The 124253-nt window shown below is 39.1% G+C and overlaps 2 protein-coding genes across 4 annotated transcripts; one reads left to right on the top strand and one right to left on the bottom strand.

The window, feature by feature from the left end:
* The first annotated feature begins 2626 nt into the window (after nt 1-2626).
* On the top strand, nt 2627-42144 carry agbl5.S (AGBL carboxypeptidase 5 S homeolog). Of its 2 annotated transcripts, none has more exons than XM_041575277.1 (17): nt 2627-3074; nt 10637-10884; nt 12680-12851; nt 13763-13929; nt 14778-14955; nt 16387-16565; nt 17733-18318; nt 18904-19073; nt 19806-19941; nt 22695-22885; nt 24137-24324; nt 33732-33914; nt 34590-34717; nt 36941-36987; nt 38530-38669; nt 40138-40247; nt 40450-42144. In XM_041575277.1, exons 1-17 carry the CDS (start codon nt 2883-2885, stop codon nt 40525-40527), a joined length of 3093 nt encoding a protein of 1030 aa, XP_041431211.1. In that variant the 5' UTR covers nt 2627-2882; the 3' UTR covers nt 40528-42144. The 2 variants fall into 2 exon arrangements, with proteins under 2 accessions (XP_041431211.1, XP_018088760.1); XM_018233271.2 differs by lacking the exon at nt 2627-3074 and adding an exon at nt 5103-5294.
* Nucleotides 42145-52098: 9954 nt separating this feature from the next.
* On the bottom strand, nt 52099-62806 carry LOC108700573 (loricrin). Of its 2 annotated transcripts, XM_041575276.1 has the most exons (9): nt 62698-62806; nt 60046-60102; nt 59560-59622; nt 58757-58951; nt 57854-58693; nt 56563-56616; nt 55645-56208; nt 54640-54717; nt 52099-52222 (listed from the first exon to the last, which is right to left on the bottom strand). In XM_041575276.1, the coding sequence occupies exons 1-8, from the start codon at nt 62756-62758 to the stop codon at nt 54674-54676; spliced, it is 1878 nt and encodes a 625-aa protein (XP_041431210.1). In that variant the 5' UTR covers nt 62759-62806; the 3' UTR covers nt 52099-52222; nt 54640-54673. The 2 variants fall into 2 exon arrangements, with proteins under 2 accessions (XP_041431210.1, XP_041431209.1); XM_041575275.1 differs by having other exon boundaries at nt 57854-58951.
* Between the last annotated feature and the right edge of the window lie 61447 nt (nt 62807-124253).

Raw genomic sequence — 124253 nt, 5'->3', positions numbered from 1 at the left:
GCAGGTCGTGGGTCCAAGTGGGAAGAATGCGGGTTGTGGGTTCGAATTGTGGATTGCAAGTTGCAGGTAGGGGTTCCAAAAAATGGAATGAACCAATTTCTAAGACCCGAACCCGCAGCCCCAGACCCGAACCGCAATCCGCATATTTACCCACTTTGATCAGCTACCTGACCCGCAACCGCCTTATCCGCAACCCGACACACAACCCGCCGACCACCATTAAACAGGAAGTGATGTTGCTGCAAACTGGAAGTGACATTATCAAAAGTGGGCAGGACAGAAACAAGTTTTGTAAAACTTTAAAAGGAGTAAAATATAGACAATATTACATAAGAAATTTAGATGAGACCCGCAACCCGACCCTTGTCTATACCCGCACCTGAAAATCCTCCCCTCGTTCTGAAGGGTGCCCACTTTTTCGCAAGTTCCCGACCCGCTGCAGGACTCTATTGTAGGCCATATCTTTCCCAGTTGAGGGGATAGGTTAGTAGTAATTACTGCACTAAAACAAACTTTCCATGCCATGTACACCATGCACTTAGGTTGTATAAAGTGGCTTGTTCATTTAATGAACATTGTATATATCTAACTACAAACTGCCATCTGTTTTGGATAAGCAAGGCTAAAATATTGGTGTAAATGAGAAACTGTATTCATGGTTTAATATTATATGGGATAGGATCAGAATAATTTGCTTTTTAATCTATACCTAATGGGATCACAGTTGTGACTGCCTGTATTGTGAAAGTGAATTGCCAGTATGTATGTAAAACATTTGTGCTGCTTCAGCTTTCCAAAGTTGCCTGCTCCGAAGCGATGCATATGCTTTTCCATTGGTGAACTAAATAAATACACTTGCTGGTTCATGAATGACATTTTATATTGTAGAGTGAATTATTTGCAGTGTAAACAATGTAATTTAGAAATAAAAACTACATCATAAAAATCATGACAGAATCCCTTTTATTATGAATAAAAGAAACCGGTATTGTTCATGCTAAATTATTGTAAATTGCTGCTTTACTTGTTGGCACAGGAAAAACTACTCTTCAAAATATCAATGTACATTAAAGGTTACCTATAGGTCATGTTTATGTTGATGTAGTTATTTTGCTGATAGGTTTGATTTTGTGTTACATAAGCCTTACATATTTGCCAGCCTGCCTTTTCCTTCTCAACCGTTAGAATTTCTAACACTAAAGCTGGCCGCAGATGTGTAAATTTTAGCCTTGTATCTGACGAACGATCGGATGTCGCAATCTTCTGACCTGGAAGCAAAGCACCACTCGCACACCCTGGCCTTTAATCCTAGACGCCTGTTGCACGGTGAAGGAGGGATCGCACCCTCCCATACAGTAGAAGAAATTAGAAAGACATCTTCTGACCTGCCACTAACCATTTAGATTGGTTGACAGCAATTGTACGAAAGCTATGTCCGACAAATAGTAGTGACAGTGACAGTCACCCATTGATATTGTCAGATAGGCAATACATGCAGAGACATTATTGTTTGGTGAGAGAACGCTATTGAGTTTCTACAGAAATCAAAGGATATTAACAACCTTTCATTTTGTATTATTTGTGGCTTTTGAGTTATTTATCTTTTCATTCAGCAGCTCTCCAGTCTGCAAATTGGTTGGTAGGGTCTAAAATACCCTAGCAACCATGCATTGATTGGAATAAGAAACTGGAATATGCATAGGGGACGGTCTGAATAGAAAGATGAGAAATAAAAAGTAGCAATAAAAATAAATTTGTAGCCTTATAGGACATTTGTTTTTTAGATGGTGTCAGTGACACAAATTTAAAGGAGAAGGAAAGGCTTTGTGCACTTGGGGGTGCCAAATGTTAGGCACCCCCAAGTGATTGTATTGACTTACCTGAAACCCCAGGCGGGTGCTCCTAACTGCAGAGAACTGCACCGGCCCAGGTTTATTCCAGCGAGCACCACGGAGCGATCCTCTTCCGGCTTCTTCTTTCTTCTCGCAACTGCGCATTCGAGTGAAAGGTCGAACTTTAACTAAAAAGTCAGCTTTTTCATTCTACTGCTCATGCGTCTGCCCCGGGAAATTTGAAGAAAGAAGAAGCCGAAGAGAAGCGTTCTGTGGTGCTTACTGGTATAACCCCAGCCGGTGCAGTTTTCTGCTGATAGGAGCACCGGCCCGGGGTTTCAGGTAAGTAAATCAATTCACTTGGGGGCAGGTCCGGACTGAGAATTAAAATAGGCCCTGCCATTTCAGGTACACAGAGGCCCAATCAGCACACACAGAGGCCCAAGCAGCCCCCACCAGCCCACTAAATACCGACTTTCTATTGTACCTAGGGTTGCCACCCGGCCGGTAAAATACCCGCCAAGGCCGGGGCCGGTATTACAAATTTACCACCAATGTAGCTGTACCATTAAAAGGAGCCCTCGGTGTGCCCCCAATCCCCTGGAACCAGGCCCGGACTGATAATATGTAGTTTGGGGCAAATGCCCGAGGGGCCGCTCTCTCCTATATTAAAGTGGGCCGCCAACTGCCTTGTTAGATGCGGCACTGCACTTAAATTCTGCCCCCTTTTTTTTTTGCGGACTGCCCTGCTGCCTTTAAATCTAAAACTAGCGTCAGACTGAGGGGGTGGGGACAGGAGCACAGGGCCGGCTGATCGCTGACAGCGTAGGATAAGGAGCAGCTTTTCCTTCCTGCACGTAAGGCAGAGGAGGAGGGAGAGGAGCACAGGGCCGGACGATCGCTCAGCATTTAGGACTCAGGAGCAGCTTTTGCTTGGTGCAGACTGTCACAGAGGTTTTCCCGATCCTCTTCAATCTGAGACCCGCCTCCTGCCTGTCATTTTCCTCTGTCAGGGAAGAACAAGTGATCGCCAGCACAGCAGAACAGGCAATGAGCTGCAGACACACTCATTTGAAATTCCCACCCACTGTTGCACTGTCTTGCACTCCTTTGCACTGGGCTCTGGTAAAACTGTGTAAGACTAATAGTTTGTGGCTGGCTGCTTTCCAGATTCCCCCTCTGCCCTCAACTCCCCCCCCCCCACTCACACACACACCTAAACTGTGTGCAGGGAGAATAGTGGTAAGTGGAACTAAAGCTTTTTTTTTTTACTAAAACTATCTGCCAGTGTTCATTTACTCTCCCCTAAGCATTGCCTTTATCAAGACTCTTGCAGGCATTTGGCTTTTTTTTTGTTTCTCCCCCTGTGACTCCATTAATTATTGTATGTATAAATATTATATGTATATTATAAGGGATATGATAAGGTAAATGATAAGGATATTAGAAGTCACTGAGGTGTTGTTCTGTGACCATATAAAGGCACAAGGCTGCAGGCTGAGTTATACAGGGAACTCTGAGTATCACTCATGTATTATAAGGGATAATGTACCCCCTACTGTAAAGGATAAGGATATTAGAACTCACTAAGGCATTGCTCTTTGTGTGTGTGTGTATATGTGTGTGTGTATATATATATATATATATATAGCAAAATTTTCCAGACCAGCACTCCCTTTTGGTGAAAAATCAACAATCTTTTATTGTGACATGGTATCTTATTCCAACGGATCGAAACGTTGGAATAAGATACCATGTCACAATAAAAGATTGTTGATTTTTCACCAAAAGGGAGTGCTGGTCTGGAAAATTTTGCTGTATGTCAATATTACCGTGCACCCCTATTTATCCATTGCCTTGGAGTGCGGATACTCATCAAAGAAGTATATATATATATATATATATATATATATATATATATATATATATATATAAAATATGCGCGTGTATAAGCAGTGGGCTGCTTTTTTTTTTGCCAGGGCTGCTTTTTACTCCCAGTCCGGCCCTGCCTGGAACTTACCTTATCTTTTACTTCTTCTAGTGACAGTGGTGCGGCCCGCCCCCTTTGATGTCACGACCCGCCCCGTTTGACATCACGACCCGCCCCTTTGTGACCCCGCCCCCAGCAGCCGGGAATACATTTTAAAAAAGGTGGCAACCCTAATTGTACCTTATAGCAGCCCCTCTGGCATTTGCCAGAACCCACAGATTGCCAGTCCGGGCCTGCTTGGGGGTGTCTAACATTTGGCACCCCAAGTGGTAAACAACTTTCCTTTCTTTTAAAAATGATTTGCCAGGCCCCTGTATGAAATTGCATTGTGTTTCAGAGTGCAAGTGCAGGGTAGTTTTGTACCATGAAACCTTGCACTTTGATCAAAAAAGCCCCAAAAACATAAAAATCCTCACACACCAGTAAGATCACTGCTGCTGAAATAGCCAATGAGAACTCCATTAACCCCAGACATGCATTTCAATTTCATGACTGTATAAATGGATAAATTGAAAGCATTATCTCGCTTACACTGGCACAGGCAGAATACCACAAACACATTCTTTCTCTATGCTCCCATGTGGCTTGTTTCTGTGTCCCTTTACCTAGCGGAAAGCCCTAGAACAAAAACAGATGTTTTCCACAGTGGAAGCATCTTCATGTCTGCCCCCCCCCTTTCAAATCCAGGCAGCATGTGAAACATTTACACCAAAGAAGAACGGGACATTTGGGAAGTAAAACAGCAGGGCCAGAGACCCCTATGGCCAGTAATCTCATAATCATTCCCCCTATTAGCAGGGGTGCTTCGACAATGAGGCGAGTTGAGGCTGTCGCCTCAGGCGGCAGCACCCCACTAGGTACCAGGGGCAGCAAAAATGCTGCTCCTGGTACTTTAAGAGCGAATTTTTGGGGGAGGGGGGGCAGCAGCAACTGCTGCTGCCTCAGGCAGCGAAGGGGCCAGGATCGCCCCTGCCTATTAGGGAGCAGACCCGCTCCCTTCATCACTACCACCCTCATTCCCAGTCTGGCTTTCAACTGGTGAGGCCTGGTTCTGGCTGTAGCAGCAGTAATAATGCAAAGGAATAAGGGAGGCCGATATGTGGAGCTACATAAACAGCTGCCAGACCCCTGAAGCTGATTTTTAGCGCTTCAACATATGCAGAGCAGAGTAATTAATCTAATATGTTGCTCACTCCAGACACGCCCCCATTACACACCCTCCCTCTCCCTCACTGGCTCTCCTACTCAGTTCCCATAGCAACCTGTTCCGCAGGCCCTCACAGGGAGGCTTGGAACGCAAACGAAAGGTTCCACAGGGCTACCAAAAGAACCAATACCAGTCGAGAATGCAAAGACACTTTAGGAAGAAGCCAATGGCGGGGCTGAATATTGTTGTCTGGCACTGAGTAGAGGCTTGGGAAGGTTTGTTTGGGTTTCTGCGCTCAGCTGTCGGGGACTGTTGTTACGAAGAGGTGAGTAGATTATTGAGGGAACGGGAGAAAGAACCAACTCATTGACGGGTGTTGGGAAAGCGCTAGTTTGAAAATTGCTCTTTTGGACAAGGCCCTCTTCATCTCTACTTGTATCTGTTATTGGTTGCTTTGTATGCAAATCTATATGTTTAGTGAATACGCCCTTTTGGTGTACACGAGAATAGCTGCTTTATGATTAATAATAAGAATCTTGTTGGGACTTATGATCCAGTGGCCACTATTGCCTCTTCTGGGAACAGGCTTATGGTGTATAGTCCTTTTCTGTGGCACACAGGGACATTTCTAACTGATCTGACAGGTAGCTCTTTAAAGGAGAACTAAACCCCCAAACTAATGAAAACCCCTACCTTCCATAGCCCCCCCTTCCTGTTCCCCCCACACACAGTAGTTAATACCTGTAAATGCCCCTAAATCTTTAATTACCCCTCAAGGCAGAGTCCCTGGAGCCCACAGACGACATCTTCACTGCTTCGGGAATTTTCGGGTCCCTTCGGCAAATTCCGTGGCTGTCGGCGCATGCACAGTTGTTTGGGGCTGGAAAATTGCTACAACTGCGCACGCGCCGATATGCCGCTTACTTACTGAAGATTCCCGAAGAGGTGAAGATGGCCCCCGTGAGCTCCGCTGCCCTGACTCGAGGGGTAACTAATGACTTGGGGGCATTTATAGGTATTAACACCTGTGCGTGGGGGGAAAAGGGAGGCCGGACTATGGAGGGTAGGGGTTTTCATAGTTTGGAGGGTTTAGTTCTCCTTTAAACTGGTGACATAATTCTTATAATGGGTAAATTACACTTTCCTACATAGCACCGTATGACTAAACTTACTGGAAGACTTGTTTAGTGCGTTCATTTAATCCAAATGGTTTAAAGGAGTGGTTCACCTTTAAGTTAAAGGGATACTGTCATGGGAAAATTTTTTTTTTCAAAATGAATCAGTTAATAGTGCTGTTCCAGCAGAATTCTGCACTGAAATTTATTTTTCAAAAGAGCAAACATGGTCAAATGACCAGGGGCAGCTGGGAAATTGACAAAATGTCTAGCCCCATGTCAGATTTCAAAATTGAATATAAAAAAATCTGTTTGCTCTTTTGAGAAATGGATTTCAGTGCAGAATTCTGCTGGAGCAGTGCTATTAACTGATTCATCTTGAAAAAAATGTTTTTTCCCATGACAGTATCCCTTTAATATTTTATAGAATGGCAAATTCAGCGGAGCCCACGGGTGCCATCTTCACCGCTTCGGGAATCTTCGGGTCCCTTCATCAAATTCCGTGGCTGTCGGCCAATGCACAGTTGTTCGGGACTGGAAAATTGCTACAACTGCGCATGCGCCGATACGCTGCTTACTTACTGAAGACTCCCGAAATGGTGAAGATGGCCCCCGTGAGCTCCGCTGTGCTGACTCTGCGTCGAGGGGTAATTAAAGACTTAGGGGCATTTACAGGTATTAACACCTGTGCGGGGGGGAAGGGGGGGCAGGGTGGCAGGACTATGGAGGGTAGGGGTTTTCATAGTTTGGGGGTTTTCATAGACTTGTGTTCAAAACAGCTTCCAGGGCCCCCATGAAGGGTTGCTACCTGTCAGGTTTTCACACCTGCTGTCTGGTTGAAAATATCTGCCCAGTTTTCAGAAGTCTGAAAACCGGGCAAGCCTGTTCCCTGCTTCCTTGACGTTTTGGCCAATCACGGGCTGCCACGTTAGAGGCCCGCCCCTTCGTGTCACTCGGGGCCAATCCCTTTGTGTCACAGACCCACCCCTTTAGTGGCCTGCCCCTCGCATCATCAGCCCACCTCTGACGTCATGGGTACCACCCCCTGCCCGCATCCCAAGTGTAGAAAAGCCTCGTGAGTTTCCCCATGCTTTCTTTATAGTTCCCCCTTAAAGGAGAAGTAAACCCCTTATTGACAAAAAAACCCCTACCCTCCATAGACCCCCTCCCCCCAGCCTAGCTGCTACCCCTGGCAAATGCCCCTAACTTTTTACTTACTCCTCGGTGCAGATTCACATCATCGGAGTTCACGGCAGCCATCTTCTTCTCTTCGGTCTTCATCTGGAAGTAAGTTCTGTATCCGCGTATACGCAGTTGGAGCAGTCTGCGGGGTTTGTCAACTGCGCATGTGCCAAAAGTCACGGAAAGTGCCAGAAGAATACCCAATGAAGACCAAAGAAGAAGATGGCTGCCGTGAACTCCAATGCCGCAAATCTGTGTCTGTTGGACTTATGATGCCACCGAGGGTTCTGGCCTTATGATAGCTGAAGTAAGGAGAGTCTCCAACCAGTTGTCCAATGTTATGGTCTGTTTAAAGCATGCTCCAATTGGATTTGATAACTTGGTATACTGCTTTAGATGTGTGGTTGTAGGTGCTGACATAATAAATAATGTTTGTTAAAGGAACTATCAGTGTAAAAATAAAAACAGGGTAAATAGGCTGTGCAAAACAAAAAATGTTTCTAATATAGTTAGTTAGGCAAATATTTGATGTATAAAGGCTGGAGTGACTGGATGTGTAACAGAACACAACTTCCTACTTTTCAGTAGCAATAATTGACAAAGGTCTCAAAGAAGACCAAAACGTTGGAATAACAAATAAATTATCTATTTTTCACCATATTTTAAGACCTGTGAGTGCTTTGCTTTACATGATATATTATATATATATATATATATATATATATATATATATATATATATATATATATATATATATATATATATATATATATATATATATAATACACAAAAGCCATGAATATCCTGTAAATTATATCCTTATAAACGGTGAGTAGTTATAAACGGTGAGTTCTGATGTCATTTCTGTCACATGACTCACTAAAATTTGTGTATTATAATAAATAAAGTACCCCCAGTTGTAAAATATGAGGATATTAGAAGTTACCTCGGAGTTCCATGACCTGTATAAAAACACTCGGCCTCCGGCCTCGTGTTTTTATATGGTCATGAAACTCCTCGGTAACTAATAATATCCTTATATTTTACAAAAGGGGGTACTTTATTCACTATATATATATATATATATATATATATATATATATATATATATACACACACAAAAGCCATGAATATCTTGTAAATTATATCCTTATAAACGGTGAGTTCTGATGTCATTTCTGTCACATGACTGACTGAAACTTGTGTATTATAATAAATAAAGTACCCCCAGTTGTAAAATATGAGGATATTAGAAGTTACCTTAGAGTTCCATGACCTGTACAAGCACTTTGCCCCAGTGTTGGGGTGCATATCATGTAAACTTCTAAAGTTTGTTTATAAATCTGCCCCTTAATGTTCAAATATTTTTGCAGGCTTAAGGTACTGTGATCCAAATTACGCAAAGATCCCTTATCTGGAAAACCCCGCGTCCCAAGCATTACGGATAATAGACCCTATACCTGTACCAGCTCTTGTGATAGTTGCTGCTCCATTTTTTATTTTCCTCTGTCTCTTATCATGTGTTCTTGGAAAGAGTACTTTGCTATTCCAGCATGACAGCCAGTTGTAGAACAAAGGGCTGAATTTTTAATATGCAGAGTAGGGTGCAAGGTTCAAAGCACAACTTTGTGTAGAGCCAAGAATGGAGGAAAGGTCTTTTCATGCTTTCCAATTTTTTTTCTCTTAGTTAAGATTTTGTGAATCTTTTGATATTTTATATTAACTTGCTACTCTTTTATAGACGAATAGACATTTAATAATATGTATCCTGAATTATGCTGTTGGCTGCGTGCTCTGTTTGTTTAGTTGCATGCACTTAAAAAAAAAAAAAAAATTTTCCAAAGCACTATGGAGTGTATTTATTAAAATTGGAGACAAACATCACCGGTGATGTTGCCCATAGCACCCAATCTGCAATTAGATTTGAACAGTCAACTACAAGTTAGAAAACAAAAGAAAATATCTCATTGGGCAACATCACTGCATACCTCCCAACTGTCCCGTTTTTAGAGGGACAGTCCCTGTTTTGACAGCTCAACCTGCAGTCCCTCGTTTGTACTGGAAAGTCCCGTTTTTCTCTGCACTGAACAGCCAGAAAAAGAAACAAAGTTTCTAACTTAATTGGCTTTTGGCAGAGAGAGCCCAGAACAGCCTCAGCCGCATATAAGATATTTTTGTAACAATCTGGAGTTAAGCAAATAAGTAATTGTAACAATATAAGATAACCAGTCCCTTGGGAAATGTTAGACTGACAGTTTAAAGGGCAATTCACCTTCATTAGCAAAACTGTAATAACTGGAAAAAAAACACAGAAATATGTTTCATAACCTGACAAATTTTGTAAAATGAACATGGTAATTAGTGGGTGTGTCCACAAAAATGGGCATCGTCAAAAAAAATTCGCCTTTCAACTTTTCCACCCCTCTTTTTATTTCCAAAATGTTGGGAGGTAGTTCACTGGCAAAACCAACCCCTGGCCTGGCTTAATACCCAGACAAGAAACCAAAGTGGCCAACCAAGTATTGCCGCAATAAATTGTTTTATTCAGCACTATTAAATAAAAAGAATAAAAAAACGGTAAGTCAATATTATTTTGGTTATAGTGGTTTGTGTTTCATTTCGTCTGTAATATAAGTAGGTGTTATCCAGATTGTCTTACCTCCTTTAAGAAGTACTTTAATTTTTATTATTATGTGTGAAGTGATTGCTTGAGGCAGCTTGAGATGGACCTCTGTTAAAGTGCTACTGATACGTTCCTATAAAAAATAGGAACGTGTCGGTATCCATGAAAAGCTGCACGTGAAATATAAGCAGGTAAAAGCTCCCCAAAGCCACCCCAACCCCGCAAACCTTAGTAACGGCGCCCCTCTGGCACCATTAAATTGTGATTTGATGATTAAAGATGATTTAATGGTGTTGGAGGGTCACTGTTACGAAGGTTTGCCGGGTTTTGGGGAGCTTTTAGCTGCTTATGATAGATTTTCGAGATTTGTCATACTCGGACCCTTTAAGAACTTGAATTTGACTATTCACCACCTAAAACCTGCCGAATTGCTGTTTGTCAATGGCAGACATCCTGGGATCAGTTTGGAGTGGTTTGCAGCCTTCCTGTCATTCGAGTTTTTTCGGAGATAAAATTTGAACCGAGTTTTAAAATTCAAATCAAATTCAATTGAGTTTCCGGGTCATCCTATTCACCCAAGTTTAACACTTTTTTGATTTTTTAAATACATTTTGATTGGTCGAATTTCGAGTTTATGGGAGTTTATGCGAGTTTTTAAAAACTCACATGAATTCGAAATTTGACCTTTGATAAATGTGCCTCATCATCTTGTATAGTCTCACTCCTCTCTCTTTTAATTTTTTTCAGGTTGATATTGTCTCTAAGAATGGGAATGCGAAGTGTGAACAGCTAATGATGGAGGTTCACTGTGGGGGATTACTGTTCAGCTCTAAGTTTGACTCTGGAAATTTAGCTAGGGTAGAAAAGGTCGAGAGACCAGTGGTAGAAGGCGATGCATTTAACGTCAATGGAGGCAGTGTGCCCACCCCAGACTATGAGTTCAACATATGGACCAAGCCTGATTGCGCAGAGACAGAGTATGAGAATGGGAACAGGTACGGATATAAACTTTTTAAAGAACATTATATTCTCTTTGTGTTTTAATATCTAAAGAAGTGTGTCCAACAAGTGGCTTCTTGGTCTTTGATGTAAGCTAAGGGTCAGGGCACACTCCGGAAGATTAGTCACCCGGCGGAAAATCTCCTCTTCTTCGGGGCGACTAATCTCCCCGGACTGCCTCCTGCCTGCTAGAATATAATTCGCTGGCAGGATGGCACTTGGATCGCTTGGTTTTCCGAAGTCGCCGAAGTTTCCTTGTGAGTCGACTTCGGCAAAACAAAGTGATCGGAGTGCCATCTCGCCGACGGGAAGGCAGTTTGGGGAGATTAGTCGTCCGAAGAAGAGGAGATTTGTCGCTGGGCGACTAATCTTCCTGAATCTGAGCGTGTGTCTCTGCCCTAAAGCCTTTAGTTTAGGGCAGAGACACACGTATACAAAATGATTACAAAACACAGCAGTAAACAAGATAATACTTCACTTTTATTGATGAATGTACAATTGACAGTTGAGCTTGTAAAAATCCCAGGGAAATGCCAGTTTTTGGGCACATTGGCTCATAAGGAATCAAAACTTGCATCAGTATGTCACAAACATGCAGCAGTATAAAGAAAGACATCCAAGGATACATGATTGATATTATATCACATTTGTTTTGGGGACAGGGGGGGGAGAAAAAAGTTCAAAATGCTCTGAATAGACATACCTGCCAACAGATTTTGGCTGCTAAAGTTGCTAAGGACCTTTAATAATTAATACCTTAATAATAATAATGTTGATGACTGGAAGCGAGACAGTCCTGATTTTGACAGCTCAACCCGCAGTCCCAGGTTGTTACTGAAATGTCCCGACTTTCTCTTTGATGTCCACCACTGAACAGCCAGAAAAAGATAAAACAAATTCTAAAACTGAATTGGTTTTGGCAGAGAGCCCAGAAAATGTGGCAAGTGCACTTAGATACTTTTGTAACAATTTAAGGTACGCAAATAAACAATTGTAAAAGGTCTCTTAAGGAAACTGTGACTTGCAGCTTAAAGGGCAATTCACCTTCATTAGCAAAACTGTAATAACACATAATAACCACAGAAATGTGTTTCATAACCTGAAAAGTTTGTCCCTCTTTCTATTTCCAAAATATTGGGAGGTATGCTTTCTCCGGACTCTTGGAGACCTATAAACGGGACGCACTCGCAGGGCCTGACTGACAGTATACATTTTACAGAGAACAGTAATGGGCAGATTTATCAAGGGTCCTATTGAAAATTCAAATTTCGAATTTTTGAGGTTTTTTTTTTGTGGCTAAAACTGTTAAATTCTACTAGGAAATTTGTTGAAAATTGAATTTTAAAAAAGCTTGAATCAAATTTTAAGACTTATCCTAACTCGAATTTGACTATTCGCCACCTAAAACCTGCTGAATTGCTGTTTAAATCTATAGGAGATCAATGGGATCAATTTGGAGTTGTTTGCAGCCTTCCTGAGATTCAAGTTTTTTTCGGAGAAAAAAAATCAAATCGAATTCTATTCGAATTCGATTTGAGTTTTTGGGTCAATCCTAATCACCCGAGTTTGGAAAAATAAGTTTTTTTTAAATGAATTTCAATTGATCAATTTTCAAGATCATGGGAGTTTATAGGAGTTTAAAAAACCATGAATTCGAAATTCGACCCTTGATAAATCTGCCCCTAAGGGGGGGGGGTTCCAGTGATGTACAATTTTTGGTGATAAGGATGATGGCAAACTGCAGGCCTGACTATCTATTCAGTATGCTTATTAACCATTTCTGTGCTGCAGATCCTGGTTCTATTTTAGTGTGCGATATGGGGCCCCAGGAAAACTGATCAAAATCAACATCATGAATATGAACAAGCAGGGCAAGCTCTACTCCCAGGGCATGGCTCCGTTTGTGCGCACAGTACCCATCAGGTCTCGGTGGGAGCGTATCCGAGACCGCCCCACATTTGAGGTATTGTATGGCATCTCTATGTATAATGTAATAGCTAGTAAGAGTATGTGTTAATAAGGGTCAATATTTAAATGTGATTTTATCGAAACAGGACATTCAACAGCCAGAGATTTAACTCCAGTGATTTTCATGCTGTTAACCAGTTCTGCATATATATTTTTTTCTGATTTTATGAAAGTGTTAATGATATGTGAATTGACCTGATATCAGGAACTAGGAATACAAATAAATGCATCAAATAAATTGCCGTTTCCTTTCGAGTGGGTTTAAAGTTGTGTATTTTTAAGATGCAATATACCTCCTGAGTTAAATTAGGCTTGTGCTGAACATATATTTTTTTGCCTATTGTTTTTTGTCAAAAAAATCGATAACTTTTTGCGCTAAACTGGAAAACAGGAAAAGTGAAGCGTCTAGATTTTTTTCATTATCAAAACAAATAGAAAAATTTTGTTCAGCACAAGCCCGGTTCATTAAACTTAGGTTATACAAGGGGGTATACTGCCCCTTTGACTTGATTGCATGTCAATGGATTTAGCTCGGCCCTAAAGCTCCACATTGGATATCTTTCTGCTTATAATTGATTTGCTGTGAAGTGACAGCTGTCTAAAAGTTTGTTGGTTTGTGTATGGTCAGGCTCAGATTTGGGGAAAGGCCACCAAGGCCTGGGCCTATGGCAGCAGGTTTTTAGAGGGCGGCATGCTGCCCATACATACCAACATTGGTTCAGAAACGCTGGGGATGCACAGGAGATACAATCATTTTTTTTAAATTTTCCGTGTGCCAATCCCCGTTGCTCCAGTCCAATGATGAAAATTTTCAGGAATAAAGGGAAGGAGACAGGGGTGATGAACTGAAGTGGGCCTAGGGGCGCCTGATATGTAAATCCGGCTCTGTGTATGCTTGCCTTCCAGATGGTGGAAAACCAGTTTATTTTGTCTTTCGTTCATCGGTTCCTGGACTGTCGAGGATCCACAACATACTTTGCATTCTGCTTTCCCTTTTCATACGAGGAGAGTCAGGAGCTGATGGCAGGGTTGGATGACCGATTCAGCGATTGCAAGCATATTACTCTGGGCAGGTAAAAGTAGCATTTAAAGGCACAATTTAATATTGAACTTTATTTTCATAATTATCTATAATTATTTAAAGAACAGATGCACACAAAATTGAAATAATGTTCTATTATATTATACTCGAAAAAACTGCATGTTTGCTTCGTAAACACTACTATAGTTTATGTAAATAAACTGTTGTGTAGCCATTGGGGCAGCCATTCCAGTTGAATAGGGCAGAACAGATAACGGAAAAGCTGTGTATACAATACAAGAAAAATTAGTAAAATGTCATTCAAGTCTCTCAACAGGACTACAGAATAAAAATAGTTATTTATAGGTGCTGAATAAAGCAATATCAACTTCAAAAGTTAAAAAAAAATATTCTCACTTTATGATGTTACTTGAGTCATTAGGGAGGATTTGCACACGGGCAGGAATCCATGGCATCCAATCAGAGACTGACTTTTTTTTAAGGTTAAATGAAATAAAAATATTTGGTTGCCATGGGTTAAAGCCCATGTGCAAATTGCCTCATAGTTTATAAATGAGCCCCTGTGTGTATTTTCTCAATTTTTCACTTAAATTGTACTAGCTTGTATGATGGTGTCAGTGTAACTAGCCTAGTTTCCAGACTGGCTGGCCAAAATCTGCTGCCTTTCAGCTGGTCTAAGGTCACTACAGAACTGATCAACAGTAAATGGAAGTTAAATTGGTTGCATTCACAGTTGATTGAATAGCCTGCTTTTCCAGAATCTAATTAAAATAGTATTCAAAGTATCATCCTCACATCCTCCACATCATTGTCTAACATGGCATTGGACATCTAAAGAGTACTTTTTACTGTCTGTTATCCTTGCATTATTGCTTGCAGCTTTCCTGACTCTATATACTACCACCGCGAATTGCTGTGCCACTCTCTGGATGGTCTTCGTCTTGACCTTCTCACCATAAGTTCGTGCCATGGGATGACTGAGGAACGCGAGCCAAGGCTGGATAAACTTTTCCCAGATCAATCCACCCCTCGCCCATACCGCTTTACAGGAAAGAGAGTGAGTCTGTGTTTTAGAGTTCTCTTTCTGTACAACAGTACTTTTAAAGGAGAACTAAACCCTTAATTAAAAATCCCCTACCCTACATAGACCCCCTTCCCTGCTTCTCCCCAGTCTAGCTCGGTGCAGAGTCAGGGCATCTGAGTTTAGGGGCGACACCTTCTCTTCGGGAAGTAAGCACCGTATCAGCCCATGCGCAGTTGGAGCAGTCTTTGGGTTTTTTGACAACTGCGCATGCACCAAAATTGACGGAATTTGCCAAAGTGCTGGATGAAGACCCGAAGATTACCGAAGAGAAGAAGATGGCGCCAGTGAACTCCGATGCCCTGAATCTGCACCGATGAGTAAGAAAAGATTTAGGGGCATTTACCAGGGGTAACAGCTAGGCTTGGGGAGAGCAGGGATGGGGTTCTATGTAGGGCAGGGGTTAGGGTTTTTTTTTAATTAAGGGTTTAGTTCTCCTTTAAGACCAGGTGATTTATTATTCCCTCCAATTTTAATTCTGTTCTTTTATGTTCTTGATCCAGTTACTATAACAATTAGTTTTGTTTTTGTTTTTATGATTCCCAAATCCCTGATTTTAGTAGAAAAGAATAGCACAGTTGGGCAGTTGGTGCTACCTGTAGCTAGATTTCTGTTTGTGGTGGTCCAACTTCAAGTTAACTTTTAGTATTTTAAAGAATGGCCAATTCTAAGCAACTTTTCAATTGTCCTTCATTATATTTTATAGTTTTTGAATGAATTGCCTTCAGCTGTCATATAAGGGTCACTGACCCCATTTAAACAACAAATGGTCTGAAAGGCTACAAATATTATTATTATTATTTTATTACTCATCTTTCTATTCAGGCCATCTCCTATTCATATTCCAGTCTCTCAAATCAATCCCTGGTTGCTAGGACAATTTGGACCCCAGCAACCAGATTGTTGAAATTGCAAACGAGAGCTGCTGAATAAAAAGCTAAATAATTCAAAAGCCACAAATAATAAAAAATGAAAACCAATTGCAAATTGCCTAAGAATATCACTGTCTACATCATACTAAAAGATAATTTAAAGGTAGCAGATATATGGGCAGCTATTACAGCAAAACACCTAGACATTTATGCTATATTTAATAATAGTGAAAATGTGATTCTATACTCATGGGACATAAGTGTATATATTATGAGATAACACATGTAAATTTTCTCTGTAACACTAAATTATTGCGTCTGTGTGCTTCTCACCCACAAAAATGGGTAGTGGTTAGCAGCAGTTTAGGGTGTTTTGATAAAGATTTTCGTCATGATAACCAAAATACTGTATGTACTAAAAGATGCCATGTTAGCTTGAAAAGTGCCGTTCCTGCTTTAATATATCCTTTGCATATAACAAAACCCTCCTTCAAAGATTTTGGTTTTGATTAAACTTTTATAATTACCTTGGCAGGTCTATTTCCTCAGCAGCCGTGTTCATCCTGGAGAAACCCCATCCAGTTTTGTATTTAATGGTTTCCTGGAATTCATCTTGCGACAAGATGACCCAAGAGCCCAAATGCTAAGACGAATGTTTGTTTTCAAGCTAATCCCCATGCTTAACCCTGATGGTGTGGTTAGGGGTCATTACAGGCAAGTACATCAGTGTAATATAAATGAAATACTATAATGACTTGCAGTGCTCAGCAAGTCTGGGCTATATTTTCAAGAATTAATTCAACAAATAGTGGCTCAGCTTGAGAAAGGCAGTATTGTAATTGTTAAATACATTATCAAATCCACTCATCCAAAAACACATGCCCTCACTTAATTTTTGATGTAGCCCAGAATTCAACAGCCCCAGTTTGCTCAAACTTGATCCTACACTCAATATTCTTTAAAGGGATGTCATGTTTTTTTTTTTTAAATGCATCTGTTAATAATGCTTCTCCAGCAGAATTCGCTACTGAAATCCGTTTCTCAAAAGAGCAAACAGAATTTTTTTATATTTAATTTTGAAATATGACATGGGGCTATAAGTCACTTTTTACTGCTTTACTGCAAGTTGCAGTGATATCACCCCCTCCCAGCAGCCTAATAACAGAACAATGGGATATCACATTGAGGTGGGCGATATCGGGCTGATCTGATCGTGGGCCCATAACGTATGGAACATGGGCGGTCAGACCGCAGATCATCGGACTCGGTCTGTTGGCCAGCTGAACACCTTCAGTTACATTGCCAGGAGAAACGACAACCTGCCAAAAAGCAGTTCCTTCCTAAAGTGCTGGCTCTTTCTGAAAGCACATGACCAGGAAAATTAAATGAGATGGCTGCCTACACACCAATATTACAACTAAAAGAATACACTTGCTGGTTCAGGAATGACATTTTATAGTGAATTATTTGAAGTGTTATTTAAAAATAAAAACTACACCATAAAAATCATGAGAGAATGCGTTTAGCAAATGTAAGCAGAAAGCCACCCATTCTTCCTTGAAACGAAGGATAGCCTTATCATATAGAGTGCGAAGGAATACCATGGACTACTCACCAATGAGGCAAAGTGTGTGCTAATTCACTTTTCATTCAAATTACGTTCTTGTAGTAAAGACACATAACAGCCATTTATCCTTGTACATTTGTGTAAGGCACATTTAAAAGACACTACCTTTGTCTAAATGTTTAATTCAAATGAATAAAAGACAGTTTTATAAATATCATAATACAAATATACCATTGTAATTGTATTTTAAAACCTGCTCTTTTTTCAGCAATAATGTTCGCTTTTATAGCAAAGTACTTTTCTTCCATTTACAGAACAGATTCTAGAGGGGTCAACCTCAACCGTCAGTACCTTAATCCAGATTTTGAACTCCATCCTTCAGTTTATGCTGCCAAATCAGTACTTTTCTACCATCATGTATATAACAGTATAGGTCCAAATGACCCTGACTGGAGGACCTCATTGTCTTTACAGCCATCTAACATCTCTCTTTGCCCAAAGACTTCTAATCATTCCCTAAAAGATTTGCCCTTGGATGACTCTTTGTCAGACCTAGAGAAAGCAAACAATCTGCTGAATAGTATGGAGAGGGAGGAATGTTATATCGCTTGTCCTCAGACTGTGACACAGGCACAGGGGACACCTGCTGAAAGTGACCAAAACTTTCCCTCAGACTCAAGAGATTGTACGACACAAAGGGACATGTTAATCTTGGAGTCAGACACAGAGGCCAAAGATATACATTCATACATCCCATGTGGCAGTTCTCAACCTACAGTTTTCTCAAAGATCATCCCTCCACAGGAGAGTGGCATTGCTTTCTATGTGGATTTGCATGGCCATGCTTCCAAGAGAGGCTGCTTTATGTATGGGAATTTTTTTACAGAGGAGAATGATCAGGTGAGCATAGATGTTCAAATGTGTAAGTTATTAAGTAAACCTCATACCCGTGTAATCAGTTTTTTTTTTTAATTTCATATATGCATTCTTTGTTATGTAATTTACTGTATAACAATGGGGTACTAATCTGGGTTTAATATGATAAATCTTCATTGGGCGTCAAACAGCCATTTTCTGACTCCGGCTAATTCAGAGATTTAGGGTTTTGTTAATTTGTAATAGTTACAGCCATCAGAAGAATGTATATAGTAGGAATAAACAGCATGAAGGCAGTATTTTCAAAACTGCAAGTGTTTCATTTATTAGCAGTGTCAACACTACATGTTTCGGGTATAACCCTTTTTTCAAGTGTATAGTTACAGTGAGTTAATTGTGTTGCAAAAGTGAAATGTTTAATTTATTAGGTCAGGATCGCAGGTTCTGCACTCAACCCACAAGATTTTATAAGGTGGTTGAAGCACACACAACCTTTAATAATGTAGTTCATTTTGATGGGGCTTTTTTATTTAGTCTTTTTTTTTGGCTTTAACGAAGGAATATAAGATATTGTTATTAATCTTTTTATTATAAATGTATCATCACCAGGTACAAAACATGCTTTACCCAAAGTTGATCTCTCTTAACTCTGCAAACTTTGATTTTATGGGATGCAATTTTTCTGAGAGAAATATGTATGCCAAGGACAAACAAGATGGGCAGTCCAAAGAAGGTAGTGGTCGGGTGGCTATTCATAAGGCAACCGGAATAATTCACAGGTAACATTATAAATTTATATGCATGTTACATTGGGCAATCTACTCTTGGTGGTGCTTTGCGGGCTACGGCACAAAGGGCTTTGCCTGCCAATATGTAAAGCATGGAAAATGTTGTGTGTACAGATGCAGTTGATCATTGCTCTGAAACATTGACCTCGGTTTTTGAGTGATGGCTCCTATTTTCTGTTTGTGTCTTTCTTTTTTACATTTTTATAAAACAACACTAGGTTCTTCATGATATAAACCACTGTCTTCCAAAAATTAAAATGGGTTGATGTTAAAGATAAAGCTGATAACCTAGGGGTGAATTTGAACCTATGTGGTGACCCCAGACAATTTTAGTATTATAGCATAATGCAAAGTAGTACAAGGCTTGTAGATGCATTTGCCATTAAAAACATTTGTTGTTCCAACCAGCAATCCAATCAGCAAAGATTAATCACTTGATCCTGTTCATGGATTTCTTTCATACCATGTGTTGGTTCAGAATAAATTGCCAGACCTCAAATGCAGCCATAAATTGATCTCTGGGACTGGTTTTCTAAAGAACATAGGCTGACGTTTACTAGGAAACAACCTTTATTCACACAAGGATGATCTCTTTATTGGTGTTACTGCATTGCCAAAATGATATCAAGTATACAACAGTTTTTTATTTTAAAGTACAGCTACAGTATATAATACTTAGGTTTGGTGTATTCTGCCTTCACTTTATTTATCTCTCTCTCTCAGTTACACATTGGAGTGCAACTATAACACAGGCCGGTGTGTCAACTCTATCCCTGCAGCGTGCCATGACTGTGGCCGGGCAAGCCCCCCTCCACCCCCTGCCTTTCCCCCAAAGTACACCACGCAGGTATTTGAACAGGTAAGGCATTTCAATTAATTGGGTAAGGCTTCAGCAATTTGAAATACAGTAGAACCCCCATTTTATGTTTTTCAGGGGACCAGAAAAAAATGGTGTAAAATCCAGGAAAATTTAAAATCAGGGAAATGTATTATGCATGATAAATAGGTGGGACCACAAAACAACAATGTAAAATGAGGGAAAACTTTAAATCAGGGGATGTAAAATGGGGGTTCTACTGTAAATCAATTTCTTATTGAATTTTTTATCTTAGTATCAAGAAAGTAACGTACTGTGTCAAAAAGTTATAGGGTAAAACATTTCATATGAAAAATAATAAAGGTGGTATAGAATGATAGGTTTACTGGCATATTAAGGTTATTATTACAGCAATCTTTCAGATAAGCTTTTCGGTTCTTTTTAGCTACTGTATATAAATGTCCATGAACCCCTTTGAACTGACAGAGCTTTAAATGTGGTTTCTGTCCTTTTATACCAGCCATGCTGATGAATTTCAAAATCTTATGTTGTTGGGGGGGGGGGTTACCTAAATAGTTATTTTGTTTTTGGTGACATAGGCAACATTGCATTAAATCCCCTCTTCATGGGAGGCAAAATGCTCAGAAAGACCTCTCGTCTTGTCTACATGCTTAGTATTCTGCCTTTCTCCTAGTCAGCTTGGGGGACACGGGGACAGTGGGGTTATATGTGGTACTCCGGTACATGGAATATACTTTTATTCCAAGCTCATGCAAGGATCCGACGCCCTACGCGTTTCGGGAATCACTCCCTTAATCATAGGCATACATCCTGAACCAAACAGACAGGTTATATACAAAATGTAGATGGCGGCCCCTGCTGGGCACAATATAGTAATACAGTTAAAATACATGTACTTTATTATCGTTTATTATTAGTAGATTGTTTTTATAACGATAATAAAGTACGTGTATTTTAACTGTATTACTATATTGTGCCCAGCAGGGGCCGCCATCTACATTTTGTATATAACCTGTCTGTTTGGTTCAGGATTAATAGTTAAGGTTATTCCTCCTGTTGATTTTGGTTCAATCGGAGGCTTGGGCTCCGCCTGCTGGGGGTATAGCCAGTTTCTTTTTTATTGTTGTGTCCTGCCTCCAAGTGGTACCAGCTATACCCCACTGTCCCCCCCCCCCAAGTGACTGAAGAGAAAGAGATTTAACGGTGAGTACACAAAATCTCCTTTTCTCATTTACAATGCCCTCCAGAAGGATCTCCAGGTCACCCTTGTTAGGACATTTTTGGCTATTTACTTATTGTATTGTACATTTCTTCTTTACCAACAGAGTGATTGTTTCCAGCAATCCCATTTGAGTCCAAGTGCCTGACAGCATCTGGCACACAGGACTTTCCCATAAACTCTCTTGTATCCTTGGGAGAAAAAATCATTGGAAAAGTAGTGATGGAATCAGATGTAACTTCCTTAGATTAATCACTGGGGATCTGAGGTACACAACAAAAGAAGGCCTCTTTTGTTGAGTCTTCTCTGATTTTGCTGCAACATTAGCCAAGGAATCTTTTCATTGCTCTGTTTGGACTGTCTTTAACTGCAGCTTCAGCCCAAGGGCAAGGGATTACATAAAAACGGACCTGGGTTGAAACATTTGCTCAGTTAATTATTGCCATACTGAGTTCTTAAATTTGACAATGCTTTTGACTGTATGTCATATCATATTGTCAATTCTCAGAGTATCACTGTTTTCCTAATTTGGGGTTCCTAGCAATGACGATTTGAAAATTTCATGTCCATACAGAAGTAGTTATACCTTCTTATTGCTCTCACCTCTTTATCAGTCTGTAACTTTTAGTATGTTACAGAATAGCCAATTCTAAGCAACTTTTCAGTTGTTCTTTATTTTTTCATTCTGACTCTTCCCAGTGGAAGTCACTGCCCCTGGCAGCCAAAAAAAAACATTTCTCATTGAAAGTAGAATGTTACGATCATTGTTACTTTTATTACTTATCTTTCCATTGAGGCCCTCACTTATATTCCTGGTTGCTAGGGTAATCTAGGCTCTAAAAAAAAGCTTAATAGGTCAAAAACCACAAATAAGAAAAAAGAATAGTTAATTTATAGTTGAACTACACCTTTACGACACATTCTACTATGCCATAGGTGATTATTGGTCTTCTCAACATGACCAGTTTACCAGCAATGCGTTAAAGGGGTGTGTTGGTATCCCTTTTTTTTTTTTTGGTAGTCTGGTTAAGGGAGGCAGGACACTGATCTGTTTGATAAGGGACAAGGAAAGAGTCTTCATTTTTCAGTGCTCAATATCATGTGGAAAAGGACACAAGTATTTAAAAGAATGTATAAATCTCCCCTTTTTTTGTCTAGAATATGTGCTCAATAGAAACTTTGTGTGAGATGAGTGAATGATCATATTCAGTTATACAGGTATTGGATCTATTATTTGGAGACCTCAAGCTTTCCAAATAAGCTTTATTGCAGAGAAAAATAAAATTAAAACGTTTTAATTATTTGTGTAGAATGGACATGTACTGATTTGCATAGGATTCCTAGTTCTGAGGTGTAATAGGTCTATAACAAATATAATGTGTGGTACTGCACTCTCTAATTCATTGATTCGACTTACACAACTCAAAAATTAAGGTGGTGCAGGAGATAAAAAATACGAAACTATAGAGGTTATCAAAAAAATAGGTCTATATCTTATGCTAAGAGCTTAGGGCAGAAAATCATGTTTACTTTTTTGGGTTGTTGTCTCTGTTAGATTGGAAGAGCTGTGGCCATTGCAGCCCTTGATATGGCAGAATGCAACCCCTGGCCCAGACTAATAATGTCCGAGTACAACAACCTAACAAACCTTCGAGCCTGGATGCTGAAACACCTGCGCAACACTAAAGGGGTCGTCCCTGGGACATTGAAAAAAAAGAGCACAAAATCACCAGTCAAGGCTTCCAAGTATGATCCCACTTTTTTTTCTGCTGTGAGCTTCGAACAGTAGATATGTTTCTAGCATGTTTGTTACTCCTGCACATGGAGATGGGATGTTTTAAAGGAGCTGTAGCCCTCTTGCTCAACACAAGTTTATCAGTAGGGCTTGCACTGGACATACTTTTTGCCTAGTGATTTAAAAAACTTAATATAAATGCAGAATTTAAAGCTACTCCATATTTGGTTTTGGCAAGGTAGATAATTTGATCACTAGTATACATCCCCCCCCCCTTGTTGTTAACAGGAGTCCATTATGCAGGGGGATTATATTATCTTCTTGTATTATCTACCTTGATAACTTGGTCAACAAGCATCATTTCAATTTCCCCTTTACCCTCTTTAGCTCCATAAATAACAAAAAAATTAGATGATTAAAACAATAGGTAAAAATTATGTTCAGCACAAGCCATCTGACATGTTTGGTTAGTGAAAAACAGAATTGCCTACTGTGATGATAATTATTGCTATTATTATCAGGGCCAGGACTAGCGGTAGGTAGAAAAGGCAGGTGCCTAGGGCATACATTTTGGGACAGGTACCTCTTCTGCTGCCTCTAACTCAGTCACTGCATGCTTTGGATTGTCAAAAAGTGTAGTGCCGGGATTAGCTTTGGTGCAGCTTGCCTTGGGCACCCTACTGTCTTGGCCCAGCTCTGATTATATTATTATTTGCCTGTAAGCTTTGGCTACATCAGAAGTGGCCGAATCAGCAGCATGCTTGTGTATGAACACTATTAAATGGCAATCTGAGTTCATCACAGAAACTAGAGGAAAAATTATATTCACAACTTGATATTGCAATTAGACTGTAAACAAAAATAATTGTGGGCCTTTTGGAACATATTTAAAATAAACAAAATGTAGACAATCTGATGGGATACTCAGGGGAAATCAGCCAGGTGATGCTCCTGTCCAAAACATCCTGGGGAGAACATTCCTACTATACATTCCTGTGTTGATTGGAAGGACATTATACAGCATACTCTGCAGGAAGGAAAAAGACAAATTCATGATATTTATTTATGGATTTATGGATTTTTCTTTGCTCTCTAATAATGGATATAGCAGTCTCTGTAAGTAAGCAGGACTGCTAAGTGCATATATCCCTGGGAATTAAAACTTTTCAGTGCTGGGAGATTGCATGCCAAACTGTATGCTTTGTGTATTTCTGCTTTCCACATTACCATCATTTTACATGTGTCTTTACATTTTGTTTCAGTCTGGCATTGTGGTCTTTATCAGAGAACAGTCTAATGAGAACCAGGAGTTACAGTAACAGCACAGCTAGTACCAACAGCCAACAGAACTCCCCACAGACCAAATCCTCCATCAACTTCACATTCCTCTGCAGCAACTCCAGCCATAGTCCTCCCAAAGTCAACCAGAGGGTGCTGGGCCCAGTAAGAGGTAAGGGGAGCATTCTGGAGTGCTGGAAGCCTATCATAAGAGGTGTGGAATATATGTGGCTCTGTTTTTCGTCCAAGCTGAGCTGAAATGTGTTCATTTTTCTGGTTTGCCGGTCCACATCCTATATATTGATTACCTTGTAGTAATAAAAAAGGCATTATAAACACTTAACGATGAATAAAATATAGAGCAAGCTGACATTTGAATTAAATGTGATAATACCATTACTCAAACCTAAACATGTTAGGTAAAAAAAAAAATCAAGTTTTTTCTAAATAGACTACTGTAACCAGAAAGAAAACATCAGTGGGTTCCATGCCTCTATTTACCTGGACAGGTAGAGCACCTTCATTGCCTGAGCATTTTTGATCCAAGATCTTCCCATCATCATCAAAGCAAATGCTTTTAGAAGAGTGACAAAAAAGGACATTTTGATCACTACTGTTTTTAGTCTGATTATTAGATCAGTCAAAATGCCCTGCCTGCAACAAGCCTTAGAAGGGAGTGGGTCTGCCTTTTTTTTTATACATTTATCTGTGTGGCCACTGTGTTTGCATGGAGATGCAGTCTGGACATTTATGTAAAAAATCTTTTCTCCACCCCCCAAAGGATCTTTCAATTCCTGTCTTCAAGGCCATTAAAATGGGAAAGGCTGCTATTGTCTACACGATTACGTTTGGTAATTTATCTACTGCATCTGCATACACTCACAGCCTGATGGAAATCTAACTCTATAACTAAATCAAAGACTGGACTCATCAGAATACCCATCTCCATTTCCTGCTTCTAAACTTTGAAGAAATATCCAGCCTTTCCCCCAGATGTACGGGGACTTTAAAAACCTGCTGATTTTTCTGCATCTTTTACTACCTTTGCATACCTTTACTATTACCTCTACATATCAAACTCCTGTTGGATATGTAGACCTACATGTAGTTTATTCTTCCAGCGACATGCCGAAAGGAACATGTAAAAGTTATGGATTAGGTAAATAGATTGAGTTATGGCGTATATTTATGATATGAAGTTCTAACTAATCCTTTATTTTTCTTGTAATAATTGTTGCATGCATTAGAAAACCTTGGGTAAAAGGGAAATGTGATGTGTGAGTCATTTCACCTCCATTCCCTTCCCTAGAGAGGTAAAACAAATTGCAGTAAATTCTGCTGATGCCCACTCAATTATTATGATTTTTCTGCATCTTTTACTACCTTTGCATTCCTTTACTATTATTACCGCTACAGATCAAACTCCTGTTGGAGATGTAGGCCTATATGTAGTTTATTCTTCTAGAGACATGCCAACAGGAACATGTAAAAGTCATGGATTACATTTCATGCATGAAACACCATGCATTTACAGGGGAAAAGGTGTATATATATATATATATATATTTTGGGGATGCAACAAATCCAGTATTTGGTTAGGGATTCGGCCAAATCCTCCTACCTGGCCGAACCGAATCCTAATTTGCATATGCAAATTAGAGGCGGGAGGGAAATCGCTTGACAGTTTGTCACAAAACAAGGAAGTAAAAATGCTTTCTCCTTCCCTCCTCTAATTTGCATAATTCAGATTCGGTTCAGTATTCGGCCAAATCTTTAGCGAAGGATTCGGGGGTTCGGCCGAATCCAAAATAGTGGATCCAGTGCATCCCTAATATATTTGTCTACTTCCCTTTCAATTTTCTAAATTCTGAGTCCTCTTTAAACTTGTGATATTGTTAGTTGACTATTTTGGGTAGATTTTGTAGCTGGAATTTGCTTAATGTTGCCCAAGCAATGAAGGGTTTATAGTTGTCACCTTGTTTTTTTTGTCACTGTTGTGTTATTTATAACTGTTTCCTGAAAAATAATTTTCTATAAACTAGTGTTCCATATTTAAAAAATGTTCCGGTGCCTTGTGAAGTAAAATCTCATTTGCACTTTATTTTGAGCCATGCTCAACTCTACAACAAAAATGTGAAATTGTAATTCTGTATCCTGAGTGTTCGTTGTTTTCTCTTATGTTTGTCTAAATGAGTTTCCTGTGTTTCTGACCCTTATTTTGCACACATTGTGACTTTGTGTCAAGCTTGTTTAAGGCATAGTCATGGCTATACCTAAAGTCGTGATTATGTATAACGAGCATGCACTTTATGTATCCCATTTCTTTTCTTAGTCATTTGAGTTTCTTTTGGCTGTATGTGTATATTTTGTCATTTCTGTGCGTGTGATTGCTCTGTTACCTGTAGTATGATTTATTCCTATTTGCGTGTGTGTGGTTTTTTTTCTATGTGTTTCTGTATCTGTTTCAAGCAAGGTTGTGTATGTTCCCCTCTGTGTCTTTGTATATCAAACATTATAATACCATGTAAATGACATAATGTAGGTAGGTGCTCAGTGCAACAATCTCCGCTTCATAAAATGTTAATGAAATATATCAACATAATCTGGGATTTACTTTGATAAGTATGATTAAATTCTTTATCTTGTGTGTAGGCTATATCATGTTCTGTGTGGGGTTGTTTATGCTTTTCGTGATCCTGTATTGTGTGTGGACTTTCTTTAGTGCATGTTTCCTTTGGTACTTATAATTTATATTTGTCTTATTGTGTGCATATGCTTTCATTTCATTGGTTTTATATGCTGTTCATCAACTGTTTGCGTACTTGAGTTTTTCGTGTGTGTGTGTGATATCTACCCATCATGATACTCTATTCTTTGTTAGATCCTGTACATTTGAATTTGCTTCTATTTTTAGTAATTTCTATGCATTTTAGTACAGGGGTGCCTATACTACTGATGCGGAATCTACTTTTAGTGGTGATATTCCAACAGCATCTACTGCCAGCACCGCAACTTTGTCGGGGTTCTGTTTTTCTGTAAGAAAATGCATATTGGTATACTTAAAGGGATACTGTCATGGGAAAAAAATAGTGCTGCTCCAGCAGAATTCTGCACTGAAATCTATTTCTCAAAAGAGGAAACAGATTTTTGAATTAATTTTGAAATCTGACATGGGGCTAGACATATTGTCAGTTTCCCAGCTGCCCCCAGTCATGTGACTTGTGCTCTGATAAACTTCAGTCACTCTTTTCTGCAAGTTGGATTGATTTCACCCCCCCAGTACCCTAACAAAAGAACAATGGGAAGGTAACCAGATAGTAGCTCCCTAACACAAGATAACAGCTGCCTGGTAGATCTAAGAACAGCTCTCAATAGTAAAATCCAGGTCCCACTGCAACACATTCAGTTATATTGAGTAGGAGAAACAACAGCCTGCCAGAAAGCAGTTCCAACCTAAAGTGCTGGCTCTTTCCGAAAGCACATGACCAGGCAAAATGACCTGAGATGGCGCCTACACACCAATATTACAACTAAAAAAATACACTTGCTGTTCAGGAATTAAATTTTATATTGTTGAGGGAATAATTTGCAGTGTAAACAGTGTAATTTAGAAATAAAAACGACATCATAGAACTCATGACAGAATCCCTTTAAACAAACCAATAAATATCTAGTATAGGTAAATCTAAAACAACTGCACTTGCTGAGTAATCATTGAAGACGTTTCACTACTCATCCGAGCAGCAACTCAGCAGCAACCCCTTCTCTGCTGTAATCTGAGCCCAGAGCTATAAGTGAGCAGAGAGAGGCTCAGGCAGGAAGTGATGTCACACCAAGCTAATATGGCAGCTGTATCCTAAACAAACAGAGAGAGAGCTTCCAGAGCTTTTTACTCAGGTATGGTAACACATTCTACAGAATAAATATAGCATTCTAGCTTGCAATATTGCAGCTAATCTATTGGCAATAAAATGCCTCTGTAGCTTTCCTTCTCCTTTAAATTATATATTTGCAAAAATGGTTGATTTTGAAGCATCGATTAACGTTCCATTGTACAGCCAAGCTTACATTCCATACTAGTTGCACTTTTGTCTTTTTTGAGATGAAGTAATCATTTTTATTTATTTTTTTGCATATTAAGATGGCAGTAGAGCTGTTTCTGATTCATTATGTAAAGTTCAATTTTGATAATTGCTAAGTTTTGCACATTAAAATTTAAGTTTCAGCCAAAAGGGACAGGAGCATAAACTCCACCCTAGGCTTTCTGCACTTATTATTTTCTTAGGGCTGTAACAAAGCTCAGCTCACCGATGGAAGGCTGTATGTACTCCTGTTTTATAAGACGGAAATGTGATTTAGTGCATCTTGTCTTGTGTGTTTATTCCTTGCTCAAAGTTTTACTTGCTGACAGTCTGTTCTTGTCATCTCCTCCATTAGCATTCATTTTGTTTCGTCTTTTGCGACTTTGTGTGTAAAACTGAAAAATCAATAAAATGGATTTTGTTTGCATAAGTGTATATACCACTTGTATCTCTGCTGTTCACTCATTTCAGGGTACCAAAACAAGGCACAACTGCAGAAACAAATAGCTTGGGAATGACCATGGTTTTCATCCATCTCCAGCAGTCACTCCTCATAATCTCTGCATGACATATTTGTGCTCTCTCACTCTCTCTCTGACTCTCCCTCACCCACATACAAAATCACCTATAGAAGTACAGGTATGGGATCCGTTAACCGGAAACCCATTATCCAGAAAGCTCCGCATTACAGAAAGGTAGTCTCCCATAGACTCCATTTAATCCAAATAAACCATATTTCTAAAAAAGGATTTCCTTTTTCTTTGTAATAACAAAGCAGTAGCTTGTTCTTGATCCCAAATAAAATACAATTAATCCTTTTCTGAAACAAAACCAGCCTAGAGTCCTGCAGCGTGTCGGCTATACGCGCAAAATTGCGGGCACCCTGTGGAAAGAGGGGAGGATTTTCAGGTGCGGTTTCGGGTTGCGGGTCTCAAATATATTTCTTATTTTATGTAATATTGTCTGTATTTGACAAAAAAATCTTATTAAAGTTTTACAAAAGTTGTTTCTGTCCCCGCCCACTTTTGATGACGTCACTTCCGGTTTGCAGCACCGTCACTTCTTGTTTGATGGAGGTTGTGGGTCGAGTTGCGGATAAGGCAGTTGCTGGTCCGGGTCAGGTAGCGGATCAAAGTGTAAAATGTGGTTCGCGTTGCTGTTTTGGGTCGGGTCCGGGTCTTAGAAATTGGTTCCACGCAGGACTCAAGCTATTACATTTTCATAAAAAAACAAAACACTTTTCTTTTTTGTTTTTAAACGACAATATGAAATATACAGTGCAGGTATAGGATCAATTATCCGGAAAACCTGTTATCACGATCAGATCGGAGCGGATGGCTGCGCTGACCTGCACCTTCTAGTGTTCTCTTCTGCGTGCCACAGGCTGTCCAATCAGATGTTCAGAGGGCAATGGTGCAACACACACTGAACACGCAAAATAAGCACATTCGGAGCCCCTACTTCCTGTGTCAGCTCTGGACTAACGGCCACCAACTTGTTTGTTGCTGAACCCGCCTATTGTGGGTAGTCGCTCGGCCGTCCACTCTCTCCCTGCATTGCCTGCTGCTTCTGCAGCTCATCGGCGGTGGTGAGCTTGGTATGCGCTGGTGGCGGAGTGGTAAGTGATGAGCTTGGGCTGGAGCGGAGACAACCCCCCTAAGGGGAGGGGGGAGGACATATGTCCTGTTGTACCCCCCCTCCTCCGCCATTCAGCCTCCCACTGCTCCTCCTCCCCTGTGGCTGGCGCTGAAGGTTTCTCCAATTTCCCGTTTATCCCTCTGTGCCTCTAAAAAGGCGTTTGGGAAAGCGCCATTAACAGGAGATAGTCGTGGATGCTGGGATCTCAGGTGTCTGAACTTGTCACGAGTCAACTGCAACTACTTCCTTGACCTGCGCTCTGACCCTATCCTGTTGAACACATCCCTGGACTGGGAGTTGTAGTTCTAGAACCTTAGTTTTACATGTCTGTAGCTGGGGGTTTGTGCATTGGTGTGTAGTTTGATACTCCCTGTGCCATTGATTGAAACTTACCAAGAGCTGCTGCATTTCTCACCCTAGGCTTATACTCGAGTCAATAACTTTTCCCAGTTTTTGTAGGTAAAATTAGGTACCTCGGTTTTTTTTTGGAAAAACTTTGAATCTAATTCGATCGAATGCGATATTACTTTGATTCGTATGATTCCAATTCAATCGAAAACTGACCTATTTGCCCAAAAAAAAACCATTTAATTTTGGTTGGTCTTTTGGAATTCTAATTTCGACGTATTTCACTGAAATCTGCCCCTTAGTATGTTCTAGAATGGCCAGTTCTAAGCAACTTTTCAATTGGTCTTCATTATTTATTTATATTTAATTATTTTCCTTCTTCTTCTGACTCTTTCCAGCTTTCAGATGGCCCCATCTTAAAAAACAAATGCTCGATAAGTCAACACATTTATGGTTACTGCTTTTTTTTTTTTTATTACTCCTCTTTCTACTCCATCCCCTCTCCTATTCATATTCCAGTCTCTTATTAAAATCAGTGCATGGTTGCTAGTGTAATTTGGACCCTAGCTACTGTACTGCTGAAATTGCAGACTGAAGAGCTGCTGAATAAAAATCTAAATATCTTAAAAACCACAAATAATAAAAAATCGAAACCAATAGCAAATTGTCTCAGAATATCACTCTCTACATCATACTAAAAGTTTACTCTAAGGGGAACAACCCCTTGGAAACAATGTAACTGTAGTGTATTAGAGGATCAGCTGATTACAACATTGTTTCAGGAGTCAGAGACTATAGTGCAGGGTCCAGTTGGGAGGAGGAAATAGGGAGAAAAATCAAAAATATGGGGGTGTTGAAATGTCTCATAAAAACAAATCATAATCATGAAAAAAACAAACCTATCATATCATGAGAATATATGGATCGAATAAATTTCAATTTATATAATATATGCCTTTTTTGGAGCTGATCTGTCATTTGCTTCCACAAAACAAGCATAAAGGTGACTGGGCTTCATTTCAAGGAGCCAGTTCTACTGTTAAGGGGGAACATGCCCACCAAGAGGGAATACCAGGAGAATACCCAGAGGTTTTGGTAGTGCTAGAGCAATTGTAATTCACTCAAATACCTATTTCCAAAAAAAAGGTTCACAATGTGGACACTGGGCCCTGCAGTGTGAAATAAATGAGCACAACCAGCTTCATATACTATTTAGAACTACTATTTAGTGAAGTCATAAGATATTTTACATATAAAAGTTGCTATTTTTATGTTATGTTCTTATGATTTGAAGCCAAAGATATAGGAAGCACTATACTGACTGCACCTAGAGACCAGTACTGCCTTTAGGGCTCATTAAAGAACACAGACGCATGTAAACGCGAACGCAGGAAAAATGCTACATGCTGCGTCCCAACCTGCGTTCGGCGCTTACATGCGTCTGTGTGAGTACAGCCCCATTGAAAAGAATTCAGTGTGTCTACTCCTGCGCTCCCCTGCGGCTGAACGCGTGAAACCGGAACGCAGAGGAGCGCAGCTAAAAACGCTTGTCTGTAGGAGCTCTTAAAAGGGGTTCACCTTCAGGTTAACTTTTAGTATGTTATAGAATGGCCAATTCTAAGCAACTTTTCAATTGGTCTTCATTATTGATTTTTTTTTTATAGTTTATGAATTATTTGCCTTTTTTATCCTGACTCTTTCTAGCTGTCAAAAGGGGGTCACTGACCCTATCGGAAAACAAATGCTCTGTAAAGCTACAAATGTATTGTTATTGCTACTTTTTATTACTCGTCTTTCTGTTCCGACCCTCTCCTATTAATATTTCATATTCTCATTCAAATCAATGCATGGTTGCTAAGGTAATTTGGACCCTAGAACCCAAATTGCTGACCATGCAAACTGGAGAGCTGCTGAATAAAAACCTAAACAACTTAAAAACCACAAATAATAAAAAATGAAAACCAATTGCAAATTGTCCAGGAATATAACTCTCTACATCATACTAATACTTTATTCAAAGGTGACGCACCTTAAAACTGACTTGCATCACATGCAGATCAGCAGTAACTGCCAGTCTGCAGCTGAACTGGCCTGAATGAACTCAAACCTGCAGAGAAAGGGAGAAATCAGTATGTGGATGCAAAAGAACATTAAAGGAGAACTAAACACCCCCACGGTAATAAGTCCCCACTGGCCCGCTTCATGCCTCCCTGACCACAAATGCAGAGTGAGCAGTATCGGACTGGCCCGCCAGGATACCAGGAAGAGTTTCTGTCTCTGTACAACTATAAATATGCAGAGTTGTGCAGTGTTTCTGAAGCAAACAAATCCTTTTATTTAAGGGAACAGTAACACCAAATAATAAAAATGGATTAAAGTAATGAACATATAATGTAGTGTTGTGCGGCACTGGTAAAACTAGTGTTATTTCTTAAAGGGATCCTGTCATCGGAAAACATGTTTTTTTCCAAAACACATCAGTTAATAGTGTTACTCCAGCAGAATTCTGCACTGAAATCCATTTCTCAAAAGAGCAACAAATTTTTTTTATATTCAATTTTGAAATCTGACATGGGGCTAGACATTTTGTCAATTTCCCACCTGCCCCTGGTCATGTGACTTGTGCCTGCACTTTAGGAGAGATGCTTTCTGGCAGGCTGCTGTTTTTCCTTCTCAATGTAACTGAATGTGTCTCAGTGGGACCTGGATTTTACTATTGAGTGTTCTTAGATCTACCAGGCAGCTGTTATCTTGTGTTAGGGAGCTGCAATCTGGTTACCTTCCCATTGTACTGTTGTTAGGTTGCTGGGGGGGAAAGGGAGGGGGGTGATATCACTCCAACTTTCAGTACAGCAGTAAAAAGTGATTGAAGTTTATCAGAGCACAAGTCACATGACTTGGGGCAGCTGGGAAATTGACAATGGGGGTCATTTATAAACTTCCCGCAGGGCAGATTGGTTCGCAAAGTGAATATATTTGCCCTGTGCATGGTTATATTTATAAAGCTGAATAAGAGGGTGCATACAGAATTGCGAATTTTTTGTTCACAATGCGAATGTCTAAAGGGGCTTTATAAATATGTCACAATTCGCAAATTGAGAATCTTTATGCGCACACTCTGCGACTCAATTACGCCACAACTTTGGTGGCGGAAAAAATATTCGCAAAACAGTTTTGCAAACTGCGAATTTAAGTTACTGTCAACGCTATTTTCGCGCACAACAACCTCGCACATTGGGTGCGCTTGCGCAAACTCCTGTCTCATTTGCGCGCCGTTTGCGAAAATTTATTCACACTGCGAATTCGCAAAAAACGGAAAGACGAGCAGAGCAGTGCAATATATTAGCGCTCAGCAAAAAACATGCGCAATACAACCATTTGCGAAAAATATGCGCTGCGCGAACTTTATAAATGACCCCCACAATGTCTAGGGTAATTGCATGGCATATTCACCCTTTCTCCATACATTCAAAATATTTTTCATTTAACATTTTAAAATTCTTTTTGATAGAAACAAAAGCTCAAGAAAAAAGACGCCAGCACCAGCAGTCATTGCTACGTTCCACAGTGCATAGTCCTACTGGATGTCAGCAACGCTTGAGCACCCAAGCACCTTCCCTGAGCTCTGGATATCCTAGAACTCCATCACATGCAAAGACATCTTGCCCTTTATCATTGTCACTCAGCATGTCCGGTTTGTATCCCCATCCAGTATCAGTTTCTTTAAAGACCTACCCTATTTTCTAAGCTTGGTAAAAACATATCTGCCCTGTTAAACAGATAGCTGGTTGACCAGGATATGCCCCTATCTGTCAATTATAAGGTATGGTGACACCTAAACAGTTTTTTTTTGTTTTCATTTGTAATTGTTAAAGGTAAATGTTAAGACGTTACCTTAAAATCATTTGTATTTCTTGTAACCCTTAAATGGGATCCGTCACCAAAACAAATTATTCAAAATCCTATTTTATCACATTAGTCAAGCAAAATGAACTTTAATTACACAACATAAATTATTGGAATCTTGTTTCCTTCAGTCTGGGGATTCATAATTATAGCAAGCAGGCAGCAGCCATTTTGTGGACACTGTTATTAAGACAAGACCATATCCATTCTTGATGAATTGACTAATGATGCTGTGAGTTTTAATACAAATGTGAGTTCAGCACAAGATATGGATGCCCCTTACAGATTTGTAAAATAGTGCTGGGATATCCATCAATGAAGAAGACCAGGTCATACTAACATTTTTATTATTAACACATATTTCATGCAAAGCTACAGCCAATTATATATACAAGAACATGTCCTATTTGTATATCTCCTACCATCCAGCAGGAATGACGTGTTCTTTGTAAAATGTCTGCAGGGAGTGGCTTCAGTGGTCTTTCCCCAGCTGCCAAGGAGAAGAATGGAACTCCAACCAAGAAAAATGTCCGGGAAGGAGAATCCACCAGGCAGCATTTTCATCAAAGTCATGGTTTTGCTTTACTGCAGGTAAGTGTTCATTCTGCTGAGTACAGAACATTATATTAGATTGAAGTTGTTGTTCCCTTAGAGATAAAAAAAGAATAAGGAGTATGTGTGAATGTCTTTCTCCGCAAGCTGCAATAGTATTAGTGTCCCTAGTGGCATTATTGCAATAAACAGCACCTACTTGTCTGTAAAGAATGTTCTGTATATACAGGGAACTATAGCTGCCTTCATACTTTTAAGAGGTATTAAATATAAGCTGACCCTGCCTTGTTTCTAAAGTAAGAGTTGATATGAAAATAAAACTGGTTGTAAAAGGGATTCTGTCATGATTTTTATGATGTAGTTTTTATTTCTAAATTTCACGGTTTACACTGCAAATAATTCACTCTACCATATAAAATGACTATGAAGATTTTCATTCATCCAGGTCATAGTATATCTAGTATAGGTCAATCTAAAAACAACTGGACTTGCTGAGTAATCAATGAAGACGTTTCACTACTCATCCGAGCTGCTCGGATGAGTAGTGAAACGTCTTCATTGATTACTCAGCAAGTCCAGTTGTTTTTAGATTGACCTATACTAGATATACCATATAAAATGTAATTTTTTTTTTTAGTTGTAATATTGGTGTGTAGGCAGCCATCTCAGGTCATTTTGCCTGGTCATGTGCTTTCAGAAAGAGCCAACACTTTAGGATGGAACTGCTTTTGGGCAGGCTGTTGTTTCTCCTACTTAATGTAACTGAATGTGTCGCAGTGGGACCTGGATTTTACTATTGAGTGCTGTTCTTAGATCTACCAGGCAGCTGTTATCAGGGGCGATCCTGGATCCTTCCGGATCCTTCCTGGAAATTCGCTCTTAAAGTACCAGGAGCAGCATTTTTGCTGCCCCTGGTACCTAATGGAGCGCTGCCGCCTGAGGCTACAGCCTCAACTCGCCTCATTGGCGAAGCACCCCTGGCTGTTATCTTGTGTTAGTGAGCTGCTATCTGGTTACCTTCCCATTGTTCTGCTGATGGGCTGCTGGGGGGGGAGTAGGTGATATCACTCCAACTTGCAGTACAACGAGTGACTTAAGTTTCAGAGCACAAGTCATATGACTGGGGGCAGCTAGGAAACTGACAATATGTCTAGCCCCATGTCCGATTTCAAAATTAAATATAAAAAAATCTGTGGATTTCAGTGCAGAATTCTGCTGCAGCAGCCCCATTAACTGATGCATTTTTATTTTTTTCCCCCCTGAAGCTATTAATCGTTGTAATATTTACAGATGAAGCCACTTGGATTTGTGAGATAAATGCGTCATGACACAGGGTTAATTGAAGAAACTGCGTTATCTAAAGTCATCTTAACTCATTTAATGCATTTAACCTTTCCATTAGCATACCAAAGCACCATTGTGAACAATGGTGAATGCTTTAATTAGATGGGATGTTGTGACGCAGTTTTCGGTGTTAAATGAGATAAATGGGATATCTGTGTTTAGTTATTCTGTGTCAAACAGACAAACCAAAGTGGCTGCATCTGTACTTTGGTTAGCTATCATCCAGGAAGGCAGCAAACCCCTTCAGGGTTATTTCTCAATGTAGTAAACAGAAGGACATTTTACTATTTTTTCATTTATCCTCACAATCATATTCAAACTTGGATTTATAAAGTGGAAACATTACATCTTTTCAATGCAACTATATAATATATTTCATCATTGGATTAAAACACTGACCATTGGGCACTATATTATAGTGGCTTACTGTATCGCTGGCACACTTACACAGCTCTACCCCTGAACCAATGTAGATCTCTATAAAATATACTGCATAAAACAGCTCATATGTAAAACACTGCTTCATCTAAATAAACTGGTTTTTATAAAAATATAGTTTTCTAGAAGTAATATGCCATAAGGGCTTCCCTGGGACCATACGATTCATGGTGCACACAAACAAACCACGGGCACACATACATATTAGGTCACATGAGCCAAGTAATGGACAAAGTTCTGTCTTTTACTCCTTCCAGTTAGAGCTGCATTTTTTCTGGTCAGGAGATCTCTAACGGAGTACACAGACCACCACAAAATAGTGGCCCAAGGTGAAAGGGCAATATTAACTGATCCATCCAGTTGCTTTACTCAAAATTGTTTCAGTCTCTGAGAATACTTGGGTTTGCAAATGGGGTATAGGTCATGTGTCTTAGGTTCTACAGAGGTAGGAAATAATTCTGTTTAATTTCTTGTTTCTAGAACGTACATAAAAGAGGTGGTAGCCATAACAACACAGAGTACTCCAAGTAAGTGATTCCTAACCCTTAGTATAATCTTCAAATCATTATGTACCCATACTCACTGAAAATAGAAAAATACATGTGACCCATCAAACTTTGTAATTCTTAACCACACAGGGTGGGACTGGGCTGGCGGGACACCGGGAGGAAAAACCCAGAGGCCCCTGCCGGCGCAGACCCACTCCCTGCACTGCTGCTTACCTCCCTCCCTGATGCCACCCAGTTCTCTTCTGACGAGCAGGGGGGGCGGGGGCTGAAGGGGGGTCCCAGAGGGGATTTGCAGCTGGGGGGCCCAGGGGATTTTTTGGGGCCCCCCCAGTCCGACACTGTAACCACATCATTCCTAAGTGGATGCCTACAACATTATTCCCAAGTGGATGCCTACATCATCATTCCCAAGTGGATGCCTACAAGTGCTGCAATCACACTAGGACATATGGACGCATACCCCCTGTATTTTCCTGCCAACTACCCTTAATCAGATGTATCTGCTCCTGCTAGCTGACTTACCATGCTAAACCAAATTTCCTGAACCAGCAAGTGTAATTTTTTTTTGTCCTGCCAACTGTTTAACCACTTTGGCCCTTTTATTTGCATGCAAATACGCCTATTTAACCAATACAAACCCAATAGTTTATATTATGAGTATAACTGAATCTGAACCCTAATTTGAATATACTGGTTTGAGATAATGCATGATCTGTGAAAAATATTGTCTCTAAAGGTGTAAAGTCATGTTATCTACTGGACCAAATGGGAATCCTGCAAAAGTCCTTGTATTCGGTGCATATGCAAGACCAACCGAAAAGTTTTCCTACCTATAAGTTCCTATAATCTTTCCAAATGCAAATGACTCCAAGAATTCCTTGGCTATGTGTTGCTCTTTGCTATTGTAACTTCCTAACATCCATGGTTTCCATTTATTCCAGGAGTGCCCATTCTTTACTAATGTGGGGTCTACTTTTAGTGATGTTGTCCTGTTATGATCTACATCCATAAAAGCATTGTTAGCATTCTGTTCTGTTAACTATTACTTAAATATTATATTGATTTATGGGAGAATTTATTTTGCTATATTTAACAAAAAACTATTTGTTATGTAATAATATCTGAATGAAAAGCATGAAAAAGGAGGGTGATTTAGACAGGTCTACTGGTAAGATCCCGATCTAAATTTTGGACACCCCTGATTTATTCACTGTTACTGTCCATACTCCAAGTGGCCCAATGTATGTCTGTCTACACCAGAATGTCTAATGCATCTATTTACTCCAGACTCCGTGCAAACCCCATGTGGACCAACATATGTACTGACATTTTCATCTCACCTGCCAGAGCAGGACAAATGTATGTGTGCCGGACACTTGTCTCTGTACAAAGACCACCTGAAAGCAACTTCTCCTGCTACTGTATATGCCCACATCAGTTATATCTGTACAGACCAGTTTAGGATTCAGAATAAGTCTATGGGGTTCCTGTCTAGAAATGCATCCTTATGTGAGAAGGCATTTCACTAATGTCACTGATCTCATAATACATTTTTCTTAGGTCTTTGGAAAGTTTGGGTGTTCGTCCCAGTCGGATCCCAGTAAGAAGAAATGGTCTGCTCACAAGTGAGAGAGAGTCACCTATCCTTCGTGTTTGGAAATATACCTCAGATACATCACTCAAGCACTGCAGTCTTGCAGGTACCTTTCGATATTATAAGTAGCCATTGGGAGGATGTGTATACTACTACTACTACTACTACTACTACTGTCCTGTAATTAATGTTTTAAATTGTGAAGGGATGTACAGATTATTGGAGAGCATGGCTGGAGACAGAGTGAGCTGTGGGAACAGAGAAACCTTTCCGTGCGCATTGGGTTTCTCCGCCTGCGCACCTGCTTTTTTAGTGTGCAGGAAAGGTTCGGATTTGGTTCAGTATTCAACTGAATTGGTATCCCTACATTCGGGAGTTCAGATGAACCCTGAAAAGCAGAGTTTGGTGCACCCTAATAATAAAACTTGGTCCTGGGAACATGCCTACTACTTTCACTAGTTATTGCTTTATACTGCTGTTTGAGTGTAAAGCCTCCGATTTGGGTGCATACTGTATTTTTTTTTTAATATAAAATTATAATTCATATTGTGATTTCTTTGGAAGCTGTGCCTTACACTTTTTTGGTCCTTAGCCCTGATGTATGCAAAACAAAGGAACCTTACATTACCTTACATTATGGGTCAGATTTAGTATGAATTTAAAACTCACCACAGAAAAACTCATTCACTTTCTATTCATTCTTATGAGATTTTTTAAAGCATATTGATCAAATGGTGAACTTGATAAATACAATTCTAAAAATTCCATAGGAATGAATAGAACATGGGTGAGTTGTAATCTCCACTAACTTCGAGTGAAGGATTCGAAGTAAAAAGTGTTTTTGGGCTACTTCGACCATCGAATGGGCTACTTCGACCTTCGACTTCGAAGGATTCGAACTAAAAATCGTTCGACTATTCGACCATTCGATAATCTAAGTACTTTAAGAAAAAATTTCGACCCCCTAGTTCGCCATCTAAAAGCTACCGAACGCAATGTTAGCCTATGGGGAAGGTCCCCATAGGCTTTCCTAAGTTTTTTTGATCGAAGGATATTCCTTCGATCGTTGGATTTAAATCCTTCGAATCGTTCGATTCGAAGAATTTAATCGTTCGATCGAAGGAATTATCCTTCGATCAAACTATTTGTGCTAAAATCCTTCGACTTCGATATTCGAAGTCGAAGGATTTTAATTCCCAGTCGAATATCTAGGGTTAATTAACCCTCGAAAATTCGACCCTTGGTGAATCGGCCCCTTTGATAAATCTGCCCCCTAGACTCACTGACAGAACAGATATCCAAAGGGATCATGCTTTTCGAAACAACCTCCTAAAGAACTCCTTATGGACTTTTTGTATCTGACTTATCCAAACAAATATCTCTGTGTGATCTTATCAACAGTCGTGTCATTGGTATGTGTATTGCCTGCCATTAAATCCATTAAACTCTGTTCCTTTTTGTGTATCCAGTTTTATTATTTTTCCTTGTGACTTTTTGTTTTTATCTCTGTCTTTCTTTTTTAACATGTTTTTCTGCTGGTGATCACTTTTAATTTTGCTTTGTATCTTTTATAGACTTGGCTGCAGTCACTTCTAGTCTGACTGTGTGCTCAGTACCGCTTCTCAGATCCAAGGCAGAGGAACCTGTGTTTCTTTGTGAGACAACCAAAGAGACTGCTGATCAGGTAAAACTGATTGGGAGTGACAGTTGCAGTCACATATAGTTCTTTAAAGAGATTTTGTTTAAAATAGAATGTTTTTTGTTTATGTCATTATTTGTCAGCATCATGCATTTGACTTTTATTTGAATGATTGGAGCTGGTTAGACTTAATTATTGTATTATTATTATTATTATATTAAATATATAGTATTATGGTTTCTTTCAGCATTTTCCAACAGTCTCTCAGGATGCTGCCTATCTATCTGCATACCAGAGTGTTCTGTCCTTCTGCTCAGAGGCCTGAAGGTTCCTAGATGACTAACTTCTTTAACTTTACCTATAATTGGTGCTATTTACATTCAATCTTTTTAACCCCTGTTAATGATCAATGGTCCAAACCCTGTTAAATTTTTCCAAATTTTCTAAATCGTTCTCTCCTTTAAACAAATTTGCACTGTGGTCCCTACCTCCTATTTGTATTGTGTGCAGTTTTGATGCGAGTGTAAGCAAACACACTAATCCTTGCAGTCATCTTGCAATGCATATCTTGCAGGGACTCCCCACTAAGGAGTTTATTTTGCTCATCATTATTCACAACTATAGAAAAAAAACTGTGGACCTCCTTTACAAACACTAGACAGTTTTGTACCTGTGCAGGAACCCAGAGCAACCAACACATTTGCTTTCAGTCTCTATCTTGCAGTAGACTGTTCAAATCAGTTGTGCTGAATGGTTGCTTTGCTTTGCTGCACTGATGCAAATTTTTAATGAGACACTGTGTGTTGCACATCTGTAGACTTTCTAGCCTTTCTGGAAGATTAGGTCAGTATTTGTAAAAAATCTTAATCACCTCATCAATAATTATAAAGGGTATCACCACCAAAATAACAATAAAATGCATAATGAAAGAAAATGAAAATTTTAAGCAACTCGATACACATTGAGTAAATCATTTTTAAGTTTGCAAATGTGATTTCTACTGAAAGCAGGTATTTTACTCTCCATTACATGCACTGCTGGACAAGACATGAATATGTACCTTTGGAACAAAGTAACAGTAGTCAAATATCCTCCATCTAAGACTCCAGTTTCCCAAATCTTCTTCATGTTCTGTGATTGATAAGCCTGGAAAAGGTAAGTTACAAAAGCATTCATTGTATTTGTGGGAACTGGAATCTTGGCTGGAGGAGCTGACTCTAGCAAAATAGATATAGTTAGGAAGAGCAGTGAAGAGAATAGAAAGGGACACAAGGTTATTTTTTTCAATAGCAATTACATTTATACATACAGTAACTTTAAAAATCTAATTTTTAAAGAGGCCTTTCATTTTCACAAAATGACTCATTTCAATTTTCTTTTTCTTATAACATTAAAGTTTTAAGTATGAGCACAGTAAAAGTAGTTGTTGGCCAAACTTTGATGCTTTTAAGAAAAATATCAGATTTATTTGAAGGTCAGCGACCCAGCATTCAGAGCTTATATGAGAAAGAAAAGCAGATTTGTTTTCTAAACCTGCAAGTTAGAAAAGTACTGAAAAAATAGAAAGCAATTCAACATTATTTGTGGCATGTTATTTAAAAATATTACGTTTTGTGAAATTGAACAGCCCCTTTATTTAAAGTCTATTTCAATAATACATTTTCTTTCATCAGCCAATTTATTTGGATAATTTATTTGTCATTTTAACTGGAGTTTCCAACACTGATCTGTGCTGTTGTGTTTTTATAACTAAGACCTTCTTTGATAAGGAAAAACCACTCCTTTTTACATTATTTCAGACACAGTATTCTGTATATAGAGGTTTCATGATTATCTTGTGGCAGTTTTTGCAATTGTTCTTAAAGATTTTATTCCAGCCTTGTGTTTTCTGTATTTTTCTGTACTTTTGAAGTGACAGTGAAAATAAATTTTTAAAATGTTATGTTGTCTTGTGCTTGGCATTCTTCTTCTTATCCCAGTACCACCAGGCAACTAAGGCAAGTTTAGGTTGATGATTTTTACTAACATAGTCTCCCTAGGAGGTGAGCCAGTAAAAATATGTGCCTGCTCTCCTACTCAGCACTGTGGTCTTGCCGCCTTGGTAGCACATAGGCAGAGATCACAGATGATTGGTTAGACATGAAACATAAGCACTGATTGCTACAGAGGAGACTGAATTGCAAATTACTCAAAAGTCTATAGGGGACGTTTACACCCTTTACTATAGGGGTTCATTTATTTTAAATATATCAATAAAAATACAGGGCCAGCTTCATATTAAATTTCTTCAGAACACATAGCATTAATAAACAGTGTTAAAGGGATCCTGTCATCAGAAAACATGTTTTTTTTCAAAACGCATCAGTTAATAGTGCTGCTCCAGCAGAATTCTGCACTGCAATCCATTTCTCAAAAGAGCAAACAGATTTTTTTATATTCAATTTTGAAATCTGATGTTGGGTTAGACATTTTGTCAATTTCCCAGCTGCCCCTGGTCATGTGACTTGTGTCAATGAATATGCAAGTGCATGTATTTAAAAAAAGAAAAACTGGGTTTTTTTGTTACAAAGTTATGATCATAAAGTTGATAAGCCACCATACCACGTCAAGGTAAACCCCATACGACGGTCCCTAACTTATTTACCTGTGATCAAAATAAAAAGGTCAAATATCTCACTGCTTAACAGCATTACTTGGAGTAAAAATCTCCTGAAGCTTGGTTTCAATCTGTGGACTAGATCCTCCCCCACAACCTGCATATGTGGCTTTTAAAAGGGAGACTGGCCAAACCAACGCCCATTTTTTTTTAAAAAAATTTTTTAAATGTGATAATGAAGAGATTATAATAAAGGCAAAGTAAAGTTGTATATATAAGTGCACACTTGTGTGTGTGTATGAGTATAGGTATAAGTACAGGTGTGGGTATAGATGTGAACAGAAAATAAAAAAGGAAAAGCTTAATATGGAGTGTAATAGGTGTAATGTATGTAAGTTAGTGCAAAAGTGCAGAGTTCAAGCAAAAGTCAGACATGCAAGGATCAAAACTAGGAGGTATCAAGCAGAATAAACACACCAGATACTACAAAATAGACCTAACAACAGGCAACGAGATTTGCCCAAAGGCTCCTTTGAATATTCAAACTTTCGTGCCAAAACCCAATGACACCATGCACACTAACCGGAGGAGCAGGGATCAGAGCTGCGGGCATCCCCGCCGGCCCCTAGACCCCACTGGACCACCAGGTAACCTCACATAAACACTCTAATGAATGGAAGGCAAAGTTAGGAAATGAGCGCATTGCTAGCATTAATAGTACAAAGATGCGGGTTGAGAGTGTTGCTCCTTTAAATAATGATACCAGTATGGTTGTAACAGATACACAAAAGGCAAATGTGCTAAATCAGTTGTTTTATTCAGTGTATCCAATGGAGGAGTCAGAGTTCCCAGGCTTACTTCATAGTTGCAATGTTGGCTCAGCTCAATCTAGTCAGTGGCTGACTCAGGATATGATCCATAAAACTTTAATAAAAATTAATGTAAACAAGGTGCCAGGGCCAGATGGCATACATCCTCAGATTCTAAGAGAGCTTAGTTCAGTTTTAGACCGGCCCCTATTTCTGATTTTTTTTTTTATAGCTTTCATCTGGTATGCTACCTATTGACTGGAGGAAAGCTGATGTTATTCCAATATTTAAAAAGGGATTACGATCTCAGCCTAGCAATTATAGGCCAGTAAATTTGACATCTGTGGTGGGCAAATTATTTGAAGGTTCATTAAGGGATCACATTCAAAATTTTGTCCTAGTGAATGACATTATGAGCAACAATCAGCATGGCTTTCTATAGGTCATGTCAGACAAATTTGATTGCTTTTTATGATGAAGTAATTAAGATGCTGGACAGTAGGGGAGCAGTAGATGTGATCAATTTGGATTTTGCCAAAGTGTTTAATACAGTGCCCCACAAACGACTGCTTTCTAAGCTAAAGTCTGCTGTGCTTAATGAAGTTGTGGAGAGAAAACTGGCTACAGAATCGATTGGGTCCACTTTTATTTAACTTGTTCATGTCAGGAGCGCTTCGGGATCGCGGCACTTCCATCGGCAGTGAATTCAAGATGGTGGGGCCCATAGTCGCCACGTGGGTTACGTCGCCGGTGCGCTGACGTCAGCACGCAAACGTGTGATGTCGTGATGCTGTGTTCTGCCCCAAATTTGAATTAAAAGGATGATCTTAACACCAGTTCAATGCCCGATTATAGGTTCCAATTGCTGGTGTTCTGGGGTATTCTATATAATGATCCTGATTGATTCCTGGACTTTGACCACTGCTTTAGCCCTGACAACGATCCTTCTCGGCCCACCTATTGAACTTGAAGTGCTTGGATTTGACTACGTTTACTCCTGATCCCTTCCAGGTTACCGCGAACTTGGACTTAACCCAAGGCTTCCTCCTTGGTCCATATTTCTCGGTGTTGGGATCCGCAAGGCCCCTGACAGTTCATTAATGACTTAGGAGAGGGTATTGTAAGTAATGTATCAGTGTTTGCAGATGAATCTAAACTACCCAGCCCAATTAATTCCATCCAGGATGCAGCATCCTTGCAACAGGATCTTGACAAACTGGCAATTTGGGCAGCTAAGTGGCAAATAAGATTCAATGTTGATAAATGTAAAGTCATGCACCTGGGATGTAAAAATATCCAAGACACTTATACCCTTAATAGAACTGCAGTAGGCAATCAATAATGGAAAAGGACCTTGAAATCCTTGTAGATAATAAACTTGGCTGTAGCAGGCAATGCCAGTCAGCAGCATCAAGGACAAATAAGGTCTTGAGCTGTATTAAAAGGGGCATTGATTCACAGGAGGGGGGGTCATTCTTTCACTGCATAGAGCAGTGAATATGCTGTACAGTTTTGGTCTCCAGTGCTCGAACAGGTCATTTATGAATTATAGAGGGTACAGAGAAGTGCAACTAAGCTGGTAAATGGTATGGCAACATATTAGATATGAGGAAAGACTGGCCAAATTGGGATTGTTCATGCTGGAGAAGAGGCTCTTAAGGGGTGATATGATAACTATGTATAAATATATAAGGAGATCATAAAATAATCTCTCTAATGCTTTATTTACCAGTAGGTCTTTCCAGCTGACATGAGGCCACCCATTCCAATTAGAAGAAAGGAGGTTCCACCTAAATATTCGGAAAGGGTTTTTTACAGTAAGAACTGGGAAGATGTGGAATTCTCTCACTGATTCAGTGGTACAGGCTGATACATTAGATAGCTTTAAGAAGGGGTTGGATGGCTTTTTAGCAAGTGAGGCAATATAGGGTTATTTCACAGTACAAGTTGATCCAGGGACTAGTCCGATTGCCATTCCTCTGGATCAACTAGCAGTCAGGCAGGTTAACATAGAGTTAAAAGGTTGAACTTGGACATCTGTCTTTTTTCAGCCTAACTTACTATGTTACAATGTTCCCAGGACAACCAAGAAGCTACTAAAAGAACAGACCACACTCATTCTAATAAACCCCAAATGGCCTCAGTGCAGCTAGTACTCTGACCTTCTGAACCTTTCGGTAGCGGACCCTTGGAACCTACAGTACTTCCTCTACCGGATCTTCTATCCCAAGGTTAAATTCGATACCCAAACCTAGCCAGCCTCAGCTTGACTGTGTGGCTCTTGAAACCCGAATCCTGAAGCAAAATGGGTTCTCTGATGTAAACCTGTCTCATCCAGGGCTGGAACCAGGGGTAGGCAGAAGAGGCACCTGCCTAGGGCGCAACGAAAGGGGGGCGCTGGGCAGGTGCCTGACTTTTGCCTACCCCTAGTCCATGTTCGCTGCTCCTCCCACTCCTCCAGCGCTCCTCCCCGCCTCCCTCCTCTCAAGTGCTTTACCCCATCTTCCCTCAGTCACTTTCCCGCCTCCCTCCCCTCAGCCACTTTCCCCGCTTCTCACCTCTCCCCTCAGTCGCTTTGCTCTGCCTCCCTGCCTCCATCCCCTCCAGCGTTGTAACACTCTCCCCTCGCATGTGTGCACACAATGTGTTCAGGAGCGTGCACGTCTACGTGAGCGAGCACATGGAGGGGAGCACGGTGGCCACTCAGGTTGCCTAGGGCGCCTGGTCGGCTTGGCCTCCCACTGGTCTCATCCAAGACCTACCACAGGCTATTGTCCACCTACCAACAGCTGTAACTCACGCAATAGATTATCATACCTGTTCTGTTACCAATATTTTGGAATGCCTTCAGGTGGGGCTTTCAATGGGTCTTCTCTTGGCATCACTCAAACCTTCAGCCTTGTCAATCCTCTTCCAGAAAAGTCTGGCTCTGCAGAGGCTAGCCTACATGCCCCCCCCCTTCCAGGGGGCTTTACAGGCTCACTTGGAAGACTGTTTTTCTGGTGACGATAGTACCAACAAGGTGCATCTCAGAACTCAGTGCCTTATCGTGCAAGTCGCCCTTCCTAGTCTCTCACCAGTCTTTCATCCTTCCTTCTGGCTCCTTAGCAACAAAATCCTCTATTTATCTCTGGATCAAATGGACCATTTAACTAGCATATATCATACAGGGCCAGTCACCAAACAGACAAAGGAGAAATGGAGATTTTGAGTACACAGCAAAAGCCACCAACCTCTTCTCACTACTAATACTTCTTGATCTCTCTTCTCCTCTAATCCTTCCATTAGCTTGGCCTTTGTGACATGGCCCTGTCTTGGTTCTCTTCTTGCTTCACTAAGCGTTCCTTCAGTGTCTTGTACAATGGAGTATCATCTTCTCCCCTACCTCTGTCTGTTGGGATTCCTCGGGGCTCTGTCCTGGGCCCCTTATTATTTTCTCTCTATACTTCCACCCTCGGCAAGCTAATCAACTTGTATGGTTTTCAATACCAGCACCTCTATGTTTATGATATTCAGATCTATCTCTCATCTCATGATCTCAATCCAGAGCTCTTAACTCGGGTCTCCTCCTGCCTCTACTTGGATGTCACAACACTACCTTAAATTAAACCTCTCTAAAACGGAAATTGTTCTCTTTCACCCAAATAAAACCCATAACATCTATTATAGTTAACAATTTCACTATAACCCCATCATTATATCTAGACTACTGTAACTCTCTATTATTTGGCCTTCCCCGCCAGAGACTGTCACCTCTACAGTCCATAATGAACACTGCCACCAGGCTTGTACACCTCAGCAACCGCTTCTCCTCTCCCATGCCACTCTGCCAATGCACCTTTCAAAATAAAATTAAAACTAATGACCCTGACATTCAAAGCACTTCATAACTCTGCCCCCCCCTACATCTCTGAAATCATCTCTAGATACTCACCCAACCGCTTACTACGCTCCTCTACTGACCTGCTCCTCAACTCTTCTCTAATTACCTCCTCACATGCTCGCATTCAAGACTTTGCAAGGGCTGCCCCTCCTCTGGAATTCTCTCCCAGGGTCTGTGCCGACTTTCTGCGAACCTTTCTGCTTTCAAAAGATCTCTTAAAACACATTTATTTAGAGAAGCCAACCCTCACTCTGTTTAGCTACTAAGTGCAATACAATATGCTTCATCTCTCACTTGCTTCTTTTGCCCACTTGTGTCTCATTCCCTTCCCCTTTAGATTGTAAGCTCTTTTGCACAGGGCCTTCCTCACCTTTTGTACCGGTACTGTTTTTTTATGTATGTAACTCTGTATGTTAAACAGTATGTATGTAATTCATGAGATTTCTTTGTATAAAAAACAAAAAATATTATGTAAACCATATGCATAGGTTGGTGTTAGTGTTTATAGCAGATTCTACAAAGGTATGCAACGCTTCTCTTGGTGCTTGGGTTTGTGACCTTATTTCTTTTTGCTCTTAAGAAAGCAGTAAAGCCTGTATCACATGCCAGTGTAGCACTTCAGGCTCTATACTGGGGTGCAAGGATTGTCCTTCGTCTTCTCACCCCTTTACTCCTTTTTTATGTGAAGAGCTGTGGCAGCGACTTCCTTTAGCCTCGTGCACCAGGCATCTGTGTTGCCCAGTATCCCACACCCAGCTAGCTAGTGAGTCGGAATTGAATGTAATCTCTCCTGTGACATCACTGTGGTGTAGAAAATAGGGGTGATCCCAGTTTAGAACACACATGTGTCCAGCATGAGCACCTGCTTTTTGTCTTGAAGATATGCATTAGTTACTGTTTCCACTAAGAATTTGTTTGATGCAAAGCTTTCATACTGGCACTTCTGTTTGAACGGTGTAAAGGAAAGGAATTAATTGCTTTCTTTTTAACTAAAAAAAGTTTACTGAGTTTTTAAAAAATGTACAGTGAGTGTGCCAGTTATTGCATACTTACCTGATATTGCTAGTGCCTGCCATAGGCAGAGCTTCTCTCATTCTTTTTAAAAGGAAAACCTGCTCTTAGTTATTTTAAGTCATCTAGAAGGAACATATAACTGTGCTGAGAAGGCTACATCACTGATGTCTTGAGTCTTTACTACAGGGCTATTTTTCAAGATCTTTACCTGAAATTTTCATCTGAAATGTATTCTTCTCCCCATGCTCCGCTTAGTGGAGAAGGCAGATTAAATATTGATATTTATAATATTTGGTTTGGGTTAAACTGAATTAAAGTAAATCTAAATAGTGTCACGTAAACGGTTAAACTGAATTAAAGTAAATCTAAATAGTGTAACGTAATTGGTGGGAAAAAGTTGTTCATTTTCTATATTTTACAGGCAATATACGGTAAAAGTTGACCATAGTTTTAGAAGATGTCAGTTCACTGGTGAAACATAAATGGATATCTTTGTTTATCTTTCTTTCTTTGCAAAGGAAAACTACCCAATATTACAGTGGTTGAGAATATAAATGGTTCCATTACATGTATCCAACTAATAGATGATAGATGCTTCCTTTGTATGCATTTTCGGTCCTCTCACTCCATTGGTTTGCCCATCTCTCAGGGTTCAGTCGACCCCCACTTAGAGGCTTGAGCATCAGATTATGAACATGTCCAAATGTGACAATGGCGATATAAAGGTTTGTTCCCTTTCTCCACATACTCTGTCACTATATTACTTTTATCTTCATCCATCTTTGTTGTCACCTCCCCCTTTCCTGTTGCTTCTCCGTCTGCCTTTTCTGAATGCTATTATATGTTGCTAAAATTGCACACATTATGATAAAATGACAATTGTAAAATAGTATAATTTTAATACAAAACCAAGAAGCTAATATTAAAATGAAGTAGCTTTGCATGGACAATGTGGAGTGAAGAACAACAGACCAGCTCTGTGCCTAGCAGTAGGGAGTATATGTGCACAGTGGTGGGTAGGATGGGTGTTGCACTTTAACTTGATGTAATTCAATTATATTACACAGACTAATAATTTAAAAAAGCTGAGCTAAGTCTGAGCAAAAAGGTTAAGAAACCCTGGTATAGAGAAACACAGCTCTGACTAATATTAGGGTGTATTTGCACACAGTGTAACAGTGGCCATAGACGCATAGATATCATCGAACAAATTTTCGTACAATATTCGGTGTGTCTATGGCAGGAGATGAGCCGACTGCTATTGGCAGAAGACTTGGCTCCTCGATTGGCCCAGGCTGAAAATTTTGATCAGTCACCTTTGAAGGCACCCAAACATCGTCCATTGATAGTGCTGAATTGTCAGATACAGGTAATATTCTATTATGTCTACCTGTATATCAGCTCTACACATGTGTATTGAAACAAACAATCTTTCTTGGCTGTGTAGGCAGCACTTTAGAATGGAACTGCTTTCTGGCAGGATGTTGTTTCTCCTACTCAATATAACTGAATGTGTCAAAGTGGGACCTGGATTTTACTATTGAGTGCTGTTCTTAGATCTACCAGGGAGCTGTTATCTTGTGTTAGGGAGCTGTTATCTGGTTACCTTCCCATTGTTCTGTTATTAGGCTGCTGGGGTGGAAATGGTGGGGGTGATATCACTCCAACTTGCACTGCAGCAGTAAAGAGTGACTGAAGTTTATCAGAGCACAAATCACATGACTGGGGTGGATGGGAAACTGACAATATGTCTAACCCCAAGTGTGATTTCAAAATTTACAGATTTCAGTGCCAAATCCTGCTGGAGCAGCACTAATAACTGATGCAATTTTTTGAAAAAATTGTTTTCCCATAACAGTATCCCTTTAAAGTGACTGTCTGCCATTGACTTTTACATGATTTTGACAGGTTTTAGCTTGAGTATTTTCTGATTCAAATTTTTAGCAGCTTCAGAGCATAATAAATCTCCTAAACAATTCAAGGGTTTTGTTTCCTCTAAAAATCTGGATTTTTTGCCCTTTAAAACTCAACTAGAGAAACCTGACCTTTAATAAATAGACCCCTGTGTAACATGTCGGTGCTATATAAATAAAAGAATATACAAGGGCCCCAGGTAGGGAGAGTCAGCATTCTTCATCTGGATATTTTACTCACAGATATATACATCTTTTTTAAGACCAAAGATAAAACTAAAGAGGAAAAACTTTTATATAAATGTTTTATTAGATGATGACCACAAATGTTAAATCTAGTATAGGTAAATTTAAAAAAAAATAGTCACAAATATTAAAGTTTATCCAAAAATGAATCCAGATCTTAAAATTAGCAGTATAGCTCTCATTCAAGTGCTCATGTTGGTTTGAACTGGGATGAGCCAAATGATAATACATTTTTATTCTGGTCTACCATTGTGTCTTATATAAAGAATAACGCAAACTGAGCTGCTCTCCAGATCAGGCCCGGACTGGAAAACTGTGGGTTCTGGCAAATACCAGAGGGGCTGCTGTAAGGTGTCATTGAAAGTCTCTATTTAGTGGGCTGGTGGGGTTGTTTGGGCCTCTATGTACTTGGAATGGCAGGGCTTATTTTGACCATACCTCCCAAAATTTTAGAAATAAAAAGAGGGACAAAAAAAGTTGGCGCTCGTACCATGGCGAAATTTTTTTGAACACGCACATTTTTGTGGCCACCGTATTACCATATTCATTTGGCAGGATATGAAAGTTTGAACATATTTATATGTTTTTTTTCAGTTATTACAGTTTTATTAATGAAGGTGAATTGCCCTAGGTGGCCGTACACGGGCCGATAAAAGCTGCCGACAGACCGTGTCGGCAGTTTATTGGCCCGTGTATGGGGCCCCCCGACGGGCTTCACCGATCGAGATCTGGCCGAAAGTCAGCCAGATCTCGATCAGATGGGACGAAAAATCCCGTCGGATCACGGCCGCATCTGTTCATTGATGCGGGTCCCGCGATCAGACCCCCGTTTCCCATGCGTTAGGATCCGATCGTTGGGCCCTAGGGCCCACAATCGGATCAGCCCGATATTGCCCACCTCAAGGTGGGCATATCGGGGAGAGATCTGCTCGTTTGGCGACATCGCCAAACGAGCGGATCTCTCAGTGTATGGCCACCTTTAAGCTGTGAGTTTAACTTTTTTCAAGGGACCTCCCGTTTTTGACAGATTACTTATTTGCTTATCTCAAAATTGTTACAAAGTATTTTAGCTGCACCTGGTGGCTGTTCTGGGCTCTCTGCCAAAATTATGTTAGAAACATTGTATCTTTTTCTGGCTGTTCAGTACAGGAATAAAACGGAGACTTTTCAGTACAAACGCGGGACTGCTGGTTAAGCTGTCAAAAGCGGGACTGTCCCTCTGAAAACAGGACAGTTAGGAGTTATGTTTTGAGTCCCAGATGCTAAATAATAGCAGTAACCCTCGGCAGTAGGAGTTTGCTGTTATTCTGCAACTGGTCATCTCCCTTATGTATTAGGAGAAATGAAAATTCCTGCAGCAAGATATATATGCCTGGAATTCTTTTAAGTATGAAATTACGGTGAAGTAGGGAACCCAAAGCAGCTACATCAGATTGGATGGATTACAGCTTTCTTTTGAAGTGCTTTTTTTCAGAGGGCCAAAAACAGCTGAAAAACAAGATCTGGTAAAACAGAGAAACGGTGTAGATATAATGTCTGTGGCATATTTCAAAATTGCCCTGTAAGAAAGAGAGATAAACTGATATCAGTTTTTGTGACTCGGCTTATTCTATTGTGCATACAGAAGACAGAAATTATCTCTTGCCAATATCTTTGCATTTTTCCAGTGTCTAGATCAAAGTAGAATTCGCATTACCCAGGACAATTCTCCTACTGTTGTTGTATGCACAGCTATAACTAACTTGGTTCAACCTTGGGTTCTTTCAAAGAACCCTCTTAAAAGGGACATATTGCATTTTTTAAAATCACCCACATCAAATAGACCAGGGGTCACCAACCTTTTTTTTACCCGTGAGCCACATTCAATTGAAAAAAAGAGTTGGGGAGCAACACATGAATAAAAAATGTTCCTGGGGGTGCCAAATAAGGGCTGTGATTGGCTATTTAGTAGCCCCTAGGTGGACTGGCATTCTACAGGAGGCTCTGTTTGGCAGTACACCTGGTTTTGATGCAACTAATTACCCTCTTAATTAGGAATTAACAAATAAACACCTACTTTGAGGCCACTGGGAGAAACATTTAAGGGGTCGTTGAGCAACATGTTGCTCGCAAACAACTGGTTGGGGATCAGGGAAATAGACAATTGTGAATAACACATGGTACAGGTATCTTATCCAGCAATTTACAAATTCATGAAACACCATCTCTCATAGTTCATTAAAAAAACAATTAATTTAAAAATTATTTAATGATTCAAGTAAAGGTATGGGATCAGTTATCTGGAAACCCATTATCCACAAAGCTCTGAATTACGGAAGGGCCATCATTCAATTCTTTAAAAATGTCTTTGTTAAAACCGTACCTTGTCCTTGATCCCAACTAAGATATATATTTAATTCTATTAGATTTTATTCATGCTTTAATTATTTTTTAGCAGATTTATCAAGGGTCGAATTTCAAAGTAATGGGAGTTTTTTTGAACTGCCATAACTTTGAAATTCGAATAAAAAAGACCAATCAAATCGAGACAGTACATGATACATTTCGATATTCGAATAATCAATTTTTTTTCACATTTGAATCAAGTTTTGGCCTATTCTCGAAATTTTTTACTTTGAATTTTCACTTTGTGGAACAGATGAGCTGTACTTGTAGGTTTTTTGGACAAAGGCAACTTTTATACCTTTTATTTTTATGGAAATATAATGCAATGAGAAATCATTTTTCATTACACAGTATGGGGCGAAGTGAATATTCAAATTAAAAAAATTGAATTTCGAGCTAATTTTTGTGTACTTCGACTAAGGAATAGTCCAAATTCAATTTGAAATTGAAAAAATTTTAAAATTCTAATTTCGAAATTTATCATGTACTGTCTCTTCAATTCTACTTCAACCATTCGCCATCTAAATACTGCTGAATTGCTGTTTTAGCCTATGGGGGACCTCCTAGAATTTATTTGGAGTCAATTGGTGGAAAACTGACCTATTCGGCCAAAAAAAAAAAACTTTGATTTAATTTCGGTTGGTCTTTTTGAATTTGAATTTCGAAGTTTTTCAAATTCGAAATTCGACCCTTTATAAATCTGCCCCTATGTCTTCCCTAAAGGGACTCTTCACCTCTGTTACCTTTTAGTATGTTTTAGAATCAATTCTAAGCAACTTTACAATTGTTCTTATTTATTTATTTATAGTGTTAGAATTATTTGCCTTCTCCTGATGGGGTCACTGACCCATCTAAAAAACAAATGCTCTGTAAGGCTAAATATGTATTGTTATTGCTACTTTTTATTATTCTTATCAATACTTAAATTAATTTGAATGAGACACTAGAATATGAATACGAGAGAGCCTGAATAGAAATCCAGACCCTCTCGTATTCATATTTTAAACTCTCGTTCAAATTAATGCATGATTGCTACGTTAAATTGCACAACGATTGCTGAAACTGCAAACTGAAGAGCCGCTGAATAAAAAGCTAAATAACTAAAAAACCACAAATAATAAAAAAAAGAAAACCAGATGCAAATTGTCTCAGAATATCCCTCTCTACATCATATGAAAAGTTAATAAATAGGTGAACAACCCCTTTAATACTGTTTTTCACAACAATAGTTATGGGCAAATTTATTCGCCAGGCATGGATTTGAGGAGAATTTACGGATTCCGCCACCGGCGAATGTTTTCGCGAACCTGCCACGAAAATTCGCCGTGGGAAAATTCGATGCACCAAAAAAATTGTCACTCGACAAAATTGTTGCACATCAAAATGATTTGGACACCCGTTGACTTTAAAGCATGTGGACATTTTGCATGTATGAAAATTGTCGCTAGTGTCAAAATTGTCGTGCGTCAAAATTATTTTGACAATGCGTTTCACTAATTTTTCAGGAGTTTCGCAAATTACTCAGTGAAGCGAAACGGGACAGATTCTCTAATACTTGCGTTCTATGCTGCTGCCACATAGGCTGAAATACCTTTTCAATTCGTTTCTTCATTTCCATTATGAGTCTACCGGCCAGAATTGGGAAATTTTGCTCCTGAATGTGAAGAACCTGGAAAATAAAAAGGATCATTTAGGGATACACAAACGCTGCTGCCTTGTGGGATCAATGTAGTAATACCATGTAACAGAATTTTTTGGTAGTTATGTCAAAAACCATTTGTATCAAAATTGTACATTAAAATGTTCCACCAATAAAATATACCTTCCAGGTGCATTTGAAGCAGCTTGGGCAATACTAACAGGTAATAATAGGTTCATACATACTGCCCAGTAAAGTAGGGCATGACTTGGATGTTTCAGAGAATCCCAGTATGTAGGTGTCATAGGGATACTAGTGAAGGATTCTGGGAGTCAGGACCTCCTCTGCAGAGTGAGTGTACCACCCATTATGAAAAGCAAAGGGCTTTAATTCCCAGTATCCATTCCCAATGAAACAAGGTAAGAAAGGGGCTGTATTATTAAGGGGGATTAAGAGGTTAGCTTAATCCCATTTTTACTTTCTTCAATGAAAAATAAATCTATCTCCTATATACTGTACTTTAATTAAAAAATGTGTATCGTTTTTATAAGAAACTTAACTGTATGCAGTGAAATTCCCCTATTGTTTTACTTGCTCTGACTGCTGAGGATAGGAAACTTCAGACGGTCCCTAACTGCTCTGCGGGGAAACAATCACACTTTTAAACAAAAAGGGGGCAACCCCCCACCTTACTTCCCAGAACTCGAGCAGCTTTGTTTGTTTCCCTGTAAAGCAACCGGTGACCATGTAGAGATTTGTATCCACAGTCCCAGTGCAGTCTGTTTATTCTGATTGTTAATCGGTCTTGCTCCATCAGCTTCTATATCAGATATTTCTTCTACTGAATGTTAATGTTTTGAGTTAGTAACAACTACCAGCGGTTTGTGATATTTATCACACATAGTATGTGACGTACAGTATGTTGAGACATGCAGCCAGGAATCCTACAATCATTACCTGAAGATGACCCAGTTCCACCGCTAGAAATGGATCCTCCTGCTGACCCACCCCCACCTCTGGGAGGATTGTTGATTGCTCCATAAATGATTGAACCTTGCCCTTGACTCTGTCCTTGATTTTGAGAATAACCTGAGGAAGAGCTTCCACCCACGCTGCTTCCGCCTCCTGCTGATCCACCTCCACCTCTTGGTGGTTGTTGATTGTTGATAGACCCATAAATGATTGAACCTTGCCCTTGACTCTGTCCTTGACTCTGAAAATAACTTGAGGAAGAGCTTCCACCCACGTTGCTTCCGCCTCCTGCTGACCCACCTCCACCTCTTGGTGGTTGTTGATTGTTGATAGATCCATACAAGATTGAACCTTGCCCTTGACTCTGTCCTTGACCTTGACTCTGTGAATAACTGGAGGAAAAGCTACTACCACCACTGCTCCCTCCTCCTCCTTGTGGATTGTTGATAGCTCCAAAAAAGACTGAATCTTGTCCTTGAGATCCTTGTCCTTGAAACTGTGAGCCGCCTCCCCCTCCTCCAGGTCTACCCTGGTCATGAATGTTACCACCTGAGATGATAATGATGATTTAAATTTAAAAAATATAGAAAAAAAAATTTGAATGATTATTTGCACTTTTTTCAGAAGCACAATCAAATGTAGTGAGTGATAATATATTTATTTTTTCATTTTTATTACCTAAAGGAGTGAAGACAAAGCGTCATGATGCATAAAATCACCAGATTTAATTCAACTACCTAAAGTTCAGGTTTCTGAAGCATTTCATCAAGCATTTCAGTGCCTGCCACCACTGATATGTAGGCCTGTTATGTACTTATGTGCATCAATTACAAAAAACTAAAATAAAACCTCTCTAGAAAGAGAATATTTTTGGGGAAATATTACTGGAAATGTTTTTCTCACCTGGTTTGTTTTTACATCCGGGAGACACTGGAATGTCATCAAGTGTTTTTCCTCCTGTAATTCGAGATTTGTTAAAACATATAAAGGTTATATAAGAATTTATCGCTTGTTTATGTACTTAAGTGCAAAGTGCAAAATAGGGCAAAATCTTGCAAGGTTCAAAGAACAGAGCACAGAGATACATGGAAGTTCTGGAATTAACATCTGCTTTAAAGGGGTTGTTCACCTTTGAGTTAACTTTTAGCATGATGTATGTAGATAGTGATATCTTGAGACAATTTGCAATTGGTTTTCATTTTTTATTATTTGCTTTTTGAGTTATTTAGATTTTTATTCAGCAGCTTGAGAGCTTTAGCAATTTGGCTGCTAGAGTTCAGAATACCCTAGCAACCATGCATTGATTTGAAGAGACTGTTATATGAATAGGAGAGTGCCTGAATAGAAAGATGAGTAATAAAAAGTACAGATAACAATACTTGTATATAGGTATGGGCGAATTTTTTGCCTTGTTTCACCGAAAAAATGACGCCCATAGACTTGTATGGTGTTGCGCGTCAAAATAAAAAGACGCGCGTCAAAAAAAAATGGGCGTCGGCGACATTTCACTGGCTGCAAATTTTTGTCGACACGAAACAAGTCAAATTCGACCCATCCCTACTTGTATAGCCTCACAGAGCATTCGTTTTTAGTCCATGACCCCCACTTGAAAGCAGGAAAAAGTCAGACGAAAAAGGCAAATAATGAAAAAAAATTAAATAAATAATGAAGACCAATTGAAAAGATGCTTAGAATTCTATAACATACTAAAAGTTAACTTGAAGGTGAATCACCCTTTTAATGAGCTGTTATTCTTACACAAATGATTGCTTCTAGTAAATCACACACTAATGCTGTTTTTGATGCTGAACACCAGAAATTATGCCATTTGCAACAAAACCTGAACTGCAAATTACATGTGATTAAACAAAGCAAATGTTCATTGGCAAATCATACGCAATTTGTGACATGCTTTTTAACAACTGACCTCAATGACACTCGACACGCCAATTTTCATCTATTTTTGTGCTTTGCACAGTACACTTACATTAGTTAATGAGCTTTAATATGTACAGTGAATTTATTGTCAGAGCATGCACTTTGGCCATACTAGAAAGACAATTATTCTATGGCATGTATATGTTTCATTGTCTCAACTCTTGTTTTGATGAGAACTAAATGAATGCACTAACTGGTCATACTAAGCTCCAGAATTTTCAATGTACAATGAGATACAATGTTTTTTATACTTTACCTGGCAGGATAAGTTGATTAGAAAGGCCACTCCCAAAGCTGCCAGAGCTTTGTTGTCCCACTTGTTGTCCTGCATATCCACCAGCACTGCCTCCTCCAAATCCACCACCTACTCCTGCTCCACCTCCTCCAAATCCACCACCAGCTCCTGCTCCACCTCCTCCAAATCCACCACCACCTACTCCTGTTCCACCTCCTCCAAATCCACCACCAGCTCCTGCTCCACCTCCTCCAAATCCACCACCACCTACTCCTGTTCCACCTCCTCCAAATCCACCACCAGCTCCTGCTCCACCTCCTCCATGTCCACTACCTCTAACTGGAGGGTTTTTATTAATTACTCCAAGTATGACAGAGCTTCCTCCTGATGCACCACCAGGCTGGCCTCCTTGAGCTCCTCCACCAACTGCTACATAGGATGAACCTCCACCAGATGATGAGCTACCAAATTGGTAGGAGCCTCCTCCACCTGATGATAAGCTTCCAGATTGGTAGGCGCCTCCCCCTCCACCCGATGATGAGCTTCCAGATTGGTAGGAGCCTCCCCCTCCACCCGATGATGAACTTCCAGATTGGAAGCCTCCTCCTCCACCTGATGATGAGCTTCCAAATTGGATGGAGCTTCCTCCTCCACCTGATGATAAGCTTCCAGATTGGTAGGAGCCTCCCCCTCCACCCGATGATGAACTTCCAGATTGGAAGCCTCCTCCTCCACCTGATGATGAGCTTCCAAATTGGTAGGAGCCTCCTCCTCCACCCGAAGATGAACTTCCAGATTGGTAGGAGCCTCCCCCTCCACCCGATGATGAGCTTCCAGATTGGTAGGAGCCTCCTCCTCCACCTGATGATGAGCTTCCTCCTCCACCTGATGATGAGCTTCCAGATTGGTAGGAGCCTCCTCCACCTGATGATGAGCTTCCAGATTGGTAGGAGCCTCCCCCTCCACCCGATGATGAGCTTCCAGATTGGTAGCCTCCTCCACCCGAAGATGAACTTCCAAACTGGTGGGAGCTTCCTCCTCCTCCACCTGATGATAAGCTTCCAGATTGGAAGCTACTAGATCCCATGGATGAACCACCACTCTGAAGTGAGACAAATTCTATGGAATGGAATTCATTCCAGAACATGTAACAAAAAAGAAAAAAAATTACTGTAGTGGCAACAAAAAAAAAAAAGTTAATAATATAGTAGGCACATTCTTTCTTATCAGAAAGCCTCTCCCCCATACTGGTGATAATGAAAGACAGTACTGCAGCACAGTAAATTACTTGGTAATCTGCTCCTGCTCCATGTACAATCAGGACCCACAGATAGTGATGGGCGAATTTGCGCGAATTTCGCTTCGCCGAAAAATTCGCGAAACGGCGAAAAATTCACGAAACGGCGCCAGCGTCTCGTTTTTGACGCCGGTGCCTGTTTTTTCGACGCCGGCGCCTGTTTTTTACGCCGCGAATTTTTGCGAATTTATTCGCTGGCGGCGAATCGCGCAAATTCGCCGAAAATTCGCCGCAAATTCGCGCCTGGCGAATAAATTCGCCCATCACTACCCACAGATTGATGCAGAGAGTTGTTCTGAATAAATTTCTGTTACTGCAGAGTTAGACGTTACTAAAAACTTTAGTATTCTGTTGTTCTGTTTGTAAAGTGAGACAGGAGAGGTGGTGCTTTTTTTAATCCCTTTATCTGTAGGGCTGAAACGGTTCTCACCGATGCTGGTGATCTGGGTGTATCCTGGACTGCCGTCACACACAGGAACTACTGCAAAGGGATCTGTAGGTTTATTAGAAACACAGCGATGTAATATGAAGTTGAGACAGAAAAGGAGAATACATATATTTATATTGTGTTACAAACATAGGGGTAATATGTGAATAACCCACCTGACAAGCAGCTTAACTTGCATACCTTTTTAAATCTAATCCTTTTTCCCAAATTACTAAACTAAAACAAGTCAAGCTGCCAAGGGCCATTCCCAGCCAACCCATTTTAATACTGGAAACCCCTCCAACAACTGCTATATTATAATGCAGGTGTTTAATGATAAACTCCTAGTTAGTTTGCTAAAAAAAAAATCCTGGTGAATAAGTACAGAGAGTGAGTGAACAAAGAAGTGGTTAGATGTCTGACAAGCGGCCATGCAAAAAGTAGCCCCCCAGAGCAATATTAACACGGCACTGATTGCAAATGACATACCAGATGGACCAGACAGTGTTTGTTTAGGATCTCTGCAGATTTTATCCATTCTGACACCTATAAATGGTAAAAGTACATTACAATTATTATAATGACACTGACGCCATTGTTGTAACTATAATAGCACTATTACAAGATAACAGTAAATGCACTGACTGACCAATAAAAAATGAACTGCTATAAGAACACTGGGGCTCATTTATTAATGCAACGCAGCGCATAAGTGGACGCAAAAGAGTGTCTGTGCCATCACGAGCGTGATCGCTAATATATTTGCGTGATATTGCGCATAACACGGATCTTTTTAGATGGTTTTGTTTATGCGTAGTGATGGGCGAATTTGCGCCGTTTCGCTTCACGTCTGTTTTATTGGCGAAAATGCGTCAGCGTCCAAAAAACGGATGCCAGCGAATATTTGTGGCCGTTTCGCGAATTTATTCGCCGCGAATTCGCATCTGGTGAATAAATTCGCCCATCACTATTTATGCGCTTTATGCAAAAGATTGGGCATTTATGTCACAAACTATGCCGTGTTTGTGAGAGGCATGGCTGGGGGCGTGGCTACAATGCGCTTGCACTGCGGTCGTCGCAGATCTGCATCTGTATATGCGCAAAACTGCACCCGGGCAAAAGCAGCACAATTTTTACGACTGCCTCTTCAAAATGCGCATTCCTGCCCAGCTGTGCTAGTATATTCGCATTTTTGTATTTCATGTTGCTTTGAAAGAGAATTTTATATGTGTGCGCGGGGCCATCTAAACTGGGTTCTGGCAAATACTAAATGGGGCTGCTGTTGGTGGGGATGTTTAACACAAAGGTGAACAACCCCTGTAAAGTGCAGATTAACCACGCCTTCCCCCAACATGTTTATATTAAACAAGGTTCCTTTACGAGTACCAGGTAGGCTATACACCTTTGCAACCAAACAAATATTAGCACAGACACAAACGCAGATGCGGCAGAAACGCAACATGCACGATATGTAGCCACGATTTCCAGCCCTCGAAACAGTCCAACACTTGCACCATACTAGACTCCATTGAATCTTATAATTTATGTATCCCCAGTCATAGTGCTTTCACATTTTTGAGGGCTTCAACTTTCCAATATACATTTTTTTATACATGTAATTTCTATTAAAAGCATAATTTGTCTGTTTTCATTCTCTGTGCTTCACTCCTGAAACAATATTGCAAGCCAACTGATTAAGAGCCAGACCCAGAAAACAGAAAGGGATGAACAAATAATGATTTTAATAGTAATTCCATTTTCAAATAACTTTAAAACCATTGATGACTTAAAATGAATGTACACTGGAAACTTGCTCAGAAGTATCCGATTTTAGGTGGGGCCCCATTTAAAGCTTAGTGATTCCTTATTAGGCTTGTTGTACGCAGAATGTACCTGATTATGCCATATAATACCCAGTGGCTTTGTTACCAACGCTATGGGATGCATTATCCAGAAACCCATTAGCCAGAAAGCTCCGAATTACAGGACTCATAGACTCCATTATAATCAAATAATTCAAAATTTTAAAAGTGATTCCCTTTTTCTCTGTTATAATAAAACAGTAGCTTGTACTTCAACTACGGTATAATGAATCCTTATTGAAGGCAAAACAAGCATTTTGGTTTATTTAATATTTAAAAGATTTTTTGTAGATTTAAGGCACAGAGATCTAAATTACGGAAGATCCTTTATCCGGAAAACCCCAGGTCCCGAGCATTCTGGATAATGGGTCCCATACCTGTACCTATACTTTACTTCTATTACTAAGAAATACTCTGAATATATCGGTGCAAAACACATTAAAATGAATGTAGCAATATTGCACTTTCTACTGCAAAGTATATGTAACCCTGTGCTGTAGGAAGTATAGTATATTTTTCCATGTATCTATTATTAATAGTTTGCGTGTCTACAAGATGCATAGCCTCCAAGTGGAAAAAAATCCTTATACCATTAAGAATGAGTTTGTTCTCTCGGCTAGTATAGATTACCTTCAATTGCCATTTCCTTGCATGTACGTATCCTATTCCTCATGTATGTAAGGCATTATGAGTTCCATTCAAAAGATAAAATGTCCAGTTAAATAACTAATGCGGAGCACAGTCGCTCAGTGCAACCAATTGGTGCTGGTATTGTCTAACATGATTAAGCATCATAAAACCTAACATCTGATATCTACCATGATAAGTTACTGGCTTGATGTTTTCCCATATACAGGTATAGGATCCATTAACTGGAAACCTGTTATCGAGAAAGCTCCAAATTACCGTCTCCCACAGACTCCATTTTAACCAAATGATCCAAATTTTTAAAAATGATTTCCTTTTTCTCTGTAATAATAAAACAGTAGCTTGTACTTGATCCCAACTAAGATATAATGAATCCTTATTGGAAGCAAAACCAGCCTATTGGGTTTATTTAATGTTTATATGATTTTCTAGTAGACTTAAGATAATAAGATACAAATTAAGGAAAGATCTGTTATCCGCAAAACCCCAAGCCCAAGCATTCTGGATAACAGGTCCCATACCTATATACGGCTTTAGTTAAAGACAGACAAGTTCAAGTTAGGCAAACATTTAATTATGGTTCTATTTAACCACAAACCCATCCATGTCATTAAACATCTGTTTCACTTACTGCTGAGGCTGAGACTCATGATCAGGACCAGGAAGGTCCCCAGAGGACCAACCCCACTCATCCTGTAGTCTAGAAGATACTTCCACTGTGTTTTATTCCTCTTACAAAAAAAAAAAATATATATATATACACACATATAAAAGGCCAGGCTAGTGGGAGGAGACTTGGTGTGCCTCTGTTTTGGCTCATCGTTCAGAAAAGGCTTGACAAAGCATGCCTCCCTTGGGTGTGACTCCACTGGGTGTAACTGTTTATAGGTATGGTTTACTTGGATCCTAAAGTTCCCTACATTTCTAGGGTGGGGAAACGCGTGAATCAATATTAGGGATTCCGGATTAAAGATAGCAACGTACAGTTTTTAAAAAAAAATAGTTTTCCATCTCTTTCACAATGATTCTGTATGTATCTTTTTCTGTCCAGACAAAACAACATTGCACATATCAATTAAGCTCTCTATTTTATCCAAGGTGAATTATTAATCTCTTTAATTGAAAGTTTTAGCATTTCAGGACACAATAAGATATTTTTTTTAAAAAAAAAACATTTGTTATGTTTATACTCCTTAGTAAACCTATCCCTATGTAAACAAATAAGGCAGGCAATAAGCTTGTTAGTCAGTTGAGAAGTGAGCTCATATAGACCAGATATTTAGACAGGGCAATGGTGGGTGAGGGTGTTGTGGTTTTAATTTTTTATTAGTTGTTTTTGATTTATTTAACTTTTTATTCAGCAGCTCTCCAGTTTGCCGTTTCAGCCATGTGGTTGCTAGGGTTCAAATTACCCTAGCAACCATGCACTGATTTGAAAAAGAGACTGGAATTTGAATAGGAGAAGCCTGCATAGAAAGATGAGTTATAAAAAGTAGTGATAAAAATACATATGTAGCTTTACAGAGGATTTTTTTAGATGGGGGTCACCGACCCCCATTTGAAAGCTGGAATAAGTCGAAGGCAAAGAAGAAGGCAAATAATTCAAAAACAATAAAAAATAAATAAACCAATTGAAAAGTTCTATAACGTACTAAAAATTAGTACATTCAACATTCTTTCTGACAGATTGAGTTATAATCTGCCCCTTCCCCCAAGGAACTAACAATGACGAGAAAAAGGTACTGATTACTAACATGAAAAGGGGTATAACAATAACCCTCTTCAATGCTTGTAAACTGTTTTCCTTGTTGGATATAGACTTTCTTATGGCAGCGACCTATATTTAACTGTTCTGCAGGGATTAGGAATGGACTGATTTCAGGCATCTAATTTAATTGTATGTCATACCTCCCAACATTTTGGAAACAGAAAGAGGGACAAAAAGAGGCAATTTTTTTGACCATGCCCATTTTTGTAGCCACACCCCCTAATTACCATGTCCATTTTACAAAGTTTGGCAGGTTATAAAAGTTTGAACACATTTCTATGTTTTTTCTATGTTATTACAGTTTTGCTGTTGAATTGCTCTTTAAGATGTGTGTCTTCGTTCTTATCTTATCTTAAACTGTTACAAAAGTATCTTAAGTATGAGCTCTGGGCTCTCTGCCAAGAGCCAATTAAGTTAGAAATGTTGTATCTTTTTCTGGTTGTTCAGTGCAGCAGATCAAAGAGAAACTCAGGAAATATCAGTACAAATCCAGGACTGTGGGTTGAGCTGTCAAAAGCGGGACTGTCCCGCTCAAAATGGGACAGTTGGGAGGTATGCTATGTAAATGTCACACTCGTGTGAGCTCAGTGGAACTTCAGTGGAAGAGCAATTTAACTTAATGAGGCAACTGTTGCCTTTAAAGAGGCGCTTGAGTGGTCATCTTCCTTAAACTATGAGAAAACTTAATAAAGGAGCTTTTCTTAATTCATTTGCCTCAGGACTGCAGCTCAATCTGTTTGATAAACCTGCTCCTCAATGCAAAGGCCAGAATGTGTTTGTACTTTATCTGCTTACATGCAATATCCTTGTCCCCTGGACCAGACCTGTATCTCTGCTTACACAACTTGCCCTGGAATTGCTGGTGTTTAAGTTAGGCTGTCAGTAATGTAATGATGGAGGGGCGGGCCTGGGTACAGACCGTGCAGCCGGGCCTGCCCAACCCCTTCCAAAAGCAGTTTTTTAAAGCATACGCTGCTCTGGCAGGTTTTTAAAACGTGCGTGAACTACCGACGGGCCCACAGGGGTTGTGGACCCTGGTACAATTGCTCCCCCTGCTCCCCCGGTAGTTCCGCCACTGTCGGCTGTATAGTATGTTCCCTCTAGTTCTTTCTCGACTATGTGCCCAAATAAATTATTGTGTGCACATTTTAAACTTGTGTGTGCATTTTTAAAAACTAGCTTCACTAACATTCTAACTCTGAAACAGAGCTGCTGAGCCAAAAACCTGGTATTAACAGTAAAAAACTGTTAATAGTGCTATAACCACTACTTTATCATCTTTCTTTATTTACTGTTACTCAGAAAGCTAAATGGGATCACGCAACCCATATACTGTACATGTACAGTTACTACAGTTGCCAGTGGGAGTTATAGAGACTCAAAAATCACATTTTATTAGTGGTGAGTGAATCTGTCCCGTTTCGGTTCACCGAAAAATTTGCAAAACTGCAATTGAAGTTAATGGGCATTTTTACGCACAACTTTTTTACGTGCATAACAATTTTTATTGCTCCAAATGCATTAAAGTCAATTGGCGTTTTTTCTTATGGTGACTTTTTTGTCCTAATGCATTAAAGTCAATGTGTGTTTTTTCTTATGGCAACTTTTTTGTCCTAAAGCATTAAAGTCAATGGGCATTTTTTCTTATGGGCGGTTTTTCTAGGCAAATTTTTCAGTGGCGGATTTTCGCACATGGCGAAATTTGGAATTTAGCTGGCAAATAAATTTGCTCATCACAACATTTTATCAGTCTTTTAAACCTTTCTGAATTTTTGGATTTCTGTTTCTGAACTTGTAATTATAGTGTCTTTGATATTACATAGTTACATAGTTAAGTTGAGTTGAAAAAAAAAAGACAAAGGTCCATCAAGATCAACACATCCAAACCAACCCCAGTGCACATATATAAGCATACTTATACCTCATACACTCATATAAACTGCATATAACAATATCTATGCAAATTGTAGGTTTTAGTATCAAAAAAGCCTTTTATTTTTATTCAAGAAATCTTCCAAGACAAGGCATTAACAGAATCAGCCATCACAACATAATCTGGCAGAGCATTCCACACAGGGGAGTAACTATAGAGGAAGCAGACCCTGCGCCTGCAGGGGCGCCCAGGAGGTATAGGGGCCCCACAAAGCCCTAATTCATATACAGTTTCAATAAATATTGGTAAAACAAGTCAACTGCTAAAAATTTTGGGGGCCTGAAAAATAATTTGCTGTGGGGCCCAGTAATATCTAGTTACACCACTGATTCCACAACCTCACTGCGCTCACTGGGAAGCATATTACTAGCATATAATACAGTGTTCAGCACAATTTGTTGAAGATTTTAAATGGATAATTTGTATTTAAAATGTTGTAGTTAACAATAACTTTTAGAGTGTGTAACAATTCCAGATCTCTTGCAGATTTGTTGAAACACAACAGTAGCGGCTACAGAACACATGGAAATGCTAAATATGAATGGATTTATTGGATACAAACATTTTAAAGAATAACATTTCCTGAAAACAAGTAATGTGAACAGATCGTGAATTCCTATTCATGGTGCACCAGCTGGAGACCTTGCAAAGCTGGAGTCCAGGGTTCATTCTGCGCCAGGATGTTGTCTATAAGGAATGTGGAACTGTGTCTTTGTGGGTTTCTTCCTACATTCTGAAAGCATACACATAAGGATAGTGGCTCTTCAAATTGACCTCAGGGTCTCATGGGAATGTTGTGTTATCTTTGTAAAGAGTTGCAGAATTGCTGGTGCTTATATAAATAATAATAATATTTTCTCCTTAAAGGGATACTGTCATGGGAAAAAATTTTTTCCAAAATGAATCAGTTAATAGTGCTAGTCCAGCAGAATTCTGCACTGAAATCCATTTCTCAAAAGAGCAAACAGATTTTTTTTTTATTTAATTTTTAAATCTGACATGGGGCTAGACATATTGTCAATTTTCCAGCTGCCCCAAGTCATTTTGAAAAAAACATGTTTTCCGATGACAGGATCCCTTTAGATCATCCCTTTTTCAACCTACAACAGAAAAGAAACAAATGATAAAATTAGGATTTCGAGATTTGGCAAGAAGCCGTCCTGGATTTACTTGCCGGGCACCCCAAGGCCAAGTCCCCCTTGGACAGTGACTCCACCCCCACACCTGCTCGGCTTGCTCCTGTCTGCTCCCCCCACTCATTTGAGAATGTGCACCCCTCCAATTTCAAACAGTGTACTTGCCTAATTCTGCAATATTGTTTAAAAATAAAAATAAAAGCAGCTGGGTTGCATGCCACCCCTTAATTTGTGCTGCCCTAGGCACAGGACTTTGCTAAGAGAAAGCTTTTCTAAGGATTACCCTAAACTATTCGATAGGTAAGATTTTGCATATCTCTTCCCGTATTTAGACTAGGGATGCACCGAATCCACTATTTTAGATTCACCCAAACCCCCAAATCCTTCGGGAAAGATTTGGGTGAATACCAAACAAATCCTAATTTGCATATGCAAATTAGGGGTGGGAAGGGGAAAACATTTTTTATTTCCTTGTTTTGTGACAAGAAGTCATGCAATTTCCCTCCCACCCCTAATTTGCATATGCAAATTAGGATTTGGATTCATTTTGGCCGGGCAGAAGGATTCCACCGAATCTGAATCCTGCTGAAAGAGGCAGAATCCTGGCCGAATCCCAAACCAAATCCTGGATTTGGTGCATCCCTAATTTAGACAATGAACCAAGGTAAACTATAACACACATGGCAGTGTTTAACAATTAGCATGGCAGTCACAATTTTACAGCAGCTTTCCTGCTCCCACTTCTGATCTAGTATTAACTGAATATTTAATTATTGTGTGCTATAAATACTTACTAATGTAAATTGTTTTGTCTTTGCTTTAAACAGGTTGTAGATTAAGGAAACATAGAGCTAACTGCAGCTTCCAACGCACCCAGACATACAGCTGAAATCAGTAGCATTACTGCATTTTAAGTAGCAGCAAATGTTGCACATCAATTATGAGGAGAGGTTTAGACCTTATTGTGCCACACCTAGGATTAAGGGAGTGATAACATCAGCTGGGTTTTTGATCAAGTTGGTTACATATATCTTTGACCAATTTACATTGATTGGCTTGATTACTTTACAACGGTATGGAGTAGTGATGTGCGGGTCCGACCCTAATCCGCTGCGCCCCATACTGCACCCGACCCAAACCCATTAGACCAAGTTGGCAATTTATCTGCCCGTGTATGGGGGCTTCCTATGGGTCTTCCCGATCGATATCTGGCCGCGATAACGATCGGGAAGGTTTCATTTTTACACCAACCGACCCATCGGAGCCCATTGCTCCTCGTTGTTATCCGATCGTTCGACCCTAGGGCCGAATGTTCAGATTACCCCGATATAGCCCTGCCATTTGTGGGCATATCAGTGAAAGATCCGCTCCTTTGGCAATGTCACCAGACAAACAGATCTCTTCATGTATGGCCAGTTTAACTAGTAGCTTAACCCAAATATTTGCTTTGGATGAGACATATTATTCTCGGTGGGTGAGCCCTTGCAATGGTGTGGAGGCAGGTTATTGTACAGCAGTGCATGATAATTGGGTGCAAGGGATTCTTATAACCATAGAATTTATTTATTGAAGACCGTAATCCACATAGGAGTTAAATGAGAGATAAGCAGGAACATAGACCATTATCGGATAGGCATGTACTCACAGCACCAATAGTCGGTATAAATCCCTTCAGGATAAGAGAGAGAATATTTAGCATAGCCAGAGGTATTACCTGCTTTCAGCCTTTCCCATAAGTGGAGCTTCAAGGGCAGGTATGTGTGCCTCATATAGGGAGGTGTTCATCTGATAAAGCCTCATGTCCTGGTAAACCCTTGAAACATGCATCAGGAACCCTTTTCATGTTTTAATAATAATTTCAGGGATTATCTGAAACGCAGACGCTCATAGAAGCATAGGGAGATACCTGACTAATGGCTTACTAAATGAAAGGATGGCTGGGACTAGAATAGAAATGTCTGCCTGGTCTCTGAGTTTTTCATGTACCCATTTTGTAATACTTTTCTAAAATATATTTAAGGCTGGACTTTTTGTCTACATATTATTTCTAGGATTTAGTGTCCAGCATTCTCCTAATATTTTTTGCTGTATACCACCCATGAATATAGCATTATCTTAGTTTGTCAGAGGGGCAGATGTAAGAGAGGCATGTAGGCATTAAGGGCAGACATTAACATGATACTGCGTTGTACAACTTATATTTGAATTTTTATTAAGTGTGAGGTGCAAAATGCAGCCATTCCCTGAGGCTCAAGTGCTGCCTGAATAAGAATAAGGGGCATACTCTTTCATCCCTCAGGGGGTACCCAGGGGAATGGTAAATAACCTCTTATATCTTTATGCAGAAAATTTTGTGAAATCAAAAGATATGGAAAGTTGATGTTTTAGGTTAATTGGACGTACCACTGATAAGTGAAGATATGCAAAAATGAACAGCTTTTGTATTTTTTTTAAGTTCTAAATAGCAATGCATTTATGTATCATGTGTAATTACAGAACTGCTAAAACACAATTTCACTCATCACTCTAGGCATTTTAACAACTATGATAATTTAGCAGTTGTTTTGAATATCTCAGCAGATCGTAACAAGTTCAACATTTTATAAATTGACTCAAACAGTTCTCCTTAAATAATGTCAAACCTTTATCTTTCTTTCAAAGGAATAATTGTTCGTACATACAACTGGTATACATTCTGCAGAGATAAGATACATTATGTGACAAATACCTTAAATGAGAACTAAAGCTTATCTTAAGAAATAGGGTAGAAATGTTGTACATTATGTTTTGTGCTTCTGTACCAGCCCAAGGCAACCACAACCCTTTAGCAGTAAAGATCTGTGTCCAAAGATGCCCCAGTAGCTCCCCATCTTCTTTTCTGCTGATTCACTGCACATTCTCTGTGCTGCTGTCACTTACTGAGATTAGGGACCAATATATATATATATATATATATATATATATATATATATATATATATATATATATATATATATATATATATATATATATATATATACATGGCAGCTCAGAAACCTGCACAATCACCTATAGGATTTAATAGCTATGTAGTGTCAACTTATAGGACAGGTAAACCTTACTTTCTGCTTGATGATCGCTAAGTTGCATAAAGTTTCCTCCAGAGGCCAATTCGGGTGACTTCAGAAGAATGAAACAATGCGTTGGTTTTACCATCTGCAATTTTTGTTATTTCCAACGGAGGTGCATTTTCAGGAGATTTGTCTCCTGCGGTTGTGCATTTTTATTGTGAGGGACAAATCTCCCTGCCATCACTGACATTGGATGGTCACACTCAGTAAAGTAGAATTTGACTGAAATGGAAAGGAAAATTCACTAATGAAACCAATCTGTACACATCGGCTGCGTTGTATTTTTAAAGTTATTTGTCAAGGGGAAAGCCACAAAAATGGTTTTTGGAATCAAATTAGAGTTAATTTTCTGTTACACCAGAAAATCCACCACATTCTCAAATACCCTCACTTCAGTTCATATTTCTTGCAGCACCTTGCATCAAAATGTTTTAATGTAACAAATTTCCTGCAATAATGCAAAATAACTAATAATGTAAAAAAAAAAAAAAGAATTTAAAAAAATTGAGTAAGTCTCATGCAACTTTTATATTTATTTTATGGCAAATTTACTCCTCTAATTAATTTCACTAAGGTTTACTTTACTTCATCTTTGTGAATAACCACAAGCTGTACGATTAAATTTTACAGTATCCAACTAATCGACTCTATGTCAATTATTTCTGAAAAGTAGAGCTTTGTAAGTAGCGGATGCCTCTATAAATAGCTGTACATAGGGTGCTATGTCTTTCTTAGTATATAGTAAACAGTAAGAGGCTGTGACTTGCAAACTTTCAAGTTTATAAGCAGCATTATCTCACAGTAATGAGAAAGGCCAAAAAACTCAAAATTATTTATAAAGGAAAGTGACCTTCTTTTATGTAATAAGATATTCACCCCAAATCTCACCCTAACTGACCCTCAGCCTGGACTTCTAGAAGTATCTAGGAGGGTAAAGAGGTCCTCTATCAACTTTGCCTAAACTGACTTCATCTTGATTCCCCCAGTCATTGCCCTATGCTCCTAGGTTGGCCAGCCCCAGAGTTTGGAAAACACTGTACTTATACAGTAGGACACTAGTTTAGACACCAGAACAAATACCAAATAGCGGACCACCTAAAACATTTTGAACAATACAGCAACTCCCTCAACCTTATAATATTTTTTACTAATTGAACACAAGCCTACTACCCATAATTAAATATTGAAGATATAATACTCCCCCTTGTTTACCGATCTCTGTCCCCAAGTGATTGTATTTACTTATCTGAAACCCCCGGGCCAGTGCTCCTATCAGCAGAAAACTGCTCCGGCACGGGGTTATTCCAGTGAGCAACACAGAGAGCTTCTCTTCCGTCTTCCGCTTTCTTCTCTCGTTTGCCCCGGGATATTTGAAGCAAGAAGAAGCCAAAAGAGAATCGCTCCGTGGTGCTCACTGGTATAACCCTGGTATAACCCCGTATTGTATATGCTATAGAAAGAACATATGTTGTTATCAGCAAGACCAGTAATTAATGATGGTTCACAAAGCGCTAAAATGTATTAGAACCAGATTAGTTTAAATACTTGTCAAACCTAGTGATGGGCAAATTTATTCGGCAAGAGTGAAATTGTGGCAAATTTGCACGTAATGGGCGAAGGCCTCAACTTTGACTCCAGTGAATGGACACTGGCATCAAATCGCCGTTTAGCAAATTTTTCGCCGGTTTTGCAAATTTCGTGGAAAAGTGTTGAAACTGGCAGCGAAGCAAAATGGAACAAATTCGCCCATCACTAGTCAAACCAAATACTTTTTATAATTCACGTCTACCCAGACTAGATCTCCCTATTATAACATCACTATGTTAGTTTAGCCACTGACCTAGAACATTTTTTTAACATCTGAGTGATCAACATCAGCACATGAGTGATCGGGATTATGTATGAGTGAGTGGGATTACATGTAGGAGTGAGTAGGATTACACATACTTTTCTCATTGAATCAAATCTGGCCCTTTATTGCATAACCCATGAGTGAGCAGGATTATGCATGAGTGAGTGTTTTTTTTTCAGAGTTTTCGGAGTTTTTTTGCGCAGAAACCCCAAAATCATTGGATATCAGTGCAGACATTAGCGCAGACACTGGGACCTTCCCCATTGATTTATACAGGACCTCGAGATCTTTTAGATGCCGGGGTTTATGACTCTGAGCTTTCAGACCACCAGACTTTAATAAATCTCGAAAAATTCGTAGGTTTTTTTTTTTTGCTCCGAAAACTACGAATTATTCGAGGTTCGGATATTCGGAGCTTGATAAGTAACCCCCTTAGTATTTGACTAGAATGGCTAAATTTATGTTGGAAAAACAAGTCATCTTATACATTGCTAAAGGTCTCATACCTGTTCTTCATTGCCAGGAATGAAGGTAGTAAGTAATGTAGGAAAGCCTTTATTAGCTATACAGGTATTTAGAAAATTAGCTTAGACAATTATTCTTCATTTGTTAGACCTTTGGAAAGTAACAACTAGATTTATTAGAACGTTCTCATAAAATGATAAAAAAAAAAAAACGAATTGCATTAAAAATAAAATAACCCACAAGGCTGATTTATGGAAAGTTGAACTGGAATTCTAAATGATTCCCAGAAGTAAGACTTTAAGGGAGTTATGTAATAAAAGACACTAAGTTTGCCCAAGAGCAGTAACCAATAGCAACCAATCAGCAGGTAGCATTTACTGGTCACCTGTTTAAAAGCAGACATCTTATTGGTTGCTACTGGTTACTGCTCCTGGGCAAACTTTGTGCCTTTTATTACATATGGGGTTGTGTATGTTTATTCTCATTTTACATTTCCATTAATGTTCAGTATGACATATGAGGGGTCATTTCAGTTTGCAAGTGCACATAAAAAACACAAAACTGTGCATGTTTAAAAATGTGATTTACAAATGCAATAGTACATATACACTTTTCTTGCAGCTTGGATCTATCAGTAATTTGCCAGTTTGCTTTGATGGAGAGCTTGCAGTTGTGTGCAAGGTGCAAAGGAAAAGAAGTTGGTATTAATACATACAGTATCTTTAAGAAGATTTACCAGGGTTTCCTTACCGTGTTGTACCTACACACACAAATTACTTGCAACTGGTGACTCGGGCAGCAACACACATAAAATGATGACATTCACATCTATATTGACTAAGAAAAATAGTCACAACTTGTGCGCAATGTGGTGCATATGCAAATTTTTTTTTTGTGCAGTGCAGTCCTCGGAAAAAATAAAAGTTTTTTGTGTGCGTTTTTCCAACCTAGAACTTTTTACAGGCATGGGATCATTTATCCGGAAACCCGTTATCCAGAAAGCTCCTAATTACAGAAAGGCCGTCTCCCATAGACTCCCTTTTATCCAAATAATCAACATTTTTAAAAATGGTTTAATTTTTCCCTTGTAATAATAAAACAGTAGCTTGTACTTGATCCAAAATAAGATCTAATTAATCCTTATTGGAAGCAAAACCAGCCTATTGGGTTTATTTAATGTTTACATGATTTTCTAGTAGATTTAAGATATGAAGATCCAAATTACAGAAAGATCTGCTATCTGGAAAACCCCAGGTCCTGAGGATTCTGCATAACACGTCCCATACCTGTACTTTCATTTGTACATAAGCGCTATGATTATAGTTTGTCACTAGTGCAGTGACATAATTACTATACAGCAGACCCTGTGGTAGCGAGGGGGTCCAGGCCCCCGTCATCCCTTAGCAATAACAGGGTCTGCTGTATAGTAATTATGTCACTGCACTAGTGAGGGGTCTGCTGCATCGTAGACATCCTGCTTTAGCCTCTCTTGTACCTTTAAAATAGTGAGGACTGGGAGGTGTGGAGAGAGAGGGCTGGAGGTGAACGTGGGGAGGAAGGACTGTTTGCACCCGGACCCCTAATGCACCCAAGTTAGGCCACTGCACTAGTGGTAACTGAAACTTTCATATGACGATTCAGATGCTGTACTGAATAGTGATGGGAGAGTAAATTCGCCAGTCACTAATTTGTGGCCAATTTCCACGTTTCGACGCAAGCAAATTAATTTGTGAAACGGTGGCGACAATTTGTCAGAGAAAAATTCTCCATCCGCATTTGGACCAAATAGTCTCGCATATAAAAATGGTCACCCATTGACTTCAATGCGTTTCATGAATTCCTCGCCGTTTTGCGAATTTCACTGTAAATTCGTAAATTTTCCAGCAAATCGAAACTGCACAGATTCGCTTATCACTAGTACTGAATTTTACTTAGCATTGAACTAAAAGTCAGAAAATCTATTCATGCAGTTTCTTTGGTAGATAAGACCAGTTTTGGAGCAGGCATGAGTTGAAGGCCTAGTAAATGACAAATTCAGAGCCTCAGTTTTACCAGTTGTATGGAAAGCTCTCATGTTTGCCAGCACATGAGCTCATGAGAATTTAATTCAGAGCCCTATGCGTGCAGTTGATCCCTAAATAAGAAGAATTTAATATTAATGGTAAGTCTAAACTAAACCTCAAAAGGATCAGGAGAGAATGTATCCATAAGGGGGGAAGTGATGAGAAATGCCTTTCACTAGAATATATGGGTGTGTCACTAAGTAGATAATTATTTTGGGGATGAGTCTGGGCAAGTATCTTATACAGCAATAAAATTAGAAGTCATTCTTGTCATTTATCCTTCAGACTTGAAAAGTTCTGTAATTATGTTGACGGCTTTTTATCTTCAGCAGCACAACCTGTTTACAATAAATATTTGGGTAGAAGGTGTTTTTTTACAGCACCGCATGCTCACCACCAAATGATAGATGTTCATTTTTTTTGGCCAACACCCCGTAGTCATTAAAATGACATATTGTCGAAAACATTTCTGTGGATTTCTATCAAGTAGCATAAGAGCGCTGTCACGGCCGGTACCCGATACCAGAACAAATGCCAAGCACCCTGGTCTCGGCTCGGCTTCACCAGTAGTGTGACCACCGTTGGGCTTCGGGAGGAGCCCTCAGCTTACTTGGGTGCCACCTGGACTTAACGAGGGGTGCAAGGCGAGATGTTCTGGCTGGCAAAGGGGCACGGCTCTTTAGCAGAGTCTTTAGGCTGAAGGTCATGGTACAAAAGGTCAAGGCGAGCGGATGGTCAGACAGGCTGGGTCGAGGCAGGCAGGCAAGAATCGTCAAACAGGCAAAAGGGTCAAAACCGTGTGATCAATCGACGGGTTAAACTGTAGAGTAGTCGTAAGTAGGAATAGCCAGGCAGGGGTCAAAACAGGAATCAGGCAGGTTCAGAAGGAATCAGACAAATAGCACAAGGCTCAGGAGCACCAGGAATACAATCCTATCACGGGCAATGCCCCTTTAATACTTTAAATTTGGCGCCATTGCGCACTGACGTCATTACGCCAGCGTGCATGCGCCTTTAAACCCGGAAGTGCGCATGCGCACGCACTAGGGAGCCGGCGCAAGAAGAGAAGCGGCGCGGCGGGCGTCCCTGCCGCCCCCCCACTAGACTACCAGGGTGAGTCTTCATTACAAGCACTCTCTCAGTATCAGAGTGAAACATTATTATCACATGGATAATTATTTTCATATAGTCGTGTAGGTTTTCATCAACAACAAAGAATCTCTCTTCTAATGAAAGTACCATTTTAACAGTTGCTATTTTTGTAGGGATTAGCCAAATCAATAACTTGTGGAAATTAGAGGACAACATTTTTTACTTCATTTAAATAAACATGAATGTTTTTTTAAGTAACTGTAGTGGCTACATGGAATATGGGAGGGGAGGGTAATTCACAGTTGGTGATATTTAAGAAATTGTTAAGTGTAAAAATAAAAACTGGGGAAACAGACTGTGCAAAATAAAAAATGTTTCTAATATAAAAAAAAATTGTCGCTGGCGTCAAAAAAATGCAGTTTCGTAAATTTTTCGCTGTTTTGCAAATTTCACGGGAAATTCGCAAATTTATTGGCGAAACGGCGCAAATTCGCCCATCACTAGTTGTCACATGTTTAAAGTAAGAGATGAATGTCTCACCACCGACGCTAAGGGGCAGATTTATTAAGGATCAAATTTTTTTTTTTGCTCAAAACTCTCAAATTGTGAATTATCCAAACTAGATTAGAGTTTTAATTCAAATTTCAAGATTTATCGTACTTTGGCCCTTTAAGAACTCGATTTCGATTACTCGCCACCTAAAACCCGCCAAATATACTGTAAAACTCAATGGGAGAGTTCAAGGGATCATTTTGGTGATGTTTATAGCCTTCCTGAGAGTCAAGATTTGAGTTTTTTTAAATTCGAGTCAAGTTTTTATAATTCGAATCAAATTTAATTCGAATTTTCGGGTCATTTCAATTTGTTTGAGTTTAAAAAATGTGATGTTTTTAATAAATTTTGACTAGCCAAATTTCGAATTTATGGGAGTGTAGGGGAGTCTAAAAAACTCACATGAATTTGAAAATTCGACCTTTGATAAATGTGCCTCCAAGGGGCAGAATTTTTAATTTTTTCGTATGGGCAAAACTGTCAAATTCGATTAGGGAATTTAAATAATTCAAATCCGATTTTCTAGATTTATCATACTCTGGCCCTTGAAGAATTCAAATTTGACTGTTCACCACCTAAAACCTGGTGAATTACTGTTTAAGTAAATGGGAGAGGTCCAGTGATCAATTTGGAGATGTTTGCAGCCTTCCTTACATTCAAGTTTTTTTTCGGAGAAAAAAACTTAAATCGAGTTTCATCATATTCGAATCGAGTTTGATCGAATTCAAATCAAATTCGATTCAAGTCTTCGGGTCGTTTCAATTCGTCTGAATTTTAAAAATGAGGTTTTAGTAATAAATTTTTCCAAGTCGAATTTCAAATTAATTTGAATTTAAGGGAGTTTAAAAAAACTCATATGAATTTGAAATTGGCCCCTTGATAAATGTGCCTCCAAGCCTGCAAGAGCATGTGCAAATGAATTTCGAGTTTTTAGAAACTCCCATAAACTCGAAATTCGACCATTGATAAATCTGCCCCTAAGTTTGGTAGGTTTAAGGAGGCGAAAAGGATTTAACAATTGTATATAAATATAAGTGAAATTGGAACAATCAGAAGCATATTTTTACTGTCATGCAACACCTATAAAGGTAATAAAATTGCAAATGATTTTAGAGTTATAGCCAAATTATTTCTGCTGGGAAAGGCTTTACTTCTTAAAGAAAACATATAGGGGCGAAGTTGCCGTCGCTAGCGAAAATCCAATCCGCAGGGACATCGCCAAGTTTCAAAAGTCAGAGAAAAGAGCTATTTTAATTGGCAGTGTCAATTCTACTGTGTTTTTTTGCAGCAAACAAGTATGGGCGTCGTTACCTAATTTATTCTGTGTGCTGGTTAATCACTGCAAATATTATTGTATGACTTGTAATGTTCAAACGCTCAATAGTCCAGCTTTTCTCTAAATTTGTTTTCTCTAAATTTGTTTGTACTGTAAACTGTGCATGTATTTACGTTTGTAAATCGGCTATCCTGATAACAAAACAATAAGTCCCAGCAGGTAAGAATTTCATATTTTAAAGAACATGCTGTGACATTTAGGGGCAGATTAACTAAGGTATACACTAAAGTATAAAAAACTTCGAAATTGGACCATCGAATTAAAAAACTTTCGAATTCGAATATCAAATTTGAAGTTTTTTCAACAAATTTGGCAATCCTACGATCGAATAAAAAACGTTAGATCGAAGGATTTTTATTTGATCAAAAAAAAACATAGAAAAGTGCTGTGGAAGGTCACCATAGGCTAACATTGCACTTCAGTAGCTTTAATTTGGCGAAGTATGAAGTCTAAGTTTTTTTTAAAGAGACAGTACTTCGATTATCGAACGGTCGAATATTCGAACGATTTTTACTTCGAATCGAAGTCGAAGTAAATTCCAAGTTGTAGTATTCTATTCGATGGTCGAATACCCCAAAAATTACTTCGAAATTCGAACTTTTTTACCTTCAAAAATTCACTCGAGCTTAGTAAATCTGCCCCTTAGATTCCATGTTCCTCTGATTCAGTAAAGAACATCAAAAACGAAATTCCCTCTGGCCTTGGCTCTCTTTATGCTTTTGAAACTGGCGCACCACAGGCAAAAGCTTGGTGTTTCCAGATGGAACTTGTATTTAGCAACCCAGCATTTGAGGCAATGCCAAACCACACTGTGAATCACACTCCTCCAGGGAAACAACAAATATCATCATCAGGGATTTGGAAGTCCATAGAAATTTAAGAATTAGCAATAGTCATGATAGGGAACTAGTGATGGGCGAATTTATTCGGCAGGCGCAAAATCGCTGTGAATTAGCGCATTTCGCGGCTGGTGAATAAATTCGCACATTTGGCGTGACAATTCACCGTTGTCAAAAACACATTTTGCTGGTGGCGACGGTTCAGATGGTTTTCGATGGTGGCGATGATTGATTTTTAAGGGCGTCCAATGTCGCCAGCGTCAAAGTTGTCGCCTGTTTTTATCGCTCGTTTTGCGGGAAATTTGCAAAATTTGTGTCGAAAGCGAAACGAGACAAATTCGCCCATCGCTATAGGGGACATTAAGGGGCAAATTTACTTATGGTCGAATATCGAGGGTTAATTAAAAAAGTTAAATCCTTCGACTTCGAATATCCAAGTCGAAGGATTTACCGCAATTCGGTCGTTCGAAATATTGAACGAAAAAACGTTCAATCAAACGATTAAATCCTTCGAATCGTTCGATTCGAAGGATTTTAATCCATCGATCGAACGATTTTTCTTCGACCAAAAAAAGATAGCAAAGCCTATGGGGACCTTCCCCATAGGCTAACATTGACTTTGGTAGGTTTTAGATGGTGAACTAGGGGGTCGAAGTTTTTTTTTAAAGAGACAGTACTTCGACTATCGAATGGTCGAATAGTCGAACGAATTTTAGTTCGAATCGTTCGATTCAAAGTCATAGTCGAAGGTCGATGTAGCCAATTCGATGGTCGAAGTAGCCAAAAAAAACATTCGAAAATTCAAAGTTTTTTTTATTCTTTACCTTCACTTGAACTAAGTAAATGGGCCCCTTAATCTTGCTCAGTGATGTCAGGATGAGATTCCAGCCAGGAGGAATGCTGCATTAAATCTCCATATTTTCTACTATTTTACCACTCCTACTGAAAAGTTTAAGTACAGATATATACATAAGGTTGTTCCATAGTGACATCTTGTGGCAATTGTGTATATTGCAGAAAGACCATTTCCCAATATGTAATAAACGGCACAATGTTTACCCAGGCTCAGTTACCCGCAACAACCATGTTTAAATCAGTAAATGTACGCACAGACCATATTCTGAATACACATCTATTTTTATTACTTGTTCGGTTTATTATACAATCACAACGCAATGTGAAACATTTTCCTAAAATCATAACTTAAATTTGTGAGATTTATAAATAATAATAATAATAATAATAATAATAATACAAAGACAAAATTTAATGGATTGCATTTGGAGGTTTTCTCTTTCTTCCACAGAATGATTATAAAGTGCTTTCTAAAGTGCTTTGGCATTCAAGTAGAATTGTCTTTTATAGTTACGTGTAGAAGGTGTAATTATTACCTCAGTTGCACATTATCTGGAAACTCATTATCCAGAAAGCTCCAAATTATGGCAGGGCCATCTTCCATAGACTCCATTTTATCCTAATAATCCAATTTTTAAAATTTTTCTTTTTCTCTGTAATAATAAAACAGTAGCTTGTACTTGATCCAAACTAAGATACAATTAATTCTTATTATTGGTTTTATTAGTGGTTTTATGTAATGTTTACATGATTTTCTACTAGGCTTAAGGCATGAAGATCCAAATTACAGAAAGATCCATGATCTGGAAAACGCCAGGTCCTAAACATTCTGGATAACAGGTCCCATACCTGTACCTGTTTTATCTGTATCCTTGCTGCTACCTCCCAGCTCCTCTAATTAGGTTAGGATCTTCACATAGATATGCTTTTTTTATAATTTCATACTAAAATAATAAAAAATAAATTTAAGCATAAGGTGCTGGTCACTGAGCTCGTGTTGAGCTAGAGGCATAACTAACCTTCTGCTTATTATAATTTTTGCACCATTCCACTTCATTTCATGCTGTAATGCTAATAATAATAATAACAATCGTAATAACAATAATAATAATAATAATAATTAGTTCCTTAGTATTTTGATCCCTTCTTCTCACTAGTGTCTATGAAAGTGACAGGAATCCTTATGGGGTGCTTAACAGTGAACACAATGCATACCTCCAAACTGTCCTGTTTTTAGGGACAGTCTCTCTTTTGACAGCTCAACCAGCAGTCCCTCGTTTGTACTGGAAAGTCCCGAACAGCCAGAAAAAGAAACAAAGCTTCTAACTTAATTGGCTTTTGGCAGAGAGCCCAGAACAGCCACAGCTGCATATAAGATACTTTTGTAACAATTTCAAGTAATTGTAACAATATAAGACAACCTTGGGAAAAGATACTCAAAGCTTAAAGGCCAATCCATCTTCTTTAGCAAAACTGTAATAACTGGGAAAAAAAACACAGAAATATGTTCAAACTTTCATAACCTGCCAATTTTGTAAAATGAACGTGGTAATTAGGGGGTGTGGTGACAAAAATGGGCGTGGTCAAAAAAATCGCTGCACTGCGCACGGCAACTTTTTTTTTTGTCCCTCTTTTTATTTCCAAAATGTTGGGAGGTATGACAATGGAAAGCACCAGGTGCAGGATATAGGTTAATGAAATCATCAGTGGTAAGGGGCCTTCCAGGAATTTGGCCCACCACTGACTCCTGATGGTGGTATGTTAGCTCAAACCCACTCTACCTGTTGTCAAGCCTATCAGTACCAAGCTCACTAAAAATTGAGGTAAATCAGAAAAAAATTTTAATCAGGATATGTGAATCAGCTCCCAAATAAGAACCCTCAGTTAGTCCAGAAGTCAACTAGGGTGAAACAATATGGCACTCTATATACTGCATTAGCAGTCTGTTCCCCTCTCACCCCTCCAGTGAAGGAAAAATATGGGGCAGCATCTTCTCAGACTCAGAAGTTCTCCTGACCAAACCCACAGTCGCCTCTTTGAGATATGGACAGTTCTTTCAGATGTGATGTATTAGTAACTGTGAAAATTGCCCAAAAAAATGCACAGTATAAGCAGCAGCAGCAGCAGCAGCACTGAATCCCAAATCAAACCTCTCTCACTTGCAGAACTGGATGTTCATTATAGGCGATGGGCATAAATATTAAACCGTCGAGGAGCTCTTGCTTGTCTTAAACAATTTGCCGTCTGAAAGTAGAGAACAGAATAAATAGATTGTGAGAATGACAGTGTGTAAAATAGTTTGCTGCAGAAAAACATTGTAAGATCTATCTATCTATCTATCTATCTATCTATCTATCTATCATCTATCTATCTATCTATCTATCTATCTATCTATCTATCTATCTATTGATCTATCATCTATCTATCATCTATCTATCATCTATCTATCTATCTATCTATCTATCATCTATTTTTCTATCTATTGTCTATCTATCTATCTATCTATCTATCTATCTATCTATCTATCTATCTATCTATCTATCTATTGATCTATCTATCATCTATCTATCTATCTATCTATTATCTATCTATCTATCTATCTATTTATCTATCATCTATCTATCTATCTATCTATCTATCTATCTATCTATCTATTTTTCTATCTATTGTCTATCTATCATCTATCTATCTATCTATCTATCTATCTATCTATCTATCTATCTATTGATTTATCATCTATCTATCTATCTATCTATCTATCTATCTATCTATCTATCTATTTTTCTATCTATTGTCTATCTATCATCTATCTATCTATCTATCTATCTATCTATCTATCTATCTATCTATCTATCTATCATCTATCTATTATCTATCTATCTATCTATCTATCTATTTATCTATCATCTATCTATCTAACTATCTATCTATCTATCTATCTATTTTTCTATCTATTGTCTATATATCATCTATCTATTTATCTATCATCTATCTATCTATCTATCTATCATCTATCTATCTATCTATCTATCTATCTATCTATCTATCTATCTATCTATCTATCTATCTATTGATCTATCATCTATCTATCTACCTATCTATCTATTTTTCTATCTATTGTCTATCTATCATCTATCTATCTATCTATCTATCTATCTATTTTTCTATCTATTGTCTATATATCATCTATCTATTGATCTATCATCTATCTATCTATCTATCTAACTATCTATCTATCTATCTATCTATCTATCTATCTATCTATCTATCTATTTATCTATCATCTATCTATCTATCTATCTATCTATCTATCTATCTATCTATCTATCTATCTATTGATCTATCATCTATCTATCTACCTATCTATCTATTTTTCTATCTATTGTCTATCTATCATCTATCTATCTATCTATCTATCTATCTATCTATCTATCTATCTATCTATCTACCTATCTATTTATCTCGCTATCTATTTATCTATCTATCATCTCTCTATTGTATGCATTGTGTTTAAAAACTCATTCTTTTGTCAACACTCAATACTTATATTGGCCATGACAGTTGAATGTATCTGGATATATTTCTTTATCAAAATGAGTCTCATAGTAGGAAATTCAAGATATTGTTCATGGTAGAAAATCTAATGGTCATGTTTGCTTACCTTGCACAAAAAGGAAAGAAGTAAAGTGGTGCCGACGGCAGATATTGCAGATATGACAACAATTGCCCAGAGAGGTACATTTGAAATGCCTGTACAAAAAGAAGCTTTGTATTAGAGCAAATTTGACTTGTCAACCATCTTTTACTCTAACTTTATCTATCTCTGTATTCATTACACCACCCCTTACTGTTATTTTCTTTACTTGTCATCTCTTTCCTAATCCTGGATCAACTGAACAAATCTGACTATTTTCACATAATGCCCACATTAGACAATAACTGACATGTCTTTATTCTGATAACATTTTTTTCCAATGCAATGTTTGTTAAGCAAACATATGAGCAGAGATCAGTAAATTGGTTTGAGACTGTCCTAGTTGGTCTATTCAGTTTGGCTGGATGTACCCCTCTTTACAATCTCTTTTCTATAGATAAATATGTCATAGCATTAAGTCTACAATATTTAGCACAAATTACCACTAGGTCTTGTAGTTGTCTTGATATTTCTTGATGCCGTTTGCCTGCTGTTCTTTGTTTCAGATATTTCGGTAGTTCTTCTAAATTCTGTTTTCCAGTAACTTCTGCTACTAGACGGCTTCACCATGCGAGTAGTTACTGGTTGCTTGTTAGTTTTAGTTCTTGTTGGTTTTACTGTGGTGCTGGTTAATACTGACCGGATAGCTGTTCTTTTACTAGTTTTTTGCAAGGAAGTTCTGGGTTTTGTACTTCTTACTGTGGTTGTTTCAGTACTGGAAGAGGAAAGCTTGAGTTTGGTTGGTGCTTGCTCACTGCTGGTCACTGTACTTAATGCAGACCCTTGAGAATAAGTTGATAGTGAATGGCTGTTTGCCCTTTTCTGGAAAGTAACTGTGGCATTTGTTGACGCTGAATGGTAAATTGTTCTAGTAATAGACGAGTTGAAAATGATATTGGTTATTGCAGGTATGCTGTTGGTTTTAGAAATAATGGGAGTTATTGTAGTACTTGATGTTGGATAGCTTTTTACTTCAGAAATAGAAGAGGTTGAAATTAAATTGTTTGGTATTGGCTCCATCTTGGTCTCAGACCTGAATGGGCTTAGTGAGGTATGAGGTGGTACTGCAGATCTGTTGCTTTTAACACTGAATATAGTGGTGGTTGACTCAGGATGAGTACTTTCTATGTACTTATGGCTAGTCTCAGTACTAGATGTGATCTTTTGAGAATTATTAGTACTGGTAGTTGGGGCTTGTTTGCTTCTGGTCTTGGGTAATATTGATTGTCTGTTTGTTTCAGTAATAGAAGATGTTGCTGTGAGCTTGGTTGGTTCATGTCTGTTGACCTCAGTACTGAATGTTGTACCTGAAGTATTCAGTGAAAATGGCTGACTTCTGGGTTTTGTAATGAATGAGGTTACAGTGGAATTGGGTAATACTGACTGGGTTGCTGTGTTTGTACTAGTGTTTAGCAAGGTAGTTCTGGGTAACCATTGTTTTATACTTGTTTCAGCACTAGAAGAGGAAAGCTTGAGCTTGGTTGGTACTTGAGTAATATTTGAAAGTGGCTGACTGCTTGTTCTAGTCGAGAGAGATATTTTGGTACTTGTTGATACTGGGTAGTAAATTGTCTCAGTACTAGATGATTTGAGAGTGGCATTGGTTAATGATGTTATGCTGTTGGTTTTATTAATAGAAGGAGTTATTGTAGTACTTGATGTTGGATAGCTTTTTTGTTCAGAGCTAGAAGAGGTAACAAAAAAATAGCTTGATGTTGATTTCCTGCTGGTTTCAGACCTGAATGTGCTCAGGGAGATATATGATGATATTTCTGGGCTGTTATATTTGGGTTCAGTGGTGAGAGATTCAGGATGAGTACCTATTTCAGTACTCACATTCATATTCACTGGCTTGTGGCTGGTTTTCATTGTGAATGTTGTCTTCTGAGAAGTAGTAGTACTAATAGTTTTGACTGATGATAGATGGCCATTTGTTTCAGAGCTTGTAGTATTTGTTGGATGACCTCTTGGCTGTGATGTAGAAAGGATAGATGTTACTTCCGTGCTAGCTTCAGTACTACATGTAGTTACTGCTGAATTAGTTAAGGCTTGTTTGATTCCGGTTTTGGGTGATTTTGATTGTCTCTTTGTTTCAGTGATAGAAGATGCTGCTGTGACCTTAGTTGGTTCATGTCTATTGCCCGCAGTACTCAATGTTGTTCCTGAAATGTTTAGTGAAAAGGGTTTCCTGCTGGGTTTTGTAATGAATGTGGTTACAGTGGCATTGGGTAATACTGACTGGGTAACTGTGTTTGTACTGGTGTTTAGAAAGGTAGTTCTGGATAACCATTGTTTTATACTTGTTTTGGCACTAGAAGAGGAAAGCTTGAGCTTGGTTGGTACTTGCAGACTGCTGGTCTCTGTAATAAATGCAGTCCTTTGAATATAATTTGAAAGTGGCTGACTGCTTGTCCTATTCCAGATAGATATTTTAGTACTTGTTGATATTGGATAGTAAAATGTCTCAGTACTAGATGATTTAAGAGTGACATTGGTTTTGCCGATGATTTTATTAATAGTAGGAGTTATTGTAGAACTTGATGTTGGATAACATTTTTGTTCAGAGCTTGAAGAAGTTAAAATAAAACTGCTTGGTTTTGACTCTCTGCTGGTCTTAGTCCTGAGTGTGCTCAGTGACACATAAGGTGATACTGCTGGGCTGTTATGTTTGGGTTCAGTGGTGAGAGATTCAGGATGAGTACCTATTTCAGTACTGGCATTCATGTTCACTGGCTTGTGGCTGGTTTTCATTGTAAATGTTGTCTTCTCAGAATTAGTAGTACTAAAAGTTGCTATCATAGCTGTGGTTGATGAAAGATGCCCAGTTGTTTCAGAGCTTGTAGTATTTGTTGGATGACTTCTTGTCTGAGATGTAGAAAGGGTAGGTGTTACTTCCGTGCTAGCTTCAGTACTACATCTAGTTACTGCTGAATTAGTTAAGGCTTGTTTGCTTCCGGTTTTGGGTGATTTTGATTGTCTCTTTGTTTCAGTGATAGAAGATGCTGCTGTGACCTTAGTTGGTTCATGTTTGTTGCCCTCACTACTCCATGTTGTTCCTGAAATATTTAGTAAGAAGGGTTTCCTGCTGGGTTTTGTAATGAATGTGGTTACAGTGGCATTGGGTAATACTGACTGGGTAGCTGTGTTTGTACTGGTGTTTAGAAAGGTAGTTCTGGATAACCATTGTTTTATACTTGTTTCGGGAATAGAAGAGAAAAGCTTGAGCTTGGTTGGTAATGGTACACTGCTGGTCTCTGTAATAAATGCAGTCCTTTGAATATAATTTGAAAGTGGCTGACTGCTTGTCCTAGTCAAGAGAGATATTTTAGTACTTGTTGAAATTGGATAGTAAAATGTCTCAGTACTAGATGATTTAAGAGTGACATTGGTTATGCCGATGATTTTATTAATAGTAGGAGTTATTGTAGAACTTGATGTTGGATAACGTTTTTGTTCAGAGCTTAAAGAAGTTAAAATAAAACTGCTTGGTTTTGACTCTCTGCTGCCCTCAGACCTGAAAGTGCTCAGTGACACATAAGGTGATACTGCTGGACTGTTATGTTTGGGTTCAGTGGTGAGGGATTCAGGATGATGACCTATTTCAGTACTGGCATTCATGTTCACAGACTTGTGACTGGTTTTCATTGTGAATGTTGTTTTCTGAGAATTAGTAGTACTAAAAGTTGCTTTCATAGTGTTGGCTAATGATAGTTGCCCATTTGTTTCAGAGATTGTAGTATTTGTTAGATGACTTCTTGTCTGAGATGTAGAAAGTGTAGGTGTTACTTCCCTGCTAGCTTCTGTACTACATGTAGTTACTGCTGAATTAGTTAATGCTTGTTTGCTTCTGGTTTTGGGTGATTTTGATTGCCTGTTTGTTTCAGTTATAGAAGATGGTGCTGTGACCATAGTTGGTTCATGTCTATTGCCCTCAGTACTCAATGTTGTTCCTGAAATATTTAGTGAAAGGGGTTTCCTGCTGGGTTTCGTAATGAATGTGGTTACAGTGGCATTGGATAATGCTGACTGGGTTGCTGTGTTTGTACTGGTGTTTAGAAAGGTAGTTAAGGATAATGTTTGTTTTATACTCATTTCGGCACTAGAAGAGGAAAGCTTGAGCTTGGTTGGTACTTGCACACTGCTGGTCTCTGTAATAAATGCAGTCCCTTGAGTAAAATTTGAAAGTGGCTGACTGCTTGTCCTAGTCAAGAGAGATATTTTAGTACTTGTTGATATTGGATAGTAAAATGTCTCAGTACTAGATGTTTTAAGAGTGACATTGGTTATACTGAAGGTTTTATTAATAGTAGGAGTTATTGTAGAACTTGATGTTGGATAATGTTTTTGTTCAGAGCTTGAAGAAATTAAAATAAAACTGCTTGGTGTTGATTCTCTGTTTGTCTCCGACCTGAAAGTGCTCAGTGACACATAAGGTGATACTGCTGGGCTGTTATGTTTGGGTTCAGTGGTGAGAGATTCAGGATGAGTACCTATTTCAGTACTAGCATTCATGTTCACTGGCTTGTGGCTGGTTTTCATTGTGAATGTTGTCTTCTGAGAATTAGTAGTACTAAAAGTTGCTTTCATTGTGTTGGCTGATGATAGATGGCCATTTGTTTCAGAGCTTGTAGTATTTGTTGGATGACCTCTTGTCTGAGATGTAGAAAGCATAGGTGTTACTTCCCTGCTAGCTTCAGTACTACATGTAGTTACTACTGAATTAGTTAATGCTTGTTTGCTTCTAGTTTTGGGTGATTTTGATTGCCTGTTTGTTTCAGTAATAGAAGATGGTGCTGTGACCTTAGTTGGTTCATGTCTATTGCCCGCAGTACTCAATGTTGTTCCTGAAATATTTAGTGAAAGGGGTTTCCTGCTGGGTTTCGTAATGAATGTGGTTACAGTGGCATTGGGTAATACTGACTGGGTAACTGTGTTTGTACTAGTGTTTCGAAAGGTGTTTCTGGATAACCAATGTGTTGTACGTGTTTTGGCACTAGAAGAGGAAAGCTTGAGCTTGGTTGGTACTTGTACACTGCTGGTCTCTGTAATAAATGCAGTCCCTTGAGTAAAATTTGAAAGTGGCTGACTGCTTGTCCTAGTCAAGAGAGATATTTTGTTACTTGATATTGGATAGTAAAATGTCTCAGTACTAGATGATTTAAGAGTGACATTGGTTATGCTGATGGTTTTATTAATAGTAGGAGTTATTATAGAACTTGATGTTGGATAGCTTTCTTGTTCAGAGCTTGAAGAAGTTAAAATAAAACTGCTTGGTGTTGATTCTCTGTTTGTCTCAGACCTGAAAGTGCTCAGTGACACATAAGGTGATACTGCTGGGCTGTTATGTTTGGGTTCAGTGGTGAGGGATTCAGGATGAGTACCTATTTCAGTACTGGCATTCATGTTCACTGGCTTGTGGCTGATTTTCATTGTGAATGTTGTCTTCTGAGAATTAGTAGTACTAAAAGTTGCTTTCATTGTGTTGGCTGATGATAGTTGCCCATTTGTTTCAGAGCTTGTAGTATTTATTAGATGACTTCTTGTCTGAGATGTAGAAAGTGTAGGTGTTACTTTGCTGCTAGCTTCTGTACTACTTGTAGGTACTGCTGAATTGGTTAAGGCTTGTTTGCTTCTAGTTTTGGGTGATTTTGATTGCCTGTTTGTTTCAGTAATAGAAGATGCTGCTGTGACCTTAGTTAGTACATGTCTATTGCCCGCAGTACTCAATGTTGTTCCTGAAATATTTAGTGAAAGGGGTTTCCTGCTGGGTTTTGTGATGAATGTGGTTGCAGTGCTATTGGGTAATACTGCCTGGGTAGCTGTATTTGTACTGGTGTTTAGAAAGGTAGTTCTGGATAACCATTGTTTTGTACTTGTTTCGGCACTAGAAGAGGAAAGCTTGAGCTTGGTTGGTAATTGTACACTGCTGGTCTCTGTAATAAATGCAGTCCCTTGAGTACAATTTGAAAGTGGCTGACTGCTTGTCCTAGTCAAGAGAGATATTTTGTTACTTGATATTGGATAGTAAAATGTCTCAGTACTAGATGATCTAAGAATGACATTGGTTATGCTGATGGTTTTATTAATAGTAGGAGTTATTATAGAACTTGATGTTGGATAGCTTTCTTGTTCAGAGCTTGAAGAAGTTAAAATAAAACTGCTTGGTGTTGACTCTCTGCTGGTCTCAGACAAGAAGGTGCTCAGTGACACATAAGGTGATACTGCTGGACTGTTATGTTTGGGTTCAGTGGTGAGGGATTCAGGATGAGTACGTATTTCAGTACTGGCATTCATGTTCACTGACTTGTGCCTGGTTTTCATTGTAAATGTTGTCTTCTGAGAATTAGTAGTACTAAAAGCTGCTTTCATAGTGTTGGCTGATGATAGTTGCCCATTTGTTTCAGAGCTTGTAGTATTTATTAGATGACTTCTTGTCTGAGATGTAGAAAGTGTAGGTGTTACTTCCCTGCTAGCTTCTGTACTACTTGTAGGTACTGCTGAATTGGTTAAGGCTTGTTTGCTTCTAGTTTTGGGTGATTTTGATTGCCTGTTTGTTTCAGTAATCGAAGATGCTGCTGTGACCTTAGTTAGTACATGTCTATTGCCCGCAGTACTCAATGTTGTTCCTGAAATATTTAGTGAAAGGGGTTTCCTGCTGGGTTTTGTGATAAATGTGGTTACAGTGCTATTGGGTAATACTGACTGGGTAGCTGTATTTGTACTGGTGTTTAGAAAGGTAGTTCTGGATAACCATTGTTTTGTACTTGTTTCGGCACTAGAAGAGGAAAGCTTGAGCTTGGTTGGTAATTGTACACTGCTGGTCTCTGTAATAAATGCAGTCCCTTGAGTACAATTTGAAAGTGGCTGACTGCTTGTCCTAGTCAAGAGAGATATTTTGTTACTTGATATTGGATAGTAAAATGTCTCAGTACTAGATGATTTAAGAGTGACATTGGTTATGCTGATGGTTTTATTAATAGTAGGAGTTATTATAGAACTTGATGTTGGATAGCTTTCTTGTTCAGAGCTTGAAGAAGTTAAAATAAAACTGCTTGGTGTTGACTCTCTGCTTGTCTCAGACAAGAAGGTGCTCAGTGACACATAAGGTGATACTGCTGGACTGTTATGTTTGGGTTCAGTGGTGAGAGATTCAGGATGAGTACCTATTTTAGTACTGGTATTCATGTTCACTGACTTGTGGCTGGTTTTCATTGTGAATGTTGTCTTCTGAGAATTATTAGTACTAAAAGTTGCTTTCATTGTGTTGGCTGATGATAGTTGCCCATTTGTTTCAGAGCTTGTAGTATTTGTTAGATGACTTCTTATCTGAGACGTAGAAAGTGTAGGTGTTACTTCCCTGCTAGCTTCTGTACTACATGTAGTTACTGCTGAATTAGTTAATACTTGTTTGCTTCTGGTTTTGGGTGATTTTGATTGCCTGTTTGTTTCAGTTATAGAAGATGGTGCTGTGACCATAGTTGGTTCATGTCTATTGCCCTCAGTACTCAATGTTGTTCCTGAAATATTTAGTGAAAGGGGTTTCCTGCTGGGTTTCGTAATGAATGTGGTTACAGTGGCATTGGATAATGCTGACTGGGTAGCTGTGTTTGTACTGTTGTTTAGAAAGGTAGTTAAAGATAATGTTTGTTTTAAACTCGTTTCGGCACTAGAAGAGGAAAACTTGAGCTTGGTTGGTACTTGCACACTGCTGGTCTCTGTAATAAATGCAGTCCCTTGAGTAAAATTTGAAAGTGGCTGACTGCTTGTCCTAGTCAAGAGAGATATTTTGGTACTTGTTGATATTGGATAGTAAAATGTCTCAGTATTAGATGATTTAAGAGTGACATTGGTTATGCTGAAGGTTTTATTAATAGTAGGAGTTATTGTAGAACTTGATGTTGGATAGCTTTCTTGTTCAGAGCTTGAAGAAGTTAAAATAAAAGTGCTTGGTGTTGACTCTCTGCTTGTCTCAGACAAGAAGGTGCTAAGTGACACATAAGGTGATACTGCTGGGCTGTTATGTTTGGGTTCAGTGGTGAGAGATTCAGGATGAGTTCCTATTTCAGTACTGGCATTAATATTCACTGACTTGTGGCTGGTTTTCATTGTGAATGTTGTCTTCTGAGAATTAGTAGTACTAAAAGTTGCTTTCATTGTGTTGGCTGATGATAGTTGCCCATTTGTTTCAGAGCTTGTAGTATTTGTTAGATGACTTCTTGTCTGAGATGTAGAAAGTGTATGTGTTACTTCCCTGCTAGCTTCTGTACTACATGTAGTTACTGCTGAATTAGTTAATGCTTGTTTGCTTCTGGTTTTGGGTGATTTGGATTGCCTGTTTGTTTCAGTAATAGAAGATGGTGCTGTGACCATAGTTGGTTCATGTCTATTGCCCTCAGTACTCAATGTTGTTCCTGAAATATTTAGTGAAAGGGGTTTCCTGCTGGGTTTCGTAATGAATGTGGTTACAGTGGCATTGGATAATGCTGACTGGGTTTCTGTGTTTGTACTGGTGTTTAGAAAGGTATTTAAGGATAACGTTTGTTTTATACTCGTTTCGGCACTAGAAGAGGAAAGCTTGAGCTTGGTTGGTACTTGCACACTGCAGGTCTCTGTAATAAATGCAGTCCCTTGAGTGAAATTTGAAAGTGGCTGACTGCTTGTCCTAGTCAAGAGAGATATTTTGGTACTTGTTGATATTGGATAGTAAAATGTCTCAGTACTAGATGATTTAAGAGTGACATTGGTTATGTTGAAAGTTTTATTAATAGTAGGAGTTATTGTAGAACTTGATGTTGGATAGCTTTCTTGTTCAGAGCTTGAAGAAGTTAAAATAAAACTGCTTGGTGTTGACTCTCTGCTGGTCTCAGACAAGAAGGTGCTCAGTGACACATAAGGTGATACTGCTGGACTGTTATGTTTGGGTTTAGTGGTGAGGGATTCAGGATGAGTACGTATTTCAGTACTGGCATTAATATTCACTGTCTTGTGGCTGGTTTTCATTGTGAATGTTGTCTTCTGAGAATTAGTAGTACTAAAAGTTGCTTTCACAGTGTTGGCTAATGATAGTTGCCTATTTGTTTCAGAGCTTGTAGTATTTGTTAGATGACTTCTTGTCTGAGATGTAGAAAGTGTAGGTGTTACTTCCCTGCTAGCTTCTGTACTACTTGTAGGTACTGCTGAATTGGTTAAGGCTTGTTTGCTTCTAGTTTTGGGTGATTTTGATTGTCTGTTTGTTCCAGTAATAGAAGATGCTGCTGTGACCTTAGTTAGTACATGTCTATTGCCCGCAGTACTCAATGTTGTTCCTGAAATATTTAGTGAAAGGGGTTTCCTGCTTGGTTTTGTGATAAATGTGGTTACAGTGCTATTGGGTAATACTGCCTGGGTAGCTGTATTTGTACTGGTGTTTAGAAAGGTAGTTCTGGATAACCATTGTTTTGTACTTGTTTCGGCACTAGAAGAGGAAAGCTTGAGCTTGGTTGGTAATTGTACACTGCTGGTCTCTGTAATAAATGCAGTCCCTTGAGTACAATTTGAAAGTGGCTGACTGCTTGTCCTAGTCAAGAGAGATATTTTGGTACTTGTTGATATTGGATAGTAAAATGCCTCAGTACTAGATGTTTTGAGAGTGACATTGGTTATGTTGAAAGTTTTATTAATAGTAGGAGTTATTGTAGAACTTGATGTTGGATAACTTTTTTGTTCAGAGCTTGAAGAAGTTAAAATAAAACTGCTTGGTGTTGACTCTCTGTTTGTCTCAGACCTGAAAGTGCTCAGTGACACATAAGGTGATACTGCTGGACTGTTATGTTTGGGTTCAGTGGTGAGGGATTCAGGATGAGGACCTATTTCAGTACTGGCATTCATGTTCATTGACTTGTGACTGGTTTTCATTGTGAATGTTGTCTTCTGAGAATAAGTAGTACTAAAAGTTGCTATCATAGTGTTGGCTGATGATAGATTCCCATTTGTTTCAGAGCTTGTAGTATTTGTTGGATGACTTCTTGTCTGAGATGTAGAAAGTGTAGGTGTTACTTCCCTGCTAGCTTCAGTACTACATGTAGTTACTGCTAAATTAGCAGTAACTACATGAGTTCCTATTTCAGTACTGGCATTCATGTTCACTGGCTTGTGGCTGGTTTTCATTGTGAATGTTGTCTTTTGAGAATTAGTAGTACTGAAAGGGGCTGTTATGGTGTTGGGTGATGATAAATGGCCATTTGTTTCAGAGCTTGTAGCAGTTGTTGGATGACTTCTTGTCTGGGATGTAGAAAAGGTTGGTGTTATTTCCCTACTAACTTCGGTACTGAATGTACTTACTGCTGTATAAGTTGAGGCTTGTTTGCTTCTGATATTGGGTGATATTGATTGTCTGTTTGTTTGAGTGATACGAGATTCCACTGTGAGCTTGGTTGGTTCATGTCTGTTGCCCTCAGTACTAAATGTTGTGCTAGAAGTATTCAGTGAAAGTGGTTTTGTAACTAATGTGGTATTGGTTGATACTGGTTGGGTAGCTGTGTTGGTACTGGTGTTTAGCAAGGTGGTTCTGGATAACCATTGTTTTATACTTTTTGTGACACTGGAAGAGGAAAGCTTGAGCTTGGTTGGTGCTTTCACAGTGCTGGTTTCTGTAAGAAATGAAGTCCCTTGAGCAATATTTGAAAGTGGTTGACTGCTTCTCCATGTCGAGAGAGATTGCTTGATACTTGTTGATACTGGATAGTAAGTTGTCTTAGTACTAGATGATATGAGAGTGACATTGGTTAGTGATGTTATACTGTTGGTTTTATTAATAATAGAAGTTGTTGTAGTACTTGATGTTGGATAGCTTTTTCGTTTAGAGCTAGAACTGGTTAAAATAAAACTGCTTGGGGTTGACTCCCTGCTGGTCTCAGACTTGAATGTGCTCAGTGACCCATTAGGAGATATTGCTGGGCTGTTTGACTTGGTGGTGAGTGAATCAAGTTGAGTACCTATTGCAGTACTGGCATTCATGTTCATAAACTTGTGGCTGTTCTTTGTTGCCAATGCTGTCTTTTGAGAATTAGTAGTACTGAAAGTGACTATTATGGTGCCAGGTGATGAAAGATTGCCATTTGTTTCAGAATTTGTAGTATTTGTTGGATGACTTCTTGTCTGAGATGTAGAAACGGTTGGTGTTACTTCCCTGCTAGCTTCAGTACTACATGTAGTTGTGGCTTTAGGTGGTGCAGCCTGTTTGCGCCTGGTCTTGGGTAATATTGATTGTATGTTTGTTTCAGTAATAGAAGATGCTGCTGTGATCTTGGTTGATTTATGACTGTTGTTGCCCTCGGTACTGAAAGTTACGCTGCTGGTCTTAGTAATTATAGGAGTTATATTATTTCTTGATGTTGGAGAGCCTTTTTGTTCAGAGGTTAAAATAAAATGTGTTGGTGTTGACTCCCTGCTGGTCACAGACCTCAATGTGCTCTGTGACATATAAGGTGACATTGCTGGGCTTTTGGATTCAGTTCTGAATACAGTGGTGATTGACTCAGGATGAGTACGTAGAACAGTGGGCTTGTGGCTGGTCTCAGTACTGAATGTGATCTTTTTAGAATTAGTTGTACTGAAAGTTTTTATTATGGTATTAGCTGATGTTAACCGAGCATTTGTTTTATAACCTGATGATACTTTTGTAACATTTGCGAGATGACTTGCTGTTTCAGAACTAGAAAAAGTTGGTTCTAATTCCTGGGTGGTTTTAGTACTTAATCTTGTTATTGGTGCAAATGAGCTGGTTTCAGTATTGGAAGAGGCTACTGTTCGTTCAGTTTTACTGCTTGTCTTAGTATTTATTACAGTGATAACAGGGGTTACTGTTGTGTTAACCTTTTCTGGTTTACTACTGTTTCTAGTTCTGACTGACATTGTTAAAGTGTTTGAAAAAGATGTTGATGTAAACTTGGCTGTTGCTGGAATGCTGCCAGTTGTATTCCATAACGTAGGCATTAAACCGATTCTTGAGATCGTTTGGCTGCTTGATTCAGTACTAAAATGGATTTTTGGGGGTTTTGCTGATGCCATGTGCCTTCTTGATTCAGTACTAGACGAAGTTAACAAGACATTTGTTGTTGGTGAAATGGTGAGTTGTGGTATTGTGGCAGTGGCAGATGTTACTGGACTATTTTTTTCAGGAGTGGATGAAGCTTGTTCAGTAGTAGTTGGTGCTAGCTCGTTGCTTGTCTTGTTTGTTGAAGAATGCTTTGAAACTGGTAGAATCCTTGGCTCAGTATTCAACATTGTGCTGGCTGATACTGACTGACTACTCATGTCAGTGGAATAATAAGTTACTGCAGTATTAATTGTTGTTGGCTTGAGATAAGTCCCAGTACTAAAAGTTGCTGAAAGTGGTTGACTGATTATCTTAGTGCTGTAAGTGTTTATGTTGGTTAATTCTGGATGGGTTGTTGTTTTAGTGGTAGATGGTTTTGCTGTGACATTGACTTGTTTTAAATTGTTGCTTGTCTCAGTACTGAGCGTCATGTTTTCTGTTTTTGCTGCTGTAAGATGGCAACTTGTTTTAGCGCTAGTAGAAATTGCTGTAAGATTGAATTTTGCTTCTTTGCTGGTATTTGTGTAGACTTTGGTTGTTGCAGAATTAATTGAAACCTGTTTCGTTTTTATTCTAGTACTGAGTGTGGTTATTGTCATGTTGGCCAATGTTTGTTGCTTACTTGTTTCAGTCATGGAAGAGTTTAGTGTGGGGATAATTGTTGAAGGTGAACTGCTGGTCATAGTATTAAAGGTGGCAACTGGATATAGGCTACTGGTCCCATGATTGGGAAAAAGTGCTCTAGTACTTGTTGACAGAGGGTAGTTTTTAGCGTTCGAGACCATTACGGTATTTGTTATCAAAGTTTGCCTTGGGGGGATTGTTGGAGATGGTTTATTTCTTTTTACAGATATCAATTTAAATGATACTGATTTTAAATTTTCTTTGTATCCCTGGGGCTTGATGCGAGTCTTGCTGTGTCTGGTATTTGAAGCAACAAAATGAATGGCTAATTTTGCTGCGTTGATGACTCTTGAAATTCTTGTAGCGGTTATAACAATTCTTTGACCAATTTTAAATTGTAATATGTAAGATTCATTACTTAGGTTTATGGACAACCTTTCCAGTTCGGTATCCCCAGTCAACACAATTATACCTATTACCAATTGTGACCCATTAGGTTCTGCCTTACACAAGCCACTCTGTATGCATTGATCTGTACTGAAAGAATCCTGCTTTGCAACAATCCCATATGTTATTTTGGTCGCAGAAGGACAGTTCATAAAGGAAGAAACAATATTTGTGTAGTTGGTCATCTTCTGAGGTATATAAATATTAATATCAATTATAGTGTGTTTTTTGGTAACTTTGCTGAGCAAAACTTCTGTCCCTCTGATTATGTCTGGGAACAACTGTGCATCGCTGAAAAAAGGATCTTTGTTGATCTTCTTGGCATTTTTGTTTTGGGCAGATGCTAGCGGCTTTGAAGAATGTTTGATGGAACCACTTTGAGCTGCACAAAAAAATTTAGAAATTTCCAAATAAGCTAATGTTCAATTGTAATTAATCACAAAATAAGCAAGGTAATTGCTAGAACAATTAAAGAAGAACTAACATATTCTAATTGGCACAGCGCTAACCCATACAGCCCCTGTATAATGGGGGATGTACTGTACTTTCCTTCTGCCCCCTAATGAAATATTCACTTTATTAATAATGAGGCTGCAATTGCCTAGGCAAACAAACTCCATTTCTATTTCTCCTATTCCACGTTGGGGTTACATTTACATAATCTGACCTCTCTGCAAAATCTAAGCACAGAAAACAAGTGTACTTACTTAAGTGTATATCATGCTAGATAAAATGCATGAATAAACAAAGAAAACAAGTGTAACTGGACTACGATATTTTGTTCCTCTTGTTATAGCTCTAAATCCAGAGAGTGACACTGCCCAGAATTCGACAACTTGTTATCTACAAAAACCCCTAGATCCTTCTTATTTAAGGCCCCAAAACAATAGCCTCGGCCATAGCTCTGTTTTAGGCCAAGCACTTTTGGTATGTGGCTTTCAAGGTACTGGACTACGACTCCCAGTGACCCTCAAACCGGGATTTTAGGAGATTTGGAGGAGGGTATCTCTGGCTAAGGCCGAGGATTCCAGGCCAAGTGGAAGCCCCATTGTCTTTAGGACAGTGTCCCATTGTGGCAGTTTCCCGGAGGGGCACTAGGACCATGAGGCCTCGGGGCACCACTTCCTCAAATCCGGCCCTGCATCTTAAATAGTAAAAGAGCTGCTGGTTGGATGTCTGAGGCAGATTTCAGACTGATTGAAGGCAGGGGAATCAGAAATATCAGAACTGGTTAGCCGATGGAGAAAATATTTGCAATACAAAAAGTTATGCCTTTGTGCAAATCAAGTTTCCTTTGTGTGAATTTAATATAGCTTTTTCGAACCTGGAATCTGTTTAACGACCTCTTCAGACAGTCGAAGGAGGTTTGCGAATGTTATAGTTTACGCCAGTGCTCAGTAATTGTAATAAAACTTCTTACTGAAAAAGTTATGTTTGCTCTAAAAGATTACAACGCCTTGAAGCACTTTTTAAAAGTACGCAATGTACAATTAAAATTTGCAATGCAATTACAGTTAAAGGAAGAGTATTACATTGCGAAATTACTACTTTTTATTCTTATTTGTGCAAATTATTTTATAACATTCCCCCCATGATCTTATGCAGAACACTGAAAGGCTGAACAATGAACACAACTTGGTGTCAGAAGTTTTTCACAAGCACAGCTCCCAGGAATAGGAACATGAGGTAGTTGAATAAAACATTTCTGCAGTCCCAATCAAATAATCAAAAGAACCTCATCATTGTCCAGTAAAAGTGGCACTGATACTGCAAACAAAATCTGTTTGTCAAAGGAGAATTCAACCGTAAAGTAAAAAAAACCCTACCCCCCTACCCTACATAGACCCCTCTCCCCCCCCAGCCTAGCTGCTACCCTGGGCAAATGCCCCTAACTCTTTACTTACCCCTCGGTGCAGATTATGTCCTGCAAAGTTCATAGCAGCCATCTGCTTCTCTTCTCTAATCTTCGAGAAGTAAGTACCATATCGGGGAATGTGCAGTTGGAACAATTTTCTGTTTTTTGACAACTGCGCATGCGCCGAAAGTCAAAAGAGCCGTGAACTATAGTGGATCAGAATCTGCACTGAGGGGTAAGTAAAGAGTTAGGGGCATTTGCTTGGGGTAGTAGCTAGGCTGGGGGGGGGGAGCGAGGGGGATCTATGTAGGGTAGGGCGGTAGGGTTTTTTTTAACTTTACTGTTGAATTCTCCTTTAAGCCAGACAGCAATGTATCATTCCAGACATCCACAGCCCATGTGTATGAGTGGCAATCTGTTGGGCCCAGAAATGTACACTATGGGGTTATTTACTGAACTCCAAATGCAAAAATCACGAAAAATGTGTGATTTTTTTTTTTCATAAAATTGGACTTTTAAAAAAATCACAATTTTTTTCTGAATTTATTAAACGCTGAGGATGGAAAAGTCCGAATCAGAAAATCCGGCATAAAAGTCATTGGGAGAAGTCCCAATGAATTTTCTGATGTGTTCTGAGTTTCGTGTAATACCCCGAAGTTTTCAGAGCTTTTTGGCAAAAATCTGAGTTTTAGGGTGAAAAATCCGGGAAAAAAATGGAAAACGGATGAAAAATCCGCAAAAATCGTGAAAATGTGATTTTTTTTTCCTGCAAAGCTAATTTTTGGGAAAATTGAATAATAAATACGTGTAAAAAACCCGGATCAGAGTTTGTAGCAGAAAATATTGAGGTAAATTCGGACTTTGATAAATAACCCCCTATATATTACAGCAGCAGGGCTGGATCAAAATCCTGAGCCCACAAAGATTGCACTATTACTGCACAGTGGGTGGGGATAAAGCACTGGCGGTTTGTAACAGCATTGAGATTGCACAGCCACAAGCTGACAAACAGACAAACGTTAAAATCAGAAGTTCCACAGAATGCCTACTCTCATTTCCAAAGGTGCCAAGCCAACCAAAAGAGATACTAAGACTGCAGAGCCAGGCATCAGAGGGGAGACAGAGTAAGAATGGAAACAACACAGGGATGGCAGCCAGCAATTGTACAAAAAGAGATGAACCCAAGTCTTATGATTTAGTAGCACCCCAAGGAAAATACTACAGGAGAATTAGAAGACACCTCAGGCCAGACGAAATACCTGTGCAGCAACATAAATGGAAACATTGAGACCAATGGCGCACAAGGAGACCAGGTCCAACAAGCTGAAACATGTCCACAGCCAGAACCAATGGAGGATCATTCTGAATCAAGTACAGAAGATTCTGCTGAGCCCCATCATATCACAGTTACACAAAGTGGTCGGACACTATAAAGACTTTGTTTAAGATTAATGTTTTCAATTATTCTATTGTTCTACTTTTCTTTCAAAGAAGAGAGATGTAGTGTATTTGTCTGTGACTTTACCGCTGGTGTAATATAGAGGGTGTTGTGCTGCACCGGCAGTAGTTCTATTTTGTGCCTTTTCTGCTATATCTCTCTCTCTTGTACAGTAGAGTTGCACCCTTATGTATGGTGTAATGTTAGATGTTCTTTGCTGAATAAATATGCAGAAAGTTGCTGCTAATGTGCCGCTTGTTTCTGGAGCCTTAATATCAGATGCAGAACACTGAAAGGCTGAACTGTGAACACAACAATGATGATTGCTGTGACAATGACCAATGTTGTAGCTTCACTGGCAAAATAAATGGGGTAAGCTCCCCATCCTGCAATACTAATTTAGTGTGGTCTCTACTTCTTGTTTTAGATGCAACTTGGATGTTGTTATACGTCAAGAAGACCAGGCACCGCAATATTATAATTCATTAATCAAAGGGGTTTATGCAACTGGAAATCGATCTGGTGTTACAATAGAGGCAGTTGTCCCATTCCAAGTGGATCAGGGTGGTATGAAAGCTTGACACCCATGGGCCCTGATATGAGGTTTAGCCCTTAACCTTCCCTTTCACCTTTGACAGAGTTCTATCCCTGTAGTACAATTGCTGAATTCCCTCGCCATGGAGCAGTGATGTCTGCAGACACTACAGAATATTACAGCTCCCCATTCATTACTATACACATTTTCCCATTAGTACAAATGCAGAATCAACAGTGTCCCGCTGGTATAGATGTCAAATTACATATTCCAACAAAATTAGAACCCAAAGTGAGAAAGGCTGGTGCCACAAGCGAAACATTAGTTTGTTGCATCCAATAAAACTTTTGTTATTTTCGTAAGTCCTGTGAGTGCAGCTTCCTTACGTTGGATTCTGTTCTACTACTTCTCTGCACCCAGGCATCTAAGACTACTATCTAAGACTACTTTCTCGAGAGTGCCGATAACGACCGCTGCATATATTTATATATATATATATATATATATATATATATATATATATATATATATATATATATATATATATATATATATATATATATATATATAGTTAGGAGCACTATTTCATTATGTAATCTTACCAGTCCCACAGAAAGCCGCCAGAATGAACAGACGGAGCCCAAATTCCATCTCTCTGCTCTGTCTTCTGCTTGAAAAAACTAATGATGACCTCTCTGCACAGTTTGTTCTGCATACATGGAAAAGGACGAAGGGTGGGTTCTTTGATTCTTATAGTGAGACGCCTATTCAGCATTTACATTTCTATGTCAGAAAAAATGTCTGTGCGCAGATGATACACTTTGACCTCCAGCTGATTGCCAGGCAATTAATACCACTCTACAATTATTTGCCTTATCCCTTGAAACACATACGTATAGGAACAATTCTGTGCTAAATATTATGCTGCAAAGAAAATGCAGATATTTTCTCTAGAAATAATTATAAAATAGATGGCATATCGATTTAAAGGTTTATGAATGCCTTTAAAGGAGAACTAAACCCTAAAAATGAATATGGCTGAAAATGCCATATTTTAAATGCTGAATTTATTGCGCCAGCCTAAAGTTTCAGCTTGTCAATAGCAGCAATAATCCAGGACTTCAAACTTGTCACAGGGGGTCAACATCTTGGAAAGTGTCTGTGACACTCACATGCTCAGTGGGCTCTGAGCAGCTGTTGAGAAGCTAAGCTTAGGGGTCGTCGCAAATCGTGAAGAAGAAAATGAGGCTTGTCTGTAATATAAGCAGATGCTACAAGATTTGTTATTAAATTGTGATGCTAATTGCACTGGTTTCTGTGCCAACATGTGGCAATTATCTGTATTAATTACCAATCAGCCTTATATTGTGACATTTCTATTCTATGTGTACTGTATCTTGTGAGTGGGTCCCTAAGCTCAGTAAGTGACAGCAGCACAAAGCATGTGCACAAAGAAGATGGGGAGCTACTGGGGCATCTTTGGAGACACAGATCTTCACTACTAAAGGGTTGTCGGTGTCTTGGGCTGGTACTAAACCCTAAAACATAATGTACAACATTTCTAGCTACTTCTTTAGTTAAGCTTTAGTTTTCCTTTAAGGCTGGTTTTATATGTAGCAGTAGATAGAGTTAATGGGACGTTAATGGCACGTAGCGCAGCAATTTTTGACCACACCCCTTTCTGTGGCCACACCCCCTAATTACCATGTTTGTATTACAAAATTTGGCAGGTTATGAAAGTTTGAAAATACTTCTCCTTATCTAAACTGTGTTTTTGTGTCTCAAAATTGTTACAAAGTATCTTATTTGCACCTGTTACCTGTTCTGGGCTCTCTGCTAAAAGCCAATTAAGTGAAAAACTTTGTTTCTTTTTCTGGCTGTTCAGTGCAGAGAAAAGAGGGACTTTCCAGTACAAATGAGGAACTGCGGGTTGAGCTGTCAAAAGAGGGACTGTCCCTCCAAAAAAGGGACAGTTGGGAGGTATGCCAGGGGCCACCGCAGGCTATTTAACTGTTCTTGGGTTCCTGGCTTGAGATACATAGTGCCAAACCTTTTTTTATTCCTCATGGCTATATACTTTAATTTAACTAAGTCAGTTTCAGATAACAATATAATATTCTATAGTATTATTTAAAGTGCATTGTACGCCAGCTTGCATACCATATATAGAAGATAATTTCATATCATTTAGTGATTATCAGGATAAGCCCCATAGCTTGCTCAGCTCGAAGTATAAGGTAAACTTCACATTCGTGCATTATCAGCAGTCCCGAGAGCCAGATAAGTCGTCTGTACGGCAAGTGTCAATATCACATGAAGGGCAATAAAAAGGTGAGAATTAATGCTGGTTTTGAACGTTCATCCATTAAAGAAAGTCATACTTAAAAGGGGAACTATCATGAAAATTAAAATGTAATATTAGCTTCAGCATACTGAAATAAGAAACTTTCTAAATACAATCAATTAAAAATGATGTTCCGTTTGTGAAATAATCAAGTTTATCTTCCCTATTCCTCTCTCAGCATCTGTTTCTCCCCTTATTCTGTCTTCATTCATGACTTGGGTGTCAGAATGATCCAATATATCTTATAGGGGGGCTCCTTTTGCCTAGAAGATGTATTAGAGCTCACTCTATTAAAATCACCAGACATCATGTCTCTCTACATGCAGAATTTGTGCAAAAGGCAGTTAAATATATCTTATATCTCTTCCATTTCTAGCAGATGAATTAGAGCTTACTCAAATAACTGGTTCCAGTAAAAACAAAATCTAATAAAATAAGATATATTGGATCTGACACCCAACTTCTGCATGAAGACAGAATGAAGAGAAACAGATGCTGAGAGAGTGAATATAGACTTGCTTATTTCAGAAACAAGTCAGAAAATGTATTTGATTGTATTTCGAAGGTTTCTTATTTCAGTAGGAGGAAGCTTATATTATTTCATTTTCATGATAGTTCCCCTTTAATAGTTGAGTGTTTGTAATCCAAAACCCCAAATGTCTAAAAATAGCAGTGTTATACAGTAAATGGCAATTTTATTTTGTTGGCAGGCTTCCAGGAAAGCAATTTATTATGTGGTGGTAATTTTAACGTGGTTTCCGAATGTCACGTCACAATTAAAAGTCCTCTGTAAGAATTATATTGTATGTAAAGAGCATGAAATGGACCAAACAGATAAGGCGTACCTGAGTACTATGATTAGCTGTCAGAATTATATATACTAAGGGCCAGAATTATTATTAATATTATTCATAGTGTTTTGCACCTGGCAAACTTTTTGCTTAAACGAACAAATAAAAAACAAGGATAAAAAAATATGATATTTTAAGGGTTGGGATAACACTATTCTAACAATATGTAACAGGTTTATTAAATATTGAACTGATGAATTCTGAAGGATTGCCAGCAGCTAGAAAATGTCATCATTTATTAAAACTTTCTGGACTATCTGGAAAATGTGGGGCTGAAACCTCCTTCCAAATCCTAGAGAGCAGGTTCTACATTAGTTACAGCCCAGCAAATCCTTTCCTTCCCAGCAGAACCTTTTATTAAACATGCTTAGTCCATAATACAGATTTACTGATGGTTATGAATTAAAGGAGAACTAAAGCTTAAGAAGTAGCTAGAAATATTGTACATTATGTTTTGGGTTTCTGTACAAGCCCAAGTCAACCACAACCTTTTTGCAGTAAAGATATGTGTCTCCAAAGATGCCCCAGTAGCTCCCCATCTTCTTTTCTGCTGATTTACTGCACATGCTCTGTGCTGCTGTCACTTACTGAGCTTAGGGACTCACTCACAATATACAGTACACACAGAATATATGGGGGTTATTTAATTATTAAAGTCACTTTTTTTCTGGTTGGACTTTTAAAGGGGAAAAACCCCAATTTTTTCATAGAAAAAAAACCTTGATTTTTTTCATGCCAGATGATGTTAAAAGTCAAAAACTAAGACCTGCTCAAGTAGAAGTCAATTGCAGATGTCTTGTTGATATCCTGATCTGTGCTGGGTTTCATTCAATAATACGAAGATTTTGTGGTTTTCGGTTGCCAAATCCGAAAAAAGTTACAGTTTTTGTTGGCAAATCCAAGAAATTCTTATGATTCTGATTTTTTCAGGATTTTATAGATTTTTTTTACCAAACAGGAAATTTTCAGACAAATGTACTGATAAATATTTAAAAGATAAATAGGGGGGGGGGAATTCTGTGCGGATCAGAGGTCACCAGACATCAAGGGGCAAATTCACTAAGCCGCGAAGCGCCGAACGCTATCGTTAATTCGCTAGCGTTTGGCATTTTCGCTACTGCGCAAATTCACTAACGAACGCTGGCGTCGTTTCGCTAGTGTTACTTCGCAACCTTACGCCAGGCGAAGTTTCACTAGCGACGAAACTACGCAAATTCACTAACTTGCGCAGTGTACTGAACGCTACCTTTTACGCTAGACTTCCTTCGCCACCTCAGACCTGGCGAAGCGCAATAGAGTAGATAGGGATTGTTTAAAAAAAAAAGTCCATTTTTTTTCTAAGTCCCAAAAAAACGCTGGTGTGTTTTATACATGATGGCTGATAGGCTGAAAAAGATCGAAAAATTTTTGGGGCTCCCCTTCCTCCCCCCTACATTTCCTGACTCATGGCAACTTACCTAGACAGTGGGCACATGTGTAGGGCAAAATTAAATTTTTATTTGCTGATTTGAAGGTTTTCTAGGCATTTGTAGTGCAGATACGTGTTCCTTCATTGAAATTTGAATTTCGCGCCGTATGCAAATTAGCCTTCGCTAGCGTAACTTCGCTTTATATAGCGAATCAACGCTAGCGCAACTTCGCAACCTTACGCTACCCCTGTGTGCAACTTCGGATTTTAGTGAATTTGCAGAGCCCTGGCGAAACTACGCCTGGCGAAGTGCGGCGAAGTGAACTCCCTGGACTGGACCTGCGCAGAAGGGTAAGTAACAAGTTAGGGGCATTTGCCCAGCGGGACGGGTAGGCCAGGGGGGAGGAGGGAGGGTGGGCAACACACGGGAGGGGGGGGAGGGTTTTTGCGCCGACTAGGTTTCCTTCTCCTTTAAAGGAGAAGGAAAGGTAAAAATCAAATAAAATTGTATATATAGTCCACATTTTGGAGAGCTACTTACAAGAATTGTGCCTCTATATAGTTTTGCCTTTGACTGTATTTCAATATTGTGGTAAAAAATATTGATAAGTGCTTGTGATCCCAAAAACATCCCTCTCGGTATCCAACGAGGCTGTAACAGGGCTTGCACATGTGCAGTAGTAATTTCGCAAGCCCTGCGCATGTGCAGTACACCACTTTACTTCCCCCATACGATCGATGATAAACCGGTCATGTGGTGCGAGTCAACGTCATCGTTGACTTCTGGTTCTCCTCCCCTTCATGCTGCAGTGCCAATAGGAACAATCGCTATGGGTTGCTATAGCAATGCAATCGTTCCTTAGTATATCTTGCATTTATTTTGGTCAGAACGCTTTCAGATTTCACAGGGATTTCACAGGGTAGGTAGCGTTTTGGCTCTAGTATTAATACATTGGTGGACAGTTTAAAACTTACTCCACCGAGAGATGCAGCAACGCAAACAATATGCCTTGGTATTGATGTGTGTGTGGGGGAGGATTCAATTTGGTGCATGCAAACTTGACACAGGGAGACACAGGATGTGACGCGTAGAGGGCCAACATGGCGGCCGCAAAGACAGTTACGGGACAAAAGTACGGAAGACAGAATTGGGCCGTGAAAGTGTAGCGGTCCAGGAGGGGTGTGCAAAAGCAACACTTAGAGATAAGTATTAAAATTTACCTTTCCTTCTCCTTTAACACGTGTATATTTTATTATTATTGCAATGTTTGTTACCCCTGTCTATCCTATTTATTCTGTTTTATGTACTGGTGCGCTAGGAGTTTTGTCGCCAGTAGTAAATCTGTAGATCTCCTGAAAATACCTTCTCCTTGCCTACCATGTGTAAAACACATAACTTGCGGTGGTCCAAATTAATTGTGGGAAAATGCCTTCTTTTGTAATTTTGTGACTACATGTAATAAAAGGAACAACATTTACCAAGGTCTATTAACCCAATATAAGGTTTAAATAGGCAACTAGTTAGATTCTACCTGATGAATAGTTTCTGTAGATGACTACACTTGTAGCAAACTTTGCACTATTAATTAGATTACCCTGTGTGTTTGCTTAGGTTCATGCTTTTCTGTGCCAGGCAGACTTGCAGGTTCTTGTATGTCACAGGGTGGTGCATTTTTAACATCTTAATAAAGAATGTAATTAATTCATGAATCACACCTAAAAACTAAAAATAAGAAAATAAACCATATTTATATATTTATTTGTATCAAAACCTTCAGTATGGGTATTTCTCAAAACTAATGTCAGGATACAGAGTTTATATAGTGAATAAAGTACCGCCTTTTGTAAAATATAGGGATATTATAAGTTACCGAGGAGTTTCATGACCATATAAAAACACGAGGCCGAAGGCCGAGTGTTTTTATACAGGTCATGGAACTCCGAGGTAACTTCTAATATCCTCATATTTTACAACTGGGGGTACTTTATTTATTATAATACACAAATTTCAATGAGTCATGTGACAGAAATGACATCAGAACTCACCGTTTATAACTGATGACATCAGAACTCACCGTTTATAAGGATATAATTTACAGGATATTCATGGCTTTTGTGTATTATATATATATATATATACTCAACAACAGTCCTATATGCTTCTGCGAAAAACGGAAATAATTATTTTTACAGTGGTATAAGTTAAAGTACAAGTGTAACTATTGGTTCAATTGTAAATAAACTGAAAATTTAGTTTTTCTTTTATCGGGAGAAAGTGACATTGAAGCCTGTATGGGCGGAAAAAGGGCATGACTGGAAGGCAAGGGGTGGAGGAAAAGGAAGGGGTAGAGGAAGTGGTAATAGGTTAAGCACAGGCAGGGGGTTGGGGAAATACATATAAGGAGAGAGCGGGAGAAGGGTACTTCCTTTTCCTACCTGGACAGAGGGAGATTCACAGGACAGAAGCAGGCCCACCCCCAGTATCGAAATGGCCCCGGTGGGCCCTCCTGCTTCAAAACATTTGGCCTATTTCATGGCCATTCCCTATCTATGAGGAGAGGCTAAATAGATGGAATAAATAGTTTATAGTGTGTAAAGAAAACAGACGAGGAGAGTGAGGAGAGGAATAAAAATTGTACTGAGTGAGCCCCTGGTCTAAGATTTTATGGTGGGCCCCTGGTCTATAAGGTTGTTTGGTGGGCCCCTGGTGTCCTAGTCAGACACTGACCACCCCCTCCCTGTTTTTCGGGTAATAAGGAGTTTCCTACATGTAAGTAAACTGGGTGTAGGTTGCTGGGGGAGCTTACAGGAAGAAGGGACGGTTAAGAGGGGTAGTTAATTGGCGCTTGCTATTGGACTGTTCCTGGGAAATCAGAAAGAGTAAAAAGGTGGAACTATAATGGGTACCTGAAAAATGGAGATATACTTTGTAACAGACCAACTCGCGCATGGGTTCCCCTGGTGGCAAAAGGGAAAATATCATCAAGTCTGTGTATTGTGGCTGATGGGTAAATAAATAAAATACATGATGGGTGCAGCGGTACGGAGGTACAATGCACAAGTTGGTAATCCCAGGACCCTCGGCCCAAGGGAATCAGGATAAGTTAATAAATAATTGATATGGAATGTTATGGATGTTGAAATGTTTTTGAAAATAGGTTAATAATTACTACAGATTATTGGTGGTTGAATGCTTTGAATATGGAAAAGTTACTAAAGAAGCTGCGGCCATGATTATCCAACAAAATGTGGTGTGGTCTGTTTTATTGAGTGAGAAGTGGGGCAACGTCGCAGACAACTGGGGGTCCTTTTCTCAACACTGGCCAAATTTGCCCATAGGCAGTAACCCATGGCAACCAATCAAATTACTGCATTCAATGTTCTGCTTGCAGCTGGCTTTAAAAAGCTAATCACTGATTGGTTGCTATAGGTAATTGCCCATGGGCAAATTTGCCCAGTGTTGATAAATGAGCCCTAGTGAGTATAAGGTCCCCCCCTTCTCCCATTCTCTTCACTCCTGGCCTTTAACAGTCATGAAGTTGACTGGCTTAATTTTTATCTGGAAAATAGTTCTTCACTGACACCAAAATATACAATACATGATGATTTTACTCATAATGAAAAATCCAGTTCTTTTCAGCCTGAGGGGAATATCACTAAACTGCCTGTTATCGGTGTCGGAAGGCAATCTACCAAGGCAAAATATAAAACAACCAGATCAAGAAGGGAAAATGCATGTAACAGATGAAGCATTTTTTTTATATTCACCTAGGTAACATACTGTGCTTCCATGACACACTATTAATTGAGTTCTGTATTTTTCCATGCGTCCCAGATACTTTCACGATAGCTGCATAATATAAATAAGTGTTTTATTGAGAACAAGGTACAATGGATTTTTTTGGCAATGAATTAATTAGGCAATAATAAAGATATGCAACCTCTTTATATGTACCTTTTATTTTTAATGAGATTTTAACGAGATCATTAATTGTTTGCACATTTCTGGTTGTTGTTTTTGTAAGGAATGAATAAAACATTTACCAATCTGCATAACTTTGTTTCAGGTAATACAGGTGGGTAATAGGCTGTCTGCATATACTCAAGAATGACTGATGGCTATACTTAAGAATAACTGTTAATCATAGTAGGAAAGCTATGAGCCATCCATCGAATCAAGGTGATGCTACAGAATTTGCATAAACTGTACATGAGATGATCATGATTTCTGCCGAACCATTCATTTTACACCTTAAGGTGCCCATACACGGGGCGATAAAAGCTGCCGACAGACCGAGCCGACGGGCTTCCCCGTCGGCCGGATCTCAATTGCATGGGACTAAAAATCCCGTCGGATCTCGGCCGCATCTGTTCGTTGATGCGGTTCCGCGATCTGACCGCCCTTAAAGCCACCGTAGGATCCGATCGTTGGGCCCTAGGGCCCACGATCGGATCAGCCTGATATTGGCCACCTCAAGGTGGGCATATCGGGAAGAGATCCGTTTGGCGACATTAAGAAGCATACTTTCCAAGGGGCAGATTAACTACCACTTTCAGGCACTTTGTCGATTGACGGGTGCAGGCGTAACTTCACTAGCCAAAGAGACAGACGCTAGCAGTCATTCACACTCTATCGCCAGGCAAATTTTTGCTCTAGCGAATGGACGTTACTCCGATATTCCCTAAGATGCGGATTTAACTGAACTCTGTCTCTTTGGCTAGTGAAGTTTCGCCAGACTTGCCTTCACCAGCTCAGACCAGGCGAAGTGCACTGGAGTGCATAGTACTTCCTCAATTTTCTGTTACTTACATCATATTTTTTAGTGGAAAAAGTTTTTAAGTAGTGATGGGCGAATTTATTTATTAATTTATTTATTATTATGGGCGATTCGCCGCCAGCGAATAAATTCGCGAAACGCCCGCGAAAATTCGCGGCAAAAAAAATTTTCTCGATAAACGGACGCCGGCGTCGAAAACGGGTGCCGGCGTCGAAAACGGGCGCCGGCATCGAAAAAACGGGTGCCGGCGTCAAAAACGAGACGCCGGCGCCGTTTCGCGAATTTTTCGCAGTTTCGTGAATTTCGCGCTAAATTCGCAAATTTTTCGCCGCAAATTCGCCCATCACTATTTTTAAGTCCAAAAAACGCTGGCGTCTTTTCCTTTTTTCAGAGTGATAGTAAATCAGTAAATTTAGATGTCACCCTACTGAGAGTTCATCTAGGTGAATGACGTCCGCAACTGATAGCTTTGGGTTATCTTGGACGAGGTGGCTACCGGGACCAGATCATGATTAATGCCTGGGGGGGAGGCACGAAACTCGTAGGGCCAATGGAGATGTTGATTTTTTTTTTTAAATGAATCTTCAATATATAATATTTTTTTATAATATTCTCTTGGTGACCCTTGTGGAGTTTCTTGAGTGCCTGGATGTCCCTTGTTTTGTAATATTGGACCAACTCTTAAAAACAATGTCCACTAAAAGAAAAAGAGATAAAATAATTTTATATAATCTCTCCAACATAACTACCGCATATAGGACAAAAAAAATTGGGGTGTTTTAGGGGTATCAAATTCTTTTAGGGTAGGTTGTCCAGATAAACTGTTTACTCTCCACTGTCCTGCAGTAGAATAGAACAGCACCACTCAATCCTTTCCAGATAAAAATGCCTTTATTGCAGATCTCTGGGCATCACAGCAACATTTCAGGCCTTAAATGGCCTTTTATCAAGCTAAACGGACAATCCAAATATCTTGATAAAAGGCCATTTAAGGCCTGAAACGTTGCTGTGATGCCCAGAGATCTGCAATAAAGGCATTTTTATCTGGAAAAGATTGAGTGGTGCTGTTCTATTCTACTGCTGTTTCATGTGCCAGTGGACGGTGGCAACTGGGGAACGTGCACCACGACACCAAAAGAAAAGGTGTAAGTAGCTGTGCTGACTATTCCATTTCTACTCTCCACTGCCCTACTCAGAGCAAGTAGTAGCGGTAGTGTGCTGCTGATAGGACTGAAGGGAAATTGCTTTTTCAGTAACAGGTTTCATTCCATACACTGTGTCTGAATCAAACTATAAAATCTGCAGTCTTTCTTCCAATGGGGGAAGTTGTTGCTAAAAGATTCCAGGTTCACAAAAGCTATATTAAATTTGCACAATTGAAAGTTGTCAGGTGCAAAGGCATACATTTCACATTATGAATATTGTTCTGCTAATGACTTTTATTGCATTCCCCATATTGTAATTGTGTGTTGGCCACTAGGTGTCAATATGGGACAGGAAATCTACATATCAAAGAAAACATTAGTTAGACGCTGTTGCCCCAATGTTAATAAGGGGATGGAATAGTAGAATGGTTGCTAGAAATAATGGAAGCAAAGTTATGCCCCAGATCTTTTTAGCTGATGTATGGGGATAATTAATGAAACCAGGAGCCTGAGAATGCAAGCCCAAGTATACAGCTAATGTTTAGGAAATTTGAGGAGGAAACAGATCCCACAGAGGGGGCCTGAGGAAAGGGGCAGTGACACAACTAGTGGTGGCCAAGCCCAGATGCAGGGTGTCCACCTGCCCCCTCACCTCCAGATTTGCACTCCAGACCCACACAAAGACTTCCTTTATTGGGTGCAGGCCTGGGTGTGATCATACCCCCTGCACCCCTGGTAGATACACCATTGGAAAGAGGAGCCCAAACCATGGGGTCTGCTTCCTCTATAATTGTTAGAGAAGCCCCTGCTCAGCTGCTCTCCTACTTTCCACTGTGCAAGTGGCTGGGGAGCAGGTGGGTGGGTGACTTTAGTAGTGGGGGAAGGGGGGGATGCTGTATTAGGCCATAGAGCCCAACATCCAGTTACTTACAAGACTTTTAATAATTAGGGATGGGTGAATTTTTTCGCCTTGTTTCGCCGTGGAAATGACGCCCATAGACTTGTATGGCAGCGAGTGTCAAAAAAAAAAGACGCATGTCAAAAAGTTTTGCCGCACGACAAAATTTTTTGGATGCCCATTTAAGTTTAGACTTTAATGGGCGTCAGCGACAATTCGCCGGCGGCGAATTTTTGGCAAAACGAAACGGCTCAAATTTGCCCATCCCTGTTAATAATTGCTGTCATGATCTGGATTATAAGGGGACACAGTATTATTAAGGCATCCCAACTCAATGACAACATTGGCCACAGCTTGCACACAATTGACTTAAAGGAAAACTATACCCCCAAAATGAATACTTAAGCAACAGATGGGTCTATATCAAATTAAGTGGCATATTAAAGAATCTTAACAACTGGAATATATATTTATGTAAATATTGCCCTTTTACATCTCTTGCCTTGAACCCTCATTTTGTGATGGTCTGTGTGCTGCCTCAGAGATCACCTGACCAGAAATACTACAGCTCTAACTGTAACTGGATAACGTGTGGAAGCAAAATACAGAACTCTGTCTGTTAATTGGCTCATGTGACCTAGCATGTGTGGTGTGTTTGTGTGCACCATGAATCCTACGATCCCAGGGGGCGGCCCTTATTTTTTAAAATGGCAATTTTCTATTTATGATTACCCAATGGCACATACTAGAAGTATAGTACAGAAAAGTATATTATTATGAAAACGATTTATTTACATGAAGCAGGGTTTTACATATGAGCTGTGTAATGCAAATATCTTTTTATAGAGACCTACACTGTTTTGGGGGCATAGTTTTCCTTTAAAGGGGTCATTCACCTTCAAACACTTTTTTCAGTTCAGTTGGTTTCAGATAGATCACTGGAAATAAAGACTTTTTCCTAATTACTTTCTATTTTCTATTAAAGGGCACCTGTTGGATAAAAATGTTATCCCCAATCAAAGGTGTGGGCTAATACAGCCTGCATTCCGGTTGGGGATAACATTAGTTTTTTTTTTTTTAAAAAATGCCCCCTGCCAACATTACACAGGAGGGAGCTCCTGGTGTGAGCAGCCATGTTGTATCACTCACATACACATAACGCACATGTGACGTCACTAGCATGCGCATAATGAGCAATTTGTGGCACATTTTCATTATGCGCATGTGAGACATGGCTGCTCGCACCGGGAGCTCCCTCTCAGTGCGTGTAGCGTAGCGCTGGCGGGGGGGCTTTTTTTTTTTTACTGTTATCCCCTTTGGTTATCCCCAACAGGTGCCCTTTAACGACTGTCTTTCTAATAATGAAGTGTAAAGTTTCATTCTTGACCTTCTAAAGCAGCTGGGGGGGGTGCATTTTTTATCTTTGTCCCTTCTGAGCAGAATCCCTGAGTTTCATTAAAGGGGTGGTTCACCTTCAAACAACTAGTTGTTTTCAGATAGATCACCAGAAATAATGACCTTTTTCCAATGACTTCCTATTTTCTATGTGTGACCGTTTTTCTAATATTGAAGTGTCAAGTGTCTTTTTTCACCTTCTAAGCAGCTCTGGGAGGGGGGGTCGCCGACCCTGTAAACTGTTCTAAATGGATACATTTAGTTGATACATTTCTTATTTTTGTCCCTGCTGAGCAGAATCTCTGGGTTTCATTACAGGCAGCTGTTAGAATTGATACAATAGTTGCTAATACTCTAGAGATGCTGCTGAGAAATGTATCAACTCAATGCAAAATTGTAACAGTTTAGAATCTGCACCCGAATTACTGAGCTGCCAGACTGAAACACAAGAGACACGAACATTCAACTTTAAACTTAGATTTTGGAAAAACAGTTAAAAATAAATAATGGAAAGTAATTGAAACAATACTTTATTTCCAAGGAACAATCTAAAAACAACTGAATTGAAAAAAGTGTTTGGAAGGTGAGAACCCCCTTTAAAGGCAGCTGTTAGAATTGATACAATAGTTGCTAATATTCCACAGATACTGCTAAGAAATGTATCAACTGATTTACATCAATTAAATTTAAATCAACAGTTTGATGCCCAATGTGCATAGATAAACCAAACTATGTAGCGCACAGAGCCCCCCAAATGGACAAAATTTCCACGGGCAAAATGAGGTAACAAAGAACAGAGTAATATGCAATAAAATCACTTAAATCCAACAAAACCACAAAAATCTATGGTTTTTTTCCTGCCTAGTGTAATCAGCAGTCAGAATCACAGTTTGAATATTTTAGCATGACCAAATAGGTTTTACAGACAGTAATAAGAGAACACTTACGCAGAGAAATAAGAGAACATTTGCGCAGAGCTGAAAATGCAATAAAATGGCTAAAAATGCACCAAAATCACAGAAATTGCAATATAATCCCCAGAATAACATACATAAGGTATTGTACAATGCAATTACTAAATATAATATTCACAATGGCAACAAAACAGTTTTTTTAGGCAAAAAAAGACACAATTGGCAAATTGCATGCTGTGTGTGGGCGCGTGTGAGTGCTGTGAATGTGTGTGACCCACCGATCTTTGTGGCAGTGCACTCCGGGACCTTTTTAAAGAATCATTTGTTTCCAGATTACAGGTAAAAATAACAGTCTTTATTAACACATCTGATTTTATAGGTAAAACAGCTTCTGAGGTCTGACGCATTTCGTGTCTACATACGTAGACGTCGGTCTTTTTATCAACAGAACGTAGATTCTATGTTATGTTGCACTTAAATGGTTAAACTTTGGGAAACTGGTAAAAAATAAAAGATGGAAGGCAATTTGTTTATAGTGAACAATCGGAAAACAACTCAACTGAAAAAAGTGTTTGGAAGACGAACAGCCCCTTTTATGCTGGCCATAGATGCAAAGATCCCATCGTACGAATCATCATACGATCGGACTTTCCCATCTCCCGACCCGCCACTAACCATTCAGATCAAAGTCTTACCAGTCAGATTAGTAAAAGAACAGATCAGCAATGTTCTGCCCCTGACAGCAATCGTACGATATCTATGTCCAACCAAAGCTGGTGACTGTCTCCCACTGAAAATCGTACGATCGGCAATACACGCAGAGATATTATCGGCAGCCGACAGAAATTTTCTAACCTGTCCGATCGACCAAACAACCGATCTCCGCCGGACGAAAAATGTCGGGACTCTCCACACACGTTCCGAAAATCGTACGAATCCTCGATTCGTACGATCAGATCTTTGCGTCTATGGCCAGCTTAAGGGGGCAAGATAATTGAGGTGTGTTTTGGACTTTTTTGGGAGACCCATTTCTAAACTGACCTCCTAGAATGTCCTGAGTGCATTTATATTTCTGGGATACTATGTCTGAGCTTGAGCATATTCAGGAAGAATTGTTAAATGAATTACCTCTCGATCATATAAGGCACTAGCACTTGCAAAAATTATCAATTTTGAATCACAAGCAGTCAGTGACTGTCATTAATTTAGCACTTGCACTTTATAATTTATTAGAATTTTGAATTAATTGTCAACGAACACAGCATAAACTTAACACCACGTTAGCACCAGCTATTATTTTTTAATATATACAGAAAAAGCAATTCTATGATTTTCTGAACTCGTTCGATATTTACTCAATATTTAATTAAACTATTAGAAGGTTTTTAATTAACTAAGCAATTAATTTCATCATTAGCACACGCACTTTATTTATATTAATTGACCGGTCTACGGTAAAATTTAGATAGTGATCAATTCATTTCATTCGAGAGTGCGGGGGCTTTTTAATATCTTTCTCTTTATTTCGAATAATTGTTAACAGTAATTCACGCCTCTGATTCTCTTCGAGGTAATAACTTTATTAAACTTAAAAGACTGCCTTCCTTTTTTGTGTTTTCATATTCAGGAAGGTCAATTTGAGTAATTAAATGTTCAAGCAACAAAGAATGAAAGGGCCAGTAGCCAAAATATTTATTCACAAGCCAACACAGTGTAATGGCATTTTTACTGACAAAATGAAATAACCACCAACAACGTAGATCAGAAAATGCAATAAAATGACTCAGATAAATTATTGTTAAGTGTTATTAAAGGTCTAAATACCGGATGCACTAGTCACACTATGCAAGGACACACTGTGATCAGCGTTCAAAATACCTTTTCACACATGCCAAAGAAATTGTTTTCATGCCAAAGACAAAAAGTAAAAAAAATAAAGTTTGCATGCCTTTGGGCCTTATTGTTAATCTGTATTTTTCAAATACAGTTTTTATAAATGTCCAAATCCTCATGTCATACATATGTTGGATACTGGGGAGACAGGATTCAGTCAGGTGATAGTGCCTAGTGGTGCTGCTCACAAATTGACAGGTTTGCTAAAATCTGTTGGTTTGTTGTATTGTTTTTATTAAAATATCAGGATGGAATGGAGTCAGAAAAGTTTTGATAATTCAGGAAAATCTCAAATGGCAGGGAATCCTTTAGGTTACCTAGGTTGGTATTTTATAAATGAGGACATATCTATTAATATTGCCGTTTTACATCTTTTACCTTGAGCCACCATTTTGGGATGGTCTTTATGCTCCCTCAGAGATCACATGACCAGAAAGTAGGAACCAGAATGTAACAGGAAGTAGTGTGGGGTTGCTACCTTTTAGATCTGGCCCTACCAGCCGGTGACGTAGAGGGTGGGTGCGGGCCAGAGAGGGGTGGGGTTGTGCAGTTTTGGAGCAGGATTATGATGTTAGAGGGTCAGGATTATGGTTTGGGGGCAAAGTTTTGCCATAAAGGGACTGCAGCCCTTGGCAGGGGCGCTCCGCCAATGAGGCGAGTTGAGGCACTCGCCTCAGACGGCAGCGCCCCCCTGGTTGCCAGGGGCGGCAAAAATGCTGCTCCTTGTAACTAAGAGCCGAATTTTAAACCTGAAAATTTGACTCTTCTAGTGCAGAGAGCGCAATTGCGCTCTCTACACTAGCGACGTGGACCCCCCACCGACCCCCATCTGGTGCTGAAGGTGAGTGCCGCGGGGAGATGGGGGCAGCAAAAACGAAGGCCGCCTTGGGGCGGCAAATTCGGTAGGATCGACCCTGGCCCTTGGATTAGGTGAGTAGGGAAGCAGCGGAACAATAGAGATTACAAATTTACCGGCTAATACATTGACCGTAAATATGTAATACCAGCCCCGGCTGGTACTGTATTTTACCGGCTAGGCCGGTGAAATACTGGACAGGTGGCAACCCTAGTGGTATTGCTCTGTTCATTCATTGGCTGGTGTAATCTACTATGTATTGTGAGTAGGATCAGACAGTTCTTTAACAGGGTAAAGTCTATTTATTGTTCATAAGTACAGACTCTGTGAGTAGGGATGGGTGAATTTTTTCACCTTGTTTCACCGCGGAAATGACGCCCATCGACTTGTATGACGTGTGTGTCAAAAAAAATTGCGTGCGTCAAAACAATTTTGATGCCCATAGACTTTAATGGCCGGTGGCAAATTTTTGCCGAAACTAAACCTGTCCTGTGAGCAAACAGGCATGAAACAAAATAAAATAAAATACTACACAGGGTATTTCCCTCTCTACTAACATTCCCCTACTGGGATTCCAGGGCAAAACCAAAATGTACAGCTCCCCAGAGTCACAGCATTGTTACAGAATCTTTTCCTTTGGGGAAAACAAACAGCAACACTCCAAACTTTTTTCAGGCTAATCCCAGGTCTCAACCATTTCAACATATAGTTCAATCCCTCTCTGATATTTCCCCTCTCTATCAGCTATCTGATCTAGCCTGCTAATTATTCCCCAGGTGAGACTTTCTAGGGGAATTAACCCACTCAGGACTGCTATAAATATGGGAAATATCTCCCTTCAAACTGCTCTCCAGTTACCATTGCACAGTATGACACCCTTGGTTGTGTCATGGAAAATCATACAATCCAGATGGTGTGGCTTTGCGACTAGTGATGGGCGAATTTATTCGCCAGGCGCGAATTCGTGGCGAATTTGCGTGATTCGCCGCCAGCGAATAAATTCGCGAAACGCCCGCGAAAATTTGCAGGAAAAATTCGCCGGCGTCAAAAACGGTCGCCGGCGTCGGAAAATGGGCGAATTTTTCGCGCAAATTCGCCCATCACTATTTGCGACGGTACCGTGCCGGACATATTTTTGTTGTTGTATTGAGATTTTTTCTGGCAGCATGTAGGACCTACATAATTGGGGTTTTCAAAATCTGCCAATCTGAATGAATTTATGTTATTTACAGGGTTACAAACATTTCTGTGCACTTGTGTGTGTATTGAAGTGCAGAAAGGCAGAATGCTTTAAGGATTCCTCCACCCACGCACAGAAAAAGTAAATGTAACTCCCACAACTTTTCAAATACACAGTAAACATTTTCAAGGTTTGTTATATAAATATTAGCAAACACTTTTTGGGAAGGAGGAGCCTTTTCAAGGGTGTAAAATAAAAACACAAGAGAGTTGAAGCTGGGTAAGGCGCATAGTAGCAAGTGTGTTATTATATAAAACAAGCTGATGTACGTAATGCTCATTCCCAGTGATGGCTTCCAGCAGTAGGGAAATGGAAAATACAATGAGAGCTGCACTTTAGTTCTATTCTGGGAAAATCTGTAATAGAAGCACAAAACCTCCATAAATAAATGGCCATCTATAAATTCCCCAAGGAGCAACATACATAAATATTAATCTGATGCCAGACATGATTCACAATGCTTTAATTGAAGGGCAGTGCAGACATGCATGAATTCTAATGAGTTGATATTATTTGTCTCAATTAACTACTACAAGTTTAGTAGCTGTATCGCATTATTATTTTTTTTTCCTTTCATATCTTTTTAATGATTACAAATATTGATAAATTGAAATAAAGACAAAACATTTATAATGAATTTTTTTTTTTTTATAGAATACTCATTATTTAAATCACATGCTGGTTTATAATGAATTATAAACCAGCCAAAGTAAGATAAACTTGTTCCTTGAACAGAACATGTTCCTTGAACAAATAAAAATAGAATACACTTTTTCATATGAAACATAGATGTTGTTCACCAAAAAGCAGCACATCATTGATTAGCAATCAATTAAACAGACATATCAGTGGTACACCTATAGAATAAACTGTATTTTGCAAAGGCTGGAAGTGTATAAAGGCACTTCTTCATAAATATAACCCCAGTTTGTTGGGTTAAATAGATAAAGATAAAGACCAAGTTATTTCTGGTGGCATCTCACTGACCAGTCAGATTAAGCCCAAATCAGGGTAAAGGAGAACACACAGATGTTTCCTGCGAATCAGAAGCTTCCGTTACCTGCTGCATAGTTTAAATTATATCTGCGTGTTCTTCTATGTAAGTTATGTGATATATTGAATGATGTGTTTATATGATTACAGACTGAAATGCTAATAGTAATCATTGGAGCAGTCACATACATGTCATGTTATTTATCATGGCAGTTAAATCAGTTATTGATTGTAAGTGAATCAGTGGTGTGTTTCAGAAAAAAAGAGATGCTTGATGATCAATAGAAAATGTCAATTGGAAAATGAATATGGAACTATTGTGAACACAGAATTGTATGTGGAAATAAGAAACTTCTATCACTTTGTCTAGGTGCAGCTTTGTCTCGGAGTTGCTTATTTTGAAAGATCGTCAACTCTAAAATATTGTGTCGGCAAAGGGACTGGAACAACAATACACAAACTGTTAAAATCTGTGACTCTTGTATAAAAAGAGACAGATGCTGAGAGGGGGATAATGGAAAGCACTGATGAGCAAATTTGTCCAGTTTCGTTTCGCCGAAAAATTCATGAAACTGCGAAAAAATTTACGAAACTGTGAAAAATTTGCAAAATACATTGGGGGTAATCATTGTTTTTTTTTTTTGTTGCGTGACTTTTTTCACAGCCAATTATCAGCAGCTCATTTTTGCAAAAAAATTTGCAGATGGCGAAATGCTGAATTTCGCGGCAAATCCATGGCTGGTGAAAAAATGTGCCCATCATTAATGTAAAGTACATTTTATACACATCATATAGTATTATATGCAAATAAATAAATTTATAAATAATGTATGCTGTATTTTGCAAAATCTATCACATAATATAGATAATTATTCCACAAGCAACGCACATTAGTTATGATTATTAGTGATAAGCGAATTTCTCCCATTTCACGAAAAATTTGTGAAACACGGATTTCGACGCCGACGACAATTTGCGGTGCCAGCTGCAATTGTAACGCACATTAAAGTCAATGGGCGCCTATTAATTTTTGCAGCAATTTTGCGAATTTGTTCCCCGCCGGCGGCGAAAAACTGAATTTCTCTGCGAATTCGCACCTGTCGAATAAATTCTCCCATTACTAATGATTATCTGAGAACTGACGTAGTTCAGATTGAAAGTCCTTGATGCCTTATTATATCATGGGAGTTACCTGGCCAAAGATGGTGGGACTGTTGGCCATACCGAGGGTTAAATCCGAAGTCTAGAAAAATATAAATAATATAAATAAATCAATAAAACATTTAGCAAAATGTGTTTAGAGGTGCAAAAGACCCAAGGTTACATAGAGTAACCAAATACTCAATATACAATATCAAAGGTTTGCTAACTCAGAGACAAAAAACTTTAACTTAGACTCAGGTGGTATCAAAAAAAACTCTTAACTATTTAAAAAAAACAATTTGGCAATTACAGCAATGTTTACAAGAACATCCCTCTTACATAACAATGTTGTACATACAACCCAAAAGATTGTATAAGGCAGAAAGGAAGCAACGAGGAGCGAATACACCTGCCAAAAATGAGAATGACCCCAATGTTTCAGCACAGCGGCCTTTGTCAAGGGGATTCTGATGTGCCACAAGATTGCCAAACATATAAATACCCTATTCAATTGTTCCCTTTCGCACGCTACCCGAACTTCCACGGCTGACTAAATAAATCCGAAGTCTCCCGGGGTAAAAACAACAGTCCTGTACCCATAAATGTACAGTTAGAATAAAACAATTGGAAATGATGCCTGGCTATTGGAAGGTAATTACTTTTTCATAGCTGGTAAATTCAGCCAATTCTGTCAAAAGACTGTATATGTAATCTTATCTGAAATGTTATTTTAGTATTTCTTAGGATAACAGTACAGACAAGAAGGCTCATTTTGGACTGGCATAGGCAGGAGGGATGATGTGCTAAGCGGAAGACCATTGCTCCCAACTAATATGCATATTTACATGCAGCACTCCACTAGGGCCCGTTCGGCCATGATCTTAAGGGCCCACCTCCCAACAATGCTCAGGCCCTCCAGCATCCCATAGGCCCCCCCAGTATCCCACAGGTCCCCCTCGCATCATCTGCACAGAACCCCCCTCCCAGTGTGACGCGTTCCTTGGCCACCACCTTCCCACTATGCGTCTCTTTTACCTTCTTCCTCTGTTGCTGTGATTGGGGGAGAAGAAGTGGGGAAGGGTTTTCAGAGGGAGTGGGTTTGGTTTAGTACGGCCCACCAGATTTTTCCCAGTGTCCCGCCAGTCCAATCTAACCCTGTTTACTCACACTAAATAAATGCACACACTAACCTATCTACACATACAATTCACACATGCACCGATCTACTCAAAAATGTACTTATAGTTGTATTCTTTGGGATCTTGATTTTTTAATAAATCGCCCTGTTAGTATAGCCAAGTGGTGTATAACATTTAATAAATCATGTAAGTGGGCCAATAGTTGTTTGGACTCATATATTTACTGGCAATAGATTAATACATTTTGTATTTTGCAGAGATGTCTGCCCTTTGTATCTTTCAACTCCGCCACAGTTTGTTGTTTTACAAAGAAAGGAAAAATTTTTTTACTCAACTTTCCTTCTATCCTATATTTCTCCTCTTTTAAACATCAATAGCAATGCAAAGTTAAAGGAATACTGTCATGGGAAAAAAATACGTTTTTTTTCAAAACGCATCAGTTAATAGTGCTGCTCCAGCAGAATTCTGCACTGAAATCCATTTCTCAAAAGAGCAAACAGATTTTTTTAATTTTAATTTTGAAATCTGACATGAGGCTAGACAAATTGTCAGTTTCCCAGCTGCCCCCAGTCATGTGACTTGTGCTCTGATAAACTTCAATCACTCTTTACTGCTGTACTGCAAATTGGAGTTAAATAATCCCCATCCCTTCCCCCCCCAGCAGCCTAACAACAGAACAATGGGAAGGTAATGAGATAGCAGCTCTCTAAAGATCCGATTGTAAGAATCCTCGATTCGTGAGATTTTTGGACCGTGTGTCCCGGCATTTTTCATCCCATGGAGATCGTCGTGCCGATAATTTCTCTGCGTATATTGCCGATCGGACATTTTCAGGGGGAGACTGTCACCTGCTTTGTCGGACATAAACTTTCGTACAATTGCTGTCAGGGCCAGAAAATCAGCTGATCTGTTCTTTTGCTACTTTATATGATCGGAATGGTTAGTGGCAGGTTGGGAGATAGGGAAGTCTAATTGTTCCAGGTTCAGATCTTTGCATCTATGGCCAGCATAACACAAGATAACAGCTGCCTGGTAGATCTAAGAACAGCACTCAATAGTAAAATCCAGGTCCCACTGAGACACATTCAGTAACATTGAGTAGGAGAAACAACAGCCTGCCAGAAAGCAGTTTGATCCTAAAGTGCTGGCTCTTTCTGAAAGCACACGACCAGGCAAAATGACCTGAGATGGCGCCTACACACCTAAAAAAATACACTTGCTGGTTTGGGAATTACATTTTTTATGGTAGAGTGTATTTTTTTAGGTGTAAACAGTGTCATTTAGAAATAAAAACGACATCACAAAAATCATGACAGAATCCCTTTAAGAACATTTTTTTTGGATAATCATGGAAATAACAACAAAGTGTTTATTGCCTACAAGGGAGCATTAATTGAACATCTGCTGTACATTCTATTAAAATATTTCACACAACGCTATAATTATTTTAAACTACTACTGTAAATTGTTACATTCATATGCCTGGGAATTCCTGTGAATGGACATACCAGGACGAATGTCACAGGCTGAGTGACTGCCGTGTCATTGGAAATGTATATAAGTAGTGACATTTCACAGTAGGAACATCAATCTCTGCTTAACACTCTTGACAAGAACATCTGTCCTTGGAATTGCATTGAGCTCATAATGGCTACTGGGTGCCCATTGTCTAAGGCCAAAATCCTGTGCATTGTGTTTGCCTGTGTGCTTAGTCTGCAAGGAACAGGTGAGATTAATGATCTTTTACATAATACCCTATAACCAACATTTCTTCCTTGATGTTATCTTTCTCTATTTTATGTCTGTCACTTTTTGGTTCCTTGTATCATTATTGAATGTTGACTTCAGGCTTAATTTCTATGTTTTTACACTTTATATCACTCTCTTCTTTTAGTTTGTGCTGTTCTTTCTTATTCAAACCAGGAAGATCATACTTTTCTATCAGCTTATCTTTTTCTTACCCATTTTCATCCTTTTCCTTATTTTCTCTCCTAACTTTTAGTTGTTTGCCTATTTCTCTGCCTGTAATGTATCTTCACTTTATTCACTCTTGGATCTGCCTCTTTTGCACTTGAATTACACCATTACCTACAAGGGTTCCTTTGCTGGTTGTCCTGCGGTTTATCCTGTGTTAATTCCCCAATTGAATTGTTCAAAGAAAGGTTTAAGTGCAGGATGGATCCACGGCAGTAGCCTAAAACTGCAAATAATCCTTTTATTGGGGAAGTGAATATCCAAAACACTACGGGGCAGATTTACTAAGGGTCGAAGTGAATTAGAGGGAATTTTCAAAGTAAAAAAATTCGAAATTCAAAGTAATTTTTTGGATACTTCGACCATCGAATAGGATACTACGACTCAAAGTAAAAATCGTTAGAATATTCGACCATTCGATAATCGAAGTACTGTCTCTTTAAAAAAACTTTGACTTCAGTACTTAGCCAAATTAAACCTGCCGAAGTGCTATGTTAGCCTATGGGGACCTTCTACAACCATTTTTCCAGTCTTTAGAGGTCGAAGGAAAATCCTTTGATCAATCGATAAAATCATTCAAATCAAATAATTTTTATTCGACCGCAGGATTGCCAGATTCTTTGAAAAAACTTTGAATTCGATATTCGAATTCGAAGTTTTTTAATTCGATGGTCGAATTTTGAAGTTTTTTTGTACTTCAAAATTCGATCCCTTGATAAATCTGCCCCTACATGTTTCGGACTAGGCCCTTTATTCACTTCCCCAATAAAATGATTATTTGCAGTCATAGGCTACTGCTGTGGATTTGTCCTGCACTTCAACCCTTCTTTGAACAATTACACAATTACCTAAACATGTTAGGGGGGTGTATTTATTAACAGTGGAGACAAATATCATCTGTGATGTTGGCCATAGTAACCAATCGTAGTCACCTACATGTTAGAAAACATAGAAAAAATCTGATTGGTTGCTATGGGTCTCCAATGTTAATAAATACACCCCATATTTTTTTCCCATTTTTTGTATGTTTATAAATTATTATCATTGCTTTTCTCCCTTATTTTCAAAATTACCCAAACTATTAAAAACATTTAGATAACATCAGTACAAACAACGTTTTCCATGATACCCACCGGTACAGACTTGCACCTGTCACTTCTCTTCTTGGTCTTATATACCATAGTAACATAGTCTTTTTTTTATTTCCACAGTGGCTCAGACAAACACAACATGTTCTACTGGTATGTAACAGATTAGAATTATTAAGATGTAGATAGTTTTTTCGATTTGATATGTGATGCCGATAGTATGGGATTTAGCCTGTTCTTTCCCCTAAAATTAAAATCTTGCTGACCACAAAGCTGAAGATATTCCCTCTGTTATGGAAGTGACAAAGGGAGAGAGAAGCACCTCTGCAGCTGGAGTAATGAGAATTGTTAGAGCAGACATCAGAATTATCTCAGTGCAATACTAATGCTCTATAGTAGTTATAACTGAATATTGCCCTAATGCCAACACAGTGCTGGGGGGTTCCAGAAACTTATTT

This window comes from Xenopus laevis, chromosome 8S, assembly GCF_017654675.1.
Source record: "Xenopus laevis strain J_2021 chromosome 8S, Xenopus_laevis_v10.1, whole genome shotgun sequence".
NCBI lineage: Eukaryota > Metazoa > Chordata > Amphibia > Anura > Pipidae > Xenopus > Xenopus laevis.
Note: the sequence above shows the minus strand (reverse complement) of the source record. Positions and strands in the feature narration are given on the sequence as shown.

Bases quoted from the DNA above. Each gene is read 5' to 3' on its own strand.
- agbl5.S (XM_041575277.1), top strand. From the start codon at position 2,883: ATGAGCTGCAGACACACTCATTTGAAATTCCCACCCACTGTTGCACTG. The intron at 3,075-10,636 runs GTAAGTGGAACT...AATTTTTTTCAG, and splicing joins TGTGTGCAGGGAGAATAGTG to GTTGATATTGTCTCTAAGAA. The intron at 24,325-33,731 runs GTAAGGGGAGCA...TCTTTTTGATAG, and splicing joins GGTGCTGGGCCCAGTAAGAG to AAACAAAAGCTCAAGAAAAA.
- LOC108700573 (XM_041575275.1), bottom strand. From the start codon at position 62,758: ATGAGTGGGGTTGGTCCTCTGGGGACCTTCCTGGTCCTGATCATGAGT. The intron at 58,952-59,559 runs GTGAGAACCGTT...TCCATTCCATAG, and splicing joins CACCCAGATCACCAGCATCG to AATTTGTCTCACTTCAGAGT. The intron at 54,718-55,644 runs GTAATGATTGTA...TTTATTTTCCAG, and splicing joins TGGAACTGGGTCATCTTCAG to GTTCTTCACATTCAGGAGCA.